This window comes from Diadema antillarum, unplaced genomic scaffold (assembly GCF_040938485.1).
Source record: "Diadema antillarum isolate AM-2024a unplaced genomic scaffold, OU_Dant_1.0 scf00000024, whole genome shotgun sequence".
Lineage (NCBI taxonomy): Eukaryota > Metazoa > Echinodermata > Echinoidea > Diadematoida > Diadematidae > Diadema > Diadema antillarum.
The window spans coordinates 3,219,165-3,363,343 of NW_027270913.1; the positions used below are offsets into that span (position 1 = coordinate 3,219,165).

General features: G+C 38.1%; 5 protein-coding genes across 5 annotated transcripts; 2 read left to right on the forward strand and 3 right to left on the reverse strand.

Moving 5' to 3' along the window:
- Nucleotides 1-8,940: 8,940 nt before the first annotated feature.
- Nucleotides 8,941-9,837, reverse strand: LOC139732711 (uncharacterized). Its single transcript, XM_071643567.1, has one exon. It carries the CDS (start codon nucleotides 9,835-9,837, stop codon nucleotides 8,941-8,943), a length of 897 nt encoding a protein of 298 aa, XP_071499668.1.
- A 6,012-nt stretch (nucleotides 9,838-15,849) lies between these two features.
- Nucleotides 15,850-29,096, forward strand: LOC139732723 (sodium- and chloride-dependent neutral and basic amino acid transporter B(0+)-like). Its single transcript, XM_071643577.1, has 13 exons — nucleotides 15,850-15,924; nucleotides 17,076-17,244; nucleotides 19,630-19,761; nucleotides 20,481-20,826; nucleotides 21,643-21,775; nucleotides 22,705-22,839; nucleotides 24,384-24,487; nucleotides 25,014-25,138; nucleotides 25,913-26,025; nucleotides 26,637-26,768; nucleotides 27,305-27,520; nucleotides 27,892-28,056; nucleotides 28,914-29,096. Exons 1-13 carry the CDS (start codon nucleotides 15,850-15,852, stop codon nucleotides 29,094-29,096), a joined length of 2,028 nt encoding a protein of 675 aa, XP_071499678.1.
- A 6,453-nt stretch (nucleotides 29,097-35,549) lies between these two features.
- Nucleotides 35,550-59,370, reverse strand: LOC139733208 (sodium- and chloride-dependent glycine transporter 1-like). Its single transcript, XM_071644049.1, has 13 exons — nucleotides 59,127-59,370; nucleotides 49,393-49,543; nucleotides 47,216-47,347; nucleotides 45,301-45,649; nucleotides 44,750-44,882; nucleotides 44,198-44,332; nucleotides 43,527-43,630; nucleotides 42,825-42,949; nucleotides 40,824-40,945; nucleotides 39,737-39,868; nucleotides 38,582-38,797; nucleotides 37,690-37,890; nucleotides 35,550-36,080 (listed from the first exon to the last, which is right to left on the reverse strand). The coding sequence occupies exons 1-13, from the start codon at nucleotides 59,301-59,303 to the stop codon at nucleotides 35,823-35,825; spliced, it is 2,235 nt and encodes a 744-aa protein (XP_071500150.1). The 5' UTR covers nucleotides 59,304-59,370; the 3' UTR covers nucleotides 35,550-35,822.
- Nucleotides 59,371-63,318: 3,948 nt separating this feature from the next.
- On the reverse strand, nucleotides 63,319-78,801 carry LOC139732732 (putative GPI-anchor transamidase). Its single transcript, XM_071643586.1, has 9 exons — nucleotides 78,691-78,801; nucleotides 74,613-74,666; nucleotides 73,401-73,551; nucleotides 69,276-69,352; nucleotides 68,530-68,738; nucleotides 67,690-67,807; nucleotides 66,602-66,712; nucleotides 65,239-65,505; nucleotides 63,319-64,408 (listed from the first exon to the last, which is right to left on the reverse strand). The coding sequence occupies exons 1-9, from the start codon at nucleotides 78,799-78,801 to the stop codon at nucleotides 64,310-64,312; spliced, it is 1,197 nt and encodes a 398-aa protein (XP_071499687.1). The 3' UTR covers nucleotides 63,319-64,309.
- Nucleotides 78,802-79,070: 269 nt separating this feature from the next.
- Nucleotides 79,071-87,820, forward strand: LOC139733218 (adenylate kinase isoenzyme 5-like). Its single transcript, XM_071644060.1, has 2 exons — nucleotides 79,071-79,133; nucleotides 87,566-87,820. Exons 1-2 carry the CDS (start codon nucleotides 79,071-79,073, stop codon nucleotides 87,818-87,820), a joined length of 318 nt encoding a protein of 105 aa, XP_071500161.1.
- Nucleotides 87,821-144,179: the final 56,359 nt, after the last annotated feature.

Consider the following 144,179-nt stretch of genomic DNA (forward strand, 5'->3'; position numbering starts at 1 on the left):
GGGAGTCTTATCCACTATGCCACAGCGCCCCCACACATGTTTAGCGACAATTAGCAGCACTTGAGCGAACGTTTGTGAAAGTGTTTGCGAAACACAGGCGGCGACTATTAGATACTGTTAGCAAATATTAGCAACAGTTTTACAAATGTTAGCGACAGTTTTGCAAATATTATTAGCAACTGTTTGAAAATCCCTGATTATGTATAGTGATATAAGTCAGACCCATAAAACGAACGTACAACCTTCCACTGCATTCAGATCTCTTGTGACCACCGTTCAAAATGGATTTCCAGAATATGGAAATGAATTTCTGCCAAGAAGAGGCTCAGCGTGCTGCTGTCCTTGAAGAGATGCTTTGCCTGGCTGCTGCTACAGCTATCGCGCAGCTTAAGAGAAAGAAGATGAAGAAAAACAAGAAAGGAAGAAGAAAAGAAAGACTGTTTGGGTCAGAGAGTGGTTGTTGCATATAGGACAGACTTGGCTCAATATGAAAAGCTTTTGCAGCAATTACATTATGGAGATGTCAAGAGCTTCAAGAACTTTCTTAGAGTGGAACCTTGCCTGTTTCAGGAGCTTTTATATAGGAACCATGTGGCTACATTTTCGCTAGCAGTGGCAAATCAAATACAAATGTTAGCGACACCGTATTACGACCGTTTGCGAATTCTTACGAGTGTTTTGCGAATGTTTGCAACTGTTAGCGAAAATGCAAATTCGCAAAGAAATTTTGAACATGTTCAAAATTTCTTTGCGACAAGAAAAACTGCTTGCGACAATAAAAACCGTTTGCGAACTTTCTTGCAACTGTTAACGAACCTTATGCAACCCTTTACGAACCCTGGCGAAATCCCAAATTCGCTACGTTCAACTTTCTTTTCAACTTTCAACTTTATTTTCACCTCCATCAAAATGAACAAAGAACTTTATGTACATTGCGTATACACGGGATATTTGTGATACAGAACAAAACTTGAAAAGGTACATAAGAAAATTATGAAAGTGAAAAGTAGATGTGATTACATCTTTGTTAAATACATAAAGCGTATAATACAAGTCAACTAAGGATGAGGATGGAAGTGGAGGGTCCCACTAAGAAGCAAAACTTGTACGATATGGGACCCTCAGAAAAATACACAAAACATCAATATAAAACACAATAAACGAACCGATGTCAACTGACATCAAAATGATTGGGAAGAGGAAAAAGAGAGAAAAGGAAAGGAAAAAGAAGAGGAAAAAAAGAGAGGAAAAAAAGGGAGAAAAAAGAGGGAACTACAGCATGTGCCATCGTGGACGCAAGCAATCTGGATTTCATAATGTAAAATAAGTGATAAAATACAAGCTGGATTGAATGTAATGCAAAACATTTTTTATACGTAGTTATGTTGGTAAGAATGCAGGAGAAAAAAAAAACACATCGTTATATTTAGAACACAGAGAGGGACATAGTTTAATAGGAGGACTTATGTAAAAAAAAAAATGATGACTTGACTGAGATGATAAAGGGAAACTAACTCTGTTGGATGTTGTAAAGTTTCAATAAAAATGGTTTTAATTTATTCTTAAAGGAATTCAGAGATTGAGCAGTAGTAATGTTACTGGGAAGTGAATTCCAGTACTTTGGCCCGTCGTAAATAAATGTGTTTTGAGCCAACAAAGTTCTCAGAAATGGCAAATGGAAATCATTTGATCGCCGTGTTGGATAATTATGAATGGATTGATTTCTTTGAAACATTGTTTCAAATATATTTGGGAGATTATTTTTATTATAATTATACATAAATTGTCCTAGATTAAACAAATACAAATCATTAATTTTCAATATCTTATGCTCATAAAATAGTGGGTCAGTATGGGACAAAAATGCAGTATGACATATAACACGGAGTGATTTCTTTTGCAATAAAAGTAATTTATCTAAGAATGTTTTATATGTATTTCCCCACGCGAGAATACCGTAACTTAAATGTGGCAATATTAAGGATGAATATAATACGAGCAGGGACGACAAAGGAAAACAAAACTTAAGCTTATTAATTATACCAATATTACGTGAAATAATTTTACATATACTGTCAATATGAAATTTCCAGGACAGCTTATTGTCAACTGTTACTCCAAGAAATTTTATATGGGAGACATTTTCGAGTGGAGTACCATCTAAAACAATATCAACAGGTAATGCCTCAGTAAAATTACTAAAGAGCATATATTTTGTTTTTTGAAGGTTAAGAGATAGCTTATTTGCTTTTATCCACTGGGCAACATTTTCTAATTCTAAATTTATTGTATTAACAAGGGTAAAAAGATTATTGTGTGAAAAAAATAGATTTGAGTCGTCTGCAAAAAGAATAAAAGAAAGAACATCTGATGATCTACAAAAATCATTTATGTAAACAGTAAACAACAGTGGACCTAATAAACTTCCCTGTGGCACCCCACATTTGATATTTAATATTTGTGAATTACAACCATTTAAAGAAACATATTGTTTCCTGTTCATGAGGTAGCTCCTGAACCACTCCAAGGCCTTCCCACGCACTCCATAATGGTGTAATTTGTTAAGTAAAATATCATGATTGATGGTGTCGAAGGCCTTGGAGAAGTCCAGGAACAAACCTATCAAATGAGAAGATTTATCGATAGCATGTGCCACTTTTTCTATAAAACTCAATAATGCATGTGTGGTGCTATGTTTCTCCCTAAATCCAAATTGAGAATTCGTAAATATATGATTAAATTTAAAGAAATTAATAGTTCTTTTATAAATAATTTTTTCAAGAATTTTTGACAATGCACTTAACAAAGAAATTGGTCGGTAATTATTTACATCTAATTTGTCACCTTTTTTAAACAAGGGGATGACTTTTGCTATTTTCATACTTTCGGGGAAGGTGCCATTAAAAAGGGATAGATTAAATATATGAGCTAAGGGATCCGCAATTGACGATATTACCCCCTTTAAAAGAAAATTGCTGATGTCATCGTGTCCAGCACTTTTTTTGGAACTGAAATCAGAGACAATATTAATTATCTCCTGAGTGTATGTTGGATTAAAAAATATTGAACTAGAATTTGGGGGACCCAAAAATTCGGAAAAATGTTTTGTGGAGGGAGGAATATTACTTGCCAGGCTTTCCCCAATTGAAGAAAAATGGTTATTCAAAACATCACAAATTTGTTGAGAATCTTCAAGAATTTCACCATCAAATCTAATTTTTGTAATATTTGACTTAACATTTGATATATTCATGACTTGCTTTAAAACTTTCCATGTATTTTGCATATCATGCCTGTAAAATTGTAATTGATTAGTATAATATTTTTTCTTTTCTATTCGTATAATTTTCGTCAAAGTATTTTTGTAATTAGTGTATTTCAACTTTGATTGCTCAGTACGTTTCATTTTAAATCTGTAATATAAATTATTCTTTCTATTTATTGAACGCAGGAGCGATTTTGAAATCCATGGGAGCCTGGGTATTTTTTTGTAATTAGCTGATTTTTCTCTACGTTTTGGAATACAAATGTCCAAATGTTGGATAAAAATCTTCATAAAATATTCATAAGACAAATTAACATCATCTGTATCAAAGATACAGGACCAGTCTGCGGTGTCTAAGCTAGCACCTAGCCTGGCTATACTTTCATGAGTAATTCTTCGTTTAAATATATTGTTGTTTTTATTATTAACTGCTCCATTTAAAGAAAAACCAGTCGAGATGGGGAAATGATCGGTGATATCTGAGAGTACTACAAAAGAATCAGGAGGAGGAAGAATGTTACAAAAAATGTTATCAATTAAAGAAACAGATTCATTAACTATACGTGTGGGTTTAGATATTAAGGGTAAAAAAGAGGCAGACAAAATATTTCCAAAAAATCTTGCGACATATTATTCTGTTTTAGCAAATCTATATTAAAATCACCCATTATAAAACAATTTTTGTTGATAAAAAGTGGGTTTTTAACCAGATCCGAAAAATAATCTAAAAATGATTTAGTATTCGCATTTGGTGGTCTATATACTACACCTATGATTATATTTTTGCTGCCTGGAACTGTGATTTCAATAAATAAAGACTCAAAAAAATCAGTCATACTGGTGAACTCATCGCGGACTACATAATCATAATTTTGTTTAACATATATGGCAACGCCTCCACCTACCCTATTTTGTCTGTTATTAACCACTAAATCGTACCCGTCGAGAGCGAAGGGAAGACTGGAGTCATGAGAGAGCCAGGTTTCGGTTAAACCTACCGCCGAGATATTATGCATGATGGGACTATTTAAAAATAACCTCAATTCTTCAAAATGCTTATTAATACTTCTGATATTAAAATGTAAAAGAGAAAAAGTAGTACTATCCTATTCCTTGACAACATTGGTAAATTGGGATTGAGTAAGATATTCAGAAGACGGACTTTGCAATTGGTTCTCTGTGTCAAAATCATAGTCTAATTCTTGCGGCGATGAATTAAAACTGTCAGAAACATAATTATCAAAAAAATTGTCATTTTGATTGATATTTGATTCGTTTTTTTCAAAAGAAGGTCCTGCCAAATCAAAAAAGTCATCATCATTAATTGAATTGAATGCTGTGTCTATAGAATTGCGTATTAAAGGGTGAGCGTGTTGTCCGTTGCTTGAGTCCACGAGGGCACCTGTAGAGGGCAGTATAGAACAATTTGACTGTGGAGATTGTTGCAATATTGCAGTTACACATTTTATCGTTGTCTCTTAATATAACGTTGTCTACAAAGGAAAATAGGATCGTCCTATACATAACATTAATACGATCTAAGTAGGCACAAACATAAAGAGAACAGTTTGTCATAAGCATGAATACTAATATTCAAAATAAGTTATAATAAAACTCCGGTAATTGTTCTATATCCGATCAATAGAGGGAACACATGTATGTAATACGTATTGTGTTATGACAGAAGAGAAGACATCTCAAGTCTTATAGGGACCGCCAACCGCCAGTATATCGAGCAAATACTAGGTTCCCAAGGGCAACTCTAGGAAGGAAATCCTTACCCGAAGAATCAATTTTACAAGAAATGAAAAAAAAAATAACCGTTTTTATCATTAATTCTATACGGATTCCTCCTCTCCCATAACTGCAGCGCAAAAGATCACCCGTCCCTATGCCCCAAAAAGACAAACACGCTGGGACCGCCGACGGCCAGTATATTATATAGGGCAAATACATGGTTGCCAAGGGCAACTCTGTAGCGAACAAGGCACACACCAAATTCGAGCAAGTTACAAGTTGACATAATATATTGTAATAAACTGTATTAAACTGTGCAGCCGGTCCACTGCGTGAGTGGAGAAGAATACAATACTCGGCTGATACTGTCAGTTCTGATGGCACCCGTTGGCAGATGCCATCCTGGACAAAAAGAACATGTAGGGCAAATACACGGTTGCCAAGAGCAACTCTATAGCGAACAAAGCACACACCAAATTCGAACAAGTTACAAATTGACATAGTATGTTGTAATAAATTGTATCAAACTGTGCAGCCGGTCCACTGCGTGAGTGGAGAAGAATACAATACTCGGCTGATACTGTCGGCACCCGTTGGCAGATGCCACCCTGAACAAGAAGAACAAACTGAACAATTCACCCTGGATAACTATACAACCTGTATAAGATGCTTAAGCGTGTTTCAATAATGATAATGAAATTTAGCTTGTGTACGTTGACTGCTAAAAGGTTGAGTAATTTGGGAGCATACCTAGATATTTAAAACATCAGCTGATTGAGTTCTGAATTGGTATGCCAATTAATCAGAAAAATATTTCGACCAAGAGAGAGTGAGAGAGAAAAAGAAAAACACCCAAACACATTTTATTAACTTATTGTCGTTATCGTAAAGGGTATATATCAACAACAACAACAAGATCCACACGCTGGGACCGCCAACAGTTACTACATAGGGCAGGTACACGGTTGCCAAGGGCAACTCTAAAGCGCAAGGCACACGCCAAATTCGAAGGAAATGCAGGTTAACAGAATTATGTAGGGCCTATTGTCACGCCAATTGTATTATAATACACTGTGCAGCCTGTCCACTGCGTGAGTGGAGAAAAATATAGCATTCGGCTGATGTCAATTAATCAGAAAAAAAAAAAAAAACTATATCTCAACAAAAGGATATAACTTACTATCATTATATCATAAGGGTATTTATCAACAACAACAAAAAAAAAAAACTTTAATTGCAGGTGGGTTTGATGAATATTGAGAATCATAACAAATATCTCTCACATGGATAATGCGGTAGGCGTGGATTTGGTTGTCACGGACCATATCCCGTGCTGGATCTAATCGCAATAAAATTCCGGCAATCATATCAATATATTTATCACATACACTATGATATAACCATAAATTCAACTACAATGAATCCTAATCCCGTGCAGGCTCTAGATTACAATAAATTGATCTGACAACCATCATGCCTGCAGGGTACAGATCTCAGGCAGCTACAGCGTAAGGGAATCCTTGCCCGAGGAATCAATTTGGAAAGAACCAGCAACGGGCTTGTTCACAAGGAACATCTATGAATAAACCGTTTTTATCATTTATACGGATTTCTCCTGTTCCATAACTACGGAGCAAAGGATCACCCCATCCCTATGCCCCAAGAAGACCAACACCCTGGTACCGCCAACCATCACTATATGGTGCAAGTACACGGTTGCCAAGTAAAACTCTATAGCGAACAAAGCACACACCAAATTCCAACAAAATACAGGTTAACATATTATAAATACATTGTACAGACAGCCGGTCCACTGCATGAGTGGAGAAGAATATAACACTCGGCTGATACTGTATTCAGTTCAGATAGCACCCTTTGTAGATGCCATTCTGAATAGAAAAAAAAAAAAAACAGACTGGACAAATCACCCTAGTTGACTAAACAATCTGCATAAAATGCTTAAGCGTTTTGCATTAATGATAATGAAGTGTGTATAGCTTGCGTACGTTGACTGCTAAAAGGTTGGGTAATTTGGGAGCATACTAATACATGTAGCTCTATTTTCAAAAAATCGGCTGTTAAGGTTCTGAATTGAGCTACTATTGATTGAAATATATATGTGTGTACATATTTATCACTTCATACATTTAGATTTGGTTGGGATGGATCATGACATCGTGCAGACTCTAATCACAATGAAGTGACTTGACAACCGTCATGTCGGCCAGGTAAAACTCCTACAGCCTAAAAGGAAACCTATACTTGAGGAATCCATTTGGAGGAAACCAGTAATGGATTTGTTTACCAGGAACATATATAAGTCAACCGGGTTTTTTTATCATTCATTCAATACGGATTTCTCCTCTCCCACAGTTGGAGAGCAAAACATCACCCACTCCCTATGCGCCAACAAGACTAACACTGAGGAACTCTTTACATGATTTAGGATAAGAACAAGGTTGCCAGGGGCAACACTAGTAACCAAAACACACCAAATTTGAGCAAGTTACACCTGCTGTAATACACTGTGCAGCCGATTCATTGCGTGAGTGGAGAAAAATGTGATACTCGGCTGATACTGAATTCAGTTCAGATGGCACCCATTTGCAGATGCCATACTGAACAAAAAGATCCGACTGTATAATTCACCCTGGGCAACTATACAAACTGAATAGTCATGCTTAAGCGTGTTTCATTAATGATAGTGAAATGTAGCTTGCGTACGTTAACTGCTGAAGGGTTGTAATACACTGTGCAACTGGTTCAAGACACAAACCAAATTTGAGCAAGTCACACCTGCTGTAATACACTGTGCAGCCGGTCCACTGCATGAGTGGAGAAGAATATAACACTCGGCTGATACTGTATTCAGTTCAGATAGCACCCTTTGTAGATGCCATTCTGAATAGAAAAAAAAAAAAAAAAAAACAGACTGGACAAATCACCCTAGTTGACTAAACAATCTGCATAAAATGCTTAAGCGTTTTGCATTAATGATAATGAAGTGTGTATAGCTTGCGTACGTTGACTGCTAAAAGGTTGGGTAATTTGGGAGCATACTAAAACATGTAGCTCTATTTTCAAAAAATCGGCTGTTAAGGTTCTGAATTGAGCTACTATTGATTGAAATATATATGTGTATACATATATATATATATATATATATATATATATATATATATATATATATATTTATCACTTCATACATTTAGATTTGGTTGGGATGGATCATGACATCGTGCAGACTCTAATCACAATGAAGTGACTTGACAACCGTCATGTCGGCCAGGTAAAACTCCTACAGCCTAAAAGGAAACCTATACTTGAGGAATCCATTTGGAGGAAACCAGTAATGCCATAAATGGACATGTTTACCAGGAACATATATGAGTCAACCGGGTTTTTTTATCATTCATTCAATACGGATTTCTCCTCTCCCACAGTTGGAGAGCAAAACATCACCCACTCCCTATGCGCCAACAAGACTAACACTGAGGAACTCTTTACATGATTTAGGATAAGAACAAGGTTGCCAGGGGCAACACTAGTAACCAAGACACACCAAATTTGAGCAAGTTACACCTGCTGTAATACACTGTGCAGCCGATTCATTGCGTGAGTGGAGAAAAATGTGATACTCGGCTGATACTGAATTCAGTTCAGATGGCACCCATTTGCAGATGCCACACTGAACAAAAAGATCCGACTGTATAATTCACCCTGGGCAACTATACAAACTGAATAGTCATGCTTAAGCGTGTTTCATTAATGATAGTGAAATGTAGCTTGCGTACGTTAACTGCTGAAGGGTTGTAATACACTGTGCAACTGGTTCAAGACACAAACCAAATTTGAGCAAGTCACACCTGCTGTAATATACTGTGCAGCAGGTTCATTGCATAAGTAGAGAAAAATATAATACTCGGCTGATATTGTATTCAGTTCGGATGGTACCCATTTGCAGATGCCATCTCGAAATTAAAGGGAACGCCTCCGGTTTGGCGCCATTTTCCGGCATAGAATCTCAACTTGGTACCTTTGCTGTACATTTCTTGGACTTGTTTCTTCCATTTCTGTTTTTCTTCCAGGTCAGTCTGCGTCAAGTCGTCGATCATGAAATATCGCTCGTCCTTTAGGATTTCCCTGGCACGACGGATGACATCTACTTTTTCTCTGTATGAGAGAAACTTTATCAAGATGTGCCTGGGACGACCTTCCACCTTGCGACCATCACGATGAGCTCGCTCCACCTTTGTGGTCATCTTGAATTTGGACCGCAGGATGTCTTCGACGATGTGGGCGCAGTCTTCCCTCTGGTCATTTGGTGTTTCAGGGATCCCCACGATGCGGATGTTATTCCTCCTAGATATTCTTTCGGTTTTGTTTGTTTCCGCTTTGTTCTTCAATACTTCGGAGCGGAGTTCGGCAATTTCTTTTTCCATTCTTTTCATTCTACCTTCCATTTCCTTTTGTTTGACTTCGAGATCATCGACCCGTTTGCTCTCAAATTGGATAGAAGCTTCAATGTTGGCCTCAAGATCGCTCAACTTCCCAAGGAACTTGTCGACAGCGTCTTGGATCATTTTATTGAATCCGCTGGTAGCTTCCTTGAAATATGCGTCCAAGCTTCCAGGGGTTTGCACATTGGGAGGTGCAGAGGCCGGTACTTCCTTGTCGGCGGGCATAGTGGTGCCTCGATCTGGGTGCGTTGGGTTGGTTACCGTCGTGGATGCGACAGCCATATTTGTGACGTCATCAGGCACCAGTTCAACAGATTCCGCATCGCTGGCTGTTTGGCCTTCCAACGACTCTCGCTGGGAAGCGGCCGGAGTCATGGGCGTAGGGTTAGTGACCTTCGGGTTCGGACTTGACGGGCTGTTTGCACGTACCTGGGTTGCGGGTTTTCTCACAGAAGGACCATAGTTTTTTGCCTTTGTAGCGGCTAACCGTTGCGGCCGAGCAGATTTTTGTTGGTCCATCCTCAGGCGATGTTTCTAACTTTGTCGTTTTGTTAGAATGTGAGACCCGAAAAAATGAAGTAGACGTCCCAATTTGGTGAAATTTTGTTACTTTTGCGAGACAAACGAAATTGCCGCGTGCGTCTCAGTCCATAGCGCCCTCTCTCTCCGTTCGCAAACGTTCGCCGCTCAGTAGATTCCCCCTTTAAGCAACATTCAATTTCGCATCAGTCATTATTGGCATGCATATTCATGCATCTTAAACACCACAAACTTGGTTAATTCATGGGGATTATGTAGAAGGATTTGTAAAAGAACGCTAGTAACGCGTGGATTGACTTTTCAGCGGAAAAGTTGATCTGGTTATTCCATACTTCCGACATCGTGGTATATTTACGAATTTATTTCAGCTCAACCTCACTGTTTCGAGGAGTCCAGCTTACACACGGCTTATTTTTTGTTTTGCATGCCGATGTGCATATATATTATAGAATATATGCTGTTCAGGAATATGAAACGTTTAGTGACATTATCACTCCCAAAAAGAGTGTGAGGCAATGCGAATCCATCAATTATTAGTAGAACACATCGGTGAAAGTTTGAGGAAAATTGGTTAATTCGTGCAACAGTTTTGATTTTTTTTTTAAGTTTCATTCCCGCTACTGTTCTCTTCTTTCTTTCTTTAAATCAACAACAACAACTGTAGGATGTAAAGGCTACTATATCTTGTGACATCACACCAGAACACCTATTAAGAAAATATTAAGAGTATTTCATAGAATTCGTTTTTTCATGAAAATGATGTTTCTTTGACTTGTTGTTGACATAATTGATTAAGGGTAATGTTATTCCCCTGCTGTTTTTAAAGAGGTAAGTCAATGGATCTTTCTTTAGGGTAGAAAAAATGAAATGTGATTTTTTTTAAATATATTTTCTTTGCTTGAGTTTAATGGGCCTCTCCAGTGGTTGTTTTATTACCTATGACCAAGTGACATAATCTCATGTGTAGGCCTATACATTTTAATACTAATGGCCGTTTAGCTTTGCTTCACTTTGTTCACTCAAAATTTCGTCCCTTTGAGTTAATCAATGATGTCTTTTAATTTTTCCATTGAGTATAGCTAACCACGTCAACTATACTAATGCCCAATAATGATAGAAGCAAGCTTTTCTCCACAAAGAACAAAAGCCCAAAATATAGTCGTATATAGAAAAGTAGGAGGCCAAAGCAGGCAAGAATGGGGTGGGGGGGGGGGGGGCAGAAAGTCACCTGTCTGTCTGTCTGTCTGTCTGTCTGTCTGTCTGTCTGTCTGTGTTTGATTGTGTAAGTGGATATCATACATAACATACTTTATAGCCAAATATTCTGCAAGTGTATTCAGTCTGGAATGTTATAAAAAAGACAAGTAGCGCAACCAGTCTGTTTTAATCAAACACACACACCAACACACACACACACACACACACACACACACACATACATACATACATGCACACTAAAAACAAAGAAGCAAGATAGAAATAGATAGGGTAGAATCCCTCGTTTAATATGAAAAAGTTTCGAACGAGTGTCAACCTTGGCAATCGCGAATTTTCTCCTGGTTTACAACTGCAAATCAGATGAATATGATGCGAGATTGTAGCTCTATGTTCAGGGCTTGTAATCGGGTGCTTCTACACGGAAGGAAACAATCATTTGTTAATTGAAAGGTCGCTTGAAGGTCGGCAACAAGATTGCACAATCTCATTTTGTTTCTTCACAGCTTGCAGTTAATATACAGTCAATGAACTTGGTTTTGGTTCAGACCCAAGTAAACTTGGCAACGTGCTCTGATTTTCACATAACTTTCATACGGTTGTCAGCGTTCTTGGGTTTGTGTTCAAAGTTTTCACAGGAAGTGATAATGATACCAGGGAGCTAGAAATCTTTCGTCTTCCAGTATCTAGGATTGTAGAATTTAACATTGGACAACAGTGAAGATCATATCTGTTAAAGTAGATATTGCTAATCCTGGAATGTACTGTATTTCGCTCATTCCCATACTGGTGTGTGCGAGTGCATAATCTAAAAATTGACTGTCGCTCTTACTTCGAAAATATGGTCATTCTTTTCAGTGCCAATAAGTCTGAATAGATGTATTGATATTCGGTGTACAGGAAGATGAAAAAGGAGATTCCAAAAGTTTGAAAGCATGGGCATGTAAACAACAACATTTCACCTAATTTCAGAATTTTCTGGAGCGCTTGCGCACCCATGTGGAAACATGTTTGGCAGAAATCAGTGGTCTAATGTGTTTTATTATTTTGTTTTTTGGTCGGTGCTTTGTCGTGAAATTTTGTTGCCTAGGGGCGAAGAGAATACCTTTTTTTTCATTTAGCATGGAAATATTGTGGTACCTCGCGTAAACATCATCAAAATAGACCATTGTGCTTAACTAGAGCGAGATGCTGTGTTATGCTGGGGTGGGGTATAGAAGGGCTACAGTCATCCCAAGAGTTAATAGCCATGTCTAGACTTCATTGAGATCAGACAGTATCGGTACGACCACATCATAAGTTACTTCTTGAATCACAAATAAGAGTCAATATTTCTCATCAAAATTTCTCCGCACAAGTGCCTAGGATGGCAAGCCTTATGAGGATAATTCAAGTTCAAGGTTTTTTTTTTTACTGCATCTTAACAAAAATAATAACACACAAATGTACACACAATCTGAATAATAGAAAAGATAATTTCAATATAAGTAATTCCCCAAATCAGGGTAGATTATACTTCCGATGAAAATTAATGAAGAGGATGATTTGAGTGATAAATAATTTCGGGCTGAAAATTGGTGAATCCACTAAAAAGTGAAGCTTGTAGATTGTGGGTCCCACCGGTAACATCTGCTATACTGGGGTAAGAAAAAAAAAGCGTGGTCACCAAATCAAATACGTACTCTCAGCAACATTGACCAAATCAAATGAATGCATATTCATAAACATATCGTTTTGTTTAGGGGTTGGTCAAACTAAATAGAAAGTATGAATCCAGCAAAGATGAGGCCAACAAACAGGATATAACAAGCACTGGCAAGACAGGTAAAAGAGCTAAGACACGTCCAAGAACGAACAAGACCACTAAATTGCGACAATCCAAAGAAAATGGAAGGAAGAATTTCCTCATCTATATGTGTCTTAACCCTATTAAGCCCAAGCTATTTTGACCCTTCGCAGGCCCAAGGGGGGGGGGGGGGGCACATTGTGCCTCCCCTATATAACTTTTTTATTATTTGATGTATCATCGTCATATTTGGCACATGGGTAGAGTAACTCATATTCTACATGACCTTACGTTTGAATTTTCTCAAGGTCACCCATGGAGGGCGCTATTTACCAAAATATAAAGAAATACACAGGAAATATGCTAAAAACATGATTTTTCTCTATAATTTCTTCATTCCCATTATATATGTTTTAGATAGACCAATCATTTTCATATTTGCCACAAATGATAAGTAAGTGGGATATTACTATTTGTTATGGTTGGAATTTTTCAAGGTTACCACATGGGGCGCTACTCATATCAGCATACAGAAATTATATTATGAGACCTGATATGAAATGTCTGGGATGGGTGCATAATATAGTAGTTATGAGATTTCATATTTGCATTACAGTGGAATTTTGAGGTTGCAGATTGATGATAAACTCCTGATATTAGCGGCATAATTTGGTGAAGGAATCAAAATGACACAAAATAGAAGGGCAATCTTTTGAAAATACTATTGTTTTCAGTTATCTCTATTTTATCTATTGTTTCATGCCTTTTCACATAAAAACATAGGAAATAATAAGAAAAACTTCCCAGGACCATAATTACTTCAAATTTTGCTCCTTCAACGAATTTTAGCCAAGAAACACCCATTTCATACACTGTAATACTGTTAAATGAAATGGGAACAGAAAAAAAATGCAAAATCTGACTGACATGGTTGTTCAGTTTATGGTTGCCATGGCAACCAGCAACATAAAATATAGGTGAATTATATATCAAAATGTTTGCAGTAAGATTTTAGGAAAAGTCACCAAATTTGGTTGAAATCGGATGAAGGGCGAAGGAGTGGCAAATGAAAATCTGGTAGGGAGGCACATTGTGCCCCCTTGGGCTTTATAGGGTTAAGATTGCTTATAGCTGCCTTATCAAGCTATCTTCGCTTTGATATTTGCTTACAGGCCCTATATACTGTGAGTGGTTGTCGTTTCACCTTCATGATGGATGTTGGTGTTGTTCGAGGACGACACACAATAGATACATGCTGTTTGTTCACATTTGCAATACATTGTCAGCATCTCTAAAAGAGAATTCTCTACAATAGAAGAGGGAAATTCATAATAGAGATTCTGAAGTCAATACATCTACTCTTCTGGTTGTTTTGCATTCATCGTTCACACACTCAGTACGTACTATAATGTAAGCCTAAGGTTGGACTTGAAGAGAACAATCCATGATTGTATTCATTTTATATAACATCCACCTACACAATGATGTAAGACTTTAACATACGTGACGAAAATCTGGGGGAATACAATGGAATATGCGTGAGCTTTGGTCAAGACCCACTATGTCAATGAAAATTAGCAAGCCTTGGGAGAAGGGAACTGGGAACGCCACTAAATGTCTCTTGCGCCGTTTTGCCTGTAACATTTCGCTTCTCTTGAGCCCGTAGCAGCACAATATAGCAGAAGGTACGGAAAGTAAATGGGAAAGCGTATCTCTGTCCATTGTGCCAAATACCCAACGCATGCAATCTGGTGAAGAAACACCTTTACTTTATATTGATATATGGCGGGCCGGTTGTTTGTTATATGTTTTTGTTTTGTTTTGTTTTTCTGACGTGCAAGTCTTTTGACATCAATTTAGTTTAGTCTACTATAATAGGGTCAAACGCGTTCAAGTTGTATGGCACATCCTTCTATCGTTCTTGATGACGAGTGATTGATGCGGTTTCATGACATTTGCCACAACTAAGCTCAAATCGACATCATTATGGTGGTGAAAAGCTTGGTCTCCTAATTCTCCAGTCAGAATTCCCCGAATTACCGCTCATTTCCACCATTATTATTACACATAGCTCACTCGCAGAGTGCGCGAGCTAACCTGAATGATAGCGAGATATGACGTCATAAGAGGTGACCTCCTATAATTTTCTCTTGATGTCTTTTGCGGGGGTCTGAAGAGTCAAAAAGTGTGATTTTGGCAACCTATGGAGTCCATCTCAGAAGCGATAATATTTTAAGAATAATGAACACACCCTTAGTTATATACATAGATTACTTCATTTGTGATGACAATAACAAATAAAGAAAAATGAATCCTATCTTTCAAAGAGCCCTTTAAACGCTCGCACCATTGACATAATTCTCACAGCAACTTCGAAATTCTTGCAAATGCACAGAATCGTGAAAAGTTATTTCTTGTAGTCAATTAATAAACTAATTAGTTTGACCGAGGGATCTCTCTCCTCCACCGCCCTGCTTCGACTTCAATCTGACATCTTCAGGGGAGGTCTGTTCAAACTCTGCCCAAACATCCTTACGGACAGTTAGACTATTTTTGTTTATTTATATTTAATAAAAAACAACAACATCTATCCCGTGAATCAGTTAGATCCCCCTTCCATACAATCATTTCAACTACAGACAGCTATAATGTACAGCACGGGATCTCAATGTTTGTTTGTTTTTTTTCTAAATGAGGTCATGACACCTCTCATTTCACGAGGTAGGGTGGAGCTATCAGCAACTGCAGCTATTCATATTCAAAGTGATGCCACTTTTTGACTATTTTTTTTTTCTGATCTCGACAATGTATAGCACAGAACGTGTTAAAGGGTTCGCTGTGAGAGTATGAGGACCATTATGTTCTCACGGCTCCAGAAGGCTTGTGCGATCGATCAGACGCCCCCATTGTACTTCAAAGAAGTTAGTTGTGCAGTCATGTGTGTAAAGAGGCAATCTCATGTTCCTCATTTACCTTGACGTGACTTCACAGTAGGGTCTGTGGTATTCATACGCAAATATTCAATGATAGAGCATAGGCCACCACCCAGGGACACAGTGTTGTGCAAACAGCATCAGGTGTGTATGCAGTATGCACATTCAACAATGTTAGACCAAGGAGGTACTAGGCAAGCCATACCGTCTTGGCTCGACATCACTGAAAATTCAAGGCATTATACTCATTGTTTGTTTTCTGTCTTTATTATGGCAAGATTCATACCTCAGTTCACTTGAACAAGACATTGCAGTCTTTTGGTGAACTCACTGCTTTATTAGCGATAAAAGAACTTTGGGTTTGGGAATGGGTTCTCATAATGATCAATTTTGTCTTGCAGAGGATCATATGATATGTTGGTAATTCTGAAGTAAATAACTAGAACAACATCAAATAAAACATATTTTTAGGCAAACTCGGTTAATACGATTAACAGTGATTTTGTGAACGTTGTGGTTCTTGGCTTATTCTTCTTAGTGTCAACACGTCACATGTCTATACTTTTGTCTTTAATTAAAACTTCAGTTAAACTGAAGTTTATGTTCCTCGATTTATCTTTATACACTGTACATACATTCACACAAAATATACCATTATCATTTTCATTTTTTTATCATAGCCCAGTTTTGCAGATAACTTTACATAATTAATTGTCAACATTTAAAATCGTACAATGAAATACTAAGTAGACTGCAAACACAATGGCAAATTGTGCAAAAGAATGTCTTTATCTGAAAAAAGTAACAAAACTGAAATAATTACAAAACAATGATTCATGAATACGTATGTGAATATCGCATCATTATGCATGTATGGATGCATGTACATCTCATCGATTACTTGCGCGTAAAATTCTATATAGGCCTACATACTTACGCACACACACACACACTCATATGTATATATAATTATATATATATATACATATATACATAAATATATATATATATATATATAATATTATAAATATTCCATATCTATTTATCTATTTATTTGTTTGAACATTTATTTATATATACATAAGTTCATTTGTTATAATACTATTGGATATGTATCTTTCTTTCTTGATTATTTTTAGGTTCAAAATGGCACGGCAGCACAGGTAGAAGGAGAATTCCAGAATGACGAAAACAAGGAGCGAGGGAACTGGACCAACAAGATGGACTTTGTCTTATCCTGTCTCGGCTATGCCGTGGGTCTGGGCAACGTTTGGCGCTTCCCCTACCTTGCCTACAGGAACGGAGGGGGTACGTACCCAAAGAGCATTGGCCTTTTAATTTAATAGCTTTACCTTTGGAAGTGATTCTGAACGAAACTTAAAGGGGTAGCCGCATGACAAATGAGAGTTAGTCTGAAATAAAGAGTAAAATCATACAAGCACAATAATGAAAGTTTAACCATAGTTGGATGAAAATATAGGAAGTTATGAAATTAAAAGTGCAGTTTTCATTTGCCGTTTTTGAACAATCTATAATTTGCAAATAGTGAATCGATGTCTTCCCTTTACAATTTTCTCAAAGTATGTAGACAAAATCATAACATTTTCATTTTTTTTTGCCAAACACACAATTATGCCCCAATCTCAAATACAAATATATCTGAGTGATTATTATTCTAAGTTAATCAACCAGGAATAACATGATGTCTTCTTGAGGACGAGAAAACTTAATTTTCGTCATTTTTGCGGTACAAGATTAATGGAAAATGTGAGGTGAGGAAATCATCATCTCACTCATTTACATATTCATATCAACTGTTCAGAACTGTATTACAAAATTAGTGAATATTTGAAATTTCATAACTTCCTTACTTTGATCCGATTCTGATCATTTATGTTTTCACTAATGTACTTATGTCGTATTTTACTCATTCTCTTAAGACTCAGTTTTAATTGGCCTCTGGAATTCTCCATTAACATCCAGGTTCGACGTGTCCTAAGTGGGGAAAAAACACGAGTATCCCCTCCCTCCCCCCCCCCCCCACTCCCTGATGCATGATGAGTTTGTCAAGCTGTCCGCTGTCCCCTCTATGACCTTTGACATAAAAGAGACCTTAGAACCAGACACCAGTTATCATACTGTCTACACAATACAATGACTGGAAGGATGCGGATGAATGAAAGATGTTCGTTATTGCAATCAGAATCTTTTATCTGATCAAACGACCCATGTCCTACACACTGCAAACAAACGAAATGTATGAATGATAGATGCTATACCCATACAAGAACAATTGTTATCCTGTGAAATGTCTGCGAGACCGTAGAAATGCTAACCAAAATGCACAAGAAATTTTACTTGTGAACTTTTGAATACAAAGGAGAGAACAAATCTTCCGTAGATATCATGATGGCTTGATATGGATTGACTTTTTCAACCTTTCACAATGTATATAATTATGTGTTTGTATGCTTAGGCTTCTTTGCAATACTATGTTAGCTCTATTTACCAATATGACGAGAAAAACGTCTCACGTCATATTTCCGAGAACATGAGAACGTCCATGGATCTGTACACAAATTTTAATGTTAATGGTCAGATCGTAGTAATTATGATGATGATGATGATGATGATGATGATGATGATGATGATGATGATGATGATGATGATTGTGATGATGAAACAGCATTTATATAGCGCCATGTATCTGTAGAAACATTCAAAGGCGCTCAGCTCCCACAAAATGTCACACATCATTCACAAAGTTGCTGGAAAAGATACGTCTTCAGTTCAGACTTGAAGGTATTGAGGCTGTTTCAATTCCGAAGCTGGACTGGTTAGAGAGTTCCACAGACGTGGCGCAACAGAAGAGAAGGCTCTATCCCCATACATTTTTAGTCAGTCCAGTACAACGTAGTCCTGGTCGTCGCTGTCGTACACTGATAAGTGCAGACACGCAGCCTGGAGACGAGTTATGGAGAGTATGGAGAGCCTTATAAGTGAGCAGTAACGAATAAGACCTTATACTGCACTCTGCGTTGAAGGTGTCGCAAGGAAATAAACAGAAATATGATTGGGCCTATGCATGAAAGCTAGTTTGCAAAACTAAGTCCTAAATTCATAGGCGTGGAATTATTACGGAGAACAATATGTATTTATTGACCAACTATTATTCCAATACTAAAATCAGCATTAAAAAATGAACAAATAGACCACATGTTGCTTCAACTTATCTGTTAGATTTAAGTGCGTTACATTTCGTGGTGATTGAAAAAAAAAACTTTTCCATAACCATAACGTTACTCAGCGATCAGTGCATATAAAACAAGGTAATATTCAAGATGTGTATCATATACAATTATATATATATATATATATATATATATATATATATATATATATATATTAGCGTAGTAGTGACACAATAATTATTGAATGAGGGATTTTATGACGGCCAAAGACCATCTGCCACACCATCAGAAATAGTAAATAACAGGGTTTAGGATAAACATTTGAGAACAATGATCTGAGAGTCAACCATTCTTAGGTAACTTAACGCATAGAATAAGTGCAAAAGAGAGATGATGTTGCCAATAAGTAAAATAAGTATATATTCTAAGCTTTTTGTAATTTCTCTACATGCATCAAAATCTTATTTTCCTGATTCTCATGTTTTAAATTCATCGATCACAGGTGCATTCCTCATCCCCTACGTCATCATGTTGTTTTTCGCTGGTCTGCCTCTCTTCATTCTGGAGGTCTCCCTCGGCCAGTACTGCAGCTTGGGACCGATTCAGTGCTGGAAATCCGTGCCCCTCTTCAAAGGTGGGTCAGCGAAAATCACATGCAAGCATATACCATGATATCCGGGTAAAGTTCCGGTTATTGTCATTTCAATCATTTATCAATTTTCTTACTTTTATTGTTATTATTCTGCTATCGTTGTGATCATAACTGCTACTTCTTTTCCTGCATTCGCTGTCGTTCATAGCAAGCCAGGTAAAACAGGTCAGTTATAGAAAGGTGAAGCAAGCTATACAGTGTATAGGGTGACCAGAATAATGAATGGACAATACTACGGAAGAAAAAAAAAAACGAGAGTGGTTTGATGAGAGAATGGCTACATGTAGACTGGTGAAGTTATGTATTGGGGTACGATGTTCATGATTTTCCTGGGCGATTATTATGTCGAGCACGTATTAGGCCATCAAGCTGAGAACTTTAGATTTTGAAAACGACGTTGATATGAGAAATGACGGTTTCACGTAATGACACAATGAACACAAGTAATGATGGCCACGATGATTTCCCTTAAAAGATAATTATGATGATGATGATGACAATAATAATAATGATGATAATAATAATAATGATAATAATAATAATAATAATAATAATAATAATAATAATAATGATAACGGTAACAATAATTACAATTATCATTATCATTTTTCTAATAATAATGATAATAGTAATAATGATAGTATTATCATCTTTATCATCATCATCATCGTCGTCGTCATTGTTGACATACCTTCCCCCAGGTATCGGGTACTGCCAGATGGTGACTGCCGCCTACGTCGGTATTTACTACAACGTGATCATCACATATACCGTCTACTACTTCGGCGTCTCCTTCACCAGTAAACTACCCTGGGTCGGGTGCACTCACACCTGGAACGACCAATACTGCTACGACCTCTACCGCAATTGCATAGACGAAGACGGTATCGTCGTCGAGAACGGCACTTGCGTCCTGCTCAACTCCACGAGCGACGCCACTCTCGATTACTACAACGTCACCCGCAACGCTGACGGCACGTTCAACATCTCGGACTACGTGGATCCCCTGGCGAGCTCGCGTCAGTTGGCGAGCGAACAGTACTGGAAGTACGTGTTCATGGCGACGGACTTTTCCGTGCTCTTTATACATAACTCCTTGTACTGAAGACGGTGATGTTTGGATAGATATGGAGTCAAACTTACAAAATGCCCACAAAAGGACAAAATAATTCTGAAAATGTACATTATCTCGTTTGAAAACAAAAGTCTTCTCTCTGTTTCCCCCTCCTATTCCCCCCCCCCCCCCCACACACACACCCCTCTTCTCTGTCGCCCTGCCCATTCATCCTTTTCTTCATGAATGATCACTCTTTTTGTGCATTTATTCATTTTCACCTTATAGAGACAACATGTGTCAATCTCTCATGCAGTACCCCTTGATCCAAGCAATGTGCGGTACTGTTGATGTTAGAATGTAAAGTGAAAGGGCCAATAATTCACAATCCCGGGAACACTCGTGTCAACAGTATAACGTTACTACTCTTGACGAATTTTCCCTCTCCGTGATAATAACCAATGTCATTAATATTATTGTTGTTATTATTATCACGATTATGGTAATTTCTATTGATATTTATTACTCTTATCATTATACTGCTATCATACTTAAGTGTATAACTATGAATATTATCATAAGCATTATCATTATCACTCATTATCATCATTATCATCATCATCATCTTCATCATCATTGAAATCATGAATATAATTACCTTGTATTGTATTCATTAGTATTACAGATTGTTGAGATTGATATCGTTAGTGCCACGCACATGAATTCATGTCATCTATTTATTCAGCCAGCTTACGTTTATACGTCATTTTTATAGGCCTATGTTTCATCTTGCTGTATCATTTTTCCAGGAGAGCTGTGCTCCAGGAGGCACCCAATATGAACGAACCAAACGGAATAATCTGGCAGCTTTTGATATGCCTCTTCGTGTCTTGGCTCATCGTCTACCTCTGTCTCGTGAGGGGCATCAAGTCTTCTGGAAAGGTAGGTACCACGCGAAACTCAGTGTCGGGGTCTTGTAATTCTATTTATTTATCTTTTTTTTGTCAATTTGTCAAAACTGTCATCACAAGACGTACTATCCTACACATATTGGGAGAACCATGCATTATGGCGGAGGCATACCAGCGACATTCTAGTGTTTGTTTGCTTTTTTTTTTTTTTTACTTTTACCAATGTGATTAGTACGTAGGTAACCGCAGTAACGTATATAAAACGTTACCATTATCGCTAATTTAGCAATAACATTATCCATTTTATTTTTTTCTCTCTCTCTCTTACAAAATGCTCTCTAAACACTAAACGATTTGAAAGAGATACTTGATGAATTTTGGCAAGCTCACGTGACGCCAAAGTGATAAGCTCACAAGTTCACAAGTTTAGAGCAAAGATTAGGGTAAGGGTTAGGATCAGAGTTTTGATTTGGGTTAGGATTAGGATTAGGGTTAGGGTCAGGTGAAGGGTCCGGGGTATTGCCCAGGAGGTAATCGCCCTATAGAGACGCGCACCTCAAGCCTGTTTGTGAATAGTACTGTACGTGGGTGGTTTGATTGTCACATTGAAGGGAATATATCTTTAGAAACCACAAGTTTCCTATCCCTTTAAGCATGCTAATTTTATGTATATTGTGTGTATGTATGCATGTGTTCTGTGCATGTGTGTATGTGTGTATGCATGTATGTGTGTATGTATACATATTCGTTTGCACAATGTATAGGCCTACCTATGAGTGTGGGTATGTAAACATTGCCAAAATGCCTCCAATATATAGGTATGTGCCACTTCCCTCGTGAATTTACACCCTTTGTGAAAGGATGCCCATGTTTAACCTTATGGAGTTTGAAAAGAAATCGCACGTAATTCATTTAAAATAAACATGGAAGCAAGAAGTAAATTGTCCATCTTTCTTTCAGGTTGTTTATTTCACGGCTACCTTCCCGTATGTTGTGCTACTGATTCTTCTCATCCGAGGAGTCACGCTGCCAGGAGCGGGTGATGGCATCAACTTCTTCGTCACCCCAGACCTCTCCAAACTTTCCGACGCTCGGGTAGGTTCTGCTATTAAAAGCCCTGTAAAAAGATAATTTTCTTAAAAAGAACAAACAAGAAAGAGACGAAAATGTAGCTCAAGTAAAGAGAGATGACAATGGGGGAAACAACGGTGTTAGTGGTCGGAATTTTTAGGATTTATCCCTACATCATTATCATTTCTGAAACTTTTCTTGTTCAAATACTGTAAAGTCCCGAAAAGTTATACTCAATATTTAGCTTGAATTTGCAACATTGAAATGAAATCAGCAACTCACTTACCTTCTTCTATTTATTTTTTTTCATATCATGGTAGTCTTAGAAACTCTTGTAAACAATACGAATGGCATGATACATGTTTGGTTTTTGGTTTGTTAGAGTGATTCGGCTGGTTTTAAGTTTTTCCTTTATGACTAATGTTCTTTCAGACTCAAGTGAGACTAAATATTTCACCCCCTTTAACCCTAAAAAGACTGGGCTATTTTGATGCCTCGTAGGACTGGGGGGGGGGGGGCTCATTGGGCCCCCCAAGATCTTGGCCGTTGACCACGCGATTGCGAGGAAAATTGGCACGCGCGTCACCCGCAAGGTAATCTACAAAACTGAATAGGTAATTATTTCACAAATGTTCAGATTTATTTCTAATCAATTAATTATGCTAATTTATGCATGAATTTACAAAAAATGGCTGTAAATCTGTAATTAAAGGTCCAAAACAGCCAATTTTTAGTTGAGGTAATCTGTGTAGGATTCTTATTGAATGTACATTCAAAAAAAAAACGGCGGTGTCAACATTTTTTTCTTATGAATTTTATTTTTAAAATTTCTTATGTATTTCATTGTTTTTGACTTTTTGTTTTTCATTGGTTTTTTTTATGGAAATCATCGGTGACACTATTTCGATCATAAAAAACACGAAATTAATTGATTTTGATCAGTAAAAGTAAAAATAATGATACATTTATGAATTTTGCATTGGATTTGTACATGAAATCACGTTTTTGAGCAATTTCAGGTCTGACATGCACTTACAAAATATTGCGTAACTTCAGAACCGCGTACCCGGGCTCCGAGAATTTGGTCTCAAAAGTTGCGCAAGACTTAAAAGAAAAAAGTCAAGAAACGTCGCGGCGCGAGATTTTTACGTTCCAGATTTATCGCGAAAAATGTCGAGGGGGGTGGCCCAAAAAGCCCCCCCCCCCAGTCTTTTTAGGGTTAAACGAATTCAAGAAATTGCGAGTGATTGGTCTATTGCGTTTATCCTGGTAAGTATACAAAGTCAACAAAGCACCGCGGTAGATTTTGTTCCCTCTCTTTAAATACAAAGCTGTTGCACAACTGGGGACATCTAGCGTTGTGGGCGTGGTGTTCTTATGTATTTTTACCCAAAATTATGTTACTACAACCTTGTTTTTTATATCTACATTGTATGACATACAAATGAATATTCTTTACATAAAAAATAACATTTCATGTAAGCAATATCAAAAGAAAAGTGTCACCTGTTGATTACGAGGCAATTTTCAGAAATGCATTTATTGTGTCTTGTCATTTTATTTTGCAGGTGTGGCAGGACGCCGCTATCCAAATCTTCTACTCACTCAGCGCCGCAGGGGGCGGACTCACCACCCTAGCTTCGTACAACAAATTCCACAACAATGCATACGGGTAAGAATCCTTCTGTTTTACTTCTTTTTATTTTTTGATCGAGCTTAATAATGATAATGTCATAAATACAATAATCACCATCAAAGGGAAAATAAAAATCTCAGAAAACAGCCTGAAGACAAAGAACAAAGGAAAACTAGGAGAAGGATTTAATAATCAATAAACAATACAATACACACACATCACACACTCACACATTTTTTATTTGATAGATAGATAGATAGATAGATAGATACATACATACATACATACATACATACATACTTACATAGTAGAGAGGGGGACAGAGAGAGAATACATAGATTCAGGCGAAGACAAAGATACACACATGTTGTCTCTTAATGTGTATTGTATTTTATACCCTGTACATGGTACAAGCATGAAGTAATAACGGCGGTTGTATTTTTTGGTTATCTGTACCCTGAATAGATCTCTGTACATGTGTTTGTCTGTTATGTCAAGAAACCAATAATCAACATGATCAAGTCATTATGAACTCTTATAACTTTTGTTAATTTCACAACAGCGACTCGCTATTCGTGGCCATCGCCAACTGCTGTACCAGCGTCTTCGCCGGCTTCGTCATCTTCTCCATCGTGGGCTTCATGGCCCAAGAACTCAACCAGCCCGTAGAATCCGTTGTGCAACAAGGTAGACTGCCTCAGTAGTGCCAGGCTTTCCATTAAAAAAAAGATATTAGTGTGAAACTTTGATCTTTAACAACCCGGTCAGAGTAGGAACTCAAGTGGTGTGAAACTGAACATACAGTAAAGTTATTGTCGGCATATTATGCGCTTGCTCTATTCAGATGTATTGTCTGTGTTTTGAATGAATCATGACACTAATCTGTCTGAATGTTGTTGCTTCTACCGCCTTTAAGAGAACGACTGAGGCCTTACTTTATAATTGTGTCTCAACTTTAAGAAGACGAGGAAGGGGCAGGTTGCAAAATGTTTGTCTCCCGTGCAGCGAGAAACCGTCGTAAAGACTGTTGTAAAGACCAAACTGTGAAGAACAAATTACAGGAAACCCGGTAAATCCTACATACAACAACTTGTACAAGAGTTCCATGGCATTTGCTCCTATGACAATTGCTCCTATGAAATATTTGCACGCTAAGCCAAACATACATTCTACCCACAATCATGACCCTAACCATAATCGTAATCAATTGATCAGACTACACTTAAAATCTTAATCACCGTCCTAATCCTAACCCCTGGTGATTGGAGACTAGACCGGAGCAATTGTCACAGGGGCAAAATGTCGAGTCACCATAATTATAAAAGAGCATTGCCATCCAACATTTAGCTTTGCTTTGATTATTCTTCACAAGCTAGGGATGATCCTTCTGGACGGTTTTGATTCGAACTCGGAGAGTAAGATACACTATATTTTCATCACGTCCCCTCTGTCTTCTCACAGGTTTTGGTCTGGCCTTCGTGGCTTACCCGGCCGCCGTCGCCCGTATGCCCGTCTCGCCTCTCTGGTCTATTCTCTTCTTCGGCATGCTGATCACTCTTGGGTTGGACAGTCAGGTACGAGAGAATCCAGTATGAGCAGAGATATCTGCGAGTCGCTTCCCCCCGACTGTCATGAAGAGCAGAAAGAGAGAATGTGCAAGGACCTAGCCGAGAAGTTTTCATATTCTGGAGTTGTTCGTGCAATCTAAAGGACTGGCATGTTTTAGCCTCAGTCGATCTAATGTCTTGTGTAGGCCTACGTTTTCAATGATAATTGTTGTGGTTTGACAAAAAAAAAAATGACTTGTGTACTGACGGCTTACATGGAAAATATGGAAATCACAGATGTTAGCGACAAGAAAAAAAAAGCCATACTGTAACTGTTTTGAAATAAACAAATCGAGGTTCATGTAATACAGTGGTGTGAAAACTTATATACGATCTATTTTAGTGTCAGCGATAACATCTAACGTAGTCAAAACAACTATTCGAGCGCAACTGGCTGAAATTCGACTTCATTTTTGTAGGTAACACATGATTTTAAATTCGGATATGAAGTTTGATCGGCTTCTGAACTCGAATGTTTAATAACTATACCCATTGCTCCAACATGAACACCAGTTGACGACTTTCTTTTCTTAGTTCTTCTTTGCATTGACTATATGTCTTTTGTTTTCATTCCTTAGTTTGCCATCATGGAAAATCTGGTCACAATGATCGTGGACGAGTTCCCCGGCACACTGCGCAAGCGCAAGAATTACGTCATGTTAGCTGCATGCATCGTAATGTTCTTCCTTGGATTCACCTGTATCACCCACGTGAGTCCTTTCGAGTTCGCATGTGCTATGATAAATACTCAGTAATTTGGTGTCTAGTGTTTTACTTAAATGACATGTATAATGTGTTTGGTTATTAGGAAATATTGGTATGATGAATGATTGAAAATGAAGTAAGATTCAAAACCTCTTGAAATACATGTATACATCAGGTGACGACGGAAATCATCTCGAGCTCAATGTGGTTTGTGCAGATCAACGAAAGGCAGTATAATATCAGGATTGTCACGAAGATTGACATTGCTAGAGACAAGAAGTATGTTGATGATAAAAGTCACCCTATTTTCTATGAGAGTAAAATATCAATAAATTATATACTTATGCTTTGAACTAATCAACTCTCTAATTCATCAAGTATAAAGTTTTCAGGCTGTAAGTTTATATCATTTTTTTACTTGATTGTAGACTACATGAGTTGCTTTGAATAATGTTAATGGTTGCATGATCAATCAGTTATTTGGGGCTCATTGAAATAATGGCTGCCGGTTTTCAAATGTATGGTGGTATTTCTGTATCAGACCGGGAGTTACTGGGTTGCCCACTTGGACAGCTATGGCGCCTTCTTCAACTACCTGGTGTACGCCCTCCTGGAGTGCATAGCGATCGCCTGGCTCTATGGCGTCAAACGCTTCACCAATGACATCAAGACCATGGTGGGCGAGAAGCTGATTGGTCACTTCACCTTCCTGTGGTGGCCTCTCAACTGGGCAGCCTTCACTCCGTCTCTCATGCTGGTAAGATTGCCAAGATAAGAAAAATTGTCCCGTCAAGAATCAAATAGGACCGAAGAGATAATTGCGAGAGGTTATTAATGCGAACATATGGTTACTTAGCAGGATTCGTAATCTGCCACACATATTCGCTAGATTGATAATTTCTATTAGTTCTCATTGCGATGGTGAGCAGACACGTGTTAGATTTATTTTCTTATATATTCATGATCCTTCAGTTTGTTCCCTGCAGCATGTAAGAGCGCAAGATCAGAATGTTTTGACAATAACGCCGATTAAGATGAACGGAATGCCACTGACATTCAAACGAACTTCATTCGTGTTCTCCTTTTGATATTACGATATCACCACCGTGTTTCCGTCCTTGTTTGTAGTTTGTGTTGTTGTTCAACTGGTTAAACTGGGAGGAGCCGAGCTACAACGGGCCCTTCCCGACTTGGGCCGTGATCGTTGGATGGCTGATGACCATGATGTCGCTCATCTGGATCCCCATCGTCATGATCTATGAATTCGTGGCTGCCGACGGCAGCCTTGCCGAGGTGAGTGTACCCCAATTAAGATGCCGTGGGCTGGGCTTTGAGTTCGAGAGGGACAGAGTTGAGTCACTTAAATTGAGTAGGCGGGGTAGGAAAAGTGGAGATGTAATGGAAGGTGCTATATATTCCTCACGGCAATGCTATCTTAACAAGCGAAGGTTGTGTAAGAGCGTGGTATTTAAGAGCACTGTAATGGCCAGTGCACCATGGTATACAGCAAAAATACACTCTTAGCTTGTATATGATGTCCACCAAAATTACTTTGCTGCCTCATTCGGGTGGTTCCAAACAGTGCATGGTAATCAGTGGTAAATTACCCTACCATCTCGTTATCAGCAATGCAACCGATAATGACAAAATACTGGAAATATCCCCTGAGAAAAATAATCTGCACTGTTTCATAAAGTTCATATCCCGTCAGAGTTCATCATTGACGTTCAGAGGGATATTGCTTTAGAATCCTTTAATAGAGAAATGGTAGTTCAATGTCATAATGTGCTTGGTTATTGTATTGCACTGATGATCGCATGATTTAATTTACTGGTTTAACAGTATGAAACTGAATAATGACGCATTATCACCTCAGGACTGATGGCGTAAACCCATCTCTAGTTAACAAACTAAACTTCTAATTAGTTGTCACCAGATCAGATTTGCGCATTGTTCATGTCTTTCTAATCATTTCTCCATTCTGTTTTCTTTCTCTCTCCTATACCGCTACTCCTACTACTTTAACTTATTCCATCTTTTTGTAATATTACTATTTTCTAACCACACTGACATTCTCTCGTCCCTTTCTCCTGCGACTTTTCTTTCTTTCCTATCGTCTTATTTTCTCATTTTCTGTGATGTGTTTGCAGCGTTGGCACGCAGTGGCGAACCCGCGTGAAGACTGGGGCCCAGCCCTTCCCAAGTTCCGCATCGAGGCAGCCCAGGTGCACAGTAAGCACGGCACGACGATGGGCGGACGGATCGACATTGATGGAAGCGGTCGCAGAGTGGACCCGGGGAATGTCGAGTTGGACCCCAGCCCCAAGGTGTGACGGCCGTGTTCGTCACAATGCTCACACGAAACAGGGCCGGATCGAGGATTTCTGTAAAGATGGGGTACCTTGTCAAATATAAAAGGGCGCACGCCCTGTGCGCTCTTCCTAGATCCGCCCATGCGAAAGAGAAAACTTTTGTTAGCATTTTGTTAGTTTCACAGAAGCAGACTTGACCTTGTTCTATCTCAGATCACCCATCTTTTTTTCCTCTCTCTCTCCAACAACACATGAACAATGTATTATATCGGTATTACCACTGTGTTTGCAAAACAGCACAAAGCATCAAGCGCAAAACTTGTAGACAATTAATAAAATATTATGAATTATAAAGACATAAAGAAACTCTCGAATGATGAGAGAGCGTAGAGGCATAGCAAAATAAGCATTGTGCTTGTGTGGCTGCCAGGCCGTAGTTGACATAATTAGATAATTATAAGCCTTTGATTAATAATAACGACAAAATACATTTAAAGATTTGCATGCAGTGTGAAAACATGATTGAAAATTATCAAAAAAAAAAACCTTGTTTACTTTGTGAAGAACCAATTGAATGTTCTCATATTCTGATTTTAACAGAGGAAATAATATTTTGTAACAAAGAAAACTGCTGTAATTGTCAATATAATCATAGAAATTTCATTACACAGTATACATTTAATCAATTTCGAATACTAGTGTCAACTCAAGTGTTTTCGTGGAAGCAATTTGCAATTTCAAGGCTTGTAACGTAAACGCTTCATGGTGTTTTGAAAAGAACAAACAAATTGGAAATACTACTTTGAGGCAAGGAGTCCCAAATAACTATCAGGATCAGTATGCCTGATGGATTTGAAGGATAGAGATTATAAAATGGATGTAGTCTTACAGCATGCATTGTTGAATAGGATCAACTATAATAACCACTTGTGATCAATAGATTCACGGGACCAGCAAAATAACGATACATGAATAAAGATATCTAATGGAAATACACGTAGTCAACTCTAAGACTTTCACTTTCCGCCAATAAAGTAATGGTGGAAACTCAAAAACATGCTTCTGGACAAAAAGCCTCATCTTCCTTTAAATAGGACTTGTAGCTGTGATATTTTCGATGCAGCCTATAACTCATGAAATGTTTCAATTTAGGACAGAAACGAAGACAATTATGAGCCGAATGAGCACTCCTTACGGCCGTACTAAAGTTTTGATACTCTCCGTAATCATGCTAATGTTGTCTGTTTGGCATGACACACATTTACCATGTAGCACCTAAAGTGAGGATATCTCGTCAATTAAGGTATAGAGGATCTGCTGCCAAAATTTGTGTGGAATTTGTACTTTGTACTTGTGTCATGGTATCGAGTTTTACGCAAAAAAAAGTAAACATGATGGTACTGTGTATACATGATAAATAATCGTCATACACTGTTTTGCCAGAGCGACACTCCCCTAATCCACAACGAGACCTAATGTGCATGAAAGTATGATTTATGTAGACACGTAAGACAGCGGAAACAATGCAACTACAAGGATATTAAACTATATATTTTTTTCTGCTTCATAGATGTTGGATTTTCATTTGTTTTGTATTTTCATTTCATTTTTCGTAACTGTAAGAATTACTTGGTACATGTATATTGGTTGTTGTTATCACCATCACTATATGATTGGCATATGGTGTGCACGGCCTATTGAAGACAATGCGCACGACTAACAATAGGTTCAATAAATGAGCCAAGAAACAAGAACAGGGTATATCATGTACATACATGTACATTGTACTTCCATTTTACTATCGTGTGACTCCAGAAGAACACTTGTAGAATGCAGTACGTATCACTTTGTCTCTTACCAATTTTCGTTTTTCGTTTGTCTATGCAGTGGCGGATCCAGAGGGGGCGCAGGCGGCGCACGCCCCCCTTTATTTTTCGTTAAAAAGAGAGAGAGAGAGAAAAAGAAAGAAATGAAACCCGGAAGTGGCACCAGAAATTTTAGTTGCGCCCCCCTTTACAGAATTCCTGGATCCGCCCCTGTAGAATCGAGTGGGAGCATTGGGTTGTATAGTGAATAAGAAGGCTGTGGATTTGTAATCAGAAGGACTGGGGTTCATGCCTAGACATGTTGTTTTGTCCACAGTGTTCCATGAACGAGGTGCACTTATACATATGATCTCCCTCTTGACCCACGAGTATAAATGGGTACACCTGCCAACGATATGGTATAACAGTAACAGGGCTTTGTTATAGGAGAGCATAACTTACATTGAATAGACTACGTTGTACGCTGGGAGAATAAAACTACATGTATATTCAACCCGGTAGTATTTACAGTAATGTTGTACTATGTTTCACAGTTGTTATGATCAACATTTTGAAGAAAAAAAAACAGAAAAAACCTTCATAAGAGAGTATTTTTGTATGGCTTGCTTACATTGGTATATAAGAATGTGGTATTGTGGAATTGTTTTATCATTTTGTATCATAATATAAGCAGGATATATTCGTTGTATACAGCCGGCTTCCTCTTAAAGTGCCTTTGCTTTGTTTTGTATATTCCCAACAGCATCAGGTATATGTACATTACAAAACTTTGTCATTCTGTCTTGAATCTGTATGATTTGAATAGAGCGTAAACGCTTAAAGATTAATTGATTAAGAAACGCTTGTACTTTTGAACTTTTTAAAATAAAAGATGCATTGAGGGGAAGAACATAATATATTTTGATATCTGTAATCACGTCCAAAATGGTTGTCGGGAAAGTGTGGTTTTCGAAGAATAAAATGTACGATAAAACGGGACGTAATATTTGTGTTTACCCCCTGTCCTGTGTGAACGCTGGTAGGACTACAGACGTGACGTTTGAGCGCAGGTATTTGCGCTAAAGCGCATTTGCTTCATTTAAAGTGATTTCGTTATCATTTCGTGACGAAATGGATCATTTTGTCAACGAAATGACTGATTCGTGACGATGACGAAATGGCCATTTCGTCGACGAAATTACTGATTTCGTAATGAAATCGACCGTGAGACACTTGGCGCCCCATAGAGCTTATCCTCGATGTTAAGAATCACCGTCGGAACATTACTACTATAATCCCCTTACCGTTAATCCATTCATCAGTGAGTTAGTAGTAAGCCTCATTACAATGGGTTTAGCACATCAGCGTTTGTAGGTCCCATGCACGTCAAATTCAAACAATGCATACATGTGGGTATCACAGTATAGATGTGTACATACACTCATGTAAGACTACATTTCTGCAGTTTTTGTTTCATCCTCTCTTGATTGTGTACACATTAACTGACGCAAATGCTTATCCACTCAAACACACTATGAATGTACGTGTACTTCGTACTTCTTCACACATACACCACACACACACACACACACACACACACACACACACACACATCTATGTATGTAGGCCTACATAATATAAACGTGTATATTATATACTGTAAATATATGTATGTAGGCCTATATATATATATATATATATATATATATATATATATATCATGATGATGATGAAACATTATTTAGTGCCATTTATCTCTAGAAACATTCAAACGTTCTACAGAGTATAATTATACATATAGAATACAGTGTATGTACATTATATACACAATGCATGACCGCTTTTGCTTTCGTGGTTGTTCAAATTTGTACCACGTGGCATTTACTAAATTCGTCACAGTTCACTATCATACTGTTTTTATTCATGTTATGAATACATTGTAGAGTATAACTATGCGTTTTCATACAACATTCTAGCCAATACCCCGAATGCATAATCTAAGTTCCGACGAACTCGGTTGAAATAAAGCTGCACTTGGGCTTGTCACGATTTAGCACTTATAATATTACTCATCTTATCATATATTCAATTAAGATTGGGTATTACACTTGTACAATGTGTATTCAAAATGCGTATAAATTTTGTCTGAATATCATATTATGTATATGTGCATATGTGTGTATTCATACAAACATACCTTTCATATACCTGCATAATATACATCAACTCAAAACATCATGTGACACTATCATCATTCTTATATTTGACATTGACGTATTTAATCGATTCATCACACAGCGTTTTACACTGCAGTGCAAATGTTATATACAATTGCGATTCGCCACATTGAAACAGCCTCCGTGAGTACTAAAATATGACAATATAAACATTTAAAAATAAGAACATTTTACAGGTCTGCACACACTTCACATGTCTTTTGTGAATATGTACATTATACATTATAAAGACTGACCCTGTATGCGACATACAATTAGTGGGAGCTTCGTCTCCAATTGATATTGACATTGCGTCCGTTATTTAGGGTATTTATTTTTTCAGGTACAATCCATAACATCCCAGATGTATTGTGGGCCAAAAACCCAACAGAAAGACATGTTTTGCACATAAAAATTTCTTTATCTAGGCCTATAAGGGTTTCCCCTGGATCTACGAAACAGTGTCCGCCATACATTAGCCCAAGATGACCTGAAACATAACACGTGATTAATGTGGCGCACCATAGCACAGATACACAGCTTTCGGAAAATATATTGCTGTTTTTTTTTATATCAATCACATTAACATACAATGTGTTTACCTCCTCTAGCACTGTATCAAATACAGGCGCTCTTGGTTAGCTTTCCTCGCTGAATGTGGATTCGCCCTTTGACCTAAGCGGCTTATGATTGAAATATGCAACAAAGCGCTTTTTTTTTTTTTTGATTATTTGCGTTTGGAGAGAAATTTACACATAGCGCCTTCACTTATAAGGCCTACTGGACAGCCGGTATATTGTGGACACCAGTATGTCACGCATCATTTACAGTCTGCGTCGTGACCATGAGTCACTGTGATTTAATCCCACCATCCTTCTTATTCATCGAATCAATCCAGTGTGCCAAGAGACAAAGGATATGATTTGATTTTATACAAAGCTAAATCTTGCGCATTCCCTCTTTATGGCAGCATACCTCTCCTCACTATTACTGCATAGTGAACTTTGGTCTTCGGACGCAGAACTTCTCAGATGTAGTCTCAGCGTGGAAATTTCACGCGAGTATCTCATTAAGAGTACCCGTATCCAATACCTCATGTTTGTAATGGGGACACGACATTTAATCCTCTGTGTCAAGTGCTCCGGACTTAGTTTCTCCGATGACTTGTTAGAGTTAGGGTTGTGATAGGGTTTGGGTTTAGTTTGATGTAAGGAATAGCATTAGGGTAAGGGTTACGTTTGTAAGTAGGTTTCATGTTTGGAGAAGCGTGCGGATATTTCATAGGAACAATTCTGGTAGGAGCTAATGTCATGGTAACCGTTCGTAGGGGGAACACAAATTAATTCAAAAACTAGAAAGCCCAAAACTTTTCAGTGCAAACAGACCTACAGACATCATTCGAGTTGTATTTCGTTCAAATAATAATTTCTTGGCAAAATTATTTTGACATCACATCATGAACATACATCGAGCGAACATTGACACTTTAACAGCAGGGTACAATGTAATAAATAAGTAAGAATATGATACCATTTTTCTTTCTTACACATGCATTGTTTGGATGAAAATGGCATCAAAATAATATATAATATGTGAAAAAAGACAATCCTTGGTTAGCAGGGAGACTTTCGACTTTACTGTAAAAAACTTCAACTTCAGCCATACGACAATTGCCACAAGCTGACCAATAGTTGAATGGTTGCGATGGCAATTTTTACAATATTGCACGGTGAGGCTATTGGGGCGCTTTCGATTTGCACGACCGAAGTGATTACGGGCGAATAATTCACAGATCGAGGGGCGCGCTCACAAAAGTCTCAGTCTCCCAGAAAACTTACTTTCTGTCCTGTGACGGTACCCAATGTCTTGATGAAAATAGTAAACACTGTCTTGACGAGAGTGTCGGTTCTTACCACAACGCAATGTTACGCTGTATGCGGTCAGCTTGACACAAGCACAGATGATTTTTGTGCCAACTTTAAGTAGCAGGTTATGTCAGTTGTGCAAATCGAAAGGTTACTAATGAAAGTACTGACTATAAGGGGACTATAAACTTTATCAATACATCGCCATGGCAAAGTAATATGAAACCATGCTAAGCTTTTGGAACACATAGTACTATGAATATGCATGAATCATATCCAATGAAGAGTACAGGGTCGACACATATCACATAGCCTACATTTTCGACTATTTTGGAGGGTATCTCAGCAATACATTTCTTGTAATGTTTCAGCCTTTCAGGTGTGCGGTCACATCATAGTATACCTATTGTAATTTATACTTAAAAATAATGTGCAAAGTGAGATATGAACCGGAAATATTCTTTAATACGATCATATCTAGGACTTTAGATGCTCTTATTGACAGTGAAAAATTATTACAAAATCCATTTTAATCTGTTTGTACAATGCATTTAAAAGAAAATATATCAGTACTGTTCCTAAGTGACGATATTCGAGACCACTGCAGCAGATACAACTTTTTAGAGAACATGGAGTCATGCGATCATACATTCATGACTGGAAGGTGCAGAGTAGTGCATTTACGTCGTGAAGATTATGAGCCACATATTAAATTCGTGTTTGTGATCATGTGCATGGTGTTGGGGAAATACCCGTATAATTTCCTACTTGATATTAATCAAATCGATGAAGAATCCGCCTCCAATCGCCGTGTAAGACCGTCCCAAGCTGTTTGCTCCTATATTCTCAATCTATTACCTTTCAGGCAATGGTGTCACTCACGGGCCCTTCGTTGTGGAACACAGCATAAAGAAAAGATCGAGGGGCATGCCCATCCGGCTCCTCCCGAGCAGGCGTTTCCATGGGAACGAGGCCTGGTCCGGTGGTGTTGCCGCTCCCCGCGTTTAAAGTACCTCCCATCGAAGTCCCGTTCTTCTCGTGTACTTCCCATGAATGTAACCTGTCCGCAGGCAGTAAAGGGCCCCATGAATCCCTGGGCCTTGTGATGAGTATCAAACGCTAATTGTAAAACAACAAAAATGTCAAATGCACGTTAGCTTTAAAGCCACTCGATCCCAATCCACCTACACACATAGACTAGTCTATAATAGCACACCATCCAACCACAGTACGAACTAGGTCACATATAAGGAGCAAGTCGCATTTTGTTCAGGTCATGTGAGCAGCCGTCCTGCTGTTTCCATGGGGACGACGTCGGCTTCCCCAGTATCTCTCAGGTGCAATTTCCCGCCCATCGTGGTTCCGTTCTTCTCGTGGACCTGCCAGGAATGTAATCTGTTTTCAGGCAGCATCGGACCCCACGACTCCTTCGGTCTGGCGATCAGAGCTAGGCGCTGATGAGACAAAAATCACAAGGTGTTAGTGACACCGACACCGAGAAATCGATTCGATATAGTGCAAATCCAGGAGATATCTCCGACATTGACATTTCGATGTAAATAATCAGCACATGCACAAAGATACAATAGTAGTTTATCAGGAGCGCGTTATTGATTCAACATTTTTGAAGGTTCAGTTCTCAAAATGGCACACGCGTGCAAACAAGTGATACGAATATTGAATTTAGGTGATGCCATGCGAGTTACGACAACAAGTATCCCGCTCTCGCTGTGCATTTAGACAAATAATTCGACAAATCAGCAAAAACATTAATGGCACACTGAACCAATTAAAATTGTGTTTTTCATTGTTACTTTTCTCAGTTAATGGTGCGCGTTCAAACATTGGTCAGTATTTTGTTAACCTTTACAAAAGTGCGAGGTAAAGACAGCAACAACAGCTTTTAAAGGAGGATTACGATCCTTTTTCTGAGAAGGTGCTGATTATATCATTGTTATTTTCACTCCGATTTTCATTTAGATCATGATATTCTTTTCCTCTGAATCACTCATCATGGATTTGCTCACACGAATCTGGAAAAGTGAAAATATGACATGCAGACATTCCACAATACGTGACATGACAATGTTAAGACAAAATAAAAAAACATGGACGTCAAACACATCAACTGGAGCTACTATGATTATCTTTCTTTATCTATGTAGAGTTAGTAAATAGTAGTAGAGTTAGTAAATAGTAGCAGAGTTAGTAAGTAAAGCAGTACGTCACATCAACGTACAGGAATGGTCTAGATATTATGAATATCAGTTGGTCACAAAGTGACTTGAGAAAGTCACACAGAAAATCAGATTAACTTTAAAACAGCTTATGCGACTCTCAAGCTAAATCACTGACATAACACATTTGACGGCTTCGTCCATGCTTTTTGTACAGCAATATCAAAGCTGGTGCCACCACCCAATCAAAGCCCAAAGCCACAATCGCACTGTATCGAACCCCAGAGCGAGATGCCAGCACACCCCACAATGCCATTTAATTAAACCACAATCGAGTGCCAACACACCCATCACATCACATCACATCACATCACATCAAACACGTCTTAACCATGACCCCGTCCAGTTGCAGTTCCATTAAACTCCAGCCCACGATGTCACTCGCACAAGCCCACCACCCCATTCCGACATAATACAGACTTCAAATAAAACCCCGGTCTATCACCACCACCCCACTACACTCGGCCACCTTTCGGTAACACTCTATATACCTGAAGGAGAGCTCTGGGTGTGAGGAATTCAGCCGTCGGGACCCCAGGCTTTTGGAAGAAGAAGTCGAAGATCCAGAAGGCGGGAAAACAAAGGAGCGCAGACAGCATCATGAGGTAGCCAATGGCCGTCGCCCATCCCGGGAAGGGTTTCCCGTTGTACGTTGGCTGTTCGTACGTTGCCCAGTGACATATCAACACCACCTGATTGGGTCGTGAAAAAGAGGAAAAACATGCCAAAAAACTTAAAGTACAGTGATTTACGATCAAGGCAAACATTTGACGGCTAAATTTTTCTACGCTGAAAAAAAAAAAAAAACTGTGTTGAGTTTAACATCATGGATGTTAAATCTAACACCGATCAAGTGTCAATGAATAGAGGATCACACCGACAGGTGAAGAAAGTACAGTTGTGATGGTGTTGAAAAGTGTTCACCTGGCACTTTGTGGTGTTAATTTGACACTGTAGCAGGTGATATTTTGACACTGCGGTAATATCAATTCTTCAATGACACTACATGGTGTTGATTTGATATTTCCTGGTGTTTTTTTCTCCTCAAAGAAATTTTATTAGCAAATTAGAAAAAGTACAATAATAGGGTCAGAAAAAGAAGAAGAAGAAGTAAAAGAAGAAGTAGTAGTTGTAGCAGTTACTAAAGTAATGTTTTTTTGCAGTCGCTAGTAAAACAGGTCGAGTTGTATCAGAATAAATGATAGCAATGAAGTCGAAGTAGTTAGTCATGGTAGCCGTGGCCGAAAAAAAAAGAAGAAGCTGTTATTGAGGATACATTGGTAGGTGTCAGTAGAGTTATATTCATAGACTTAGGTAGTTTCGGTGGCACAAGTAATAACCAGTCCCGGTGACTACAGCTATTAATATATCGGCCAGACTTACCCCAAGGGTCAGCGGAGTTACCAGCACCCACATAATAGGCCAGTAGTAAAAGTGAATGTGATCTACAATCACAGAGCCGATCATAGCCCTAATATCGTTGAGGAAACGTCTGTAGCCGTAGACCAAACTGATGATGGTGGAGAAGAGGATGCCGGCCACGATGGGGACAAAGCTGACGGCGTAGTGGTTGAAAAGCGACATCCAGTAACCACCGGCCTGAAAGAAACGATTCGCAGAGTTAGAAGATCGGTAATACCTCCATTCCAAAGATTTTTTTTTTCTCATCGGTCACTCGTCGGAAGCAAAGTTTACTGCTTCTGGCCAACCATTGATGTGTATCGGATCGCAGTCTGATGAACCCGACTTGTGCTGGCCAGTGTCAGTGTCAGACATGTCGCGTGTGATCCTTATCGGACGATCTTGCCTCATCGGATCACATCTGGCGTGCCTGGCACTGACCTGACAGTCGACCAGCACAAGTCGGATTCATCAGACTGCAATCCGATGCACTTAGGTGAGTGGTCTGAAGCAATAAACTTTGCTTGCGACAAGTGACCGATGAGAGAAAATCTCTGAGGAATGGGGGTACTACATCACAACTACCTCAACACCGCCAAGTTTTATTAAATCGTTTGCTAATGAAATATTACGAAATCATATCAATTGATTCCTTATCACTCCGCTTTGCTCGAATGTCATATAATTTTAAGATGACTGCAGTAACCCTTAAGAAATCATTACATTTGACATTACTGAACAGATTAAGAAATGAGCAGCCTTCATAAGTTTAAGTGTACCCAACCGTACATTAAGTTCGACAAAACAAAATCATAACTACTGTATATTAATTAGAAGAGTACAGTTACATCTGTAGCAATGTAAAATGATTCATCATTTTGATTTACAAAATACCTGCAGTTCTTAACAGAAAGATCTAACCATAGCTGGGAGAAATATGGGAACGTTCAAATCTTTAATTCTCTTATTGGAGTGACGTGATATATTCCATACGCGGAAGAGCGAAAGATTCGGGTGTACTAACATCATCCCAACCCCAGTAATTTGCAAACATATTCCATATCAGCATGATAAGAAATTATTCAGTAACGAATTCTTTGAACATGCAGACGATTCTTCGTCGGATGGCAGACTCACATTGGAGACAAACGGTAGGCCCAAAAGGAACATAAAGAAGCACAGAGCACCCGTAACTTGAGTTCGGAGCGGTCGCAACCGTTCCGGAAACTGGTCGACGATGACGGAAACGATTATTTCCACTCCCACGAACTGGAGAACAAAAGAGACAGATTTATTGAGTATGCTGACAAATTCATTGCCTTATATTAAATATATATATATATATATATATATATATATATATATATATACATTTAAGATAAGATGCAGGTGCATATAAGGATACTAAAACTAACTTTATGATATGTCATGACTAATACTTCTATCGTTTAACCATACTTTCGAGTTTTAGTGTAGGCATGTCACTGAACCCATTGGCGGTCTCGTGCAAAATATATGAAGACTTCAGATGTTGGCAGGAAACGGGTTAATGATTTGCCCTTGACCCGACAAACAAGGTGATCCCTTCCTTCACTGAATCAACATACAAGAATTATTTGTTGTAACTTAATTGGGGAACGGAAGAGAAAGAGAGAGAAAAAATCTCGTCCTTTACAAAGTGTCATGATCGATCTGAAGAACAAGAGGAAAAATTTGAGCTCTTGTAAGGTTTGTGTGGCTGGTTGAGCGTCATGTTGCACATAAGTAATATAACTATAAAATACAGCGGGGGAATCTCACATATTATATATCACAATATTATACTTCGGTTGACCATTCAGAGACTGCCACACTCCATGATTTGATATACTCAAATATGTCAAATCAAGTATATCAAATCAATACCTATATTATTGCAACTCTGCTCTCAATCCGAAGGAAATAAATCTTTCTTTTTTTTTAATAGAGGAAAATTTCATAAGACTTTTGATCATATGACTTTGGGACAAACGTTTGAACTTAGGTTTAGTAATTATTGACCAGTTTCGAGCAACTAGACCCCGAAAGTCGTTTTGGCTTATTTCCATTTGAACAGGCGCATAATACATGTCACACCGTCCTTCAAAAACTATTGGATGGAAAATTATAACACAGTGCTTTAGAGCGCGGTATCTTTCTGCACAAGAAATGTAGGATTCCGCGATGCTGTGGAGAAAACATTTACCTGACTGTCGACAGCTAAAAGAATCAGCATAAAGAAGAACATCAAAGACCAGAACGGGGCTCCGGGAAGCTTGGTCAACGCCTCGGGACAAGCAACGAAGACCAGCCCAAAACCTGACAAATCTGACAGGAGCAAAATATAATTTACCTTGTGGAAGGCATCTACAATCACTTAATGTCATACCATTTCATTGGCTCCTGCGCATTAACGTTCTGTTTATATCAGACTTACACTTATTCAGTCAACGGTACTCTCAGGGAAAATTTACCTCTACTCGTTCAATTCATACGTGAATTGTATTCAAATCTTGAAATAAAAATGACTTTTTTACACCTCTCTCAATAAAAAATTCTTCCGCTGCTTTTGCCTACCAGCTCCTACCAACCCCTGCACCCCGAACTTTTCATACAGGCTATGCATAGTTTAGAAACGAACAATTACAAGTACAATTGTACTATCCTGGATAAAGTAATTGATAGGTTTACAGACTGTAGGACATACAACAAATACGTGCTATATTGGATAAACTAATTTATAAGTTTATAGGCTGTCGGACATACGACTCATTTCTTAACCCTAAAAGGGCGGGGGTTGTATCAACCCCCCCCCCCCCTCGACATTTTTCACCACTATTCCGCCATGTGAAATTTTTTGACCGTTCGCTGACTTTTTACTTTCAAGTCTCGCACATCTTTTGACACCATTTTCGCACGACCTTTTATACATGCCTGTCAGACCGAAAATGGCTCAAAAACGTGATTTGGTGTATAAAGTCTATGCAAATGGAGTTTTCTCACCTTATTCATAAAGATATGATTATTTTCACTTGCATTGGCTGAAATCAATTAATTTCAGCATGATTATGCTTGAAATAGGTTCTGTCACAAATTTTGCGAAAAAATGATAAAAACAAAAGGTTGAAAACAAAGAAATACATAAGAAATTCATAAAACAATAAAACACATAAGAAATTAATTTTGATACCAGATTTTTTCAGGTACATTGTTAGGAAGGCTACAAAGAATGTTATCACCAAAAATTAGGATTCTAGGAGCTTTACTCTCTGATGTACAGCAAAATGTATGATTTTATGCATATATTAGCATAATTAATCAATATAATAAAAATTTCAATTTTCTTTGGTTAAGTTTGGTAGATTACGCCACAGGTAATGCATGTGCCAATTTTCATGGCGATTGCGCGATCGACGGCCGAGATCTCGGGGGAGGGAGTTGAATCAACCCTCTCCCGGCCACAGAACACCCCAAAAAGCCCGGCCTGGTTAGAGTTAAGAAAATGCTTCTTGACTACCCGTCCTCAACCTCTGAACCCTACGAGTACATCAAACCCAAAAGTTTACTTAAATTTCGTGTGTCCCGTTTGCAACCCTAATTGGACTCCTTTCATAAGCTGGTACGAGAGATAAGTAAAACAGACTTTTCCTCAAAATAATAAATCTGTCACAGAGATTGTCTTATGACGGAGGAGAAACAATAATATCGACGTTAACTGATACTCTATTCGGACCCCGAAAAAAAAATATATCCGTTATTATCTGGTCAGAAGGGGAGCGTGTTCTCGAATGACACGGGGTTATTTTTTAATTTCTTCCTCTTTTAAGGGAATCGCTGAGGTGTATGACCGTGTATCATCGTAATCTTTTATGCACGATTATGGTAGACTTTATTCTTCAACCACGCAAAATGTCATGATGTTTGCGGAAGGAATAGATTACCTTTAACGGCTATCAAACATTGCTGTTATTTTTTAAGCACGCGAAGAAAGTAGAAGAATAAATGTCTGGAGAAAAAAAAAAAAAACCAAAGATTTTGAAATCAATATTAACTGTAATGTTATTCATATCTATGTGGCTGCCTGTCAAAATTGTATTATTCATTTTATGTACTATAAATACAATTATGATGTGTCATTTATATGTACCTGAATGCTGATAAGAGAATACAATTTGTTTATGAAAAAAAAAAAAAACATTGATGTTACCATCTTGGGCGAAGTCCTTAACTGTCTTGCCGAGTTTGAACGCCATGTGACCTACAATGGCGAAGATCATGAAGCCCGAGACGAAACTCGTCACGCAGTTGATGATCGCCACAAACAAGGAATTACTGCAATCAGAACAAAACAGCGCAGAAACAGCAATGACAATAGCGGCAATACAGAAATGTGTAGGCGCTTTACACCACTGAAGATGCACATTTAACTTACTGTACAACCCCACCATGCTTCTTAAAATTCCGACTTCCGGTTGCAAGACTAGAGGGATTTTAGGAAGAATATGCCGCGACATGGTCGTTGGAAAGTTTTCTTACTTCATGTTTTCTCCTAGCGGAGTCCCGTCATTATTCCCCTGCATATCAGCTTTGAATGTCGCACCACAAAACCCCGATGCCATGCACGGCATGTTGTGGAATACCTGTTTTCATTTCCTGTAACGCTACAGATCACTAAAGAATAGACAGAGCAAACTACAGATTATCTGCTATCAGTCCTGATTCAATATCTCCGATGACAATTCGTTAATTGTTGAACCTGGGCTTTACTTTAGTAGGCATATACACCTTTTGCCTTTTTTTTTTATCATTAGGAATAAGATGCGACCTGTAGTGAAGAGGATGATAACACACTCGAAGTACAGAATAAGGAATTGTAAGCAATGCTACGAGATAATTTGGCTATACTTACAAATAGCAGTTGCTTCGGAATTTATTGTAAGAGGCAAGGGTGAGAAGCCCGCCTCCACCGGCACCAAGTGAGAAGAAAATCTGAACCGCTGCATCCCGCCATATCTGTATTGAGGTTTGAGGGTGGTGGAGCAGAGTAATACACTGATGAAAATTAAGTTAAGTCGTAAAGCCAGTAACACCTTTGTAATGGCAATTACTATCAATGATGGTAATATCGCAATATTGGGCACTAAACATTGTAGGGCCTACATAGATAGATCTGACGGGTGGATACAGTGTGAACCAATAATGACATAATCTGCTTTCACACCCTGTAAACAGTTTGAAGAGAATATCAACAATCATAACGATAATTATCACAACAGTAATTATATTTTCATTAGTATTAATTCTATCATTGTTAGTATGATTATTATCATTATCACAATTATTATCATTCTCATTATAGTAACATTTCATCGTAACTATTGTCAGATTATCAATAATAATGATAAACGATGATCCTTAATAATTGATTGAAAAAAAATCATTGGAAATATATCCTCCGTCAAGCGTTAGCGTGTCTCGATGGAAAAAGATTGCGAGGAATTTTTACACTCGTGACGATGGAAATGAAGATCTACCAAAGTTTGGCCCCCAAAGCGAGCAAATATCACCGTTGATACGCACCACTGCGTGGCCAAGGCGACTCCATTCTGGGTATATGTAGTATCTGATGCCTTGGTCGTGACCTGGAAGTGTTACGGCTCGGATAAGGAGTATGAAGAGCACAATGAATGGGAAGATGGCCGTAAAATACACCACCTGTTGGTAAAGAGACAGAGAACCATGATACATCTATTATAATAAACGGGGAGAGTAATTTCTCACTCTACTACTAACAGGGGAAATGTGTATAAATGCAGGGTAAACTGCTACTCTACTACAATTAGAGCTAGTTGGTCCTACTGCTACTACTACTACTACTATTACGTTTTATCGGATCAGTATCTTGTTACGAATACGCACTTATGATAAATAGTGTAAGCATGAATCGGTTCCCGGACAAGCCCCCAATTGTTACAACTTCGAGAAGATGGTGACGATAAACCGCACACGTACCGTTTGTGTGACACACCATAAAACCGCATCACCACCAATCTTTTAGGAGGAAATAACAGTTTCCATTTCTGACATAATCCCCACTTGAAAGATGAGAAAGAGATTTTCTACTTCCTATACCTTTCCAGCAGATTTGACACCCTTGATGAGGCAGAGAAAAATAACAATCCACGCGAAGAGAAGGCACAGTAAGAGCTGCCACACCAATGTTCCTGACTGGTTTATGCTACCGGATTCCTGAAGCACTTGGTGTCTGGAAGAAAAAAAACACACCACAGAGCGGATGCTCATTACACTATATTCTGAATGTAGAGAATTTAATAAATAGGCAGTTATAATCAAATGGGGAAGGACATCGCATGAGGATAAAAAAACAGACAACCTGTTTTTTCAAGCTCACTTGACATCATGTTATGTTATGCTGTACTCCATCAATTATTAATGAGATGCTCTAAAATAGTCAAAACTGTGTGGAACTTATGTACTATAAAATCGTCTTGTTGCTATTTGTAATATGATTGTCAAGTCATTTTCACAAGTTACGGAACACATACATTCCCTGGATTGTTACAATGGATTGTTACAATTCTGATCACATACGTTATACTTGAGAAATTTGCCCTACGTCATTTTCGCTTTACTGCATGGACCCATATACCCGAGGTACCTACTTCCAATATTCCTGACTGGGTAGTGCCCTCTGGTGGATAAAGGGGTCCGTATACAGACTGAGGTTAAAAGTCCCCGTGCCCCGGTTAATGCTGATGTTGTAATGCAAGAGCTCGTCTTGCCCCAAGGCTTCAAGCTTTGTGCAGTTCGTGTCGTCCGTCACTATGCCATCGTTTTCTATGCACATGTCGAAGAGCTCGCTACAGAACTGTGTGTTCCAGCCGTTCTGACAGCCAATCCACGGCAAACGACTGGTGAAGGAGGCAAAGAAGTAGTAGAAGCAGTAGGCAAGGATGACGTTGTAGAATATAGAAACGTAGAATGCGATGAACAGCTGACCGTACCCAAGACCTAGGAGTGACAAGAGAGTATGCAAAAAGAAACCAAACCATTACACATTCTCATCTTCATTCTCACATATTACATCACTGGGATGACGACATTAGTGAACAAAAGACCTGAGCACGTTTGAAGTTGTGACCACATACTAAGTACAACTTTCGCAAAAAGTTTCGGTTTGATCATGAGAGGAAAATAAGGAAACATAAAGAGTGGGCATTCATACAGGGCATAACGGCATTTTGCGATCTCCGTTGCATTCATCGTTCATAACGAACTGTGTCTTGTAAATGGCTTTTATCAGTTTAGCCATAAGTTTGCACGTAATGAGGGAGGGCTTTTTCTTTTCAGGAGAACAGACTCGGAATATTAAGGGTTTTGGGTGTATCTCCTCCAGCTTTGAGAACAACGAGAAAAATGCAGGACACATTTACGATATATGAAAATCGTGGATTAATTAGGTCATTAAAGGCAGGTATTACATGCATCGCTCTAATTCGGATCTATCACTGATGGTTGACGGTGTTGTTGTTGTTGTTTTTTTTCTCTCTCTCTCCCTCTCTTTTGAAGATGATAATAGTGTAGTCATCAAGATCGGCTCTTCGCAGTAGATGTCTTGAATATGGATTATGCAAACATCAGTATTTATGACTTGCCATCAGTGCAGCTTGACGAATGGTAGAATAGACAAATACACAAACATACGAGAGCACACACACACACACACACAAACGCACACCATGCATTCGAAAGATTTAATGTTGTTGGAAGTTGCTTCATACTAGTCATATTATTGCAATACGCTAAACCACAACGTTGTAACGCCGTTACAACAAAGATGATTACAACGAACATGTTGACAAATTATGCAACTATGTATGATGATAATAATAATAAAGAAAATAATGGCAATAAATAGAGCAAAGGGACAGGAAAAGGTCTTCAGTACCTGATGACGTACTTTCATGACTTTCTATAAATTAGCACATTCTTGTCATTACTTGCAGCAACCCGTTAGTGCATGAGGTCAGTGACGTTTAAAGATGGCCTTACAGACAAGGTTCACACATTCAATGCAATAGAGACATGTGATGAATCATAAGAAGCGAGGTGTATGATTGTAAGGTGACATGCAAGATCTGCAAGATAAACGAACATACCAACAAACACAAAACAAGCACATGATTTTGACACGTTACTGATTCAAACAGCTATGAACTAGCAATGACAAAGTCGACAAAGGACTTTAAAATGATAAAAAAGATGGCTCGCCAAATTTGAAGTAGGGCAACCTACATTGTACAACGAATATGAGACGCTCGCTTATTATTACATAATACCTTCGTTTTTCAACATTGCACTTCCCTGCTCTCTTGTGCTTGATGGTATAATGCAAGGACGGACAGATTAGTGATATTTCAACGTTGCATTGGGATATTTCTTATGATGTATACTCAGTCTTCTTTGGACAGTGAGTCATCATCGTATGACTGAAGAGATGCAACCACTGCTGGGAGATTCGCTTGTACCGCTGAGACAATGTAGGGGAAATTCCCTAAAAGGAAGACTGGTGCTCACCTCTCATGGGTGGGACGGCCCGCCAGACTTTGAGAAGACTGCTGCTGCTGTATTGACCCAGAGCAACCTCCATGAAGTAGAGTGGTAGACCCGCCAGGAATAACATCAGTACGTATGGTAACAGAAAAGCACCTGTTACAAGCACAGAAAATGAAGTGGTTAACATTTGTTTATCGACACCATTGCTAGGCTTGCCAGTGATTTGTGAATCTTAGTCACGACTAGCATAACTACCGATAATTACTGTCATGACTAAATCTTCACGTCTAGAAACAAAGCAACATTTCTACTCCTTACATATTTCGCGATTTAATCACACACTAAAAACGTTTTCTGATTGAGTCATATTTTGGATGACTCACAACTGTTTAAGCAGATTTAGAACAGGCAGCTTGGATGTAATTTGACCTAATGAATAACGCTTCACCGGTAATCTAGTCACATAAGGAGATACCACACAAAAAGTTCGGAAATAATTAAGTATAATTAGATATTCCTAGTGGTTGCATCACACACACCAATGATTTTACTATCTCCAGAGAATGCTATAACGATCTGCTAACGACAATGTGTTGGTCCTGCGGTGCATGTGGTAATAATCTAGCCTGCGGCTCGGATAATCATGTCTATAATGGTCTCGTAAAACCCTGTCTTCCTCGTGAACCACGTAAGCCCAAACAATAACTTATAAAAAATCATCAAGGGACATTTAAGCATATTCCCTTTCACTGAGATAGAGCTTGGCGGTAGATTTGCGTTAATTCGTTCCGAATAAAACGTAGCGGGCCTGTACAAATGTATATCAGACGTGGGTGGTATACAAGAGCGACATGTGCATTATAATGAACGCAATGTAGGCAGAGAACTTGGCAGCCACCACAATGTAATACGCTCTTATTTGCGGGATATTACCAGACGTTATTGTAACATTATTTTTTATTCTCTTTTTTTCCCCCCTACGTATCCGTGTATCACTCATGCTATCGATCTATCTGTGTCCGTCTATTATTCTATCTCTCTATCTACATGTATCTATATCTACCTCTTATTGCCCATGTTTCAACCTCTCTCTCTCTCTCTCTCTCTCTCTCTCTGAATTTCTCAATTTTACATGATCTCGCTTTGGGAGTTAAGTATGCACTACTGATGGATGGGGAATACCGCGAGTATTGACTTTTATCTTTGAGCAACAGCTCACTGATTGTGCGTTGTTTACCTTTGAGTTTTCTCAAGGGCGAGCATAATGCATATAAGTGCATGGAATTTTACTGATTGTTGATACAGTTTCGCACAAACAACGCCTGAATCAACAACAAAATACCGTGTACCATTTAAAGAGGCACTTAGATGTTAAGACCCCAAGTTCAAAACACTACAAAATTACAATAAAGTGAACTATGGATCAAGTTTCAGAATGACTTCCGATTCTCAGTGTGGAAATGACATGCAATAACTTTGCAAACGGTATGCGAATCTACAATCTTCATATCAAAGTTGGTGCGTAACCCTCCATATGAGTGTCGGTATTGTCGACTGTTCAGCATTGAATTTGATTAATTACGGGAAAGGGATGGGGGGGTCATATTGGATGAGTGTTTTAACACAAGGGCGAGCATAATGCATATAAGTGCATGGAATTTTACTGATTGTTGATACAGTTTCGCACAAACAACGCCTGAATCAACAACAAAATACCGTGTACCATTTAAAGAGGCACTTAGATGTTAAGACCCCAAGTTCAAAACACTACAAAATTACAATAAAGTGAACTATGGATCAAGTTTCAGAATGACTTCCGATTCTCAGTGTGGAAATGACATGCAATAACTTTGCAAACGGTATGCGAATCTACAATCTTCATATCAAAGTTGGTGCGTAACCCTCCATATATGAGTGTCGGTATTGTCGACTGTTCAGCATTGAATTTGATTAATTACGGGAAAGGGATGGGGGGGGTCATATTGGATGAGTGTTTTAACACATTGCCTCAGGGAACCCATTAGATTCTTTATAATTAAACTGACTTTCAGAATCTCGGAGAGAATATAGGTGATTTTAAAGAGCACGCCCCTTATCAAGTGGGATTTGGCGTTAATACAATCAAATCAACAAAACAGCACATTGAGCAGGTAAATGTTCAGGGATTTCAGGTGGTTGTACATAATGATTATACTTACCGCCACCGTTCCTGTAGCAGAGATACGGGAACCGCCATACGTTCCCGAGCCCTATGGCAAATCCCATGCTTGATAGGACGAAGTCCAGAGAACGGCTCCATGTTTCCCGCTGCTGCGTCTGCTTGGCCGGCGTTGTCACGTGAACAGCTTCCTGAGAGTGACGAGAAAGATAATCTTCATTAGTGATTTAATGTTATTATCGATATTATTATTATCATTATTATTATTATTATTATTATTATTATTATTATTACATGTTGAAATTTTGTATTACATATAGGCCTATATTATGTATTATACATATCAAGCAAAAAAACAAAAACAAAAACCAACGCAGATATTCATCGTGTTCAATGGAGGTTCAGATAAAAGAAACACAGTTTGCATTACAAAATGATTCCTTAATTTTATGAAGAAAAATGAAACTGAACATTGTAACAACATATTGGTGGACAGCCTTATATAAGCGCCAACACCTACTCAAGTATCTAAGGAACATAAGTGCACATGAAAAATAATCACCGTTCGATTCCAACCCACTCAAACTACACAATGTGTGTGATTCTTGATGGTGAGGTGTGTGGGTACGTGTATAGTGATAATTCGTATAAACAATGACTTTTGTTGTTGTTGTTGTGTACTCTCTAAAAAATCGAGTGAAAATATTCACTCTTAAAAAGAGTGAATACAAAAAAGAGTGAATTCAGAGTGAAATTGGAATGAATTTCGAGTGAAAATTTTCATTTTCACTCGTTTTGGAGTGACGTCAGGGATCACTCCAAAATCTTCGAGTGATCCCTGAGGTCACTCCAAAATGAGTGAAAATGAAAATTTTCACTCAAAATTCACTCCAATTTCACTCTAAATTCACTCTTTTTTGTATACTCTTTTTAAGAGTGAATATTTTCACTCGATTTTTTTTTAGAGAGTATGTTTGTGTGTGTGCTTAGTATTTAATATTATGTGTGCGTATGTTTATTCTCTTTTTCTACTCCATTCAATGAGAGCTGCTGCAAGTAATCACCTGCTCCTCATCACGCCTGCCTTGTCCCTGGGCAGCATTTAAAGCAAGCGCTGGTAGTGTGGCTCGTTTGTCACTACGGTAATAGTTCGTCACGGTCAGGTTAATTTATTCATACTACACTGCAGCATCACCTGACCAAAAGGAGAGAGAAATTAGTCTGACTTCCAGGCTCAGGGATCATTTAAATCCTTACAAGACATACGTGTCTCGTATGCAATCCCCTTCGTCTCGAATGTAATTGACTGCTTTCTTTACCACTTACATAATATCAACTAGCGGTGGAAATATGCTACACGCCCATGCTGACAATCCTTACATAAAGGACTGATGCCAACGAATGACTCTATTCGGAACCCAATTAGGAAATTCACACCGAACTTAAAAAACAACAACAAAAACCCCAATCAAATTATAGTAGGCATGGACCAGCACGAGCACCGTTACCCCTGACCGATAACATTCTGTGCAGGAAACAATACTTCGGATAGCGATGATGCAGACTCAATATCCAGCACTGACAACCTGAAGCAGAGTGTCTGTGGCTCGTGTCTCAAAAACTGGAGATCAAAGGTTCGAATCTGTCAAACCAATTTGTTCATGGGTGTTTGGTAATGTTTGGCTAAAAGCGATGGTAGACCCCTTTGGGGAATAGCTCTTATATAAAGAGGGCAACACTGCAAGAAGGGAAGATAATGATACAATAATTATCACTGCGTTTATCAATGTCATTATCATAATAATGAATAATAAAATTGAGTATTACTATCACTATCATTATCATAGGTGCCATTCATTATCATCATTATCATTGTTATCATCAGCAATATCATTGAATCTCTCTCTCTCTCTCTCTTTGAGTTGTCTATGTCCTATTAACCATTATACACAATGTAGTGTGACAAAGTAGTTTGTGTAAAACCGTGCAACGAAAACCCTTCCTAGATGTGCGTATTGAATTATAATATTCCAAACTGACATGAATTATTTCACATCTTGAACGATAATGTCCTGATCCGCAGAAGAGAATACAAGATATAATGATATAGTTTCCAATCAACATATCCTTCCTTTCTTTCTTCAAGTACTTATGAGACTTTTGGGCGTGTGTGTGCTTTTTTTTCCCCAGACAAGAAACGAGTGTACTGTCTTTCCACACAGCTCCGCCAGGCACACTTCCGCCACTTCACAATAATGACCCTGAATTCCGTCGCACTTTTCTTGCTCCGAGACATAAAGAATAATTTGTGTGATGGTCTTACTCGGTTTGTGAGGAAGTTTCCCCGGAAATTTCACCCAGCGCACTCCAGCAGTGCACACAGTATACATGCAGTGGCATGAAAGTACAATCCAACAGTTCCGTGCAGGATAACTACACATGACACAATAATAAATTCTAATCCCAAATGGAGAATGAAATCATTATTCATATTAACATTAAGGTCATCACACCCTATAATGACTTTCGGTCGCAAGACTGACCGACTTTGGATCTGAAGTAAACAAGCGTGTTTAATCTGAGGCTATTGTGATTTATTTCGGATCCAAAGTCGGCCAGTCGTGCGACCGAAAGTCTTATACCTTAGTGTGCGGTGGCCTTTAATGTTACTTGCGACCTTCCCAACACAGGATTGCATATACATTAGACTGTTAGTGTTATGTATTGGTATCAGTGTCTCCTTTTTCTTCTATACTATAGGCCTACTCTGGTCAATAACATCGCCAACACCGCCAATCTTAGACTCATAGGATTTTAGTCGTCATCACGTCTTTCTATGGATGCATAATTCTGTTCGGGAATTGAATGCACAACCAACCATTTATTTCCTTTCCCATTTGTATAAATTTTCTGACACTTAAATGGTAACATTCAAACAGTTCTTTAGAAAGACGTATTATCTCCCCATCATAGCAACATGGAATAAGCAGAAAACACAAATCGCATAATGCCTTCCTTTCCTCTCCGCCTCGAGATTCTTTCTCTTTACTCCATAACTTGTATTTTTCTCGGTTAAATTTATAATGCTTTCAAATTTTGAAGGGCTTCTCGTAACATTGAAACCGAAATATTTCATAAAATAATGTTGCATTTACAAAATTATTTAACATTAAAAATCGTACACTGACAGTCATGACAATACATAATAATCGATATGACTCTACTTCCTAGAAAATGCCTTCCAGCAAGCAGAGGAACAATTAAGTATTAAAGGAAAATTCCAGTCAAAATATAGGTTAGTCTGATAAAAAACAGTAAAATCTTACGAGTTCAACGGTAAATATTTGACTGAAATCGGATGAAAATAAGTGATGACATTTTGAAGTTTTGTTAATTTATGCAAAACAGTTCTTGTACAGTGGATATGAATATGCAAATGAGTGAGCTAAACATGTCATACCCTCACAATTTTCCATTGATCCTGTAAAAAAAAAATGACGAAAATTCCATGTTTCTGTCATTGAAGTCTGATACATGATGCTATTCCTTGTTGAATAACTTCAGAATGGTGATCAGCTTGATTTACCAGGATTTGAGCCTTGGACATAATTGCGTTTGAATGAAAAAGACTGGAAATTTCGAAATTTTATGTACAAACTATATGGCAAGTTATGAGGGGATGATATCCTCACTTTGCCATTTACATATTCATATTGACCGTTCAAGAACTGTTTCCTGGAAAATTAGCGATGTCATAACTTCCTTATTTTTTACTAGATTTCGATCAAAATTTTACAGCTGAAGTCGTAATATTTTACTCGTTCTTATCAGACTAACTTATATTTGGGCTGGATTTCCCCTTTAAACAGCACACAAATTTACTAATCACTAAAAGTGATAAAATGCACATATCACAAAATCTGGTCAACACGTCCGCATTTAACAGAAATCCTAATTCCTGTTTGAGGTCCTGCAAGAATCTGAATATTATGCCAACGTTTGTGTAATAAAATGCATGCGTGCCTGGTGTGTGGATGTGCGTGTGCATGTGAGTGTGTTTGAGTGTGTGTCTGTGTATGTCTGTGTGTATGTATTTATGTGTAGGTGGGCGAGCAGGGGTGCGGGTAAGTGTTCCTGTCTTTCCATATATCATGCAAACCCCTTGCAGGGAAAGGTGTAGGAGCCAGGAGAGGTGAGAGTAGTTTCACCTCAAAGCTACTTTTGACACCCTGTTCCTCACCAATGATGTCATGACGTCATCATGTTAATTAGTCTACCTGCCAGGCACGTTCAGTGGTCGTGTTATTGCGTATAACAGAAAAAAAATAATAAACGCAAACTCCACTTGATCTTCACATTGAATTACATGAAGAGAGTATCATATGGAGTCAAACAACCAGAAAGGTGAGAAAGCAAAAAAATAAAAAATAAATAAATAAAAGGTTATCAAAAACGGTTTTTAATTTCCTTTCTGGTGCTTTCACTAGGGAGTGGAATCGCACACAATCATTTAGTGGGACAACCGTGTCTGTTTGCTTTAGACAATTAATACTACTTGAAACTACATTTTTTTTTTTTACCCTCTCTCAGGACTATCATCATTTTGAATGAATGATGAATTCGAAAACTTGATAGAGCATAATGATTCCATCAAATTGATAATATTCACCCGCGTTCAATAAACAATGCTATTAGATTCTTAGTAAATAATTAAAATTGATACTAGTACTACCAAAATTCCTAACTACAGTTAGGCCTATATAGTACATTTTGATAATGTTACATACAGTATACGTGTAGGCTAAGCATTTCACTCAGTGGTACAGCAGTAGCAAGTAGTAGTACAATGCGAGTACAAGCAACGGTAATATTGATGATGATAAAAACAATAAATAATGATGATAATAATAATAATAACAATGATAATAATAATAAAAATGATAATAATACTGACGATTATCATGATAATAATGGTGATAATGATACTCGTACTTTCTACAGACGTTTTTCAACCACTTCATGTAACTGTTCAAATATAGGGCCTATATCTGTACAATGTACATCCCGTATAGCCCGCATTTCAACTGAACTCATTCTACTGTTAAATAGCCTACTCACAATGCACAGCATGAATTATAAGCTGTCAAGCATGCAAACGAACATGTCATATTGATAAATAATGAATACAAGGAGCTAGGCTTTGCTGGCATGTTTCACCGTGTGTAGCCTAACCAGCAGCTCTGTGTGATGAACGACATGCCATACAGGGCAAAGACGGTATAGTACATCTAGCTACTCTTTGGATGGAAATCCTTGACATAGTATGTGATCCGCATCGGTTGTGAAGGGCAGAGCGAAACACGAACGTGGACTACAACGTCTCTACTATAGAAAGAGGATCGATTCAGTCACCAAGCCATGTCACTGTGAATTCTATTATAATACGCCGGAGAATAACAAATGATGACAATAAACTGTAACATGGCAACTGAAGAGACCCATGATACATCAAAGCTGTTTAAGCACCTGCAGATACTGATTGATGCTCTCTCGCCTATGACCGTAGGCATCTACAGCTTGTTGCTGCCTTCCGTGGGCACAAAAAACTACAACATATCAGCCCTATTTCCGACATTGCCATGTGACCCGCACTGCCTATTGATATGAACTGCGCGTGAGATACTTGGATTTACAAGAAATCTCCTATGAAAGTGTTGTTATGGTAATGAAGATTTTTTTAATATTTTTTTTTCATTAATTAACAAAAAAGGCAAATGAACAAAAATTTCAACAGCTCCTTTATTCAAGTAACGTGAATCTTCAAGAATCTTCAGCCTATTCAAGGAGGCAGACTTAATCAGGAGAAGAAGAAGACGAAGAAGAAGAATATTGTTTCTCTATTTCAGTGAATACTATCTATACGTGTAAAGGTTTTCTAACCACAAAAACGTGGTAAAATCTGTTTCAGTGCACAACTGTCATTTCACCATTGCAATGATGACGACAGAAACATAGAGTATAAGCAGGAAAATGGTAAGAGATCCCCTCCCTGATGGCAGATAACGATGAAATAGTACATTATACCGATGTATGATATGGTACGATTTTCCATTTCACGTAAAACACCTGATACCCTGGAAAGTAGTCCTTGACCTTTGCCCGAACTATACAGGTCTGCACCTGACGTATCGATTGCAGGAAAAAACAAAAAAACAAATAACAAATAACAAATTCATGAGAAGTGTGTCATATGTATGTATTTCAATATATGAGATACAGGAAGAATCAGCGGGGGGGGGGGGGGGCGGGGAGATTTGCATGATCCAACAGATGCATTCATTATAAGTATACAGTATAGGTACATCAGCCGCTATCTTGGAGACAATCGCGTAAAGCCAGTTCTAAATTTAACTGCGCTAATCATTGATATTTTATGCTGGTAGCCTGAATTTCTTTGCCCATCTTTCTATTACAATGATGGTATCTACAGCCATACTAGTCGTAACAGATCGAGACGGTAGCTTAAATAGCAGATAAAAAGAGTGGTTCTCGTACCAATGGCAATAGACAGGACTTTCCCGTAAATGAGGAAACGACATAGGAGACATATAAGACTAGATACAATACAATTTTATGCCTGAAAATTGACCAAAGAAAATTAAATGATCCCAATGGAATCCCATTTCCTTCGCTCATTGTTTCACATTTATACATTCCTGGTCACTCTCCCTTGTTTGCGTTTATTACAGTACACTTTTGTACAACATATTTTTACTAACATTTATTTTCCTATACAAATCTATGCCGACGTATGCGGTCATTCGACTAAATATACACATACTGACGTCACGCTAATATGAATTATCATCAATGCCTACAAACTGTACACTCTTGATTACAGGAAATCTTAACTTACACAAAATAACAGGCTGAAGTACAGATCTAAATCTGTCCACGTTTGTCGTATTAGTTAGTGTGATACTAACGTTAGTATTATACTAACGTTTTGGGGTAAACAACTTAAATGTTTTCTCCTTCTTTTTTTACTCGCCATTATTAAATGTCGCCGAGGCACGAAAGCGAAATATTTTTTTTTTCGTCGTTCTGCTGTTCAATGTATGTTTGTTTGTAAGTTCCTGCGTTTAACAGAGCTTTGTTCCAAAGTGGCACCCTACATTCAGGCTATTCATGGCATCAGATACTATACGGTTGGTTTGCGCATTATTAAGCAATGAGGCCCCCAGTGTATTTTTGGTTTGCTGTAAGAAAAGAATCTGTTGAAATGCTTAATACATTTTCTCAATCGTCATTTTAAGCGATGTCACTAGTTGCGGGTTACCACGAACTTCATACACGATGTATGCATGTACCGGAGTCATATTCGGCATGTGCATCATTATCAAAGTTGGGAAGAGTTTTAGAATTTTGTTTTTCTCTACTCATGAAAACTCAGATGTTATTGGTTACACGCAGTCTTCCGAGTACTTGTCAACACACACACACACACACACACACACACACACACACACACACACACACACGCACACACTTCCGTTATGGACAAGGGAACAGAAATGGAAACAACTCTTTTCTATTACCTGTTTATGTTTGATTTGGCGTCACCAGCTAACCTAAGTAAATACAGTAATCCAAATAAAGGATGTTTATTGTGATAAATATGCATACCGGAGGACAATACTGGATTTTTTTTTCACAGCCAGGAAAGTCGGGTTATTATATATAGTGTAAGTTTATTTTATTTGATGACAGATACCGAAATATCGGGCACAATTGTTATTTGAATAAAAAACAAATGAACACATACGGATTGAAATAAAAGTAACGAAGATGTCATTACTAAATCAATAGTTATGTAATAACACTACACAACAATCGAAACTATCTTTGTCTTACTTTTACAACTGTTGTACGTAATTATGGAAATCAATACACTTAAAGGGTTGGCACATGTAACAACAACAATAATTATAAGTTTTAACTAGATATTTTACTCACGCATGGAAATTAATGCATCTAGTAATAGGGTTGGCACACTTCATCCTGAAAAATGCATTCAAGAGTAGTCCTTGTCGGAAGAATTGCTGTTTCGACCGGGGCCAAACGGACCCATGGGTCCTTTTATTGTCCAAAGAGGACATCTCGCGCGCCCAGTGACCCCTACTGAAACAGATGTGAATTTATATCACTCGACGCATTTATGCCTGGCAACAAAGTCACTATCGCAAAAGTCAGAAAGTAAAATCATTCACTGGTAAATTAGGGCCTTCCCTTCATTTTGTGCTTGGCCCTGTGGAAAGACCTTTTTTTCTCAGCTGGTGGCGATTTTTTTACCGACACTCCTTGGGCAATTTATTATGACCAGTTCATGGAGATAATGGGATGGGTGCACCTTATCTACGAGGTCCGTTTTATCCCACTTTCCCTTTGCTCAAGAATAAACGGAGACATGAAGCTGGACCCATTATTGGAAAAGTCAATACGTTAAAGCTGTGGGCCAGTATTATCTAGCTCTCGGACAAAAACACTGCGTCCTTGTGTCTCAGCAGCCAAGGCTGCAGTATCGGAATGATACATAATTATTACGTTGATTAATAGTGCATGATTAGTCATCAACTCTACCATGACAGATATAAATCCAGACTATTTAAAACTGATTCCATCATTCAAGCGATCGGGTATTTTCACAAGCTTCCCTCTGCCGATCAATGATGTGACTCAATTCTCATGATGGAAGAGAAATGTTCATTACCAGGGCCGGCGCAGCCGTGGGGGCCGTGGGGGCTCGGGCTCCCACACTTTTTTGTGCACCATACAAAGGAATAGGCCTACATAAGGTGTCATCACTTTCGGCCCCCACACTTTTTTCAACCCGGAAGTACGTAAGCGGCACTAAAATAGAAATAGATAGAGATCTTGAAGTGTGGCGGCGGTAAGGTTATGTGTTTTCTCTGAAGACCTTTTTTTTATAACTCTTGGAAATGGGAGGGGAGAGAATGAGCTGAGGACCCTTTTTTTTTTTTTTTTTTTTTTTTTTTTTGCTTGTCAGGTGAAGAAACCCGGAAGTGGGCCCCCACACTTTTGAAAACACTGCGCCGGCCCTGATTCCTACAGTAAATATAATAATAGTTGTTTTTTCCTATATATGCCATAGTCATATCAATACATTTCTGACGTATCAACATCTAGGTTCCTACGCCATAATATATTTTTCTGGGGTCTTCTCTACCTTGAATCCTATTAACACTTTGTGTACCGATAACGAGATTAACGACGTTAAGTAAATCCTATACAGACCGTCATTGTGAAATCTGAGCGTGTATTACAGGCAGATGGAAAATCCCTCCAAACTCCCTGCTCGCATAGTGTATTTTCTGTGCCCTGTATGTACCATGTATTTCGTGGAGTTGACAATGGAATACGCCGGAAGCCCCTCGCATGCATAGACACAGTTGATTATAATCCCATTCATGACCGCGGTCGATCGGAATGCATTTCACGATCACGTTCAATATCATTGACGTCAATTGAAATACTGAAGGCCTGCAAAGCAACATTTTGCAATCAAACTTAATAACAGCCTCGAACAGTCGCATCACAGCTTTCGAGTCATATACCAGTGGTGTATCATCACAGAGAGATATATACTACCACTAAATCGTCCCACTCGCAGCGCAGCTGTACAAAGTGAATGTAGCCTGTCACTCAAAAACAGCAGCAGCATGCAGCAGTAACACTCTCGCTCGCTTCACTTACCGGGTCACTCTGGGACATTTCCCGGGCTACGGACGGAGGAGGTTCACCCGCTGTTTCGGTGCTGGCGGCCATTTCTTCGGCTGTGGCGGCCGTTGCTTCCGTGGTGGTGGTGGAAGCAGCCTCAGTGGGGTGCTGCTCGGAAGGTGATATGTTGCTTTCATTACTATCTTCTGCCATGTTCCACTGTTTGGTACGAGAGGTGATGAATTGATTGAAAGTTCAGCGGCCTTTCTCATGAAAAACAAAGGATCTGTTTGACCACCGTACGACTACGACTACTACTCTCGCGCGGCGGTTTACGGAGTAATTTCGCAGTTGCTGTTGTTGTACAGTATGGTGTCCCTGTACGATTGGTTTTGCGGAACTGCAACGGTTTATAATTATCGTTGTTCGCATAACGCTGGGGGCGCAAGTTACGTTTCCTTGTTCGCCGTCTCACGTCGCGGCAACAACTCACCAAATACGAAATCGCGTGTCCGCAATATATTATGACATTTATATGGACACTACGTATATGATCATGAAATACGAGTATGATATATACATGTATATCATAATACACATACACATACATGTACGTGTACATGCGTATATTCAATAAACATGTATATCCAGGAGTATATATTATCATCACAATTACAGCATAGTCATGTATGATTATTCCATATCATTCCATATAAAAAATATATAATATATACATGTATATGTGCGTCTCTTATTTGTGCGTATTATATCAGACAGAAGTGTACAGTATCAAATTCATACATGCATCCTTTAATTTCTCTTCTTTGTAGTTATGTGTATACATGTATTTCGCCCTGATATAGGGCCTAGGCCTACAAAGCTAGAAGTATACAGTATAGGCCTAGAACTAAGAGCACCAGTATGTGTGCGCTGGCAAGACTACACTGCAATACACAATTATGTATACACACACACTCTCCCTCTCCTTCCGTTTATCTATGTGGTAGTGTATTATTATTATCATTATCATTGTTATTATTATCATTAATATTACATATATATATATATATATATATATATATATGTGTGTGTGTGTGTGTGTGTGTGTGTGTATATATATATATATATATATATATATATATATATATATATACATATAGTACAAAGAAAATTATATACATATTGACAGATAGTGGATGCAATGTATGAATATGATTACATTGTATGTAATCTTAAAGATACACAATGTAGGCTTATATACTAAGTACTACTTGTTCAGTCAAACAGATGTAAGTACATTGTATATACATGTACAGTACATTTAAAGAATCGATGGATCAATGATCCGTAATTTTTGCAAATGTTCTGATTATTGGTAAATTAAATCATCTTCAAGCAAACCCCAACTGCACTTGCCCCAGTCAAGTGACATACAGAAGCTTACAAGAGCCATTGAGAAGACGAGAAGGCGAGATCCTTGGATCTCATCTCCTCGACTTCCCGAGACCAGGAAGATCAATATCTCATTCTCTTCTTCTCTCAGACCCTAAAAGGTCGAATGGTGAGGAATCACGTCTTCGTGATGGCATCCTTAAGCTTCCATGGCGTAAAGATCCTGTATTGTGACTAAATGACTGCACGAGTCTGCTGGCTGTCGATTTATGGGAAAAAAATAATTTTAAAAAAAAATAATAGTAATGACAATGGTAGTAGTAGTAGTAGTAGTAGTAGTAGTAATAATAATAATAATAATGATAATGATAATAGAATAAAAATGCATGCCTGCAACAGCAATGACTACATATCAAATCATCATTAGCAGGAGAATCTGTATCACAACCACCAAAATCATCCCCACCAAATTAATCCTATTCACTACATGATCATCTTCATTATCAGCTTATCACTATCATGACCCCATCACCGTTACTTACCCAACCATGCATCACTGTATAATCATCATCACCATCAGCAAGATGATCATTATCATCATCATCATTGGCATCATCACCAATACCATCATCACAACTGCCATCAGCCACCTTCATCCTCATCAACATCACTTTCACTCTCAACATCACCTCCATCATTGCAGCTACCAGTCACTCTACATGTACAACGTAATCATTCTTATTCCACACATGTATCTTCAAATCAGCTTTCACGAGTGATTTCATTTCGTCTACCCCACTCAAGAAATCTCTTCCCTTAGAATTCACTCTATGAAAATAATATCACAATCGTTGTTGCAATGCTACCAAAATTTCTTTTTCTACAGTGTAATCATTCCCCACCACCTAATTAATTTGTACTTTCAAGAGACGCTGCATATGGATATCATTGTTCTGTCCTGAAATAAGAACATTCATACACTGGATTTCATATCAATGCACTTTTTCATGTTTTATATGTTTTATCACTTCCACTGTGTGATTACCAGTGTCTTTAATAATGCACTTAATGTGAAGAATATGAAGACACAATAGGACAGAGTTTTCCTTTGAACAGATGGACTTTTGCTTCATGAAGAACTGTTGCTTTAGAATCATAGTTGCAGTTGCCATAGTAACATATACACAACAGCCAATAAGCTACAGCCATTTCATTTCTTTATTCAATAACAACTATTAAAAAATTCCATATGGAATTGGGACAAGGTGGACTACTTCATTACAGATGTCCATCTACAAATTTGGCTCTTTCCAATGATATTCGGTGTGCAACTCACATTACCATTGCTTCAACTGTATACTCATCAAAGCGACAAGCCAGAGTGCTACATTCATGGCAATGTGTGGCATGATATAAAAATTGAAGATTGTGACACAGAAAAAAAAAAACCTTTTAAATTCTCAACAAAATAAGATAACAAATTAAACTTCACTAATTTCATTTCTTAACAACAAAGAAAGAAACTGTTTTAAATCTGAAATACATCCAATTAAATCAACACATCACATCATGTCTAGGCAAGGCAATGCTAGGGGTTTTCAAGGAAACAATCTTTCAAACTTTCACATAGTACACTGTATTTGATGAATAAGAAAATTGTCCAGTATTGCCATGAATTTGAAGAGCAACTGGAATAAAATAAAATGTTAAAAGGCAATAAGATTTTGCAAAGCAAATTGCAAATTCATGTCATTCAAACCATATAATCGAAAAGCTTTTTCATCTTAAATCAACAACAATTTTAATTATGAGAGAAATGCACATTTTACTTCATTTGAAAAATACTAAATGTAGCTCTCAGTAACCAAAGGAAGTGTAATGGCCATTATATTATGTTCCAATTTAGTCCTACTGTTCCGATTCCCTGCAATGAATGATCACAGTTGAAAACCCAGATGTCAAACTTGGTATTGTATCACTGTTAAAGGCTTGGAAAAAAAAAACCCAATGCATTTCTGGAAAAGGATTACTGTATGTGCAATGAAAACCTGGCTTACTGTCTTTCTACACAGGAGATTTCACTTTAAACATTACCCTCATGTTATTGATAAAACTGAAGATGGCATAAAAGACAATTAAAAAAAAATACTGACATGTTAATGATTTCAGAAAAAACATACTGCAAAAATGTGTTTTTTGTTGTTGTTTTTTCAAACTTGATCTAAAGTTTGAACTCACTTATGTAGAAGATAAAACCTTCTATCATATGCAAAATGTCTACAATGTGTAGCATTGGTGAGCCTACTTTCTTTTTTCTGTAACTTCTTTAAACTATGCTCCATGGATAATCAAAATTCCGTACCGCTGCAAGCATTGTGCTTCTAGGGTCACTTTCTGGATTTTTCCCTGTCTTGGTGATTTGACTCAATAAATCATCGGCTAGATTATGTACCTCATATTATACAAGGTGTAAGATTTCACTTGACCACAAAAATCTAATACAGCCTGTAACTAGAATGAATATCATCTTGTATATTGTTGGTAAACTTCATAATGCAGCCTACAAACATAAGGCATTGTTTGTACTTCAATGCAATGTCAATATGGACATGCTAAATTCCTCAAATTTTTATTAATCATTCATTTTTTTGTTATGTACCCTTTCTGTTAAAGTTTATCAACTCTGCCAAACTTTTTGTCAATTCATGGATTAGGCATGAGATTTCTTTTTACAAAAGTACATAAACAGTCTACAAACATAATGGCATTGTTTGTACTTCAATGCAATGTCAACATGGAAAATGTTAAATTCCTCAAATTTTTATTAATCATTCGTTCTTTTATCATGTATCTTTTTCTGTTATTCTGCCCTACTTTGGCAAAAAGGAAGCAAGTGACAAAAGCGACATTTCTCGTAAAAGAGCAAAATGTGTCTGTCATTTAAACTGACGTCAATGGACTATCAAGAAGTCTTATCTAACATATCTTTTAGTAGGATTAGTGTTTCTGCATGAAATTTAGCCTGGAAGAAGAGCTCATTATGTGAATTATGGAAACATCAATAAGTCAAATTCGGATGGTATGACACTTGCTTCCTTTTGCCAAAGTAGGGCAGTTTAGTTTTTCAACTCTGCCAAACTTTTTGCCTATTCATGGATTAGGCATGGGATTTCTTTTTACTAAAGTACATAATTTGGTTTAGAAGTCACAAATGTAAGGGCTATGTAGCATGTCACATTACTGTAACATTTTAAGTCACAACCTCAGTAGGTACATAAACACTGATGAACAAGCTACTCTCACACATCAATGGTCACACTGAAATTACAAATTCACAGGTACTTTCAGAAATATGTCTTTCAACAGATCAAAATATACATAAAGATTCACCCTCAGGCACCATTTCTTTCTGCTGCACACTCAGAGAGTTGCTCAAGTTCTTAAGAAGTAGGAATGTCAGGGACGTTATGTAAAATGTCTTCTCACTATCTCACTGCTGCCAAGCACCTGTTGATTGTATGGCTGTCGCTTCTCATCTTCACTCTTGCGAAAATCTTTTCTAAATACTGCTTCACTTTTGCAGTGTTTTGACACCTTCATAGCTTCCATACCATAGGGATATGCCAACTCCCAATACTGCTACAAGTTGTGGTTAACAGATGATCAAAACTCACACTCCTTTGTATTTGTGCATGTACCGAGACAGTTGACCCCTCCAAAACATGAAGAAATTCCACTATCAGAACGGCTTCTCTTTTATGTCATCTCACACCAGCTGTATCCTCTCACTAATTTCAATCATATTGCATTGCTCCACACTCGATGTGTCACGAAAGTGTCCGTGTGAACAAGGCCACTCCCGCTAGTCCAACAAATGCACTGCTGGCAATGACAAAGAGAAATGAGAACTTTGTCCCACTTTTTTCCTGCAGTAAGAACACAGAGAGAGAAAAGAAATGAATTACAAATTACAAAACTTCTCAAGCTTTGCTATTCTAAAATACCTGCCACAGCACAAACCCATCAAGATAAAGACGATAAAGTGAAATCAATTTGATGAATACAATTGTACATGTTTCACATGAGGCAACCAAAGGGTACTGCTTTCCCCCTGTAAATAAGACTAATGTCTAACATATACATATAATGATATACCGTATGACCAAAAAAAAAAATTACAACAGGACCCTCTGCAAAGATAACTTTAAAAATAGTAAATCAATCCACATACAATTGCAGGGTATGAAACTTTAACTTACCACCCACATCTTACAGAGGACCCTATCCCATTTGCTTCAGTGGTCAAAGAGAAATGAGGATCTTTGTAAAGCATTTTTTATTTTCAGGAATCCCTTCCGTCTAAGTTCTGTCCATTGTTTTCACACATTTATATGCAGTTCCAAGAGCATCCAAGTGGTAAACTTTCAAAGAAACAGACCTATAATATGCTTTACAATGATTCACATTTCTCTGTGACCACTTCTCTAAATTGAATGGGGTTTTCTGCAATATACAGGTATGATGTTTTATTTTTAGACCCTGAAATTGCATTCAGAGAGTTTAATCATATTAAAAGTTATCACTGCAGAAATCCTATTGTTCGCTTTTTTTTAATATACTGTATATACACATATATGCTGAGGGCAGACATTTTTGCTCTATCAATTCTGTTTCTCTACCTGTCAACAATTTACTTCAGTAGGTGGTCAGGTCACAGTTCACGAACTTTGACCATGTGTTCAACCATGACTCTCACCTTGTCTGGGCTGATCTTTAAAGCCTCGTCGGGAAACTGAGACACGTAAGCCAGCTTCTTTCCACCTATCTTGCTCTCCTCCTTTTGAATGCTGTCCCCTTCCCTAGACAATGCAATGCCGGAGAGGTTGAGTCTCGCCATGGAGACCTCCACGTTTCGCACGCTGCCAAAGAAGTCGGTGACGAGGGTCTTCTTGGGGTCCCTCTGGAACAGGTCTGCCCGAACTCCTGGTGTTGATTTGCACACTCGCTGGGGACAAACCTTGAACTGTGCAAAAGAAGCAAAACCATCTGATTTCAATCATTTCAGTCACTACATCACTCTTGCTACTATCAAACAATCTGCAAACAGGTGAATGCTTTTCCATTTTAAAACCACAGCACATCTGCATCAAAATCAATATTTTTACCATCCAGACAAATAGTACTCAATATCATGATTTTTACTTTTTCAATCTGATGTCATTAGCTTGTCTTATCTAACCTGGAATCCTTACCTGTACATTGACAATAGCATCAAACGTGTCCAACAAAGTAGGTTAGTAATGAGGATACAATGTTGCCATAATGTTGCGGCCTGCATTCAGTTGAAACTTACCCCACATGATTCATGTTTCAAAGAGAAATGTGATGCAGAATTTAACACAAATAATTGGCAGAGAGTTGACACAACAAGCCTTTGCTTTGCCTAGTAGGCAGCAGTAGCTGATTATCATTAAATTACTTTATGTTTTAGAGGATATCTTCTGTTTATCAAGTTAATTATAGCTATGTTCAATGAAAATGCAACTTCTTTGCAATTGCAGTATTAAACTTCAAAATTCAGTGTAATGGCGAAGTACCAAATGTCAGTGTACCAAAAATGGCAAGGATGAATGCATGCCACCATTTCATAATACTGTAAAACATGATATATTCGCGGCATGAAATTTTCACGAATTGGAGCCGACAGTCTTTTTCGTGGCATGAAATTTTCGCGAATTGTCACTGGCGTTCAATGCATGTAGTGTAGACAAAAACTTTCGCGTGCATTTTAATTTCGCGAATTTTGGCACTCGCGAAATTCGCGAAATTAAAATGCATGCGAAAATTCCTTGTTTTACAGTAAACAAGTTGCCAGCACTATACATGCATAGTAACATCTAAGAAAAAGAAAAAGAAAAGAAAAAGAAATCCCGTCAGTAACTTGGACAAGACCAAACTGCATGTATATTCCACTTCATCCCACACATCATCAATTCTGAAGTTACCTCATTCTGGAGTTACCTCGTGGAAAGTAGATGTAACTTTAATGTACGGTTTCAAAATGACATATTGCACAAAAGAAACCAGCTTCATTAACTGCAAAAATGTATCATACTCACAAAATCATCCATGGTCTTCTGGCTTGATGGTGTCATTTTCTCTAAGAACTCCAGCACATAGTATGTGTATCTATCAATGATGTAGACACCAATGGCTGAATCATGGTGATGCTGTGTGTGGAAGACAAGTTGATGAATACATGAACTGTTTGGGGGAGCACATACAGACAACAAGTGTCTGCTCTAACTACAAGTGCATAATGGCAATCTGTGAAGATGTGTTACTACAATAATGACTTGACGTGTCTTGATATCTTCAATAGTTGGCATCGATATAGATTTTATAATGGCAATTTAGTAGATATCAGTGTGCATTCAGCATTTGGGCTCAATGCTCACTGTCTTGGTCTGGTTGCCCATTCAGTCCACTAAAATCTTTAAAATTTACATTTTGGTGGCCCAAAATAAAAGGAAACATAATTTATTTTTTACTCTCTCTTTCTTTCTTTTTTAATTAGTGGCCCAACATCAATTCATAGTGTCATCAGGCCACAGCTAATGTTAAGCCCTGTATATCTTGACTCTTCACAAATCTCACACACAAAGACAGAATGAACCTTAAGCGAATTTGCATTAAAGCCAAACGTTTAGAACTAGCATGACTTATTTCTGAATTACCAGGACAGAAATCACAGAAAGACAGCACAATTGTGAGTTTCATACACATTGGTGTCTTATCAAACATTTATTCCTCTCCAGTTGGTCCTTTAAATGTCAATATCATGTCATCTATGTAATAGAATTTAGACATGATATGATGCACAGAATCCCACCCTAATTCACTTTGTATGTCTCAGCATTTTAATCCAATTCATTACTAGTGAGCCCCATAAAAATAGACAAATTGTCTGGGTTTAACAAGCAATTTAGAATCACTCCTGATTATATGCAAAGTACCATTTTGCTTTGGCTAAAATTACCCAACAGGCAAACAATACACTTTACATCAAACCCAACACAAAGGAAGGGTGATATATGTACATAGTGAAAACATAAGAATGAGAAGAGTACATTATGAATGAGAAGGGGGGGGGGGGGGGGGGGGGGTTGCAAGAGATCCATTAATGTATAAACCATGAGATACTCACTGACAGTGAATCCTCGCCAACCTGGCTGCTACCTATGCCGATAATGTTGGGCGAGTAGAAATACTTGTACATGGAGACAGCTTGGCAGGTGTCAACGATGAACAACAATTCATGGTACCTGGAAAGGAGAGTTTAAGAATGTGTCATTCAATTACTGGATCTATTCTCTCACAATTCTAAAATTTCACCTGTATTTCAATCCAATTTAATAGTTATCTATTTCCATCAACAACAACAACAACATTGTTTTAAGCGCATTACAAACGTAATGTATTATTATTATTATAATAATTATTATTATTGTTATTAGTGTTGTTATTATCATTATTATTATTATTATTATTATTATTATTATTATTATTATTATTATTATTATTATTATCATCATCATTATTATTACTAACAAAAACTATTCAAAGCGGTATAGTATAACTTGTTTTTTATTACATATAGTTCAATGACATTTTTTTTTAGATTCCTGAGCCAGGGTACAACCTGTCTTACATTTCAAATGAAAGCCCAAAACAGTCCTTACCTAATAATCAGATGTAACTCAGATGCACTCAAACAGATCTATATCCTCTGCTTCAGTGCAGCAAGTTTCCATGCACTATGTCTCACATAAATTGTACTCCCATGAATTGGGATAAGTCATTGCAGAGTGAAAGTCACACTCAAAAAAATAAAAATCATGGCTGATTTTTTTTCCCCCTGAGGTACATGTATGTGCTTGAGATGATTTTGATGGTTTATTTATGCATGAGGCTGAACAGCAACATTACTGCACTGTTGCCTAGCAACAAATTGTCGTAGAATTCAACCACACCGGGACACCCTCACCTGCTCTTCTTCCACATCTGCTGGAAAGCATCGGCCAGCTCGATGCTACTGATCTCCTCAGCATCCTGAAATTTGAGAAATCCATCGCCACCGTGACCAGTCATGTACACCAGGACGTTGCTCCGGTCATCGGTCAGCAGACGCTTGGACCGTGGGGTGCTTGGCGGCAGGCGCCCGGTCAGCACTCGAATGAAATTCTCAAATGTTACCTTCAAGGAGGCAAAATTGCACAAAATATCACTTTTTGTTACATTACTGAAAAGAGCCTATTTATTTGGCCCTTTCTTGACTTGCTTAGATTTTTCTTTGAAATTACATGAGAATTTCATTGTTTCTCCTTACATATCAGGACTGCAGAGTTGCAATCAGAATGTTCTTTCTTAATGAAGATTGAATATCAGAGAGAGGTGATGATTGATGATTGGAAGCAGCACAAAAGGTGTGAGAAAGAAAGCAAGATTGACCAAATGACAGGAGTACAAATTTTACAAACTCAAGACACAGCAAGAAACCACACATTCAGACTCCATCAACTCCTCAAAGAAATGGAACAGCAACACTACTATCTGATCACCTTAATACCCTCATCATCAGTATCACCCTTGCCAGAGTACCTGCTCGTAACAAGGATATATACAGATGTAATGCTCCCTTGTAGCTCATGTTGCCTTTCATAGTATGAGACACAATCCTCCAAGGTGAGGCAAAAACATATCAAATCTACATGTATCGATGTAAATACTTACCTCATATCCTCTGTAATCCACCTCAATGTCATCCCCATATACATTGATATGCTGTTTTGCATTGTTGAAAACAGCAGCTGGAAGTGGAACAATGCAGAAAATCAATTAGTGATTACTTAGTTCTTATATGCTTGAAATAAACTTGTACAACTTGCACAACTGGTAAAGAAGAATTAACAATACATGACAACATGTCAATCATATGCAATACAGGGTGTGGAGGAAGAAGCAAAGGCTATTGACCTGTCAAGGCTTCTCCCTTGTGAAAAGTAACAATTATGACACAATAAAAATAGAACAAAACAAAACAAAACAAATCAAAACAAGACAAAACGCAAACTACTGATATATATTTGCATAAAGGGATTATTGCAGGAAGGCACTATTGCACGTAAACACCAAGTATAACAAAGGCAGCAGTCACAATCTAATAGTACTTGAAATTTTACGAGCATTTAAAATAAGTCTAAAGGTTCCATCTTTTTTTTTATTCTCTTAGGGCGGACGTCCACTTGGGCGCGGACAAGCCCCGGAAGGGTTGCGGAAGCAAATTTTGTCATTTCGGCATCCTGTCCGCGACAGACGCGGAATAACTTTGTGAATCGGCTTGTCCTGGGACATTCCTAGGACTGTCCGCGGACTGTCCGCGGACTGTCCGCGGACTGACTGCGGACATTCCTAGGAATCACTCCGGAAGAGCGCGGAATATGCTAATCGTAGCCGGGCAGAGCGGAAACATCTAGGATTACACCAGGAATGAACGCGGACAATCAGGATGCCTTCCGGACAACACAAGTTAGGCATGCGGACAAACTGCGGACAATACAGGAAAATGGAAAGGTATAAATTTGGCGCTGACTTTGACTTTTCCTCATTTGACTGCTAGCCGTCATTGATGCCCCTTGTTGTGTTTCCGCAGTAGCTGCTGATATTATATTGATATGATTGGTCAACATTATTTTATAAATGTGACCACCGAAAGTCGAAGAATAGGATTGTCTGCATGTCGGCTGAAGACTCTTTTTTTTTTATTTGTCTCATCTGGGAGAACAATCTCTTCTCTGCCTACAGTCACATGGATGATATTCGCAAACTTTTTGAACCATATGTATATATACATAATAATATACATAAGATGTAGATGTATGTATGTACATATATATATATATATATATATATATATATATATATATATATATGTTGGCAAGATAAAAAGATAAGTAACAAAACTGCAACAAAGTTCATGCTGTATTCACCAACGGTTTATTTCTTCACAAGAAATAAACCGTTGGTGAATACAGCATGAAATTTGTTGCAGTTTTGTAACTTATATATTCTTTATTCCCTTTTTTTTAGACCTGTGCTTTATCCATCGTGAAGTATATACATGTTTTGTCTGATACATCCGCAGAGCATGCCAAAATGATCCTAATCATTAATTTTTTTTTCTTTCTCTCATTTTTACCCTTGTTCATCTCTAACTCTCTCTTATTTTGATCACTTTTAAACAATTTGCAATGATTCAAGTCCGAGATGTTTTTTTTTTTTCATGCTTAGAGCTTAGTAGCCTATTGTCAATGAAGTGTAAAAATGGGGAAATATTTTAACCTATAACTCTTTAATTTACTTTTTTTTGGGGGGGGGGTTCAGCGGGGCTGTCAAATTGGACAATCGAGTTTATTTGCAACTAAAACAAAAAGAGAAGATAAAATTATTAATTAATAACAAATACGAAAATCATTCAGGTAAAGAATATTTCTGAAATGCTTTGTGATGCTTAATGTGTACTTAAATATATACACTCAGCAAAAAAAAAGAAGAAATTTAACATTTTTTCGAGTTCATGATTTATTGCTTTTTCTCTCATATCACTTGAATTTTGAATTGGTATTATCTTTAGCTTTCATTGTTATTTTGGGCTTCAAAGATATTACATTGTAATGAGACCACAGGTATATCTTTGCAATTGAATTCATGCATTTTAGTGCAATGAATTTGTCTTTTGTTCTGATACGTTGTATCATTAGAAAGCATTTACGTATGAATAACAACTTGGTCATGTTTATATAATACATTAACATTTAGCCAAAAATTCTATGTTTTTTTTTTCTGAGTGTACTTCCACCTACTTTTGTGATTTTTCAGCTGGGCTGTCACATGGCACAACCTAGTTTGTTTGCAAATAAAATACGAAAACAACATAAAGGAAAATGTACCATAGTAAGTAATAGGAACCAGGAAAGTCACTCAGATGAAAAATAATTTCTGAAAAGATCAAATCAACATAAACTTACTGAGTACTAGGAAGTTAGGGGGCTGATTTCACTTCTTTCTGGTTGCTTTTTGCGCAGTCTCTACTACCTTCTTCTTTGCCTTCTGGGACCCGAATTCCTTAGATTTACCTGTTCTTCATCACTAGACGAAAGGTGTGCCTGTGATAGGGATATTTGCACGGGGGCCTCGCCTCCCTTCTTACTCATTTTGCGCTTCATTGGCATTACGCTCGCGGAAAGTGTCGACATTTTCGTGTCTGGATTACAAAATTTCCGCATCGGTTCCGGACACTTGCATATATAGATCCGCATCGGCTCCGCGGTGTCCTAAAACATTCCTGGTGTCTTCCGCTTTCATTCGCGAAGCTTCCCCACACCGCGGGATTCTTTCCGGAGCGTGTGCGGAAGGAGCGGAAGGGTTCCGGACAAGCGGGACATCCTCAGGCACATCGTCAGGACAAGTCGCCGAAGGTGTCAGGAAGTTCATTTCCGCGTCCAAATTTTGGTCTCGATCAAAATTTGGACGCGGAAATTTTTCTCTCTCCCGAAGGTGCGGAAACGCCCGGACATGTTTAGGACAGTGAGCGGACACGTTCAGGAACGTGCGGACAGGTTGCCGAAGGAGTGCGGAATACAAAATTTGCATTCCGGGTCTTGTCCGCGTCTTGTCCGCGCCCTAGTGGACGCCTGGTCTTAAAACACAAATTGTGTTGACTGTAAGTGAGTGCCATGGACATGATGGAAAATAAAGTTTCTGACCAGAAATATATGATGTGGTACATGGATCACACTGAACAAGTCAAATTGAAATCCCACTTCTTCCAATTCAGGCAATGAATGAGAAAAATATCCCTCCACGTGCTATCTTCTTTGATTACTGTAAGCATTTTTTTGTCCTATTGAAGCAATTCACTACATCATAAAGCAATTATTGTATTTTCTGCAAAAGGCACATTCTGGATTGGACACACCAACTACTGTATACGCTATATATTTCGCGGGGGTTTTATTTTCGCGAATTTCGCGAGTCGGGAGCTATTCGCGAAATTAACAACACGCGAAAATATTACCTTCCAAAATGAATCCCTTGCCTTGATGATACGAACATTTCAGTACTAGTACTAGTATACCATGTCACAGCTTACCGATCATACTGGCTAAGCTTGTTTACGTACATATACACGTAGCAAGTCCATGTCTACTTACGAATACTGTAGAGAGCCAATCCATTATCGCAAGGGGACCACTCGTCAGAAATCTAGCGCGATGGACTTAACCACTTCAAAAATGTTGAATTCTAACTTACTAGTGCACAGAGTTTGGTAAGTTTTTTTTCATGCAGTGTATAACTAGCATCATTCTTATTTGCTAGTAAGTTGAAAATTCACACTTTCTTTGCCACTTCATATTTTCTCTGGTCCCCCAATCGCGAATTTAACCACTCGCGAAAATGTGTGACAGCGGCAATTCGCGAAAATTTATGTACGCGAAAATTATAGCGTATACAGTACTTCGCCAGTAAAACAACACAAAACAAAACAAAACAAAACACTAGTATTATCCAGATTTGAACATCTCATATGTATCACTCACTGTATCAATAAATAATGCCTTCGTGGTGAAGGCGTAAAAACTACCTTATCTATTATAACTGAATGGATTTCTAAATCATTTGATCAATGGATCATTGAGACAAACACATACACACACACACACACAAACACACACACATTTTGATATAACGAAAGAAAACTGCTGGTTCCATGGACTTCGTTATAATGGGAGTCCACTGTAGTCCTTCACACAATGTACATAAAGAGTACGGTGAGTGACCATGAATTATTGATTTCACCTGGCCTGGGATTGCGGGCATTGCAGGCCATGTCGTCAGCAATCATGAGAATAATTTGACTGTCTGGGATACCAAGTCTCTTCACGCTGTGGTAGATGGACAGCGCATTGGCCACATGTCGGTAATTGAACCAAAATCGGGAAGTACAGACCTGGAATTAACATAAAGGGCAAAGGATATATGGTAATATTTGTTACTGACAAGTACATCCTGATGAAACATAAAGGAGTACCGGTAAGTCATACTTCGGTAAATAAATTCAAACTTCACATCTAAGTTCTTTTTTCTTAATTATGAAATTTACAAGCAATGACTGGATGCAGACAATAAAGATTAAATTTCACAGCATTGTACAAGAACATTCACACCAAGTACTTTTATTCACAATAATGTACAACCATCTCTACATATCCTACATAGATGTACAAAAAGAGATTCCACCTTTGCAAAACTGCAAAATTGTATTTCACTGGAATGAATCTACCATACACTTAAATCAGAAATCACACATACGACACCAAATTAGTGCGGCTGACAAATTGTGTAACTTTTGTGCTCCTGAAACCACAGACCAATGCTTAACAAATATTACAGTATATTCATAAAGTTATAATGATTTTGAGTCAATTTTCAAGAATATACTTCCATTCTTTAGTTGAACATAAGAGTGCTCTCAACATATCAAATTCACATTTTCTCGAGTAGAATTTTCTTTAAAACTATGCTCAATGCAAGTGAAGTACATCATTTCCTCCCTTGTCATCACATGAGTAATATGGTCAATTTTTTAAAAAATTAACTCTTAACTCTGTGTACACACAAGGGGGAGGATGTATGTCAGCAGAATCTTGATAATGTGCAAATGCTAAACAATCACGGTAGTTGCTTCTTGGAGAAAAAAAAATAATCAAAAAATACCAGTTCTAAGACAAAATGATCTACAACATGTAAACACTGTAAACATGACTTTAGTGTTTTGTTGTGTCTGAATAGCTTTGATCTGCAGCACTGCAATCACCAATTATCAAAACAAAAAAGAAACTCTCTCTTTAATGAAAATGCTCCTGTACACTATCATGAGAAGCTTCACAGCATTTAATTTACTATTTTTTACACTCATGAGCTTAGCAGAGGAATAGATATTTGATCACTGTTGTGTTTATGTATACATATAGGCCTGCTTCCAACCTCATTAATTTGGAGCAGACTTACCAACACCGCCCAGTTGTTTGTGTGACCTTTGTTGAAAAATTTCTCAGCTTCATCCTGTGAATATGAAAAACAGTGTAAAAGGTTGTCTTTTTTTTTTTGCAAAATAAACACAATGTAGAAACAAAAACAACTTCAAGCAAGTGATGTAACTCAGGGCTGTACACTAAGCCAACTGTTTTGATCTTTTTGTTGGACCAGTAAGTACAGTTTTTCCATTTTTCACTAGTTCAAAAGTGTTTTTTCTTGTCAGAGACCATCGGACCAGTGCCAGTGTGCAGCGTTGCATAATTGTTAGTTTTTATTTCTAGAATCTTGCTGTCCATAGGGAACGACCTGCAATCAAAAGCAATGGCTTTCACTGTGTTTCATATTTCAAGAGTTCTTTTGTTGATTGTTGTTGTATAGTGTACCTGAAAGGACCGTAGGTTTAATATTAAAGGCAAATTTATATTCCTACCTAGTTACAATGTATATCTGTGGACATCTACGGATGATTCTAAAATTCTGAAAGCAGGCTTTAACAGCCTCTACAAAAAAAGGGGAAAAAAAGAAGATTTTATGTCCTTCGCTCCACACAGTGCTTCGATGACCGTTATGAATTCAAAAGCTTTGGCCTCTGAGTCTTATCATAATCAGTGAGTTAATTGCACCGTATCGCCAGGCCTGAGTGGATGCAATTCGTGCTTTGTGCACTTTCGACTTCAAGTGCTACTTAATTGCGTACACGTACGTGTAGATTTCTGCCATTGCATTGCTTATTTTACCTTGGCTTCTTCAAACTGCTCAACAGAGAAGTTCTAACATTTCAATGTTAGTTTTTAGTAAATTTATAGATACTGAGTCTGACACTTTCTTACTGACATTAGTGACAATGGGTCAATGCCCCAGTGAGGCTCTGGATCTACATCTACTGCAAACACACTAGATCTAGACTACTTGCATGCTTGACTCGTGGCCAAAACATATCACATTCAACAACGGTGTTCTTGTGTACAGCCCCGACCAGCTACCATACGCGCAGCACGCAAACGGTGCCGTTGCGTCGGTGCTTTGTAAGGAGTGCGGCGGCAGGGCCGCCGCACAGTTGGCCAGAATGAGCTCAAAGCGCGCCAAAATTATATTCCATGGTTTGTTTTTACCCAAATTTGGTGTCCAGGGGTAATTTGGGGCGTAGAATTGATTGAACATAATTTCAAACTCAAATTACGTCACTGTGATGCTGATTTTTCATTGGCTACCAAAAATCTGTCTGTAAATCACGAATAAAGCAATGCAAATCTTAGGCTGTTTTTTTTTTTCTTCGAAGATTAATTTGAAAAGCGGTTGATTTATCTTTTCACACTCACTGACACTGCTTATTTTTTACCATTGAATACAAGATGCCTACATATTATGTCACATAAAGTGTATAAACATTCGGGTTTCGTTAAAAGTATTGAATTCATGCTGGAAGTTCCATATTATACGCACGTACTGTAAAATAAATTATAATACTGTTGTCCAGGTAAATTAGTGAGAATATTTAAGTTTATGATGTACGCTTTATATACTTTTGAGTGAATTTCTTCACTCTATTCTAGCAGGACATAAATGTGTGATATAAAATCAATCTCTCTACTTTATAACCTTAGGCCTATGCCATATCAATTCTTACAAGCGCAACACTCAAAAAACCATTTTGTCTAACTTTACTGGAAAGATAACAAATTGTGAAGTCAGTACCAAAATCAGGAAAATGAAAGGTTATGACTTAGCAACTACGAATGAGTCTGCCGTGTATGAAAGTTTACTTGAAAAAGCTATAATAAAAAAATTTTTTAATGAAAAATCTATCGGAATCACTATCATATGAAATTGTAAATTCATCCCCCGTTCCACAAGGATTTTTTTTTTCTCATCAGTCAGTCGTCGGAAGCAAAGTTTTTTTTTTTGCTTCCAGCAACCCACACAGTGTATGGGATCACAGTCTGATGAATCCGACTTGTATTGGTCGCCTATCAGGTCAATGTCAGACAGGTTGGGCATGATCCAATGAGGCAAGGTCGTCCGATGAGGATCACCCGAGCAATGTCCGACACTGACCTGATAGTCGACCGACACATTCGCCAATCACATCAGACTGTGATCCGATACACTTTGGTGAGCGGCCGGAAAGCAACAGACTTTGCTTCCAAAGAGTAACCGATGAGAATAAAATCTAGTGTTTTGGTGTATAACGTTCTATCTGCATAATTCAATTATGTCAAGAGTAGGATCGAAGTGTTTAGGTGTCCATACAGTACCAAGTATGTATCGCAGAGAGAATAGCTTGTTTACAGTAGTGGCTATGACAATATGGACAATATGGCTATGGCCTTGGCTATGTGCAATCATGTACTCTTTTATCTTTGGAAGAGGGGTCTTTTAGGTGCCGGAACTAGCCCTATACATGTACCGGTATTTTATAATTCTGTTTACCTCTTATTCAGTGTTAATCATGTTTCTGGGCCTTTAATGTGCAAGAAAAAAATTATAAATTCAAAAATAATGCCGCCCTCATGCGGCGCCGTATGATAACAGAATTACTAAAGCGGCTGCCAGGTCCATAATAGATGTAATGTGCCGCGGAAAATCGGCTCTAACACAAAAAGTGGCAAAAGGTGGCAGCCAAATCTGGTATCAGCTTAAAGCGGCAACATCAGGGAATGTGGTGGTAATATACTCTGTTCTATAGCGCCTTGAGTATCTTTTTTAGGTAGAAATGAGCGCTTTATAAGAGTCTCACTATTATCTTTTTATTATTAATAGAATTGAGTTGGAAATCCGTGGAAATCTAAACTTTTCATTTGGATATATTAAAAAGACAAATAATCAGCCTCTTTTCAAGGATATTTACCGTAAAATATTCATGAAGATTAAGTTTCTTTGCATTTTTACGGCATTCATAACGTAAAATAAACTCTGAGAAATATGTGGGAGAAATTACAGGTTGATATCTCAAAAACTACATGTTGAAATTAGATCTTACTACTTATTTATTAAAGAGGTTACAATTTGCTTTGAAACTCTTAAAATGTTGTATTTTGCTACTTCAGGTAGGAGATTAACTGTGACCAGCCCCAACGTGCAGCGTTGGGGCTGTGCCGTTTTCGCATTCAGATCGAGGAGTTGTACAAAACGGTGCCGTTTCGGCGCTGTATTTCCTTAATTTTTCAACAAAAACTTCTAGGAATACTTACACGGGTCGATTAAACCTAAATGATTAATTTCGGCGACTGTTTGATGCATTTCATTGCTTATGATGAAGAAAATGTTGTCTTATAATGCGAATATCTTCAGCCCACCGATGCTCACTGAAACTCACAATCACTTGCACAGGCGCACAGCATGCATGCAGTGCAGTGCATTGACAGCATGCGTAATGCGTACTAATGAGTAATGGATATAGCAGCAAAGTCTGTCCACTGTTGCACTAGGGCAGGCCGCTTATTACTCCTAAAATATGTAGAAAATTTTGCAGTTTCTAGATAAATGGGTGAGAAAAACCAAGTCGAAAAGGTAATGTATAGGTCTATTTCATTTTTTATTGTCACTGTGTTTATGATAGAAATTTAGCCGTGCTTTATTTGTGAAGTCGCCGTGAATGTGGCAATGGAGTTATTCGTGATTTTTGCTCCCGCTCGCGCGCTTAGCTGCCACTGTGCCAGGTAGCCGCGTCCTTGCGGCGCGGTCTCCGGAGCTAGCAGGAGATATACCCCTTTATGATTTAAATATTTTAATGAAATATTCTTCAAAGTATTTCCTCTCAATAGCGCATGTCAAAAATTAAAAAATCCCAAGTGCCCCAAATGACTTTTGGCGCACTTTGGTATCTCTCTGGCCCACTGAGCGCCGGGGCGGCCGCGCCGCGCCGGGCTGAGCTGAGTGGTCTACTTCACCTACCGCGGGGCAGTGCAGTCAAGTGTCGGTGACAGTGCAGTGTGGCGATGAATGTAGCTAAGTTTTTAACTATTTTTACAGGCATCATCAGATCAGCATCAGCAAAACAATCATACATTTTGATATTAAGAGTTGAAAAGTGATAACCAACAATCTCTACCTCAATTCTATTTCCGGTGACCGTAGTCGAGCAAAGCATCAATAAAAGCAATCCGCCGATGCACACAGACGACGCAGACCGACGAGCAGTTGGGAATATGGAGGTCGCCATCTTGAGTGATGCTCAGTAATCACGTGACAGCGATCTTGAGGTTGACGATCCTTATCGCCCCGCCCACTTTTGGGTAGCGACTGCACGCCGTATCCAACCGTGGCAGAATCTCTGTTGTACTGAGTATATTGCTCGTATTTTCAGCAGGCTGATTGTCGGGTGCTGCATTTCACACACACAAATACAGCAGGCAACCGGAGGAAAGGCACGTTGAAGTGGTCAGAAAACCAGCTTCTCAACTCACTCGTGGAACAGATCGAAGACAAACCATGGGAGAGAAAGAGAGCTCAGAATCGTACATTACTAGAAGGAGAATTCGACAACTCTTTCAGGTACAGTGTTCTGGCAAACCTACATTGTATATGACAATCCTATGTATTGAGTTTCAGTGGTATCCAAATGTCGGTGCACCATTGCCCGCATGTGATGAGCATTAGGTAGGTGGCATTGACAGTAATCTCTCCTTTGACAGCTTATTGTTATCTTGTATTCTGTGGGCCGTAGATATGGAGAGAAGGTTGTTCAGTACAGCCGAGTATTGATTTTTGGACATCGCTCTCAGATTTGCTTGCTGGGCGCAGTTTGCTGTTTGCATTGTGAGTTCCTCAATGACCTCGTTCGTTCGATTTGTGTACGTCCACAGCAAATACACAATTTCATGGAAACAATATCTCTTTGTGTCTGTCATGCGAAAAACAATCCACATAGGTTTTAGGTATACTGGGGCAAACGTCTTCTAAAAAATGTGAAAAGTAGGATCCTGCAGACCGGCAATCGGCAGATGGTACCGGGTATAGGTTTAGTTGCGCCTTGGAGGAAGCGCGCTGAACTACAGGCGGCAAAATCTCACGTATCTTGCTGTTCTACTTCAAGATTGTAGCGGCCTACTCTGTACCGTACTCTGCTTCCATGGAAACTGATAGTCGAGCGACAGTTAGTAGAGGGATGAAAAGTCGTAATATTAATGATAATGATTGTGACTAATACAAACGACACTTAGCAGACTGCTTAAAATTTTTGATCCACACACTATACCAGTAGCTTGCATGCAGCACCCCCAAAGTTTCAAGGAAGTCAATGTCATTGTGAGATATGCAATTCATGGTGATCTTCTTTTTATGGTAAGGGTTGATATAAACATGTACGCACTCAATACTCGTTGTGGCAAGTAGATTTTCAGATTAATTGGCTTACCAAATTAAAACAAGTCATAGATAGGCCTATACACTTAATGATAATTGCATGACTTCACTATAAAGTTACCCACGATATTTGGCAGAAGACCATAATATGCTCGTACTTTTCTTTCATTTGAAAAAAAATGATGATTTTATTAATGGATCCACTTCTGTATTCATTCATTTATGCGATCGTATGTTTCTTTTTTCCTTTAATTCATCTTTTCATATATTGAATGAGTCTATTTTTAATCACCTTTAATGTATATCATTTGCTTTAATATATCTACTTTATTTCTATATTATGTTTATCGCATGATATCTGTGTGTATGTCACAGATTTTATCATAGGATTTTTGTCTTCTGAAAAAAATCTTGTGAGATTATTTTTTTTGTATTTCGGAATAGGAGGAAGGTTTGAATGGATAACAAAATTGACAAAGAGAAAGAGGCAATGACGCAATGGGCGGAGGCTGGAAAAGTAAATATTTCTCATTTTCATGTATAGGGATGGAAGTTGGAAAAGCTAAACTTAAAAACATTTTCATGTATAGGTTCTATGGATGTATAGTATACGGGTGAATGTTTGTTTATGCAATGGATTCTATTTGTGCGTCGGCATAATAGTAAGGACTTCATTCCAAGACTTGGGGATATACTGTGCTTATGAATATCCTTATATGACACCTTGATATTAAGAATAAGAGTGCAGCTGTATGAGATTGAGCTCACCACAAATGCTACTATAAATAGCAAATACGTCACAGCGTTCCGAGTTTTACATGTGTATTTGTTTGTTTGTTTGTTTGTTGTTTTCGTTGCTGTTTTTTTTTGGGGGGGGGGAGGGGGGAGGTATCATCTTTGATCTATTTGGATGGCCTGCTTGGGAATACCACTATATGTATAGGCCCTACAACAGTGAACTCCTGTTATAACGAGGTTCTCGGACAGGCAGTTTTCTTTCGTTATTATCAAAATTTCGTTATAACCCAACAAATGAACGATAAAAAAAAACATAGAGCAGATAATGTTGCGGCTTGAATTTCTATTTCGTTGTAACTGGAATTTCGTTATAAACGTGTTCGTAGTAACAGGAGTGCACTGCTTCATCAATTGTATTAAAGCTGGACGCATAAAAGTACAAAAGGGTCAGACACAGCTCTATTCTGTCTAGTGGTGATGTGCGACTTAATCATAGACAAGCTTATTTGTTATTTTACAGTGACACACGAAATAATGGCATTCCCAAATTGTGGTGGAAAAGGCATTATCAATGATCGTAATTGTACGATTTCATGTCAGGAGGTATAATACGGATAGAAGTAGTAGGTAATTAACAACAAAATGCAGGGCCGGCGGAGCGTTTTCAAAAGTGTGGGGGCCCACTTCCGGGTTTCATGAGCTAACAAGCAAAAAAACAAAAAACAAAAAATGGTAAGGTCCTCAGCTCATCTCTCCTCTTCCATTGCCGGGTTTCTCCAGCTGGCAAGCAAAAAAAAAGAAGAAAAAAGTAACTTACTGCGCTCACACTTCAAGATCTCTATCTACATGTATTACTATTTAGTGCCACTTACGTACTTCCGGGTTTAAAAAAAGTGTGGGAGCCCAAAGTGATGACACCTTATGTATTCCTTTGTAATGTGCACAAAAAGTGGGGGGGGGGGGGGGGCGAGCCCCTACGGCCCCCAGACTCCGCTGGCCATGAAATGATTCGTTTCTACGGCATATGCCCCAAAGATAATCATACCAACTACCAACGTGTTGCAAAGAGTTGTATTGGATTACAAATTTGATATCACGTGCAATTTACTAGCCAACTGTGAAAGGAAAACCGTTATTGTATTAGAAATGAGTCCAACGATGTCGAGGTATTCCTCCACGATTCTGTTACAACCGATGTCAATAATTTACATGCCGCCTCAGTTGTCATGAACACTGCATGGTTCTTGGTTAAAAAGTGAACTGATATCACATTTTCCGCTTAACAACCTTCAAGTTTAAGTTCAAGTTTATTCAAAGTTTCCACAATACAAAAATTACATAAGAACAATGATATGTAACAAGGAATACATTGTTGAATATATGCGAATAAAACAATTTGCAGAATTGAATATAAATTGACAATGCATGTAGATGCATATAGATGTAAAGTGGAGGGGTCTTATACTTGGAAACTAAAAATTGGGGATAATTTGTAAGTCTGTGAGTCCACGGAGCTATCAACACTCGCCAAGCATTATTACAGCTTCTGACACGCGCTATATAGTGCAGTCAAAATGTATAAAAGGCCTATAACATCGTAACTTTGTGATAATTCTTGCGTTTGGTTGTCAGGCCAAGTGGTTGTGATCTTTGTGGTCAGCGACCGGCCTTGTTTGATTTATTGATTAACTGACCATGCAGTCGGTGAGCTGTGTGACCGTCTTCTAATTGTCCTGCTCCACATTGGTTTATACGTACTGACAAGGTACGTACGTATGTACAATTTGTATGTACTGATACTAATGGGTATACCCCGCAAAAACATACAAAGTTATACCCTTAGATGATACACTCGGAATATGTTTGCTTATGAAAGTGTACTCGAGCGCATTACGTAATCGAGCCATAGCAAGGCAGTCCAAGAGAGCAGGAAGAAACTACCTTCGAGAGAGCGATGTTTATCCTGACACCCTTTGCCGACATAATCCCAACACAACACACACATCAATTGACTGTATTACACTCCTAAGTTACCTTATTAAAAGGGGCATATCAATTATTCACGAGATTGTTAAGTTCAACTTCATGTCACCACACATCAAAGCGGTATAGACAATTGTACCTGCACCATTTGACTTGAATTGAAAAACCTGTCAGCTGCTGCTGTCATCTTTAAAACACAGGTTGTTGTTTTTTTTTTTTTTTGCGCCAAAACTGTTGTGTCATTGCTCTCGCATTTATAGTAAATCTTGCATTTCAGTGTAATTCTTTGGTTTCGTGTTTGTTCCGCGTATAAATTGGCAGTATATAGAAATAGCAATAATAACGTTAACAATAGAGGAATGCATTAAAAGCAAGTTGCCTTGATTTTAATTCAAAATTTTGAATTAAAATTAACGCAATGCGCATTCAATGCATTCCTCTATTGTGACATTTTTGTCCCCGCCGAACGAGTTCGAGCAGGGGACTATGAAACGGGCTCCGTACTTGTGTGTGTCCGTGTGTCCGTCCGTGTGTCCGTCCGTGTGTGCGTCCGTGTGTGATCAAAATGTTCAAAATGCTACTCCTTCGCCATTTCTAACCCGATTTTGATTCTGTTTGCTTTATATGATAGCACTACATGGGAGCTTTGAAACTTGTATACAGAATTTCAGTTGTGACCTTTGACCTTGACCTTTGACCTATATTGTACATTTTGCTTCAAAATGCTACTCCTTCGCCATTTCTAACCCGATTTTGATTCCGTTTGCTTTATATGATGGCACTAGGTAAGGGCTTCAAAACTTCTACACAGAATTTTGACCTTTGACTTCTTTGACCTTTGACCTTGATTTTTGACCTATATTGTACATTTTGCTACAAAATGCATATACTCCTTCGCCATTTGTAACCCGATTTCAATTCCGTTTGCTTTAAGTGATGGCACTAGGTGAGGGCTTCAAAACTTCTACACAAAATTTTGACCTTTGACTTCTTTGACCTTTGACCTTGATTTTTAACCTGTATTGTTCATTTTGCTACCAAATGCTACTCCTTCGCCATTTCTAACCCGATTTTGATTCTGTTTGCTTTATGTGAGGGCACTAGGTGAGGGCTTCAAAACTTCTACACAGAATTTTGACCTTTGACTTCTTTGACCTTTGACCTTGATTTTTGACCTATATTGTACATTTTGCTACAAAATGCTACTCCTTCGCCATTTGTAACCCGATTTCAATTCCGTTTGCTTTAAGTGATGGCACTAGGTGAGGGCTTCAAAACTTCTACACAAAATTTTGACCTTTGACCTTGATTTTTAACCTGTATTGTTCATTTTGCTACCAAATGCTACTCCTTCGCCATTTCTAACCCAATTTTGATTCTGTTTGCTTTATGTGAGGGCACTAGGTGAGGGCTTCAAAACTTCTACACAGAATTTTGACCTTTGACTTCTTTGACCTTTGACCTTGATTTTTTTACCTATATTGTACATTGGCTACAAAATGCTACTCCTTCGCCATTTCTAACCCGATTTCGATTCCGTTTGCTTTATGTGATGGCACTAGGTGAGGGCTTCAGAACTTCTACATAGAATTTTGACCTTTGACTTCTTTGACCTTTGACCTTGATTTTTAACCTGTATTGTTCATTTTGCTACCAAATGCTACTCCTTCGCCATTTCTAACCCGATTTTGATTCTGTTTGCTTTATGTGAGGGCACTAGGTGAGGGCTTCAAAACTTCTACACAGAATTTTGACCTTTGACTTCTTTGACCTTTGACCTTGATTTTTTTACCTATATTGTACATTGGCTACAAAATGCTACTCCTTCGCCATTTCTAACCCGATTTCGATTCCGTTTGCTTTATGTGATGGCACTAGGTGAGGGCTTCAGAACTTCTACATAGAATTTTGACCTTTGACTTCTTTGACCTTTGACCTTCATCTTTTTACCTATATTGTACATTTTGCTACTAAATGCTACTTCCGGCGGGGACATATATTACGCACCGCGTAATTTCTACTTTTCCTTGTTATTGCTGTTTTATAGATATCTATGTATAATCTTTTCTTAGCAAGTCTACTTGCAGCCGGAAATATGATTTGTTGTCGAAAAAGTGTACACGATTTGCGTCTCATGCAAAAACAGAAACTTGAAAGTTCATTTACTATTTGCAGCCTATCAGGATGAACGGACCAATGACGTCAATGCCGAACGCATTAAAGCAAAGTGATTAAGCACAGATATAATTCTCCACTGATCGGGGGAAAACGTGGCTTATTGCGCAGGTGTTAGCGGACTGCAATATTCACTCTGATAATTAACGATTTACACCTGTCATGTCAAAGTTTTACTCGAATAATGCAGAGCTGCAGATTTGTAATTCATTGATGCTGTTACCAGAGTAGCATTCATCGTCTGTGTGAAATGTGCCAAGAAAGCACAAAGATTGGACTACGTCGACACCCAGTCTGCTCTGTACGCACTTTTTATCTTGAAAGCTGATTGGATGTTGGAGAAGTTATACAATAAAAAGTAATCAACCATCCATGTGCAGTCCAGATACTTGCCACGTAACATGTTGAACATACTATATTAATTTATGATGCGAAAATTGTCGCACAGTGGCTATCATGCATCAATCATCAGTGAAAAATTTCGTTTACTCATATTCCCATCAAAATTAGTGAAGTTCTTCTGTGCATTCTTTAAATACTTGTAGGAATCAGTGTGAGAAAGCAAGAAGAGACATTTTTCATCGGAAGGACTTCTGCCATTGGCAATGAAAATGCGATCAGTTTTAGTAAAATATTTTAGTATGTATAAGGGGTCTATTGGGTAAAGAAATGAACGCACAACGTTTAATCTGTACTTGATTTTTACAATGAACTTCATGCATGATTTTCCATCACATAAATTGTTATTACTTCAAATTATCTTTTTTTTCACCATTAAATGTTACTTTCTGGTGATCTTCCGCCTATCAAACCACGCTGCTTCTTTCTTCAGGTTGATAAAGTCCGTGCTATGTAACCCTACAACATATCTAGATCATACACCTCTGCGTGAAGCGACGTTGCCATATAGCGTAGCTTCAATGATGCGAAATTCATCGCATCATTCATTCATCTCTCGCTGTGACATTTACATTCAATTGGACAGAACCGAACTCGATGCCAATTTATTATTTTGTTTAAGAGTCTAAAGGCGGGGAAGACCTGATTTAGACGACTGCGAGACGATTAAGCTCAATAATCTTGTGATGTTCAACACTGTAGCTGACTGAGTCCTTTTTTCACTTAAGCACGCAGGATTGCAGCTTTGATACCACGATTCTGATACCGTTTTAGACAAAAAGAAAAGAGAGAAGATTAAAAAAAAAGACCCGGACACAGACTCAAAGGCAGGATGTCATTGAGTATCGAAGTAAGAGTCAAATGACATTGTGCGGTATTCAGATTTGCCCGTATAATACCCTTTTCTATTCCATTCGCATAGAAAGATACCTTATAGCGCCCAATGTACTCGATTATCTGCACTTCAAAGTAAGTATACATGCGGTCGTGGAAGACACACAAAAAGACAGCTGGGCGGGGATAGAGAAAGAAAGAAAGAAGAACAGAAAGACAAAAAGGAAAGAAAGAAAATTGTGCATTCTCTCGATCTTCCTCATTTCTGGTCAATCCTGCACGGTCTTACGTGCACCTAGATAGACCACAATGATATCGATTTCATGTTCTATTTCACTTATTCTGTTCTCATATTTAATTGATACACCCTGGCATTTCTTCTCCTTGTAACCCCCCCCCCCCACACACACACACACACATATATACACACACACACACTGCGAAACGAGGGAAGCAAACATTAGAAAGAAATGTCAGTATAGTTTGCCCTTTGTTCAGTCATGTCTTTTGTAAACGTGGAAACGACTTCTCAAAGACATTAGTATTGTTTGTTGTTGTCCACATTGCACGGACGCTCAGTTCGTTGCCATAGTGACATACGGCGTCTCACGACAAAGTGGTGATTAACGGTATCATTGCGCAGGTGTATGCGTCATTAGACTACGATAAATGACAGGAAAATTGCAGTCTATGGTCTCGATAAAACGGGAATGTAGTCATGACTCTTCTATTCCCATTTCGTTTGGGAGTTACTCTGTTTAGATCATTATTTTGCATTTTATGTCGGAAATTTCTCGCGGAGCAAAATGATCGAGTTGGATATTACATGTATAAAAAATGAGACCACTTGATGAGATATATGATATTTCCCATTAGGCCGATAGGTCTTGTGAATCTGCTGCTGGTTGTGTTTTGATTTGTTGTTGTTGTTTTTTACAATGATCATATAAATAGGATAACAAATTCAGGAAAAATTAGGATATATAGTTTTCCCATTCATGTACGGTATCTTTCTTCTTCATGTTCTGCAGACTCGTGTATTTTGTTATAATAGCTGTTCACGAATGCTTTGCGTGAGGTATGGCTACAAACAGCTAATTTAAAAATAAGATGAAAGCTTGTACAATTGAACCTTTTTTTTGCACCCTTAGCAATCAGGGTGAGTCCAATGTTCACGGCGGCGTCAACAATTGAGATTTTTCTCCTTCTTTTGCAATGATTGCAAGTTATATCTTACAGTTACCATATCAACGGCCTGAGTGACATTATCTGTGATCAGTTCCTATAGTAACAAAATTGTATTGAGAAAGTAACGAATGTCATAAAAACATTTGTTGTTAACTTGTTATTGTGTCTGTCAGAGTTTTAGAAGAATTTGTCATTCTTAATCTAATTTTCCAACAACAAGCCCAACACAAACCATATTCAGAGTATATTCAAATGTAAATCATTGAATATTACTATAGCTGTTCCCTTTTCTGCTATCTTCGCAGAGTCTAATGGCGGGAATTTTGTACCACAAGCCAGACGACCACGTGGCGTTCTTAATGGCGTGCCTTCGCCGTCTTCAGGATGACCCGTTGGCTGCTCTCAACGTCCGCTGGAATACATTCATTGACCTCGAGACAGAAGGTCCCAATGGTTCCAGAGTCAGTCCCGGAGGGCCGTTGTGTGAAGGCGGACTGTCACCCGAAGAAATCAATCAACAACTCCAGACTTTCCTAACCGGAACTGGTTTCCTGTACTAACATCAAGAGACAGTTCGGAGAATTTTATTTGAGGAGTAGATTACTTCTATAATATAAAGCGACAAAATCACAGCAGCACATTGGAGAAGGATAGACGTAGTCGAATGTGATGATGATACAGTGATACATGTAGTCAAGAAGCCAAGCAACGTGGCGTCCCATGAGCCGGACGCGAGCCGGATCTGCTTGATCTCTGTCACGCAACCATAACGCCGCTCTCGTGTAAACCAGACGTCATTTCTTCTGTTAGCACACAAATGATATTCTGCTCAATGATTTTGCGGACCGAATTAAGCTTATATCACTGAGTCGGGAGTTATGTTACAGTGTATGACCTCGATTTAATACTAGTAATCTGGATCTGAAGGAGGCCCGACAAGAACGTTCGTCTGTCTAGAAAGTACCTGGCATTCCATTGACGAGGATGGTGTACAAAGGATATGACCACAACATCTTTGCCTTTCGATGTACCCGTCGAGTGGCCTATTGCACAAATTAATTGCAATGGTCGCAATTTTGTGTCCGATTTCTCTCAACATTTTTACTCATTAGTTGACCCTACTGTCACTTCGCCCAAGCGAAACACAGTTGTCCCCAGAGTACATTCCTTGTAGAGAGACATAAATGCAGTCATTGCAAAACGTCCTGATACTTATATCAATCTTTTTCCCATGAGCAACTCGATATTGTCTCTGGCGACGGAATATGACAATGGTTCAATACAAAAGTTAGTGGTGGTACATCAAGAGTTACTTCAATGTCACGCTATATCACATTTCATGCGACTCAATCACTTTCATATGACGATCTACTTTGTGAGAAAGAAGAGATGTTTTTTCGATGGGCCAGTTTTGTTTTTTCTCATCACATGCTCGCCGAAATCAAAATAAAACGTTATGTCAAAGTTGATCTTAACTTTAAGGTCAGTTTCTCGCTAGACCTGAGACATACATTGAAAGTCACAGTGAAAAAAAAAAAACATTCTCTAGAAACCTGCTGATATTCGAATCGTAACATACAGTTCTCAGTACTTGACTTTTTTGGCTTGATTATAACGGCGTGATATGGGAATTTGGAGCCTTTTGTATTTATATCTTCGACAAGAGCACTAAATTCTTACGATTTTTTTTCTGTACGAGTGTAAATATCTTTAAGATTAAGGAGATCTCGCCTCAGATATATAAATGTACCAGTTTTGTTGTTAACTGTTATTCCAGCTGATGCAAAGTAAGTCACGTTGTCATGGGTGCCAATCAAAATTGTGTACGACAATCACAGATCTGTAATCGAATTGACGTTTTGTGACAGATTTGATGAATAATGTAACGCTGCCTACGATATACGTAGGTCGGAAATTGTGTGTCAGAGATAGATTTGAGATGGACATGTATGATAGGCAGCTGAGATGTGTGAACCACGATTGTAGTAAGATTGAGTTCAGTTTCGTAATAGAATAGCAGTGTGTAAAAAATGTATAAAGTTGGAAAATTCTACTTAACTTTGCTGAAAAAGAAAGGAAATTATTTTGATAATTCTACTACATTGTTGCAGTTCGGTTGCAGATCTGCGCAATCATTGGACTGCGTGAAAAGAAACGACGATCTGGTGAAAGGGTAAAGGAATCGATTTCAAAAAATCATGTATCTTTTGGGTAATATACTTACATTGTATATTACTAATCTTTGTATATGTACTTTGTGTTTTCTGTGTGTGTGTGCCATGTTGAATATTGCTGAATGTGCCTAAAGCCAATTATTAATCATTTGTGAGGATGTGGTAAAACTCACGAGTACTTGTATCGAGGCTTTTCGTATCTCCTTTTTGTGGTGTAATTGGGTAAGGAAAATGAACGAATCTTTCACATTTTGCGTGCAATAACGCGGCGAGATTTATATAGCCGCTTGACGGTTTATTTGTGCAGGATATTTAATAGTACTCGATACGCTAAATCTTTTTGTTTTATAGTTGCATTGTTGTATGCGTAATGTTGTAAAGTAGCTATACCGTTGTCGATTGCTCTGAGGAGATTTCATATTCCTATACACCACTTTACTTGCTTGATACTACAACTTTTTTAGCACTTTACATCCAGGGGCGGATCCAGGAATTCCGTAAAGAGGGGGCGCGTTTACAAAATTAAAGGGTGAAGGCGCACGCACCCCTCCCCCCCCCCCATTTTTTTCTTTTTATTTCTTTTGTTTCAACAAAAGGTAACAAAAGGTAACAAAATCAAAGATCAATTCTCATGTACTATAAATTCTCTACCCTACTAAAATGGGACAAGTATTCATCTTAACGATTGCTATATCTTGTAGTAACATCAAGCTGATAACAAAATGAACGAAATGCAAGTGTATTACTTCTTAGCGATTGCTACAATATCTTATCTTAACTTTCGAGCTGATAACGAACAGTTCTACAGCAACCATTGCCTGTATTATTCACAGGCTGGCTGTCAATTCTACCATTCTGCTATTCGTACAGTGTTTCCTGTATGGCTGAAGTACGCTCGTAAATGATTTTTTTTTTTAGAGTGTGATGACAGATGAGAATAAGATTTGTAAGATAATCGGGCAAATTTCATTCATATTTGTGTTTCACAGGTCCGATTTCAAGCATTATCTATGCATCAGAGTGACTACGTATCCGTCCATTACCACTAATACCACACCTTTTACACTTTTTCATCACAGTATGATAAATGGTAATTTGTGGCGTTTAGGCTTTTATGTGTGTGTTATTATAGTAAATGGCCAGTGTAATCACTCACTTTGCCATGCAATTCCACCTTGCTTGTTACTGTGAAACAACTTATAGTCGACAGGTCAGAGTTATGCCCACGCGGCTGTCCACGTGTTAACCAGGAATACACAAAAAAAAAAAAAAAAAATTAGCCGTATGGTTATGACATCTGCACGTCTGTTGAATGTTCATCTGCCATTTGCGATCATGCGAATTGAGTTTAAGAGAATCTTGGAGTTTCAAGAATTCAGTTTCCAGCCGGCAGATTGACCAGTATTAACCCTTTTTGTACCATTGAGTTCAATGCTCACAAATCACACACACATATAACAGACAGGAAATTCATGTAGCATGCAGAGGAATAAGGGATGATCTTATTATGTTCAACACATCACACTTTCTCACCCCAATAATGCAAGGAAGACAATATTAATGCATGAATGTAATACGCCATCAACCTCTTCTTCAGGCAAAATGGCGTCATCTCTATACCATGTGTAGTAAGCTGTGAGTAACATATGCCTAGTAGAGAACATTGATCATGCTACTGCAGCCGTGGGTGCACTATTTAGGCAACAGCTTGTGTTATTAAAGGTGGTATGCATGGAAGCATTTTACAGCATCAGATCACCGGAAATTTTCATACAATTCACTATTATATAGGATAGATATGCTGTATATACTAGTAGTTTGCATGATATGCAGCGTCTTGAAGTCTCGGAATCTCGGAATATCTAAGCGGATTCTAGTGCATTTATTGTTCAGTGAACATCCATCTAGATTAACAATACATTGTAATATAAGATTATAAGTCATCGTAATAACTGTTCGCTAATTACCAAGAGTGTTTGAAAAATTTCTTATGTCTACGATTGTGATACTTCGATATGCGTCGAGTTACGAACACCGAGTGCCATTTCTTTTTCTCATTCAAAATTCGATTCTTATCGTTAATAAAGTATATTCTTTTGACACATTACTCTCTATTCTTTCTTTCTGTACATTATTTTCGTTACTTTATTACTTTTTGATGTGTTTGTGGATGTATTTTCGGCAAGTTGATATTTGTTCGATCACTGATATAAAATAAGGAGTTTAAAGTTAAAAAGAAAAATGAATGCTACAATTGCTCGCGTTCAAACGACTTCGATACCATACACTAGCGGGTATGAATGTGGTAGACCATTTTTCATATTGTAGTATTTAGGATGCGGGCTTTTTTTTTTTCTTTTCCTATGGTTTTGTGAAAGACAAAAGATCCACATTTTCATGAAATTTCATCAGCATTTCAGAACGAAACAGATTTGAATGTCAGTGTTCACGGCGCCTTATTCATGGCTTATCAGTCTTGCAAGTATCTAAGATGTTCGCGATTGAAGTCGTCTTTGTTCCATCTCATCACCTTGTCGGGGAACTTATTTTAGACAGCAAATCTAATTTCGCTTGATTTTGTTGGGGAACTCTGCACAACCTGAAACATGTTGGTTTTCTGTATCTTATACAAGTATTGTGGAAGTGGTTGTATAGTGAAAACAGTATTGTTGATGTTGAAGGATTTATGCAGCATAAACAAAATTATGTCACTCTAAGCAGATAAAAGCTTTATATCTCACCTTCGACTCTGTTTGATTATTCATTACGGGTGTAAGAGAAGAAAATAATGAACATGAACACACATACAAACACATTTTGTGTATCTGCAATAATGAATATGTTTGCAAACATATTATGCGTATACATGTTTACCAAAAATAAATGGAGCTTATTTCAGAGGTTAGTGTTCACATGCGTGGTGACAAGTTTCAAGATGCATTATATTTTACCTTTAGCTTTTCCAGCTCCACAATCCAACAAGTTTGGCTGTAGATTATTCTATACGAGTTCATCTCGAACCAGGATGAGAAAGAAACCATAAAATTTCGTTAACTTGATAAGCTAATTTTCTATACCACAAGCGGATAAGCCAAATCGCCGAGAGAGGTGAAATCGAACAGGTTGTACGCTCTTTTCGAAGGAGTTTAATTTCCCTTGATTGAATAAAAGATAACATCTTTATTGTGTTGTGCGGCAACATAAAAACGAGATTCTATCTTGATGTTAATTGTTACACAAGTCGCCACCACCTGCTCTGCCTGGTACGTACGCGATCCTCCGCAAATTGCACCACCTCCCCTAGCCTACCATTCAATACCGATTTTCCCTGATTGAAGCTGCCTCTCTATTCAGCCATTCCAGAAAATCGATGACTGCTCAAAAGAGTTCGATGCGTTGCTGTGATCGACTGCTCAAGTATCGCATTTATCTGGGTATCGATCGTCTGTTGGGTATTCGTTAATGTGTGAACGTTCTTCACTTCGAGACTGTAAAATTGCATCATGGTAGTGGTGTGCTTCTATACCGCGCTGTCTTGTTCCTGAGACTCGTTTGTGCTGTCAGAAAAACGTTTTACGTGAATGGGATTAATAACAAATTTATGAAAACATATCCATGATTAAAATTTTGATGATGCTTTCCTCTGTCGAGCCAGCCAGCCGGAGAGAGGGGGCATTCAACACATATCAGTTCACTGCGAATGAAGCATGAAAATTTGGTATGAATGTGGATATGATTGTACTGTGGTGAAGTAATCGAGTGGAAAATATCAATATAATCATAATGATCAACGGACGCAAAAATTGTTGAAGCACATAGACAAGATCAGGCCTCTGTTCATGCACAGCGTGATTGGATTCACGGGGTCTTCTTGCTAAGAGAATGAATCGACAGTTACATTTATTCATTTTAATACCGGATCTTAAGTAATACATTTCTATGTGATAGAGGAAATACTTAATCACTCCCTGGGTTATGCGACAGTAATATATGTATACAACTTCTGCTAAAACTAATTCTTACTGAAAGCTAAGATAGCCATAAGATATCAATATCGATATTGTCCTTTACGACTGAAAAATCAATTATTATAAATTTCCGTGTTATTAGTCGGATAGCTTCATTTAATCTTATTGTTTTATTGTTTCTTTATGGTACAAAATAATCAACTATGATCACTTTCAGAAATATTGTATACACATGGTTCATCATTTTTCATTGACTACGAACGGAGGTCTTTCTTTGATCCCACCTGCATGATCGCCGCCACCTGATTATATGCATTGGACGAAAATTTGTTTGGACGATTGTGAAATCGTTCATTGTCACTGACAAAAGAACCGTTTCCCTCATTTCGATTTTATTTCGCTGAGGTGCCTTTCCAGACTCAGCTGCCTTTAGAGAATCGACTGTCATGGGGAGCAGCAAACCACAAATCATGACAAATTTCGTGTCACAAAATTAGTAATTACTGAAGTGGATTCTTGTGGACGCGCATGTAACGTTCTTGCTTAAAGGACAAGTTCACCTTCATAGACATGTGGGTTGAGTGAATGCAGCAGTAATGGTAGAAGACATCAGTGAGAGTTTGAGGAAAATCGGACATCCCTTTCAAAAGTTATGAATTTTTGAAGTTTCTGCTCAGTCACGGCTGCATGAAAAGACTAATATAGCTTGTGATGTCACATGAGTACAACGACATAAAGAAAGAAGAAAAATCAACATTTCCATTTTTCCCGCATAACAAACAAACACTCGACTTCTCTCTTTCAGAAGGCAGGGGGGTAATATTACCTTTAACAAACATCTGTAATAAGTCAAAGAAATGTGCACTTTATCAAAAAAGTGAAGTTTTGTGAAATTCTTTTTATATTATCCGCTGTACGCATGTGACATCATACACTGTAGTAGTCTGCTCATCCAGCAGTGTCTGCACAGACACTTAAAAATTCATAACTTTTGAACGGATTTTCCGATTTTCCTCAAACTTTATTGCTGGTCATTATAGTAGGGATAATTACATTTACATTTACATTTCCTAGTTAACAATCCTGTACAAATTTTTCATTATTTGAAATGTTTACGAAAAAGGGAAGATATGTCTCGTTGAATAAGCCACGACTCCGTTTAGGGCTTGTTATGAATCTGTGTATGTTGTGTATTGTTGTGAGTTTCTTTTGTTAAGTTTTGTTTTTCACCATTCTTCTGTTGGGTCCATACGCCTTATCGAATAGTGCTTGCAACTTGAACAAAGCTAGATTTGCCTGAAATTGTGTTTTCTTCATTTTAATTTAAGTACGGTTTAGAATAACGACGACTATTACTTTAAATGTATCACATTTTGAGTGATGTATGTACTACAAGCTTAGCTTGATAATGGAACACTCTTTTCCATTCCTACTTTACTGTTGCCTTCAAAGAATGCCTATGTGTTCTTAGTTATTCTACTTGTATCATATCATAGTATATTATGAACTTGACTTTTCGTTTATATTTCCATTTCCTTGATTGAAATTTATCAAACTACACTGTACGTGATTGTCTGATGCTTGCTTTATATTATATCATATCATAGTATACTTTGTATCACTTCTAGCTTGATGGAAAAATTAAAATGAACTGAACTGACCAGAACTGAACTGAGCTGAATTTAATCATCAGTTTGGTGATGAAATTTATGGGAAATTTTTATACACACAAATATTTGCGTTGTGCTGTAGCGTCTATATTGTACCGTCTTCTTTGGTTTCGTCAGAATATGCATTAAACGTGTTTTATATTGGTTTTCACATGCATTTCTTATAACATGAAATGTGTTGTATTTGTTAGTATTTGCGAAATGAAAAATAAAACTTATCAAAACACCAATACCAATTTATGTATGTTTTCATTTACGACTTACGATGTGATCATTTTGATGAATTGTTCACTAGAGACAAACGCTCAAGGTTAGATACATATACTTTTAGTGAATCAAATTGGTCTTACTTCCATCAAAAATCTTTTACAGACATATAGGAGAATGATATATAAAATGCAAACAAAAATAACACATGAACTCAAAATAAAAAGTAAGATAAATAGATGAAGCAATACACCCTAATAACAGTTGATAATAACGATTCAAATGGAGAGATCCACCGAAAACTCGGGGTTTTTTTTTGGGGGGGGGGGATAAATACTTGTATTGAATCCTTAAGAAAAAAAAATAGAACAAATTGAAGGCTTTAGAAAGGAACACATAAAGATTAATAAATGCAGTACATTAAAAAATTACATTATAGACTTTTTATCCAGACTCTGTGTGTGTCCGTCTGTCGATTGGAGACATGAGTATTGTGATTTTTTCCTCTCTTTTTTCTTTGGATAATTCGACGCATGCTAAGATATATAATGTATATAACAACAGAAATTTTTCATCCTGGTCAAGAAACATAGGATGAAATTGATTGAAATTATACATACAGTACATGACATATGTAGGCCCTACATGAACTGCCTTACATTATACAAATACAAATCCCGGATTTTCAGTAATATATTCTCAAGTTGATGAGGATCTGTGTGAAATTAGAAATACGAAGTAGATATCGAGTCTCACTTATACCGTAATAATCTAAATATGATAATAGTAATGGATACATGGTAAGTAATCAATTATAATGAATGTCTTGTCTGTTTATTCCACTGTTACGTAAAGGGGATTTTGCGCATAATTTAAATTATAGTGAGTTTATAATGTCCCCGGACACACTAAACAACGGAACATAATGCGTCTAACTCCTTCCAAAGAAGTACCATGGAATGCAATATTGGTTAATGATTCTAAAGAATTAATAACAATATTTAGTTCAATGAGTATGAAAAAAAAATATGTTCTTAATTCATTGAGTTATTTTCGTAAATTTGATATCATTACCAGGTACTAACAAGCACAGAAATAACAAAAAAAAAGTAAGGTTAAGAGTACAGAAATAGACATTGGTAAAGTGAGCAAAAATAAATAAATAAATAAATAAAGCATGGATAAGAATATCGGATTAGAAATTAGGAAGATACAACATTTTGAAATTTCACATTTTTGTCGGAAAACATTTCCGATCGACCAGTTCTTTTAATTCAAATGAGCGAGCTGATGATGTCATACCCTCACAATTTTTAATGCATGTTAAATATGAAATTCGGGGGAAAATATCATTTTTAGCTGATACAATTTTTTGTCATTTCTGTATACTGGCATATGAAATTGTGAGGACACGACATCGTCAACTTACTGATTTGAGTATTCATTAGGACTGGTCACGAAATGTTTCCGAAAAATGTGAAATTTTAAAATGTCATAACGTCCTTATGATCGGATTTTAGTCATTTTTGTATCGCACACACAAATGCACACACGCACACACGCATTATTTTTTTACTCATCATTATTTTCTAATCATTACCCTGTCGTCGTCATCATCATCACCATTCATTTCATTTATATCCGTATCTATGCACTAGAATATAAAACATAATGTATTTACAGTGTGTTACAGTTTGTATAGTATTTCCCCATTCAGCAAACAATATAATATGTGTATTATGTAGATAGGTCCCTGGGATGCCACGTGTTCAAGCTTTTGCGTAGTGGCAGTCTTTCTTCCGCATAATTTCTCAGATAATCATTTGGAATTTTGATAATAAGATATATATATATATATTGTTAATGGAATTAATTTACACATTAATTTCCCTTCTTTCAATCGTGTACATTGTAATCTGCTTACTGATATTTCATGTGATACTACTGAAAAGAATCTCGATTTACGTATGAAATTGTGTTGGGAGAAAAATAGATCAAACAAACAAACAATTTAGTAGCAGATCATAAATGTCAAAATAGTACACATATAGATTGATTTCATTTTTGCTTTTATTTTTCATTGTTTCATATTTCACATTTTACAAGTAGGCCTAATCCGTAAACAAGGTGTATTAAGAATTTGAATGTGCAAATTGACGAATTCAAGAAAATTGATACATGTTAGATACGAGGACTCTACATAAAAGCATTGCTTGTTTTAAAAACTTTCACATTCCAAACAGCTAATTCAAAGAGAATTCATATAAAAGTTTACAGTAGTTTTAAAGAGTGACAAGTAATGAAGTGGCAAAATGTATGCGGCGAAGAATATAAAATGAGAACGGGAGCAAGACTAACCCGATACAATGAAGGAAATGTAAAGCATGTTCATAGAAAGCCAGGCAAGATAAAGAGAATCTCTACGGATGTGAATTATAAAGAAAGTTTTTGAGTTTAACATGCCCAAAAGATTTAAGAAACGGCGGTTGAACCATTTCTCTGTCTATAAATCATTCCAAAAATTGGGGTCTTGTGGGAGAATCTGTTTTCAGGGCATATACATTTTATAGGATAGAGAGATATCTTTTATAGTACAAGAAGGTTCTTTACTTTTAACCACTATCGATACAAAACACATCTGAAAGGGATACATTGATTAAAATGATACATGAATCCAAAGCTACAGAAATACGAGTCCTGTATTTTTGATATGCCAATGGATAAGAAAATAAGACATAATTACCAGAATGTTATATACTTTATGAGGAAATGAATCCACTGTATTGGTGTAGCTTGTGCATGACATGTGCATGACACCTTATAGATATTTTACTGATATCCACTCAGAAAATCAATATGGACTTTTACACCAATCAATGTTAAGACCAAGACCTTTTATTTAACCGCATTCAATTTGAAACCGCTTACGTATGATATACTAGGTAGGATGTTTAGTGTATTATACAAAGAAAACGTTTAGTTTCGATCAAATTAAGCGACAATTCGTTAGTATTATATATGATTGCGCGTTAATACAGTTTTTAATTCAGCATTTGTTGCATCCCAAAGCATTTGCAGGTTCTAATTCCATTGTAGTTTGGAAAATTTTGACTATCAGACAGTATGAAAGCACTGTACGTCAACGCAATTTCTAGTGATATAATACATTTAGGCTTTGGAAATTCATCTATGGCTTTGGGTCTTAATATATCATATGGATGATATTGAATATTATTATGATTGAATGGATAATATGATTCACCCCCCCCCCCACCTCTCTCTCTCTTTGCTGATTGGTCGAGCTGTGGTCGTATAGGCCTATCGTGAGACCTGAGCGTTCATTCCGTCTTTTGTTGTTCATTCCTTCTCAAGTTGCTGATTCCTGTCTGACCGTTTTAAAATCACGATCAGTGTAGTCATAAGGATTATTGGTATTGTCTGGACAATGGTCAGAATACAGTATACTCCCCAGAAAGACCCTGTGACGTCAAATATCCGACCTGGTGAGACAAGCGAAAATGAAAATGTAAGGATCTAGTTTTACGAGATAAGCCATGGGCATTCAACGTAAAGCATGATTACTCAATTTTCCTGTATGTGCAGGCGTTACAGAGTTACAAGATGTTTAAATGTATGATTAGCAGATTAGCATCAAGAAGCATCAATTCTACCCCTCATAGGGAAATAATTAAATTTTTAAACCTGTCTTTTATTTGAGTGAGTATGTGTTTGCTATGACAGATTCCATAACACATCGAAGAAAGTTTGATAATCTTTGCAAAAGTGTGTAAGTGTTGGATAGATGCAAAGAAGGACATACAACTACCCTAATGGTTTGTTTTGTTTTTGTTTTGTTTTTTACAGTAGCCTTCGTATTTAGAGGTCACAACATCTGTATTTGCATGGACACCGGTCATGCAATAAAGTGTTAAAGCCTTTCAGGCTATGTTCTATCACATAAGAATAGTCTCTTGGGAAAGATAAAGAATGTACTATAGGGACATCCAATCTTCCAGAAGACATGAGAGGACAGATGTCTTTCCTGAAGACTACAGCTTATATATGCAGGTTAGAACGAGTTTTAGGGAATAATCTAATAAATTCAAGAAGCTCCAATATTGTAGGCCTACCCCTACAGTTTTTCGTTTGGTATACTTGATATGAAGAAACTCCTGACCAATTTTGAATAGAAGAATCTAGATTCTATAGATTAAAGGGTGTGTACAGTTCTGGTTGAGGTGAGGATTTAGCTTATAACGATTTGCGAGATATTCAGAAACCACTCTATGAGATGTCAAAGAGCATGCAATTCTAGGGATATCAAAAGTTTATTTGATGAAAATCGGTTTTGAATTGGTTGAGATATCCAAAAACAAGGTGAAACAAAGAGATCTTAATAAAAGGCGTGGCCTGTTGCCTTTTATTATTATCATTTTTTTGAATATCTCAGCCATTTGAAAACCGATTTTCATCAAATAAACATTGATTCCTTCTTAAAATTACATGCTCTTTCATATTTCATAAAGGTTTCTCATTATCTCACTTAGGAATGTTCAAAACATTAATCCCCACCTCAACCAGTACTGCACAGTCCCTTTTATGTCTGATTCGAAAGAAACCCTCATAAGAAAATCAGTGTAGGAGACTATCTATACCGGATGGTTCTTGTCTAAACTTTGCATGGGAAGATAAACTCATCAAATCCCATCCGGTATTTGATATACATGAATGCTACTTTGTGCTAGTCCCTATACCTGAAATATAAGATGCCAAGAGCCCACTGCTGCCCATGCTGACATACATGACGGACACAGCCTTTGGGAAGAATCGAGGGTCGACAAGAAGAGCCATGACTGGTATAGACTGTCCAGCTGATCCGTAGATGCCTAGGCCAATTGCAAATGAGCTTGCTAACAGTTGCTCGTACGACGTCATTATGGACTGCACAAACAGAGCCAACGATGTCAAAACGCATGCGAATAGATACCAGTATGGGCACCAAGTTGGGCGCAGTCGTAGGATCACAGATGAGAGCATCCTGGAGGCCACGCCTCCGAAAGCACCTGCGGTTGCCATGAAAGCGGCTAGGGACTCTTCAATGCCAACTGACAATACGTAGGGTACCAGATATAACTTCCAGCTGATCACAACGAAGTAAGTCAAGAAGTCACATGGAAGTATGCAAGCGAAAAATAGTTTATGTCCGACGATTACATCCTTTAACCAAGTCACAAATGTTGTGATGTCTCTCCCAATTCTGCGAATCAAATTACCCGTGATTTTTTGCAAAGCTAAGGCATTTATTTCTCTAGCTTTCACGTTTGACGTTTTTCGGTCACCATCTGATTTCTCAAAGTTGATATCATGATTTGTGCTGCATGTCTTCCAATCTGGATTAATTCCACCCTCATGATAAGAGACATCGCTCAGGCAAGTTGAACTTTCGCTTGCTACTCCGTCATTCGAACGTTGAGAGACTCTGAACTCATTTGTATCAAGATTCCTCTCATTGCAATCGTTATCTCCACACTGGGTGTCTTCGCGCCTCACCTCAACATTGCAGTATCGTGAACTATGCGGACTTTTATCAGTAACTTCCTCAAACATTGTATTTTGATCAGAATCATGATAGATTTCACGTGGCGCCTTGAGAACCAACCCAATAGGGAACATATTCAGCGTTAGACCGCCTATTACCAAGAGGGCGCCCGTTACGTCATAGGCTTCCAGAAGGATATTCGTGAAGATTGGCATTATGAGGAAACCCAAGAGTGCTCCGAAGGAAGCGATGGAGTAAGCAAACGGGAACTGGACGCCGTAATGTTGTTTGAGGACTACCGTTGCTGGATTTATGACCATGCCTTGCCCGAAACCTATATGGACATCAAGAAGAGATAATTCAATAATTGCTTTAGATGTTTTGAAGGGGACGATAGTATGTTAAATACATTGGTGAATGCGGACTTTCGTGCTTACGTATAATGTTTTCCTTCCTTGCACTTAACTGCGTTCTTACGGGGCATCGAGTGGACAGAATGATATGTTTGTTTGTTTGTTTGTTTGTTTGTCTTTCTTCATGTCATGATCAACTATATACCTTCTGATCACATAAACATTACAATTCAAATCATTGTATCTTTCATTTTCTGATCCTCACATAATATGTTATATGTTTGTAATACTTTATGTATTGCTTGTATTTTTAACCTGTGTGGACCTCGTTAAAAGCCAGCTCTTGGTTAACGAGGGTGTTCCACCCCATGAATGGAAAATCAAAAATGAACTGAATTGAACTGATATCAAAGCGCTTGTGACAACAATATTTCATCTAAACCTCAGCATCTCAAAAAAATATGATACAGATTCCTGTTTTCTCTTTATTTTAGCCCTATTACGCAGAGCTATGTTATGTCGTTGATCATCATTATTAAATGATAATTTTTATAGATATAATAATAATTCTGTTATTGTTAGCATTTTGTGATTGTTCACATATTATCATAATGGCGTTCTTTTTTTATCAATACAAACCCACAAAAGTGAAGAATAGCCCGAGCACAAACGCATTGTTAACAAAGGTAGACAAGGTGAAAGCGACACCAGCAATCAGACCTCCAGCTGTGGACACATTGTTGGCTCCGAAGCGCACTATGAGCATACCTACTAGAATACCTGTATTAAAAAAGATGACAAGTCATGCAACATATAGGGAAGATCAATGGCGATATTCCTTATACCTTAAAAGCTTAAAATCCTAGGTAAAGGATTGCTATAGTTTTGGTTAAGATGGGGAATTCAGATTTAAACTTTTTGCTAGATAATTAGTAACCATATAACTTATGGAATATTAACGAGCGTACAATCCTAAGAGTAATTCAAAGTTTATTTATTGCAAAATCGGTTTTGAAATGGCTGAAATATCCAAAAACAACATGAAACAGAGATAGCATGATAAAAGGTGGGTCCCACCTTTTATTAGGACCGCTTTGTTTTGGATACCTCAGCAATTTCAAAGCCGATTTTCATCAAATGAACTTCGAGTTCCTCTTAGAAATATAATAAGCCATATATATATATATATATATATATATATATATTTCGTAAGAGCTTTGTCATCTCACACAAAAAAAAAAAGTTGGACACTTGAACCCCATCTCAACCAGAACTATAGCAATCCTTTAAGATGAAAATGACAAACGACATTGAATTTTATTTGTTTTCCCTTTCATCAGTAGGCACAGTTGATTAAAAAAATAAGCATCAAGATCAATTCGGTGGATTCCAAATACGGTGCGCCACCTATCGATTGTAGCGGACAGGCCGATTTTCAACTTTGGGGTCGACATCGCGCTAGGCAGCTAGAGCTACGCTGCAGCGCAGTAGCTGCATGCGCAATGCACTGTTTACTGTACAATAACTGTACTGGCCGAGCGCCTGGCGATCGGTACAACGCGGTAACTACAGTACCTAGGTACGCGTTACAGTCGCCACAAAGCACAGCGGACTTTAAAAAAAAAAAATGGCAGACCCCCCCCCCTCCCCCCCCCCCCCCCCCCCCCCAAACCCAAGGCCCAAGACCTTCCGGCGAATGCGAGTCGACGAACTGAAGAAATACCTGAATGATCGTGGCATACCTCCCGTGCAGTCAGTCAGGAGAGGCGGGCCAAGCCAGACCAGAAGACCAAGAACGAGAAGCACAAGGAGGCTTTGGCAGCCCTGGTTGAGTCTGTTTAGAACAGCAGGTAAGTAACAATTTGGCAGGTGAGATGCCTTTTTTCCAACCAGCTTTGGTGTATTTGCCAAAGAAATAAGTCAAAAGCCAAGCCTGCATTTTGGAGTGTACATACGTCGCGTCGAACATGCAACACGGAAAAGCCAGTTTGCTGCTAATACCATACCGTATCGATCTATCTCTCGATCTCGCAATTGATATCCGGTCGGCCTAGCCCGGGCGCCCGCCCGCCCGGCGCGGCCGGCTGAGCTGAGCTGCGCTGCTGCATGTGCATATAATATAATGCGAGTAATTTTGATGTCGACTTTTTCCCATAAGGCATCGCGGATTTCGGCCTGTCCGCTACAACCGATAGGTGGCGCACCGTATATGGAATCCACCGAATTGACCAGTCCCGTAATGCAAATTTACCTCGATATAACGGAATCATCAACTTTGTCATTGTACACGCACACGCTTGTGACATAAGAGGGAATATTTTTTTATCTTTTCGAAATTACGGATTTCCTCCTTACTTGACAAATAGTTAACCGACCAAGGGAATGACGTAACGGTACCGATGACGGCATAAGATGAGTCGCAGTGTTGCACCAAGGACGGTATCAGGACACCGAGGGACTTCAGCATTCCTGACTGGATGAAAAAGAATGAAAATACCGCCACCAGGACAACGTGACGCCATGGATCCAGTTCTTGGCGTCCGGTGGCGCATTTCGTCTTCACGGTCGTCATTCTTTCATGTCTGTATTTTTTTCTCTGTTCACCATTGTGCAATCTACAACAGGACAAACAGAGCGTGTCACAAACTTTGAAATATAGTCAAGTTGAGTTATCATTTTGTCTTTTGTTTAAGTGTTCATGCATCATCAGCTCTTTGATAACCAAACTTGAATGTTCTCAAGTGCTTGTGCAAAAGGTTACATCCGCTTTTTGGGGGACACCCAGTATATATATACTGGATATTGTAACGAAATTCGATTTAATCGTTCGATTATAATTTGTCATAATCGATTGTGCCTGTACATTGTACATGTAGTATAGAAATGGGCGCATTATCGGAACGTTGGACAAACATTATAATGTGGTAGCGCATTATTATGAGTTTTAACATTTATTATTAAATATGTGGTTACTTGTTTGTCATGGGCAAGTTTGGATTATTTTAATACCAACTCCGGTTTAGACCGATGATACATGCCGAATTATAGTAACCATGTACAAGAAATACTGTTAAAATGTATAATCCTTGTACAAATATGATAACCACGCTAACATTGTAAATAATTTGAATAAGTACTGCAGGTATTACCAGAATTGGTGACGATCGTGCAAAAATGCCTCCTCATTCTGCGATAGGGGGAGAGGTATATAAAAAGTGGCAGATTTGTGACATAGTTCGGAACAAGTAGCCCGTGTATGATGACTTCTCTCATGTGTTGTTAATGTTCTCTTCTGTATGTGTTAAACTGTACATGTGTTCCTGAATTGCTGTCTTCACTGTGTCTTCTTGAGGGGTCCTACCGCAATTCAACAGCTTGGAAAGTGGTGGTACATGCTCCTGAGTTGGAGCGCCGTTTCTGAGAAGGCCAACTAGTAAGTCATTGGATTGCGGGTATAGTGGTAATGTGACTTGTCGCATAGTCCGTGCCCAATCCAAGTTCCGGTCGTCGCCGTTGGATTTCGGGTAAAGTGGTAATGTGACTTGTCGCATAGTCCGTGCCCAATCCAAGTTCCAGTCGTCGCCGTTGGAGTTCGGGAATAGTGGTAATGTGACTTGTCGCATATGCCCTGTGCCCAATCCAAGTTCCAGTCGTCGCCTGAGGAAGTTCGTAACGGTGCGATACAGCACTTTACCCCGTGCCATCAACGATACCTGTGGTATCATCATATGGTTGTGAAAGGTGTTCCACGTTAGCGTGACTGAGTTGGTAACAAAACTTGGTAGCAGAACTTGGTAGCAAGAGTTGGTAGCAAAAGTTGGTAACAAAATAAGTGTACCAATTCAACATCCTCTACAGGTGACGCTTGGGAGTGACATACTTTAAGTGATGCTGAAGTTGGTATGTGTGGCGCTTGTGTTGGTGAGCTGCTTCTGACACAACGTAATACATGGTAGCGTACAGACTAGTAGTTTTAATAATTTAGAGGGATCGTTGTAAACTGCAACAAAACGAACCCCACCTACTCGGCCATCCTGACACGGCTCGCGGAGACATTTGTACAAACAGTCAAATACACTCTCTTAATTCACGACGAGAAGGCGAGTTCGTCACAATATATATATATACATATATATATAATATATATTGTGACGAACTCGCCTTCTCGTCACATTACCACTATACCCGAAATCCAACGGCGACGACTGGAATTTGGATTGGGCACGGACTATGCGACAAGTCACATTACCATTATACCCGAAATCCAATGACTTGCTAGTTGGTCTTCTCTGGAACGGCGCTCCAACTCAGGAACATGTACCACCACTCTCCAAGCTGTTGTATTGTGGTAGGACCTCAGGAAGACACAGTGGAGTCATCAGTTCAGGAACACATGAACAGTTTAACACACATTGAAGTGAACATGAACAACGCATTTGATTTTAACATACACGGCCTACTTGTTGTGGACTATGTATGTCACACAACGGTCACTTTATATGCCTTTCTTCCTATCGCGGAAAGAGGAGGCAATCCTGCACGGCCGTGAGCACGGAATAAACTACCCGCAGTAATTATTCAAATTATTTACAATGTTGGCGTGGTTATCAAATTTGTACAAGGATTATACATTTTAACAGTATTTCTTGTACATGGTTACTATAATTCGGCATGTATCATCGGTCTAAACCGGAGATGGTATTAAAATAATCCAAACTTGCCCATGACAAACAAGTAACCACATATTTAATAATAAATGTTACTCATAATAATGTGCTACCACATTATAATGTTTGTCCAACATTCCGATAATGCGCCCATTTCTATACTTTTTTTAAAGAATATTTTATTCTTCATCAATGGAAACATAATATACAAATAAATTGATACAAAAATCTCCGGACCAATTTTATAGTCCTTTACATCAATGAATGCAAAACTGATACCAAATCTTTACATCGGTTTAACATGTTTTGATACACTCTGGTACATTCGATTATGACACAATCGATTATGACAAATTATAATCGAACGATTAAATCGAATTTCGTTACAATATATATATATATATATATATATATATATACATGTATATATATATATATATATATATATATATATATTCAATAGTATACATGTATATATAAGTCAGGGAAGATAACAGTTTGTGTGTGATTTTGTGAAAAGATTTGTATATAACCTATACAGGTCACTTGGGATGCCATGGTGCCACTTCATTTCATTTGCCTCCATGGCTCTTACTGAAACCAATGTTCCGTGAAAACAATCGCCAAACTTTGAAAATTCCATAGCTTCATCCATGCGTGTCCGATTTCAATGTAACTGTACTGCTTGTTGGATGCTAGTTTGTAAATTCAATTCAAACATAATGCCAAATCGTTAGTTTGAGAAGGCTATCAGAATTGCTGTGAAGTTTACCATTACATGTACCATACTGTATACGTATTGTATGTTACTCGTAATTCGACCTCTCTTCAAATATCTGTTGATCATACGATCGATGTTCATTTATGCAATTTCATATTCAAGTAACACTGCAACCTGCAGTCCGCACTTCATCACTGTCTTTCTATTCTCTGGCTAATCAAAAGATAAAATAGAAAAGTTACAGAATAACCTGGAAACAGGTAGTATGAGTTTTTGGTGTTTTGAGGGTGTCTGTTGCGTAGCATTTGAACATTTGCACTAATCTTTAAATTACACCATTTGACGCAATTAATTAACTACAGATCGCATATTCCACTGTACATGACAAAAAAAAAATATGGCAGTTTCTTTGTTAGTACTCTCTGAAAAATGATTATCCATAGATACAGTACATATAAAGATACCTTTATGAAATGTTTAGCAAAACAGATGAGTCTACAGTATAAATACGACATATAGTTTACCATAAACAGTAAACACACACACACAACACTGTGACAACATTGACTTATAAGCCCATGCTTTGTGCAATAAGAGGAAGACACAAACAAAGCTGTAATAAAATATGACTAGTAGTAGCAACCACTGCCAAACAGCATTACCATTACGCGTTTCTTTCTACACCACATCTTCTGACATACCTCTTTATGTTGTCCCATACAGTGTTCGTTCCTGCAACGGTTCTATCATCACAGTTCATAAATCGTCTGCTCCCACGTTCATTTTTCTTCCGGCTTATATCTTCCATTTCTGTCGCTCTCCAGTAAGTTACTACTTAGTATGACTATACGCGTGCTTTAACTTTGTGTTTGCCTATTCATTGTGTGTGAGGCCTCTTATTACTACCTAGGTTATACAGGTGATGACAAGCGGTGCATGACACCACCAAAATATGCCATACAAATGGTTTTGAAATGCTATTGAGTGACCGTAAAAGGCTATAGGCAAAGTCCAGGGATCGATGATTTTATTCAGTTCAATTACCAGTCAAAAAGTATGAAAAAAGCCGACAAACAATCCATACCTTCAGGTTTGAACAAAACAACAAAAGTAGCTGATATTGTATTTATATGTACCTATCAATGGACGGGATAAGGGAATTCAATTCCGCATATACATCAACCGTGACCAAAGAGAGGTTATCTCAAGCCCACGAGTTGAAATCTGTCGGGTTTTTTTTTTTTTTTTTCGTCACGAATGTCATGTATAGGTAATACCGGCTATACCGTCTTTAAGTAGCTGTCACATATCTGGTTGGGGTCCATGACAACATGGGTGATACACTGTACTTCAATTGAGACTTCGCGTTCTAAAGGGACTTTATACGGTAATATGACGTGGGTGGATTTAACAAAAATGCAGAATACACTGTATCGGCAAAAGGAAAAGTGGATGTGCTGTTCAAATCTTATCTTTTCTAAATTCTTATCTAAATTATTATCTTATATGTGCGCTGTCATTATTTGATAATAGGCTACAGCAGTTTGCCATGTCGCAGTGCTGTAACAATATGAAGAAAACATGATAAGAATTCCACATCATTTTCATTTTTCTAGCATAACAAAAGAGCTCCTGACTTACCTCTTTCAGAAGGTATAGTGGGAATGATTCATTGTTTAAAAAAAGCAAACTGAAATGGTAAATCAACATTTTGAATGTCGGCACTCCTCCAACCTTTTTGTAAATGTTAAATTTAACACTTAAAATATTAGATTTTACAATTTCGGAAAAGGTAAATGTCGATGTTAAATCTAACATTTGATAACAGGTTTGAAGAGTGCCAAGACCTAAAATGTTAATTTACAATTTAATTTTTAAATTTTTATCACCTCTAAAATTAACAAAAATTAAAATCGACTCATAATACAATGCTTGTTTTCATAGCTGTCACAAATAACGTCTGAAATAAAACATAAACAAATATATGTGACTAGTACGTCACTCTATTGTATCTCAAGATCACACTTGCAATGCATTTCTTAACCATTCATTATTTGGTTTAAGATTCCACTAGCAATTATAGTCCCAGGCAACAGGTACAGATATTTACCCAGATGAAACTTAACATTGTTATAGCTTGAATCTGTAACACACATTTTTTTTTTCAAAAATCTGTATTTATTCAATACATAATAATTGCATAAATCAAAATGAGGAAGCAAATTAAACCTCCAATACGATCATCATTCATTTGATAACAAATTTTACATAGCTTATGATACAAAACTAGGTCCTAAAGAATGAAATTGAACGCAATATCAAGTAATGTAGCATATTTTTGAGCTTTTGAAAATTCATTCATCACCCCCCCCCCCCCCTCTCTCTCTCTCTCCATATAAACCTGGATTCCACCTGACTGTCGCCGAGCTGATTGGTCGAGCAATGTGGAAAGGGCTGCCACACGAGTGCAAGAGCCTGTGATGAAGGCTGCTATATTGCTAGTACAATTTGCACATGTCGGAATTTTGCTAGTCTCTTTAAATGCTGTAAATGGTTTCTGCGCGCCTGCATGAGCGAAACAAGAGTATCGCAAGTTCCTGCAGACTATACAAATACCTACGGACATAGTAAACTGATGGGGGAGCTTTGAGGGCCTATACAGTCGGCATAGTGATCATTTGTACACTCTAGTAAATCACTCTGGCAAATATAATTACCTGCGAAGTGTGTAGAAAATTTTGCCCTGCATTTTCCAAGAGATTAAAAAATACCCCCTAACCTCGAAAAAAAAAAACAATGCCACTAATCTGAAATGATTAAAACAATCAATATCAATCAACCCTACATGAGTAAGATCAGCAATTATTGATACGTAATAACATGGTCGACCAACCCTCTTATATCTTGCTCTATGTAACATACGAAAGAAACTCATTAGAGTAAGCTTACATGTAAAACCAATACCGTATGTACAACCCTCCAAAAAAAAAACACCAAATACAACGGAACCCTCCGCAATGATAACTGTAAAAATAGTGAATCAATCCAAATACAGTTTCAGGGTATGAAACTATAACTCATTGCCCACATCTTACAAAAAAACCTTGCTTCAGTGGTCAAGGAGAAATGAGGAATTTTGTTGAGCATGTCAGGAATCTCTTCCCTCCAAGTTCTGTCTATGCGTTCACACACAAGAGCATCCAGGTGCTAAACTGGAAAAAATTCAGGCTCATAATATGCTTTACAACAATCCACATTTATCTGTGACCGCTTAACCAAATTCAATTCATTTCAATTCAATTCAATTTATTTCACACACCATTCTCATGTGTCACAAACCCCTTGTGGGGACAAGTACATTGCTTAGTATAATTACAAAAAAAAAATGAACAAGGTTGATATTTACATGGAATGTTGCGTGGGGGACCTTGAGAAAGCACAGCTTGTTAAACAAGGTCCCCTCAAAAAAGAAATATTACATGCAGATGAGTGGAAGTGATATACAGTGTGTTGCAAAATGAATGAAGGGCTGAGGTGGGAAACAAAAAACAAGAGGAGGGAGGAAGAGAGGAAAAGAAATAAAAGACGGAGAGTAGTGACATACAGTTCAAATAGGTCTAAATACACACATTGGTCATTAATTAAAAGTCATATTATCATCAATCAACGTAAGATGCAAGGAGATTTTTTTTTATCTTTGCTTGAATACAGATAAATTGAATGGAGGTTTCTGCAAAATAGAGTCAAGATGTTATATTTTAAGACCTTGAAGTAGCATTTTGAATAGACAGTTTAATCATATTGGGTGTTATCAATGCGAAAATCTGATTGTAATTTTTTGGGGGACATACTGTATAAGGGAATATAAGATTGGATCGTTCTGGTCTACATTTTGTATGAAATGAATCATAATCATCTCATCTGGTATTTGATACATAATAATCTGATACACAATATTCTTTTCCAGTTGTTATCTGATCTATAAGAAGTCATGATTCCGCCGAGCGCAGACAAACAAGATGAAATGAATCATCTCATCTGGTATTTGATACATAATGATCTGATACACAATATTCTTTTCTAGTTGTTATCTGATCTATAAGAAGTCATGATTCCGCCGAGCGCAGACAAACAAGATAAAATGAATCATCTCATCTGGTATTTGATACATAATAATCTGATACACAATATTCTTTTCTAGTTGTTATCTGATCTATAAGAAGTCATGATTCCGCCGTGCGCAGACAAACAAGATGAAATGAATCATCTCATCTGGTATTTGATACATAATAATCTGATACACAATATTCTTTTCTAGTTGTTATCTGATCTATAAGAAGTCATGATTCCGCCGAGCGCAGACAAACAAGATGAAATGAATCATCTCATCTGGTATTTGATACATAATAATCTGATACACAATATTCTTTTCTAGTTGTTATCTGATCTATAAGAAGTCATGATTCCGCTGAGCGCAGGCAAACAAGATGGACAGAGCCGCTGGGAAGAACTGAGGATCGACAAGAGGACTTGCAATAGAGACAGTTCAGGTGATCCGTAGATGCCTTCACCAATTGCAAATTAGCTTGATATAGCAGCTGCTCGTACGAGCATGGAGGTACAAACAATTACTTCCATGGCACGATGTCATCATGGACTGCACAAACAGGGCAAACAATGTCCAAACGTATACAAATAGAGATGCCAGTATGGGCTCCAAGTTGGGCGAAGTCGGAGGACCACAGATGAGCTCGTCCTGAAAGCCAGGCCTCTGGAAGCACCCGCGGTTGCAAGGAAAACTGCTCATGACTCTTCGATGCCAACAGACAACGCGTAGGGTGCCAAGTATAACATCTAACTGATTATAACGAAATAAGTGAGGAACTCACACAGTAGTATACGAAAAATAGTTTGTGTTTGAAGATCAAATCTTTCAGCAAAGTCGTATACATGTGTTCTAAAATCAATTCTACAAAGAAAGACACCACTTTTTTTGCAAGGCTACGGAAATATCCTCATCAGTAGCTTTCACATCTGATGTTTTTCGGGCAATCTGTACATTTGTATTTTATCATTTTATGACTTCTCCGCACTGGGTGTTGCAGTGTTGTGAACCACGCGGACTTTTGTATATGTGAACGTATGTATTTTAAAGTATGCAGAAATACATACGCATCTACCAGCAGGACCAAAACACGATTATAGATAACCATTTGAATTATGAACATTAAGTACACAAGAAAGATTTGATACATTATATAAATGTTTCTTTTAGATTTCATATGAAAAACAGAAGTGGTGATAGTTTGTGTGTGTAGGTCAATGGGTCGTATGAATAAAAAGCAGCAATATTGCTTCAAGAATCACAAGCACAAGCTACTGTATCTTCAAGCAAAATGTCGAGTTCATCGTTTAAATCGGTATGCAGAACGTTCGTGCTCTTACACTTGAGCTCTAACCTTTTCTTTGCCTTCATCGAGCATATGCTAACGGTTTTAACAACAGCGACGTCATGCCTTGGCGAACATTCAGTTTAGTCACAAAAGGTTCTTCACCCACCACTAAATGCAACAGGGGGGGGGGGGGGGGGGGTATGTGTTTGTGACCAAACTTGGCTTGTAAATGTCCCTTGGGGAATTGAAGGTCACTACAAGGTCAAAGGTCATAGGCAGGGTAAATGAACTTCCGGGAGTTAAAAAAAAAACCATTAATTTCTTCTACGTGAACGGGCGACATACATTTTGGCACTTGCCTTGTTTTAATATAATTACTGTTTGAATAACGATGATTTATGATATCATGTTTTGAGTGATCTATGTATAATAAGCTTATATAGCTTTATAGTGGATTACTCTTTCCATCCTTACTTTATTGTTACCTTCAAAGCATGCCTACGTGTTCTTTCAGTCATATTACTGATATTATGATATATGTATATATATATATATATATATATATATATATGTATTGGGATTGACTTTTCGTTTTGTATTTCCTTTTCCTTGATCGAAATTAATCAAACTATATTGTTTTACGCATACCTGATGATGAAAATTTTGGGGCAAATATTTATACACACAAATATTTGTGTTGTGGAGTAAGATCTAAATTGTACCATTTTCTTTGGTTTCTTAAGAATATGCATGAAACGTGTTTTATATTGATTTTTCACATGCCTTTCTAATTACATGAAGTGTGTTGTTGTATTTGCACGTCTCAAATTGCGACATGAAAAATAAAACTTATCAAGAGACTCTTCCTTTAAACCAATGTATATATGTTTTCATTTCCCACTTACGATGTGATCAGTCTGGTGAATTAATCAATAGAGGCAAACCCTCAAGGTTAGATACATATACCTTTAGTGAATCAAATTGGTCTTACTTCCATCAACAAATTCCGCCATGTTTACAGACATATAGGAAAATGATACAAACGATGCAGACGAAAAAATAGAGCATACATTCACATGAACTTAAAATGAAACGTAGGATAAAGAGATGATATAATACACCGTATTGAAAGTTGACGATTCAAATAGAGATATCTACCGAAAAGTTTGGTTTCATGAAACAAAAATAGAATAAATGTAACGCTTTAAAAGGCACACAAAAACAAAACGATGTAGCAACAGTGACAAATAGATAAATGCAGTATATGCAAAACTTACATCATAGACTTCCTATCCAGACTGCAAGACTGTGTGTGTGTGTATGTGTATGTTTGTCCCCGTCGGAGACATGAGCATTGTGATTTTTTCTTCTTTTTTTTTTCTTTGGATAATTTGACGCATGCTAAAATATATAATGTATATAACACCAGAAGCATTTCATCCCGGTTAAGAAGCCTAGGATGAGAGGTTTATTGCAGTTGATTGAAATCATAAATGTGTAGGCCCTACATTAACTGCCCTACATTATACAAATACGAATTCCGGATTTTCAGTACTATATTCTCAAGTTGTATTCTCAAGAGTATCTGTTTGAAATTAGAAATACGAATTACTCTCCAGGCTAAATTTACGTATGCCGTAGAAATCTAAATATGCTAATATTAATGGATACATGGTAAGTAATCTATTAAAATCAATGTTTTGTCTCTTTATTCCACTAATGTTACGCGATGTTTTCTTTTTTGCATTATTTAATGGTAGTGGGAACAGAAATCCGGGGTTCTTAATGTCAACGGACACACTGGACAACGGAACATAATGCGAAACTACTTCCAAATGAGTACTATCGAGTGCAATATAAGGTAATATTTCAGAAGAATAAAAAGCAATAATTTGTTCAATTAGTATTAAAAAACAGTTATTACATTTAATTCATTAAGTTACTTTTCATTAATCTGATATCATTATCAGGTACACGTACTAACAAGCACAGAAATGAATTAAAAGTAAATGTTAGAGTGCAAAAAAATAGACATTGGTAAAGTGAGCAACAATAAATAGATAAACATGACATATTATATCCGATAATCTACTTAAGATATCATTCACGTAGACAACAAAAGCGGCTCTAAGAGATAACACTTCTTAATTCCTCAAATTACATCGCGCATATTAGTTTTATGATCGTTCAAAATACACGTTCTGTTGTCTATTAGAAAAGTAACCCATGAATCACCCCCAATGTCACCCTACGTATCACATGATATGTGTGAGAGTTGGTGAAGTATTCTTGGTAATTCGTCTTTTAAAGAAGGCCTTTAGAAAAGAAATCTACTTAAAAATAAATATACCTCAAAAGAAAGACAGAATGATATAAGAATGACAAAAATCGGATAAGAAATAGGGAAGATATGACATTTTGAAATTTCACATTTTTTCGGAAAACATTTCTTGACCAGTACTTCTGATCGATTGAGCGAGTTGATGTCATACCCTCACAACTTTCATGTATGTTGTATGAAATTCGAAAACTTTTTATTTTTAGCTAACACAAGTAAAAGTATGTTCTTATATGAAGATATATCGTAGCTAACATTTGTTCTTTTTTATTTTGGGGGGTTTTAAGACGTTTCATATTATTCAGCTGAATAATATGATATTTTGTCTTTTCTGTATATGAAATGAAAAATAAATGGCATCGTCAACTTGCTGATTTGAGTATTCATGAGAATTGGTCAAGAAATGATTTTTTTTTTTGGATGTATGTTTTAGTTGTGCGTGTGTGTTTTTCTTTTTGGTGATGTCTGTGATATGACTTAAGCACGCCAAACACTATACGACTCACAACTATACGACTGACAGACTTTGGATCTGAAATAGACAAGTGTGTCTATTTTGAGGCTATTGTGCCCCTTATTTCGCATCTAGTCTGTCAGTTATTGCTTGCTATTGTTCATTAATCAATCATTATTGATTAATTATTTGTTTAGGGGCAAGGGGGGGGGGGGGGGGGCAAAAACACGTTTCGCCCCCCCCCCCCAAAAAAAAAAAAATATATATATATAATATATTGGGGTGAGGCAAGTGCCCCCCTCCTCCCCCCGTTTCCGGCGGCCTTGACTGTGACTATAGTTTAAGTGCTTAGACACAGGTTACAAAAAAAACACACACACAGGTCAAAGACATAGGTTACAAAAAACATCAAAAGCCACCAAAAGGCTTTATAGTGAATTTCTGAGTGTCAGGCTTTTGTGTCAGGTATTACTCCTTCTATTACTCACACGACAGCTAATTGGTTGACTATTCAGTGATTTGTATGTAATCTAGTTCTTTACTGTAGTCTTTCATTTAGACGAATTAGAGTGATGTTTGATTTGCTGATTTTTATAGTGTAGGGAAACTTAAAAATGGCCACCTTGAGGAGTGTTGAGCTACAGCTCAACTCTCTTGGTACTGAGGTACCTATTTTTGTGCCTTGATATTTCATTTAAGAGCGCAAAACTATAAACGATAAACATGCGTTTGTTTTGAAGGGGAAGAGTAAAAACAGAAATGAAAATAAAATGGCGGAAATTAATTTCATTGAAACTCCCATTCAATTGCTTTTCTAGTCAGAGTAGTGGCACCTGTGACTGTAAAAATATCGATATATATTCTGCTTACAATTTTGATCCAATACATATGAAAAACAGAGTAGCTAATTTTATGGAAGTTAATTTTCATCTACAAACACAATGCCATGCTGCATCACGCCTAGGGGTTTAAGTTGCATGATTTTAGCATTTTTGTTTCTACTTTAGAAATGTCCATTGAGAGGTTGTAAATTACAAGGTCTCTGAATGAATATAAGCAAATCCCTGATGGCATAAATCTTAATGATCTTTGCTTTTCACTTATGGAAAAAAATGTGCACACACATTCTTAGATATAAAAGGCTTCTTTAATTTTCTGCTGCAATATCACCAGAAAATTGTACTTTACCAGCCAAGAAGAGAGTAGATTTCGTTCTAACCAAGTTCATGATTTTTGTTAATTAGTTTGCATTACTTGCCTGTAGGTTTTCATTCATGTTTCATGCATTGATTACATTCAGGTTGATACAAAGCACAAGCGCTCTTTAAAGGAAAATATGTGTTTCTTTCATTGCAAAAATATGACTACCTTAACTTTTCTTTCGTACGTTTCTAAAACAATGGTGCCTTGTTACCTTCTAAAATTCAAGTTACAATTCTATTGAGCACCTTCTTTCTATTTTGCTTCATTATGCAAAGGATTATCCTATATCTAAAACCTAGGATGGTGATGAGTAAACTTAATCAAATTACATTTCAAAATAAAGCAAAACTACATTATAATACTAGTGATTCTTCAGAGTTGGTGTTGATAAAGTGCAAAAGGCCCGGCCCACTGGCCGATGGACACAAAACGTATGCAGAAAGGACACAGCGGACGAGCAAAATTTCGTGGATGGCTCCATCCGCTTTCATCCGCTCCAATAATTGACAAAATTGGCGAAAATTGGCGAAAACAGAACGGGAAAAGGACGGACGTGGGAAGTATGTAGCGGGAATGTTAAACGGATGTTCATCGGAAGCCTAGCGAATGAAAACGGATGGAAGGGGATGACAGCTCCGAAGGGGTTATCGGATATAATTGCGAAACGGACGCATAGCGGAAAGAGTGGGTGCAGATCGGATGCAGAGCGGATGAAGCGGATGCATCACGTACGCCTAACAGAAACACATGCTTTGTCCATTCTAAATACTTTACATACGAGATGCATACGCTTACATCATTTCTATTTCCTTGCTATTAACGATATATAGACGTTCCATGTACCATATTTTTCCTCCCTCTTTCCGTTTTCAGCTGCAGCAAAATGTGAGTTGCGAGGATGCCCAGAGGATGCAGAGAGGATACAGCGGACGTTGAATTGATGATAACGGACATACAACGTTTGTTGCTCGTATGTCGCGGATTTACATCGTACACGGCGGAAAGTTCATCCGTTCTGAAAGTTTTAAACTTTTTGCGCGGATGAAATCACAGTGGACAGATGCTCGATGGATAGAGCGTGTGAAACACGTATGCGATGAGTACACCGCGGATGCGTATAGCGTTATCCAACGGATGGCAAGATTTTTTTACGTTTTACATACTCTTTGCATCCGTAAGTGCAGTGGGACCGGGCCTATAGTAATGAGTGTGTGAACTTCTTAAATTTTCAGATGTTCCTATACTTGAATGTGAGATAAACCAATATTATTAGCTAAGACTTATGTCGGCTAGTAGTAATCCCATTTTTTTCTATATCTGTTTACATCATGGTTCAAGTCTCCAACAAGTGGCATGTGTCTTTCAAAGCTTGCTCAGCTCTCCTGAAGACGTGGCTCAGCTCTCCTCACACTGCGGGAGTGTTGAGCCACTTGACATTTTTTTTTAAAGAAGAGTTGTTGTTTTAAATTGGGCAATGATCTAGAATAAAATTTCATAGGCACAAGACAGCATTACAGCTGTACTTCAATTGTGGTAAGAAACGCTTGTTAGCGGGGATTAATAAGGAAATATTTCCAGAAATAGAAATAGAATCTGCCCTACGTGACAACATTTTCAAACAATACCACGGTATTAGCACGCTACGATACAGGATAATACATACGAGACACCGACTATAAAACTCCTATACACATACGCGGACGAACACACAAATGCACACACACACACATTAACACACACACTAACACACACACACAATTCAGTAACAGATCATAAATGAAGTCAAACTAGTACATAATTATAGATTGATGCCATTTTTAGCTTTTTTTTTTATATTGTTCCTTATATTTCATTTTACAAGTAGGTCTAATTTGCAGGTTCCAATTCCATTGTGCAGCTGTTGTCGTTCGGAAAATTTTGACTATTAGACAGTGTGAAAACACTTTTCGTCAACGCAATTTTTAGTGATATAGCACATTTTTGGCTTTTGAAATGCATTCATGGCTTTGGATCTTATATTGCATGCATATGGATCAACGTCATAATATGGTTCAGTCTCTCCCCCCCCCCCCCCGCCTCTCTCTCTCTCTCTCTCTCTCTCTTTCTCTTTCTCTCTCTTTGCTGATTGGTCGAGCTGTGGTCGTATAGGCCTATACCGCAAGGCCTGTAGTGGGGCAGATATGTGAAAAATTTGCTCACATCCGGCGGAAATTGTGAAATTTTGCATAGAGGGGTATTTTGGGGCGCTGATTTCAAAAATTGCCGGATCCAAGAGATCTGACTACTGGGTCGGCCGCCATTTTGAATTCCAATATGGCCGCCATGACGAAACGACGAAATCCCTATATCTTTGGTTCCACGTGACCTGTACACTGATAATTTGCTACAGAAGGGTATTTCTACATTCTCAATTCAATAATGGATTGATATTAGAAGTCTATCAAACCTCATGGCCGCCATTTTGAAATCCAAGATGGCCGCCAAGACGAAACGTTGAAAAAGCCCTATTTTGAGTTCTAAATGACAAACGGAGCTCAAATTTGGTGCTCCAAGGTATGTGAACATATAAAAGTAAATAAAAGATAAATTTGTCATGCCAGACAAGCTGCATGGCCGCCATTTTGAATTCCAATATGGCCGCCCAGACAAAGTACAGTTGATAATCCCTATCTTGAATTGTAAATGACGAGGCGTTGGCATTAGCACACAAAAGTGTATTAACATGTTGGATTCAATAATGGATGAATTCAAAATGTTCGGCAAGCTGCATGGCCGCCATCTTGAATATCAATATGGCCGCCCAGACGAAAATGTTGAAGTTCCCTATCTTGAATTCTTAATGGCAAATAGAGGTAAATTTTGTTGCCCAGATTTCTTTAGAACGTGCCGATTTGAATAATTGGTCAATCGAAATGTGTCTGACCACCTACATGGCCGGCATTTGAATTCCATTATGGCCGCCCAAGCAAACATCGGGACTTAATTAGATCCCGCATGCACGGGGTGCAAAAAAAAAAAAAGTGCAGCAAAAAGCCGTCATTCACGTTCACTGACGTCATAATGTAGGCCTACATACTCCAGCAGTGCGCACCCAATGAAATTACAAATGCGCGCTTAATCACTTACAAATGCGCGCTCAATCACTTATTCATTGTAAACAATGTCCAAGTCTTGTGTACCGTATTTGGAATACATTCCTACGGACATCGTGGTCATCGTGGGAACTCGCCTACGTCATGTAGTTGACTGATATTTATATAATATTGGATGGCCTTGAGATTAATATAAGGAAATATTGGACGAGCTATGCACAAATATTGGACGAGTCGAAGACGAGTCCAATATTTTGCTTAGCGAGTCCAATATTTCCTTGTTTTAATCGAAAATAGGACATTCAATATCATCATTATTATCCTACAGAGGATTTTAGCAAAGAATATTTTCACTTAGGCCTACCCTTTCTGTCTCCGACTCCGAGTGCTGTATGGTCTCCTACTGTGTAGTGATCCTGACATGGGGTATGGTATACATGTTGATGTAGGCCTACACTCTTCAGTGCAAGTTAATCCACTTCAGTCTCTGATAAAACAGTGATCTATGTATCCAAGGTAGCCGTCATATTACTGTTAGACCGAGATCTAGCTAATTTAGACCAGAATTAGATGTATTTGTATCCGAGATCTCAGAAACAATTCACGTCACATCTACCGTAGATCGTGAAAGATCGAATTAGGCTACTACCACAACTAGTACTAGTCCTACTGTGCTGTATATCGTACTTGTACACACGTACGTACATGTACAGTAACTGTAATGCATATCGCGCATGCAAATGCAAGCGCAGCGGCGGCGGCCGGCTACATCCATATCGCGCGCGGGCTATCTATCAGTAGCGCTGAGCATGCAACAACGCAGAGCTGCATATCAATCGTCGCCTTGCGCCTGCATGCACACACACACACACACAAAATGCAACTTGTTTTCATCAAACCTAAATTTAACTTCCTGTTATGAAAGTGATATTTTGAAAAATTGTGTGAAAAACAATTTCAACTAATTGATATATGAAATTTGTTTGTATAAACGCAGAATTTTAGAAGAAACGATATTCTAGTTAATTCGTGATTGACCAATCACAGACGTTTTACTTCATATTTCAAGTCATCTCGTATGTATCTCAACCAATCACTGTGCAGTTTATAAAAACTTTGGGGAATCCCCCTCTTGCCGTCCAATATTTTAAATATTGGTCGCCTCGGCAAAAAAATATCGGTCGAGTTCAACAAACTTTTTAAGTGGGTTGGAGGTTATGAGGTGCGTCGACAAAATAACACTTGTATTTGGGCTCTAAAAATCCTCTGTATGGATAATAATACCAAATAAAGGTAAATGAGATTTGTTCACTAAACCGTATTATATAAAGAAAATAATACTTAGGTTTAAGGTCGTGACGTTTTCAGTCAGATGCAGCTTGTTCTTATAGGGGTAAAAATGTCCTGGAACATGCAGTCGTTTGTGCCTTGTGCATGTTGCACCATATAAAATACCCCTGTACGTGACGCATCTCTACTGACACATTTGCATTTCTGCATTATTCGTTTGATATCAGAATGAATTGAGAATGATCATGATAAAGACAAACTTTGTCTCTAAAAGGTTGACATAAGGTCAGTTACTGGCAGTTTGCACGCTGCAAAATTTCGAAGTTTTTGATAGAATATGTTAGCTATATTTGTATTTTGTATTTTTATTTGTTAGCTGCTTCATGAAGTTTGTAAATGTATAACTATGAAATGCTTTGATTTTCTTATCATCAAAATAGTCTTGCGACATTCATTCCTCTTGACGCTGTTACATATTCTACATGTATGTTCTTGTCCATCTATACTTATATAAACACATGATTTTCAGTACGTCTTCTAGACGTAGGGTATATTTGATGTACCAGTAAGCACGTTGAAATATTCCGCAAGACTTGTTATTCTGTAAAAGGCACTGAGAAGATAAAGACCGTAACAGAAACAGAATCTAGCATTACTGTTGTCATTCCAATAATTTCTTTATTTCACATTCTTTCTCTTCATTATCAATTACTGGACTCGAAGAAGACATCGTCAACAATGGCAAGTCCTATAGACTGGAACATTTGCGCTCTTTGTCAGGAACGTTCCGAGACTGAACCACTAAGAGATGCAAGTAGAGCGAGCAATCAGTCAAGTAGAGATGTCTATGAGACTCTAGCTCGAAACCTCAAGACATTGAATCATTTAGATGCCTTGCCTGGCGGGATAAACATCTGCAGACTAAATGACGGTTGTGGTATTGCAGAAACCCTAGCTGCGCATGCTGCCAAATTAGTAGAGCAGATAAGCCGAAAAATTGTGCAAAATTTGACTAAAGCATGAAACTTTCACCAGTGTTAGTACATGTTATAAGATTCATTTTAAGATCGGGAGGTAAGTCTGAATTGACCTCTGATTACCTCCAAAGGTCAATGACCTCAAAATTTGATAAACATTGATATTTTGCGTCATTAATTAATGTTAAATATGGTAATGATGTACTAAAGACTCATTTTTCTTACAGTGGAATTGTCTTCATGTTCCATAGAACCCTGACAGGTTTACTTTTGACCTCTGATGACCTGCAGAGTTAAATGACCTCAAAATATCAGAATATTGATATTTTGTCATTGATTAATGATAAACACGGCAATGATGTACTAAAACCTTTTTTTAACAGTGGAATTGCCTCAATGTTCCGCAGATCCTTGACAGGTTTTTAGCTTTGACCTCTAATGACTCCAGAGGTCAATCACCTCAAATTATCAGAATTTTGATATTTGGTGCAATTGGTTGATGATAAACATGATAACGATGTCCTAAACATTCATTTGTGTGACAACTGAATCGTTTTCCTATTCCTCAGATCAAGGGAAATTATTTACACGTCTCTGCCTTTGACCGCTGAGGACTGTGACAGGTCAATGACCTCAAAATATCAAAATATTGATATTTGATGTATGTTCAATGGTTAACTGTATACCTGGTGTGCTATTATGCATTATGCTATTAGCATTTATGCTACAAGAAGTGTCTTCTCATCCCACAGAACATTGGCCATTACGGTACCCTATGTATATCCAACTTTGACCTCCAAGGACAATGTGAGGTCAGACTTTTAGAATATCAAAATTTGTGTAGGACTGCAAATATTGATGTTTGGCTTCATTGGTTTAATCCTGAATGTTTAATCATGTACAAATCACGCCTTGACGTTATAATCAAAGTATATGTATGCATATTCCACAAAGCATTGGTTCATAGTAACAGGTCTCAGGAATGTGAGCGGTCAATTACTTCAGAAATGAAGCTTACGTGTCTTCATCAGTAATGGCAGTGACCTAAAATATAATATTTATGTTAGGGTTAGTTATGCAGACTAGCTTGCATGAAATTATGTGCAACATTATCCAATTTGCACTGGACAAAATTTGTACGCTTAAACATGGAAGGTGGGGAGAGGAGTACCATATTTTGGGTTGATGCTTAATGGTTTGTAAAAAGGCATATGGCAAACTAAGTCCCTTGAACTGGATGAAAGGATGACAGATGCTAACTAGAAAACAACAGGCCCACCTCATCAGGTGTACGTCACAAGCCAAACAACCCGAGTCGTACAGCACATGAGTTACGCAGCCCACGAGTCATACATCCCGTGACCTAAACACTAGATGAACAAGGTCAATGAGCTCGACATCAAATATAATAGGCCCAAAAGCTGAGCGGTCCGCGAACTCGACACTCGACGAAAACAAGGCCCACGAGATTAATATATGTATTACATCAGAAAGCTTAATCTATTCAGTGTAGGTCTTGTGGACCTCCCCCTCCCCCCATGTGTCGGACCCTTATGGGCCTGGTTTGCCTATACTATAAGCAGGGCTCGACACTAACGGTGGCCCGGTGGCCCGGGGCCACTAAAAACGCACATCGGGCCACCAAAATTTCAGAAATGAAGACTTTGGTGGCCTGATCGGGCCACCAAAAAATGTCGGATGTTTGCCTTTGGGCCACCAAAAATAAAAGTTAGTGTGGAGCCCTGCTATAAGTGTCAAGCTCATGGGCAATGCTACCTAGTTTCGAGCTGGCGGGCCTGTGTCGGTCAGTGTCAAGCTCGTGGGCTTCATGGTTCCGATGAATAACTCATGGTCCTGGAGCATATAAGTGACGTCATGGACCATTTGGAAAGCGACATACTGTGAGGCATAACATGCATTCCACATGAAGCAACCCTGTGTCTTGCAACTTGCTATTGTCATCCAATTGAGTTTGGGTCATTACGTCAGGCAATTTTGGGCATTTTTTTAATGACCTCTTTAGGTACCCTCAATTCAAAATAGGAGGGGAACTAGTATTTACTCTAATTGTCTTCTTTATGCTAGATACTCCTTAACACTTGGGCCTGGCCAAGAGTTGTGCCCCCATGCCCAAATATTGGTTGTTTCCAATATGCCGCCATCCGGTTTGCATCCAATGTGTGAATCAGGGTACGCTGACAGCGGGTAATATCACCTGCATGATCCGGTTAAGACTCTCTGCCAGCAAGTGATGATTCAGTGTAACCTGCTGAAATTGGTCTAGATCTATACCCTTGATCTCTTTCAAGACAGGGCAGCATCTGCGTCTTCAGTGAAGCACGCGATCGGCACACCAGGATCTCCTCCACGACTTAACTGGATAGACATCCTGAGGTCAGCCCAGCGTTCTTATAGGTGCACAGCCACTGAATGCGATCAGTCATCAGAGTCTTTCAGTGGCAATATCTAAACAGTTTGGGTGAAGGCAACCTTGTCTCTATGATGAGTGCATTGCACATAGAGTACAGGATGCACGAGATGATATAAGAAAGCTTCTTTTTGATTCGCGGGATAGGCTACAATCCTTTCTCAGGTAGAGGTTCTGAATTATCGGGTCGTGCTCAGTCTGCACACAGTGAGCTGAACACCATATCAAGTATGCGTGTATAATGATTGTGTGTAATGATATGGGAAAAATGCATGGAAAATCAAAATACATGTTTATGTATTTTACGTGGAATCAGTTCCTGTCTGTTGTCTTGGCAGAAATGCACCAATCTTGCGATGCTGTTGTTTATTATTTTCCCTCTCCATCACGGGTACATATGGAACGTGTTGATCAAAGTTTTTGTGATGTCGGAAAATGCGAGGCTGTATTGCACGTGGCCTTCAATTTGTTTTTCACATTATATTGGCATGTGTAACAGACTGTAACTCACCAAGATGCCTCTTGAAATGTTTTGAAAAAAGTTCTGCCTGATTTCACATGAGCGGATGATTATCAGTTGTCTTTCTGCTATCATCTTGCGTGAAACAAAGTATTGTTTCTATTCAAAAGATAGCGTGCCAATTAATCTGCACTTATTGTTGGTGCTCTATAGGCCCTATAAGACAATCAAACCCACCTTCAGCCTAGACATTCGTAGGCGTTGTGGTGTAGAGGGGGATCTGAACATCTCTCATGAAGCGAGACTTCTCTTTTCTTTTCTTTTCCCCACTAACAATGTGAAACAAAGATATCCGTAGGCGTTGTGGTATGTAGACGTGGTAGAGCGAGACTTCTCTTTTCTTTTGTTTTCTTTTCCCCACTAACAAATAAGTTTAGCAGGAAACATAGAAGCATTCGCACATACTGTTTACATTTCCCATCACATGCTTTTAAATCGGAATTTTCATGTAATTTACACATTTTGCCTGGAAAAGAATTACCAAGAACTTTTCAACACAACACATGTTCAAAAGAAACCATTTGGTTCATATATAATTTACTCTACGGAGTGATTCATAGGGGCCTACTTATCACCGTCCACGTACTCGAACAGTTTTCGCTAAAGATACAAGTATGTTTACAAGACTGCAAACATTAGAATGATTTGCCCCTTAACAAATCAGACTACATCTCTTGAAATGTCTTCAAACGTAAATCAAAGTAATTCCTCTTAAATGATTACTCTCTTATTTATCTATATATATATATATATATATATATATATACATACATACATATAATACACATACTGTCCTACTTTAGTGGGGGGGGGGGTTCCACAAATTGCTCAAATCCGATTTAGTGATATTTTCCTGGAAAAAAAATATAGCTTAGAAATCAATCCTGTGAGATATGTCAATGGAATCGCCAGCGCAATATTATTTTGTTAATTTATAAGAAATAAATCGCATTTGTCACTTGCTGCCTTTTGCCAGGGTGGGGCGGTACAGGTTTGACAGATCTGCGAGAGCATTATACAGTGCAATTAATATTTCTTCACCGGGGACATGGTGATGTGCACTTTACAATTTCATGTTCAATTTTCCTAAAGAGTACACCTTAAGTGGGGCGGCGGAATTGTGTGTGTGTGTGTGTGTGTGTATGTGTGTGTGTTTTAAGTGTGGGGGTGGGGTAGGGCTCCGGGGCAGCGTTTTTGGCAAGGGTCAATGGTCGATTTTTTAATTATGCTTTTTCCGTTTTCAGTATGCACCAGACCAGATTAATAAATAGGACCATCCAATGCTCTCTATAGAACATCATCATGTTTACCATTAATCATGATGTCAAACATCAATATTCTGATAATTTGAGGTCATTTAACTGTCGAGGTCATCAGAGGTCAAAGGTGGAACTGCATGTGCTCTTTGGAATATATGAAGACAACGTCATTATTGTGTAAGTTCCCTAAAACTCCTTACTACTTTCTCCAAGCCGGCGACCAATTATTGTACAGAGGCGGATAGATATTGGATTGGTCTGTCACCTTCTCTCTGTACTGGTCGGGGGTTAAATACTCACATAGACACCAATCATCACCAAAATTCCAAAAGTAGAAGAAACTAAATATTGTTCCACAACACCAAATGCAAAATGCGTTAGAATGATAAAATTTACATGGATAACACCAATGCTACTAACGGCATATTTATTCCAACGACCTGCCTTCCTGTAGGTCTGAAACAAAAAAAAACTTCTTCACAAACAAGTTTCTTTCCTCTCAACTTAGTTCAGCATTCCACTCATCACTTAGGAACGTCTTTACGGCTTTTGAGACCATTTCATATACCGTCTTATTCTATGGGAAATGGAGGGATTTAGTAGGGAGAAATGATGCTAGTAGGTGTGGTCACTTATCTCGACATCGGTACGGTCGACGAATGAGGTCCTCGTCTGCATGTCATTGTCGATCTCGTCAGTGTGGCTGGGCCGTCCGTTGAGTGGTATGTTGTCGCGCTCTCATTAGACTCTTCGTCACCATCACTGTCCACTTTGTATCAGTCTGACAGGGCGCTTTAACATCTCCGATGACACCAGTTGACTATTTGGAGTTTGTAATTGCACTCCAAATTGGCGTAAACCAAAGTTTTGTCTTATCGTGACGCACAGTTTCTCCTCATGTGCTGCTGCTCGCGGATTCAGTTACGACAGTCAGATCCTCATCACATTCACAGCGTCGATAAAGATTAGTTGATTGACTTGGAGAGGGCATGATGTACCAAGGAAGGGGAACTCCTGTCTTTATCTCTGTGGTCTCCAACTATTCTCAAAGTTCCTCAAAGTTCCAAAATGCTCTGCAGCCTTTGCTTCACTATATAGTGTGAAGCCACTCCCATTGTGCTTGCCACTATAACTGATTTCTCGGCTCAGACATTTTTTTTATAACTAATTTACTAACAAACTTCCTTTCTCTAAAGCATGTCATTGGCTCAATCTTATATTGGGGCGTGGTGTTCACTAGAAATTAATTTCTTATTGGTCAAAATGTTCAATTTGCTCCTCCTATTCGTTTCTGTGAGAATTCAATTTTGTAATGATTCATCTCAATTTCTGATTAATTCGCCCACTGTCTGTTAGTTTCTTCATTCACTTCTTCTCTGTAACCACTGGTAAAGACTTTATTGTTTCTTGTATATCAAAATGACAAACCAAATGGATATTAGTGTCCTTATAACAACCAACGTCATCGTTGTTCTGGGTCGTTGTCCCTGAATTTGTCTTTGGAGTTCCTGTTTGACCCACTCCACTAAACAATAAATGCTAGAATAGAGGAATATATTCTGGTAGGAGGGCCACCTTCCAGCTCAGAGGGTCATTTATGTTTGGGGATCAGAGGGCAAAAACACGGCATCACGTTATTTCCCGTAATTTGGCGCGGGGCTTTGGGGATGGAGAGTGCTGACCACTAGCGGGGAAAGTAGCCAATGTCAAACTCATAAATTCCTTTCACCATAGAATTTTCTTGGAAGAGGGGGGTTTGAAAAAAAAGGGAACAGCTGGAAGGAAGATACTAGTAAACGGTTTTAAAAACTATAGAAGAGGAGAATACTTAGCATATTGGTGTCACAGGGTGTCTAGGAAAACGACTGCAGTGATCTGTTTTCTTTTACTCTCTATCCTATTCTATTCTATTCTATTCTATTTTATCCTTTATTATAAACATGTGCTAGTAGCCATCTGGGCTACAATTGTGTTTGTTTTGTACATTCTTTAAAGATCACCAGAGGTCAAAGGTAGAGCCCTGTCTGTGCTCTTCGGAATATGAAGACAATTTCTTGTAAAACAGATATGCTTGTTTTGTACATCTTAACCATGTTTATCATTAATTAATGCCACCACAGATCAATATTATGATATTTTGAGGTCATTGACCTCTAAAGGTCTCCAGAGGTCAGAGGTAGAAACCTGTCTTTGCTCTTTGGAATATGAAGACAGTTTCATTGTAAAACAGATAGCTTGTTTTGCACATCTTAATCATGTTTATCATTACCTAATAACATCACAGATCACTATAATGGTATTTTGAGGTCATTGACCTCTAAAGGTCATCAGAGGTCAAAGGTAGAAACCTGTCAATGCCCTGTGGAATCAGAAGAATTGTAGTACAAATGCATATTTAGTGCAGCGTAACCAACGTCTAGGCCTATCTTTCACAAATGCCTTCAAACATAAATATTCTGATATTTGAAGTTCATTGACCTCTGGAGGTCATCAGAGGTCAAATCAGACTTACCTCCCGATCTTAAGATGAATCTCATGGTATGTACTAACACTGGTGAAAGTTTCATGCTTTAGTCAAATTTTGCACAATTCTCATGATTTTGAGGGCTTAACCGCTCTACTAAATGGCACAAAACCTGTTATGTGCGGTGTAGCAGTTCACGTGTGGGCAGGGCGAAATCAAGGGCAAAGAAGCGAAGTGCACACCTCAAACTTGATGAAACTTACTCGCCTGTCAAGAAAAGACTTAGAACAAGTTTCGCATCTCCATCCATTGAACAGAGTAACGCTAGCACATGTTTCTTTTGTGATAGAATTATCAGTCATGACCAAACAGTTTGCAATGCAGCAACATTCAATCTAGATTCCAATGTTCGAATGATGGCGACAGAACTGAGAGATGCAAAACTCCTGGCTAAATTATCAGTACGTGATATGACGGCATCAGGTGCTGATGTATATCACAAGAAGTGCCTGACTGCTCTCCACACCAGATACAGATCGTTTGTAAGAAAAAAAGAGGGAGCCAGTTCAAGTGAAACCATGCAACCAGAATCAGTAGCATTGGCCGAACTGATATCCAACTTGGAAGATATGAAGTGTAAAGATGATAGTTACACTCTGATCAAGTTATCCGATCTTACCAAGCTTTACAACGAACGTCTGATACAACTAGGAGGCAATATTTCAAAGAAGATCAATTCAACTCACCTTATGAACAAGCTTCTCAGACAGCTGCCACAACTTGAGGCACATAAAAGCAATCTTGAAGTGGTGCTGACATTCAAAGAGGATATTGGTGAGGCTCTACTGAATGCTTGTAGACAACGCTCAGATGACGACGCAGTCATTCTCATGAGAGCTGCGCAGATTGTGCGCAAAGATATTTTGCAAAGGCAATATCATTTCAATGGATCCCTAGTTGAGGAATCATACAACAACGCCCCACCATCATTGACAGCGTTGATGCAAATGATCCTTGCTGGAACAAGTATACAGAAACAGACGGCGATGAACAGAAGCTTGAGCGTCCCTGTACAATCCTTGACCCAACTTGTAACGTTCAACACCGTAAAAAGAGGGAGGGCGGAGACTGCCGCAGGAGGCTTACGTCACAACTTGGAGCGTGAAACATCACTGCCCCTTTACCTGGGTCTCCTCATTCATAGCAAAACAAGAAAACGGGATCTCGTTGACGTTCTTTTTCAACGTGGTTTGTCTGTTTCCTACGAACGCATACTGCAAGTATCCACAGATGAGGCCAACAGAGTTATCGAGATATACCGACAGGACGGGGTGGTGTGTCCGACTGCATTGCGAACTGGGTTGTTCACAACAGGAAACCTAGACAACATAGATCACAACCCATCATCAGTATCAGCACGAAGTTCATTTCATGGAACCGCGATATCACTGACGCAACATGTGTCACAGGACAATCGAGGTACCATTCGAAATCATGAGAATGTTGCTGAGAGTGAGAAGAAAACGCGTCCCAAAGCCATAACCGCCTTGCCTGAATCTTATTGTGATGCCCCTCCTGCAGCATTTCCATCTCATCTTCCTATTCCAAGGAAACCCAAGACTCCGCCCACTCCAAGTGTGTCCATTGGACTACAGGACAAAGAAAAAGAGTGGCTTTCGTTTGTACAAAGTCTGCTGGAGATGAAAGCTCATGAGCGTGAAGAGAATATCTCCTGGTAAGCGTACATGGCACATCTACAGGATGAAGCTCCTCGGCCACCTGCAATTACTGGGTTGTTACCTCTTTTTCGAGAGAGTGCTCACACACTAACAATGGTGAAACATGGCATGAACCTAATCAAGCAGGCAACCGAATTAGTTAACCCAAGACAAGTTCCGGTTCTGACAGTTGATCAACCCATCTATGCTAGAAGATCCAGTGGACATGGCCAAGCATGTATGGTGAAGACAAATTTGTGGTGATGCTTGGAGGACATCATGTGGAGATGGCTTTGCTAAAGGTGATCGGCGACTTCCTCGATGGAGTGGTTGGACTAGTGTAATGACCAGTGCAGGTGTATCAACAGAAGGAAGAGCTGAGAGTCTTCAGAAAGGTTCGCAAACATCGCGGCCACAATGGGCACACCAAGTCACCGCGGCATCACTGTACGCTTTGCAGCGAAAAGCATATAATGACTACCAAACGACATGTGCAACTGAGAATTTGCGAACATTTGATCTTTGGAGCCAGAAGATGGCTAGAGAGTATCCCCAGTTTTGTTACTGGAACAAAGTCCTGCAGTTGGAGTGTCTTCTTTTGGCATTCATTAGATCACAACGGGAAGCAAACTACTTGCTGTATGTGGAGACCCTCACGGCAATTATCCCATGGATGTTTGCCATGGATCACTTCCATTACGCCAGATGGTTAACAGTTCATGTAACGGACCTTCAGGAACTTCCCAACAATGCCGAGGACGTCTACCATGCATTCGTCGAGGGGAATTTCGTAACTCAGAAGTCATCACACACGTTCTCCTGTCTGGCACACGATCAGATACACGAACAACAGAACTCCATAGTGAAAGGTGATGGTGGAATCATTGGGATCACCGAAAATGAAGCAGCTCTTCGCCGGTGGATGGTGGCTGGCTCAGAAATAGCAAGAATAGTCAGTGAATTTGAGGACCAGCTTCAGACTCAGAAGGAAACTGATGTCCGCCACCACGAACAATTGCCTAGTTTCCAGAAATCGTTTGCATCAGACCTCAGCAATGCAATCGATTCGTTCGAGAAACTAGGAAAACCTTTCAAAGAAGAGAGTAAGGACCTGTATGTGCTTGACAACAAGGTCATCATGCCTGATGAGGTGATTGCCGCAATGCGATCCGTTGAGGAAACTGACAAAGCACAATTTGCGGAATTTGTTGAGAAGAGAATCCAAGACCCATCTGTCGATTTCTATGAGAACATCAGAAAGAACAATCTTGCACTGTTTAAATCAAAGACAAAGAAATCACCTAGAAAGTCTCAGACAAACATCGCAAACGTGAAAAGTAATGTTGAGCTGTTCTCTCGCATGTACATTTCATGCCAAGCTAGGGATGGTGATCTTGACGCTTTCTTTGAACACGAGTGTCATGTTTGGCCCCCGGCACTGGCTGAAAATATCAGCACAATGCGCCCAGCAACCAGAAAAGCTGATCTTGTACCATGTCTGGAAGCCTTAGCACCACGACCTCATGATACACCCAAGACAGAAGTTTTCATTGTCGATGGGGCTGCCTTAGTACATCAGTTAGATCCCAAGAAGGCCAACAGTGTGGTGAATACATTTGGTGACTACGCAAGGAAGCAGTTCCTTCCATACATTGCTCGAAAATTAAACGAGAAAACAGTGAAGCGTGTCGACGTGGTGTGGGACACCTATAGAACGGACAGTCTCAAAGGTGGTACCAGGCTTCGTCGTAGAACTGGCACACCTCTCCATCTAACTGAACAGACATCCGTGCCACAAAACTGGGGCAGCTTCCTTCTTCTAGATTCGAACAAAAAGTCATTGTTCAGTTTCCTTGCAGCTGCTCTGCAAATGATGATGGTTCCAGACGGAAAGACACTACTTACAACACATGAAGACGAGGTTAAATCAAAGCCCGCTTCTGATGTTTGTCAAATTCAACCATGTACACACGAAGAAGCTGATTCGAGAATGCTGCTCCATGCTTGGCATGCATATCTGAAGGGCTACCGAAGTATCACCATTCCAGCAACTGACACGGATGTGGTTGTGTTGGCTATCGCAATGGCGAGCAAAATGGAAGGTTGTGCAATGTGGTTGGCATTTGGTCATGGTAAGAACTTTAGGCACATTGCTGCTCACACTATTTCGACTCACATTAGTCCTGAACGCTCATGGGGGCTTCTCTTCCTGCACGCTGTTTCCGGATGCGATACTGTTTCTGCTCTCTCTGGCATTGGCAAAAAGAAAGTGTGGGACACATGGAATTCCGTGCCAAACTTGACGGAGGTCTTCAGTCGTCTCTCAAATGCACCAGCAGAAGTGACAAACAATGACATGGACAACATAGAGAGGTTGTTCGTTGCCCTGTACAGTAGAACCTCCCCTCTTAAGAAAGTGAACGAGGCTCGCAAACAACTGTTTACTCAGGGAAGCCGAAAACTGGAGAATATTCCACCTACAAGGGAGGCTCTTCGTCAACATGGGAAAAGAACTCTTTCTATTCAAGGAGGCCAGAGTTGGAATCGGTTAGCTTATGATTTGAAATGTAGGCTCTGTCTGTCCAGTTTCAAACGAGCTCTTGAAATATCTCTTCTGCAGCCTAAGCAACTGCTCAGGATTTTTTTTTCTCTCTTTTAGGACAATGCTTTCGAGATGAGCAGTAGAAGATGAGATTGAAAGGGAGTTCCTTGTTCTCATTTGAAAATGTGACTGAAGAAGATATTGTGACAGCTGTTAAAAGTATGCCAATGAAAAACTCATATGGAATGGACACTATACCAATAACATTGGTAAAACCTGATATGCGTATAATTCCAAAACCACTTCGGAATATATGTAATCTTTCATGCATTTGTGATTGCATTCGAGAACAATGAGAGGTCTCAAAAGTTATGCCAGTGTATAAAAGTGGCAGTCAAAGTGAGATGGGTAATTAAGAACCCATATCTATTTAATCTGTTATTACAAAGGTAATTGAAAAACTCAACTTTAAGCAGTTGTATGACTATTTGAATAGAATTATATCATAAATCCAAATCAATCAGGCTTCAGACATGTCCATTCCACTATGACTACTTTCCTTATTGTGTCAAAGAAGAAATGCTCCATAACTTATATAAGGATGAAATGGTTGGAATGGTCTCCATTGACCTCATAAAGGCATACGAAATTTTGTGAAGAATTCATATTATGTAAGACAAGAACAGAAGTTGGGAAAAGAACTATATCTATTCGAGGAGGCCAGTGTTGGAATCGGTTAGCTTATGATTTGAAATGTAGGCTCTGTCTGTCCAGTTTCAAACGAGCTCTTGAAATATCTCTTCTGCAGCCTAAGCAACTGCTCAGGATGTTTTTTTTTCTCTCTCTTTTAGGACAATGCTTTCGAGATGAGCAGTAGAAGATGAGATTGAAAAGGAGTTCCTTGTTCTCATTTGAAAATGTGACTGAAGAAGATATTGTGACAGCTGTTAAAAGTATGCCAATGAAAAACTCATATGGAATGGACACTATACCAATAGCATTGGTAAAACCTGATATGCGTATAATTCCAAAACCACTTCGGAATATATGTAATCTTTCATGCATTTGTGCTTGCATTCGAGAACAATGAGAGGTCTCAAAAGTTATGCCAGTGTATAAAAGTGGCAGTCAAAGTGAGATGGGTAATTAAGAACCCATATCTATTTAATCTGTTATTACAAAGGTAATTGAAAAACTCAACTTTAAGCAGTTGTATGATTATTCAAATAGAAATTATATCATAAACCCAAATCAATCAGGCTTCAGACATGTCCATTCCACTATGACTACTTTCCTTATTGTGTCAAAGAAGAAATGCTCCATATAACTTAGATAAGGATGAAATGGTTGGAATGGTCTCCATTGACCTCATAAAGGCATACGAAATTTTGTGAAGAATTCATATTATGTAAGACAAGAACAGAAGTTGGGAAAAGAACTCTTTCTATTCAAGGAGGCCAGAGTTGGAATCGGTTAGCTTATGATTTGAAATGTAGGCTCTCTCTGTCCAGTTTCAAACGAGCTCTTGAAATATCTCTTCTGCAGCCTAAGCAACTGCTCAGGATGTTTTTTTTTTTCTCTCTCTTTTAGGACAATGCTTTCGAGATGAGCAGTAGAAGATGAGATTGAAAAGGAGTTCCTTGTTCTCATTTGAAAATGTGACTGAAGAAGATATTGTGACAGCTGTTAAAAGTATGCCAATGAAAAACTCATATGGAATGGACACTATATCAATAACATTGGTAAAACCTGATGTGCGTATAATTCCAAAACCACTTCGGAATATATGTAATCTTTCATGCATTTGTGCTTGCATTCGAGAACAATGAGAGGTCTCAAAAGTTATGCCAGTGTATAAAAGTGGCAGTCAAAGTGAGATGGGTAATTAAGAACCCATATCTATTTAATCTGTTATTACAAAGGTAATTGAACTTTAACCAGTTGTATATGATTATTTGAATAGCAATTATATCATAAACCCAAATCAATCAGGCTTCAGACATGTCCATTCCACTATGGCAACTTTCCTTATTGTGTCAAAGAATAAATGCTCCATAACTTAGAGTGAAATGGTTGGAATGATCTCCATTGACCTCATAAAGGCATTCGAAACTTTGTGAAGAATTTATATGATATAAGGCAAGAACAAAGGTTGGGAAAAGAATTCTTTCTATTCGAGGAGGCCAGTGTTGGAATCGGTTAACTTATGATTTGAAATGTAGGCTCTCTCTGTCCAGCTTCAAACAAGCTCTTGACATATCCCTTCTGTAGTCAAAGCAACTGCTCATGATTTTTTTCTCTCTTTTTTTCTCTTTCTGTCTCTATTTGATATTGTCGAAATATTATGTTACTGTAGCTTTTTGTTCCGTTTTCGTTTTTTTTCTTTTGCTCTACTTTTTAAAAATGTTTCGTTGTTTTTGTTGTTACCTGACACTTGTCACTTTCTTTATTACTATTTATGTAGTTTGTATCTATTTCTGCTATTTTTATGTTGCTCAGATATACTCGGATTTGCAGAAGAACAGCTTTGCTGAAGCAAATTGCCGTAATTAAAATAAAATAAACTGAAACTGATGCCGAAACTGAAACGTATGGCTGCACAACTGTTGATTATATGGCCTACACAATGCATAAGAAACGTGTGCAGCAATGCTGCAACAAAATTTCCCTCTATATGCCATTTGGCACTCAAGATAGGGGATTTCATGATTTTCGTCTGGGCGGCCATATTGAAATTCAAGATGGCGGCCATGCAGCTTGCCGGACATTTTCAATTTATCCATTATTCAATCCAACATGTCAACATACTTTTGTGTGCTAAATGCCAATGGCTCTTCATTTACAACTCGATCAAGATAGGGATTTTCAACACTTTGTCTGGGCGGCCATATTGGAATTCAAAATGGCGGCCATGCAGCTTGTCTGGCATGACAAATTTGTCTTTTATTTACTTTTGTATGTTCACATACCTTGGTGCACCAAATTTAAGCTCCGTTTGTCATTTAGAACTCAAACTAGGGCTTTTCAACGTTTCTTCTTGGCGGCCATCTTGGAATTCAAAATGGCGGCCGTGTGGTTTGTTAGACATCAAATATCAATCCATTATTGAACTGAGAATGTCGAAATACCCCTGTGTAGCAAATACCAGTGCTACAGGTCACGTGGAACCAAAGATATAGGGATTTCGTCGTTTCGTCATGGCGGCCATATTGGAATTCAAAATGGCGGCCGACCCAGTGGTCATATCTCTTGATGCGGCAATTTTTGAAATCAGCGCCCCAAAATACCCCTATATGCAAAATTTCATACTTTCCGCCGGATGTGAGCATTTCGACCAATTTTTGTCACATATCTGCCCCACTACTGAGCGTTCATTCCGTCTTTTGTTGTTCATTCCGTCTCAAGTTGCTGATTCCTGTCTGACCGTTTTAAAATCACGATCAGTGTAGTCATAAGGATTATTGGTATTGTCTGGACAATGGTCAGAATACAGTATACTCCCCAGAAAGACCCTGTGACGTCATACATCCGACCTGGTGAGACAAGCGAAAATGAAAATGTACATGTAAGGAAACTAGTTTTACGAGATAAGCCAAGGGCATTCAACGTATAGCATGATTTCTCTGTATGTGCGGGCGTCGCAGAGTTACAAGATGTTAAATGTTTTGTCTGATTAGCATCAAGAAGCATCAAGTCTACCCCTCAAGGGAAATGATTAAAATTAAACCTGCATTTTGTTTGAGTATGTGTTTGCTATGACAGATTTCATGACAAATCGAAGAATGTTTGATAATCTTTGCAAAAGTCTGTAAAACCGTTGGAACATGTAAAGAAGGACATACAACTTCACTTAAATACTTTTTCTACAGCAGCCTTCGTATTCCTAGAGGTCACATCTGTATTTGCATATGGACACCGGTCATGCAGTAAAGTGCACCAGCCTTAAAAGCTATGTTCTATCACATCTTGAGAGTAGCCTAGTTTCTTGGGAAAGGGAAAATAATGTACTAGGAAATCCAATCTTCCAGAAGACATGGGAAGCAAGCATGTTAAGGACAGCTGTCTTAACGAAGGACAGCTGTCTTAACGCAAGATTACAGCTTATAGGCAGGTTAGAACGAGTTTTGGGGAATAATCTAATAAAGTCAAGAAGCTCCGATTGTAAGTCTACCCGTACAGATTTTCGTTTGGTATACTTGATGTGAAGAAACTCCTGACCAATTTTGAACAGAAGAATTTAGACTATAGATTAATGTCTGAATCGAAAGAAACACTCATAAGACATCCGATGTAGGAGACTGTCTATACCAGATGGTTCTTGTCTGAAAAAGCAAAATCATCAAATCCCATCGGGTATTTGATAAATACATGTGTACATGTGTACTTTCTGCTAGTCCTACCTGAAATGTAAGATGCCAAGAGCCCACTGCTACCAATGCTGACATACATGACGGACACAGCCTTTGGGAAGAATCGAGGGTCGACAAGAAGAGCCGTGACTGGTATAGACTGTCCGGCTGATCCGTAGATGCCTACACCGATTGCAAATGAGCTTGCTAACAGTTGCTCGTACGACGTCATCATGGACTGCACAAACAGAGCCAACGATGTCAAAACGCATGCGAATAGATACCAGTACGGGCACCAAGTTGGGCGCAGTCGTAGGATCACAGACGAGAGCATCCTGGAGGCCACGCCTCCGAAAGCACCTGCGGTTGCCATGAAAGCGGCTAGGGACTCTTCAATGCCAACTGACAACACGTAGGGTACCAGATATAACTTCCAGCTGATCACAACGAAGTAAGTCAAGAAGTCACATGGAAGTATGCAAGCGAAAAATAGTTTATGTTCGACGATTACATCCTTTAACCAAGTCACAAATGTTGTAATGTCTCTCCCAATTCTGCGAACCAAATTACCCGTCATTTTTTGCAAAGCTAAGGCATTTATTTCTCTAGATTTCACATTCAATGTTTTTCGGTCACCATCTGATTTCTCAAAATTGATATTTTGATTTGTGTTGCATGTCTTCCAATCTGGATTAATCTCATGATTAGAGACATCGCTCACGCAAGTTGAACTTTCGCTTGCTATCGCGTCATTCGAACGTTGAGAGACTCTGAACTCATTTGTTTCAAGATTCCTCTCTTTGCAATCGTTATCTCCACACTGGGTGTCTTCGCGCCTCACCTCAACATTGCAGTATCGTGAACTATGCGGACTTTTATCAGTAACTCCCTCAAATATTGCATTTCGATCAGAATTATTATAGATATCACGTGGCGCCTTGAGGGCCAACCCAATGGGGAACATATTCAGCATCAGACCGCCTAATATCAAGAGGGCACCCGTCACGTCATAGGCTTCCAGAAGGATATTCGTGAAGACTGGCATTACGAGGAAACCCAAGAGTGATCCGAAGGAAGCAATGGAGTAAGCAAACGGGAACTGGACACCGTAATGTTGTTTGAGGACTACCGTTGCTGGATTTATGACCATGCCTTGCCCGAAACCTTTATGGACATCGAGAAGAGGCAATTCAATAATTTCTTTAGATGTATTGAAGGGGACGATAATATGCCAAATACATTGGTGAATGCAGACTTTCGTGCTTATGCATTACGTTTTATCATTTGTCCAATCCTTTCACTTGCGTTCTTCTGGGGCATCGAGTGGACAGATCTGCTTGTTTGTTTATTTTTCTTGACGTTGTCACGATCAAATCTATATTATTATGCCTTCTGATCACACAGGCATCACAGAATTTGCATCATGATATCTTTCTTTTCCTGTTCCTCACCATATGTTATATATTTGTAATACTACACGTATTGCTTGCATTTTTAATCTGTGTGGACTCCTCTGAAAACCAGCCCTTGGCTGACGAGGGTGTTTCATCGGATAATTACCTCCTGGGCAACTATACCCCGGATCCTAAACCTAACCCTAACCCAAACTCTATACCCTAAAGCTAACCCTAACCCAGATCTTTACTCTAACCTTGTTACTACCTAGTATCCATCGAGGGGGGGGGGTGGGGAGGGGGTAATTGCCCTGATACGGTTCCACCTCATGAAAGGGAAAATAGATGTTGAATTGAATTCAACGATTACCGTATGACAACAATGCTACCCCTAAACATCAACATGTAAGCAATATCAATGTTTTCTCTTTTTCGTGGTCCCATGAAGTAAAAGCTTTGTTAAGTTATTGCTCATCATTATTACATGAAAAGTCACATAGATATTGTAATAATACTGTCATTTTAGCATTTTCTAATTGTTCACATATCATCATAATGGTGTTCTTTTTTATATCAATACAAACCCACAAAAGTGAAGAGTAGCCCGAGTACAAACGCTTTGTTAACAAAGGTAGACAAGGTAAATGCGACACCAGCGATCAGACCTCCAGCTGTGGACACATTGTTGGCTCCAAAGCGCGCTATGAGCATTCCCACTAGAATACCTGTAAAAAGATGACAAGTCATGCTATGGTTTAACACTTCAACTGGGAAAATCGACGGCAATATTCCTTGTATCTTAAAAGCTTGAAATCCAAGTTAAAGGGTTGCTAAAGTTTTGGTTGAGATTGGGGTTTCAGATTTAAACTTTTTTTGCAAAATAATTATAAACCATATATGGAATATTAAAGATCGTGCATGTTATTCTAACAGGAATTCAAAATTTATTTGCTGAAACTTGGTTTTGAAATTGCTGAGATATCCAAAAACAACATGAAATAGAGATGTCATGATAAAAGGTGGGTCCAACCTTTTATTAGGACCTCTTTGTTTTGGATACATCAGCCATTTCAAAACCGATTTTCATTTAAAATAAAGTTCGAATTCCTCTTAAATCTGTACTGTTGTATGCCCTTTATATTCAATAAGAGTTTTGTCACCTCACCAAAAAACAAAATAAAAGTTGTGAACTTGAAGCCCATCTTAACCAGAATTATAACAATCCTTTAAGATGAAAATGACAATGAACCTGGGCTTGATGTGTTTTCCCTTTCATCAATAGGAACAGGTCATTTAAAAGATCAGCATTAAAATCAAACAATGCGCGAAGCCAGTGTCAAAATTTAAATTTCACTTCGAATTAACGGAATCATTTTATTCCTTGAAACTAGACACCAACTTTGCCATTGTACGTGTACACGCTTGTGATATCAGACAGAGAAATACTGGGTTTTTTTTTCGAAAGGACAGATTTTCTCCTTACTTGACAAATAAGTAACCGACCAAGGGGATGATGTTACGGTACCGATGACCGCATAAGACGAGTCGCAGTGTTGCACCAATGACGGTATCAGAACACCGAGGGACTTCAGCATTCCTGACTGGATGAAACAGGATGAAAAAACTGCCACCAGTACAAGGTGACGCCATGGATCCAGTTCTTGGTGTCCGGTGGCGCATTTCGTCCCCATGGTCGTCATTCTTTCATTTCTTTTTCTTTTTTTTTTCTCTCTGTTCACCATTGCTCATTCTACAACAGGACAAACAGGTACAAACTGTCAAATATATTCAAGTTGAGTTATCATTTTGTCTTTTGTTTTGCTGTTCCTGCAGTCATCAGTTCGTTGATAAAAAAAAAACAACAACTTGAATGTTCTCAAGTGCTTGTGAGAAGAGGTTGCATTCTGTATTCTTTTCAATAATTTGATGAACGCAATTCACAAGTTCACGTCATGAATATGAGAAAAAAGATACGTGAAAAATTAGTTGACAAAAGTGGTGGATGTGGATATATTCATTGTGCTTTTGAAAATTCTCCAGGTAATTCAAATAAGCTTATGATTATTGCACTGATAAAGGGTTAATATGTTTCCTTCAAAGACATAACTGATGTGATGTCTTGTTAATATGACCAATGTTAAGAATGGTATCAATACAGCGTGCAATGGTTGTCCTATATCGCTCTCCCTTTGCATATCGGACAAGATAATTTCAACCCCCCTATGAATTGTGTGAAAGTTCAGAACAAGGCTAGAAAGGGTATTATTAGTCACAAGATTTTTATACTACTGATTTTCTTTCGCAGTAATACAAAACTCCGATGAGGTTCCTCGACAAAATATCAAACACCTGTAACCATTCTACGGAAGACTGGTGTGATCAAAGTATGCCCACATGAAGGGAAGGGAAATTGAAGGGAAGGAATGGGGAAAGGGACTCATTTACCCGAAGTTTCAAAGTAAAATCCGCTTCCCTCTTTTTGCAACAGCCGTTAGAGCCTGTCTCTAACGTCTGCCCAAATAAATGAGATCAAACAATGTTGTCTTTATGTCTTTTATCTTGTTAACGCTTGTTTATTTTGTATTTTTATGTACCTATTCATACCCTTATTCTTATTGTACAGGCATTTGAATTAAGAAGACAAAAATGGAGTATATTGTTTACATAACGAAAAAAAAAAACACAACTCTACTCCTTAAAGGACAAGTTTACCTTCATATACATGTCGATTGAGTGGGGGCAACAATGTTAGTAGAACACATCAGTGAAAGTTTGGGGAAAATCCGACAATCCGTTCAAAAGTTATGAATTTTTAAAATAGCTGTACAATCACTGCTGGAGGAGAAGACTACTATCACATGCGTTCAACGATATAAGGAGAATAAAAAGAGAAATTCACAAAACTTGACTTTTTGAATAAAGTGCACATTTCCTCGACTTGTACTGACTTATGTTAGGGGTAATATTATTCCCGCTGACTTCTGAAAGAGAGAAGTCGAGTGTTCTTTTATTATGTGAGAAAAGTGAGAATATCTTGAATTTTCTTTATACTTTCTTTTATAGTTGTACTCAGATGACATCACAAGCTAATCTTCTCATCCAGCCGTGACTGAGCAGAAACTTCAAAAATTCATAACTTTTGAACGGATTGTCCGAATTTCCTCAAACTCTCATTGATGTGTTCTACTAATATTGCTGCATTTGATACTCAACCCACATGTCTATGAAGGTGAACTTGTCCTTTAATCGGGGATGAGCCCCTCAGTCACTGTGTCAGTTCAGTGCCAACGGGGTACCAACGGGTTATATATTATAACACTATTATACACTATATAATATATACATATAATTATATATAATTATAATATTGTATACATATATACCCCTTCTGCGTTTAGCACTGTATGTCCTGTGGTAACATGTTTGACCATTATTCTCACACACCAGCACCACTCCTTCTACGCACTCACACACACGCACACAAATAAGCCTATACAGCAACACATCAAAACAGCTATAATTTTTATTTCAATCCCATTCATGACGGACGTATGGACATAATTGTATGGACATATTATGGACTTTCTCTTTATCATTGACAACTTTTGACAATGAAAGTAGACTTACAAGGGGAAAATGAAAAAGGAAGGGAATACGTGCATTGAATTGTATGATGTTAGAAATAACGAATGTTGCACGCTTTTTCTTTCATTTTCCTCCTGCCCCCACCCTATCGATAATACAAGTGTTCCACTGGCTTTAAATGGAAAATTACTCTAAATGCACTGCCCCCCCCCCCCATAAATTACCAGTTTCACCGGTCTTATTAACAAAGAAATACTTTTAATGTAATGCAGTCCGCGATGACTAAGGGAATACCACTCACTTCTACCAAACGGTTCAATGATGCGTGATTAACAGAGCAAAATTTGAACAGAATAATGTAAGATTTATCAAAATTAAACAAAGATGTATAAGGAAGTGCAGATTTAAAATGTCATACAGCTTCATTTTAATAAAAAGTGACAAAGGTTTATCCAACATGTCTACACGAAAAGACTTGATTATTCCATGAACGTATAGTGTTACAAAATATAAGAGCAGATAAGTCAAAAAATTGTGCTAATTTTGACTTAAGCATGAAACATTTACCAGTGTAAGTACATGCTATTAGATTCATTTAAAGATTGGGAGGTAAGTCTGAATTGACCTCTAATGACCTCAAGGGGTCAATGACCTCAAAATTTCAGAAAATACATATTTTGCGTCATTGATTAATGTTAACCATGGTAATGATCCATGTACTAAAACTCAGTTTTGTTACAGTGAAATTGTGGTCATGTTCCACAGAGCCCCGACAGGTTTCTACCTTTGACCTCTGACGACCTCTAGAGGTCAAGGACTTCAAAATATCAGAATATTCATATTCTGCGCCATTGGTTAATGATAAACACGGCAATGACGAACTAAAAACTCATTTTTGTTAAAGCCCAAACAAAGTTCTGGTACGCCTGCAAAAGTTCTCAAATATTGCTCCAAAATGTGAACGTATGCCTGTAAAATGTGCGGAATAACGCTGTAATAGCAAGATATTCGATGGGTAACGACAAAAATGGGAAATAATAACCAAAGAGCATTCAGTCTCAGAACTTACCCGAACGGGGTCAGGCTAGACTCGGACTCGGGGATAACTCGGCCTCGCTTTGCTTGACGGCAGGATGAGTTGTATTGGTTGTCCCTCTGGATTGTACAGTGTTGTACTATGCATATGGGAGCGGCCTGTACAAACTACATTGTAGCGTTCTGGTTACTCGCAGTATAGATCCGAGTTGTTACAACGCTCGCATCAAAAACCTCTTTGGCGTGCATGCAAAGTTGAAAGTTGAAAGTTGAAAGTTGAAAGTTTATTTACTCAACAACCCAAACTCTGGGTATCGGAGTCCAATGAAAAACATATAGCACATTATAATATCAATAAATAATAATTGCAAGTAACTCTGAAAAGTGTACAAAACAACTATTTTCTCTGTTAATAACAAAGAAAATGAAAAATAATAATAACAAAGAAAATAAAATAATGTTATAATAACAAAGAAAATAAGAATGAAATGCGATTGATGAAAAGAAAAAAAATGTACAGAAATATACAATATATACACGATATATGGTTAAAAAAACCAAAACAAAACAAAGAAAGGGAAATATGACGAGAGAGAGAGAGGACAGAGAGAGAAGGGATATGGAGGTGAAGAGGGAGAGTGAGAAGGACACAAGACTGGTGAATTTACAAAAGATATACGAGTGACTTTTGGTTCAGGAAAAAAAATAGAAACAGAAAAAAGAAAAACGCAAAGACATATACGGAAATATGTTCATACGCTTGGTGAACAAGAATGAAAGAAATACGAAGACGGGAACGAGAAGAAGAAGAAGTAGAGAGATGGAAGAAAAAAGGAGGAGTGAAAAGACAAATAAGCTATATATCAATTGTAAAGAAGGCACAGCCTGTAAAAAAAAAAGGCATGTAGTATTTGCAAAAGGATAGAAAATACTAGTAATCGAAACTTGTGTCATTATATAATTACAAAACTTGGTAAACTTGGAAAGGACTGACTCTTTTGACAATTAAATAATTGATCCATCTTCACAGTATTTGGGTATTTCCAGTAATATTTTTTAAACTATTTCTTTCGTTGTTCATTAAAAAGTCTATACTGAAAAAGGTAGTGAAATTCATCACCAATTTTCTCTTCATTACAATGGGTACAAAATCTTTCGTTTCTTGGAATCTGATTGTATCTTCCAGAAAAAATTATTGGCAGTTTATGATTAGCGCAACGGAATTTACATACAATTTTTGCCTGTGAATCATTAAGGTGTCGAAAGTACTTCTCAAAATGAAGATCTTGCTTAAAAAATCGATAATTTAAACATTGAGAATTTTTGTCTACATTACTATGCCACTCTTGTTTATAAATATCATTAATCTGGTACTAACTAAACTTTTGAAGCCAGCTAAAGTGAGATGTGATGCTTGGCTGTTCCAAATTGCAGTTAGACCTAAGTTGTTAAATATTTCTTTTATCTTAATTACCCATGTCATCGAATTTTCTTGCCTCGCCGATAAAACATGTTGAAAATTAGACAAAACATGCGCTATCTTTGACATATTACTGTTAACAAGTTAAAACCAAAACGT

Excerpts from the sequence above, each read along its gene's own strand:
- LOC139732711 (XM_071643567.1), bottom strand. The coding sequence starts at position 9,837 with ATGACTCCGGCCGCTTCCCAGCGAGAGTCGTTGGAAGGCCAAACAGCC.
- LOC139732723 (XM_071643577.1), top strand. The coding sequence starts at position 15,850 with ATGAGGACCATTATGTTCTCACGGCTCCAGAAGGCTTGTGCGATCGAT. Across the intron at positions 19,762-20,480 it reads ATCCGTGCCCCTCTTCAAAG|GTATCGGGTACTGCCAGATG; the intron begins GTGGGTCAGCGA and ends ACCTTCCCCCAG. Across the intron at positions 24,488-25,013 it reads TTCCACAACAATGCATACGG|CGACTCGCTATTCGTGGCCA; the intron begins GTAAGAATCCTT and ends ATTTCACAACAG.
- LOC139733208 (XM_071644049.1), bottom strand. The coding sequence starts at position 59,303 with ATGGCAGAAGATAGTAATGAAAGCAACATATCACCTTCCGAGCAGCAC. Across the intron at positions 47,348-49,392 it reads CTGCTACAGGAACGGTGGCG|GTGCTTTTCTGTTACCATAC; the intron begins GTAAGTATAATC and ends TGCTTGTAACAG. Across the intron at positions 44,333-44,749 it reads GTGTCAAATCTGCTGGAAAG|GTGGTGTATTTTACGGCCAT; the intron begins GTATAGGAAGTA and ends CTTTACCAACAG.
- LOC139732732 (XM_071643586.1), bottom strand. The coding sequence starts at position 78,801 with ATGGCGACCTCCATATTCCCAACTGCTCGTCGGTCTGCGTCGTCTGTG. Across the intron at positions 66,713-67,689 it reads TTGGCGAGGATTCACTGTCA|CATCACCATGATTCAGCCAT; the intron begins GTGAGTATCTCA and ends TTCCACACACAG. Across the intron at positions 65,506-66,601 it reads AGAAGACCATGGATGATTTT|TTCAAGGTTTGTCCCCAGCG; the intron begins GTGAGTATGATA and ends TCTTTTGCACAG.
- LOC139733218 (XM_071644060.1), top strand. The coding sequence starts at position 79,071 with ATGGGAGAGAAAGAGAGCTCAGAATCGTACATTACTAGAAGGAGAATT. Across the intron at positions 79,134-87,565 it reads GAATTCGACAACTCTTTCAG|AGTCTAATGGCGGGAATTTT; the intron begins GTACAGTGTTCT and ends CTATCTTCGCAG.